General features: G+C 50.7%; 5 protein-coding genes and 2 pseudogenes across 19 annotated transcripts in view; 3 read left to right on the forward strand and 4 right to left on the reverse strand.

Moving 5' to 3' along the window:
* Positions 1 to 11126: 11126 nt before the first annotated feature.
* Positions 11127 to 13304, reverse strand: LOC129529658 (putative POM121-like protein 1; annotated as a pseudogene).
* Positions 13305 to 18254: 4950 nt separating this feature from the next.
* LOC101133898 (protein FAM246A) lies at positions 18255 to 26480 on the forward strand. 2 transcript variants are annotated; one of them, XR_008675111.1, is made up of 2 exons: positions 18255 to 25532; positions 25888 to 26480. XR_008675111.1 is itself a non-coding variant. In XM_055374918.1 (2 exons), exon 1 carries the CDS (start codon positions 24254 to 24256, stop codon positions 25451 to 25453), a length of 1200 nt encoding a protein of 399 aa, XP_055230893.1. In that variant the 5' UTR covers positions 18255 to 24253; the 3' UTR covers positions 25454 to 25483; positions 25888 to 26480. The 2 variants fall into 2 exon arrangements, 1 of the variants encoding a protein (XP_055230893.1); XM_055374918.1 differs by having other exon boundaries at positions 18255 to 25483.
* Positions 26481 to 31517: 5037 nt separating this feature from the next.
* Positions 31518 to 116506, reverse strand: DGCR2 (DiGeorge syndrome critical region gene 2). 12 transcript variants are annotated; one of them, XM_063704651.1, is made up of 11 exons: positions 116141 to 116481; positions 83110 to 83232; positions 68157 to 68303; positions 63308 to 63433; positions 60083 to 60293; positions 58432 to 58508; positions 52201 to 52377; positions 43634 to 43837; positions 37009 to 37161; positions 36276 to 36512; positions 31518 to 34343 (listed from the first exon to the last, which is right to left on the reverse strand). In XM_063704651.1, exons 1-11 carry the CDS (start codon positions 116217 to 116219, stop codon positions 34087 to 34089), a joined length of 1791 nt encoding a protein of 596 aa, XP_063560721.1. In that variant the 5' UTR covers positions 116220 to 116481; the 3' UTR covers positions 31518 to 34086. The 12 variants fall into 12 exon arrangements, with proteins under 12 accessions (XP_063560721.1, XP_063560720.1, XP_055230896.1 ...); XM_063704650.1 differs by having other exon boundaries at positions 60083 to 60300; positions 63306 to 63433; XM_055374921.2 differs by lacking the exon at positions 68157 to 68303 and having other exon boundaries at positions 116141 to 116486.
* LOC129529659 (testis-specific serine/threonine-protein kinase 1-like) lies at positions 116437 to 119892 on the forward strand (annotated as a pseudogene).
* Positions 119893 to 124312: 4420 nt separating this feature from the next.
* On the forward strand, positions 124313 to 126734 carry TSSK2 (testis specific serine kinase 2). The gene has a single exon (XM_055374933.2). The coding sequence runs from the start codon at positions 125432 to 125434 to the stop codon at positions 126506 to 126508; it is 1077 nt and encodes a 358-aa protein (XP_055230908.1). The 5' UTR covers positions 124313 to 125431; the 3' UTR covers positions 126509 to 126734.
* A 1715-nt stretch (positions 126735 to 128449) lies between these two features.
* On the reverse strand, positions 128450 to 139093 carry ESS2 (ess-2 splicing factor homolog). 3 transcript variants are annotated; one of them, XM_055374931.2, is made up of 10 exons: positions 138892 to 139093; positions 137105 to 137273; positions 136917 to 137012; positions 134238 to 134407; positions 133995 to 134112; positions 133542 to 133675; positions 132613 to 132715; positions 131720 to 131829; positions 129548 to 129663; positions 128450 to 128990 (listed from the first exon to the last, which is right to left on the reverse strand). In XM_055374931.2, exons 1-10 carry the CDS (start codon positions 139024 to 139026, stop codon positions 128711 to 128713), a joined length of 1431 nt encoding a protein of 476 aa, XP_055230906.1. In that variant the 5' UTR covers positions 139027 to 139093; the 3' UTR covers positions 128450 to 128710. The 3 variants fall into 3 exon arrangements, with proteins under 3 accessions (XP_055230906.1, XP_055230905.1, XP_055230907.1); XM_055374930.1 differs by having other exon boundaries at positions 134238 to 134410; positions 138892 to 139078; XM_055374932.2 differs by lacking the exon at positions 138892 to 139093 and adding an exon at positions 138509 to 138851 and having other exon boundaries at positions 134238 to 134410.
* Positions 139094 to 141317: 2224 nt separating this feature from the next.
* The window catches only part of GSC2 (goosecoid homeobox 2), a 3350-nt gene continuing 2975 nt past the window's right edge, over positions 141318 to 141692 (reverse strand). Inside the window, exon 3 of the mRNA XM_055374934.2 lies at positions 141318 to 141692. This exon is cut by the window's right edge and continues 1787 nt beyond it. The gene's annotated coding sequence lies outside the window, so the exon portion shown is untranslated.

The following is a 141692-nucleotide window of genomic DNA, read 5'->3' on the forward strand; positions in this document are numbered from 1 at the left end:
ATAGAACTAAAAGGCGAAATAGGCATATTTGGAAATTTTAACACATTCCTCTCATTAACGAATAGAAAAAGCAAATGAAATTTAGTAGAGCTACAGAACGTGTAAGTAATGCTATTAACTACTTTGTCCTGACTGATCCATAAAACACTGCACCAGACAACAGCAAATTGCACATTCCCTTTGTGTGTGTGTGTGTGTGTGTGTGTGTGTGATGGAGTCCCGCTCTGTCACCCAGACTGGAGGGTAGTGGTGTGATCTCGACTCACCACAACCTCTGCCTTCCGGATTCAAGTGATTCTCCTGCCTCAGCCTCCCGAGTAGCTGGGATTACAGGCATGTGCCACCATGCTTGGCTAATTTTGTATTTTCAGTAGAGACGGGGTTTCTCCATGCTGGTCAGGCTGGTCTCGAACTCCCGACCTCAGGTGATCCACCCACCTCGGCCTCCCAAAGTGCTGGGATTACAGGTGTGGGCCACCGCGCCTGGCCTGCACATTCCTTTTAATTGGCCACAGTATATTCATCAGAATTGGCCACATGCACTCTCAAAAAATTTCAATGAATTAAAGTCCTTCAGAGTGAGTTCTCAAAGTGGAGGGAAAAATGTGATCTAATCAAAGTGATGAACAAAAGCATTTGATAAAATTCAACACCTGTTTATTAGTTTCCAAAAAAAAACCCCACAGAACAAATTTCTAACAAACTGGGAATAAAGCAACTTTTAAAAAGATGATAAAGGGCATCTACACAAAATAATATTTATAGTGGACATTAAGCTTAATGGTGACTTATTGAAAGCTCTCTTCCAGAGATGAGGAAAGAGACAAGACCCTGCTCTCATCACTTCTATTCAGTGTTGTATGTAAAGCTCTACTGGGAGACTGAGGCAGGAGGATCTCTTGAGGCCAAGAGTTCGAGACTCACCTGGGCAACATAGTTAGATGCCCATCTCTACAAAAAATTAAAAAATAAAGTTCTAGTCAGGGCAGAAAGGCAGAAAGAGAGATAAGAGGTATAATACTTGGAAAGAAAGAAATAAAATTCTATTTGCAGACATGATTATGATGTAGGAAATACTAACAAAGATGCATGTAAAATATGAGAATTAATAGCAAGTGAAAAAAATTTCAGGATCTAATTTTTATTAGCATTTAAAAAATAAAGTACAGTGGCCAGGCACAGTGGCTCACGCCTGTAATCCCAGCACTTTGGGAGGCCAAGGCGGGCGGATCACAAGATCAGGAGTTTGAGACCAGCCTGGCCAACACAGTGAAACCCTGCCTCTACTAAAAATACAAAAATTAGCCAGGTGTGGTGGCATGTGCCTGTAGTCCCAGCTACTTGGGAGGCTGAGGCAGGAGAATTGCTTGAACCCAGGAGGCGGAGGTTGCAGTGAGCTGAGACTGCACTGTTGTACTCCAAAATGGGCGACAGAGCAAGACTCTGTGTCAAAAATAAATAAATAAATAAAAATTATAGCCAGGCTTTGCTGTGCCTGCAGCAGATTAGACACAGAATGCCTCATTTTAAAAGCTCATAATACCAAGTGTTGGCAAGGAAGCAGAGAAACAAGAACACTTGCACCCTGCGGATAGGGCTCTAAACTGTTCTCACCAGTTTGGAAAACATTGGCACTATCTGCTGAAGTTGAATAGTCTCCTTAAGAGTCAAAAGCTGGAAACAACCCAAATAATCATCAAGACATGAATGGACAAATGAATTGTGATGTATAAGGTATACAAAACAAGCAAAAAAAAAGAACAAACTGTTGCAACATGCAGCAGCGTGGATGAATCGCGCACGCATAATATTAAGCAGAAGCAGCCAGATGCACGGGAGTCTGAACTATGATTCTATTTAAATGAAGCCAAAGCAGTGGTGGGAATTAATCTATTATAATATGTCAGAATAGTGGTTATCTTTAGGGGAACTGAGGGAGGCTTTCTGGGATTCTGATTACATTCTGTATCTTGATTTGGGGGAGGCGGCTACATGGTGTATTCACTTTGTGAAAATGCTTTTAGCTGTACTTATCATTTGGGTACTTCGTGTATATAATACTTCAGCAAAAATTAATAAAAAATATTTTTGGTGTTGTCAGGAATGTTGTTGCCCCAATTATCTGTGGTTCTGAGGTTTTTGTGTCACATGTTTCTGATATTTTACTCTTCTTCATTTATTCCAGATGATTTATTAAGATCCATTAGATTCATTTTCTTTTCTATATAAAACAAATTATTTATAGTATAGTGTATTCGTTTTCTGTTACTATTGAAATTACTACAAATGTAGTGGCTAAAACAACACATATTTTTCATCTTAGAGTTGTGCTGGTTAGAATTCCAACATGGCTCTTACTGGACTAAAATCAAGGTGTCAGCAGAGCTGTGTTCTTTTCTCAAGGCTTTAGGGGAGAATCTGTTTCCTTGCCTTTTCCAGCTTATAGAGGCAGCCATGTTTTTTGGCTTGTGGCCCCTTCCTCCATCTTCAAAGCCAACAGCTGGTCAAGTCGTCACATTGCATCACTCTGACCATAGGTTATCTGCTTTTAAGGCCTTGTGTGATTTGATTGGGTCCACCTGGACAATTCAGGATCATCTTCCTGTCCTTAAAATTCTTAATCACATCTGCAAACTCTCTTGCCATGTAAGTGAACATGTTCAGAGGTTCCAGAGATTAAGACATCAATAGCTTATGGGGCTACCACAGATACCTTATAACATTATCTCCTGAAAGTTGAGTTTCTAGGATTTAGTTGTTATTTTTTTTATAACTTGCATACCATACAATTCACCAAGTTGGACAGTTTAGTGGTTTTTAATATATGCACAGAGTTGTGTAACCATCATCACAATAAATTTTAGGATATTCTCACCACCTCACAGCCCTAGGCAGCCACCATAGGTTTGCTTGTCCCAGACATTTCATGTAACAGGAATCATTTGTGGTCTTTTGTCACTGGCATCTTTCAGGTATCATATTTTTTAGGTTCTTCCATGAGGCATGTGTTAGTACTTCACACCTTTCTATGGCTGAATGATTTTTTTCTTTTTTTGAGACAGAGTTTCGCTCTTGTCACCCAGGCTGGAGTGCAAAATGGCACGATCTCAGCTCACTGTAACCTCCGCCTCCCGGGTTCAAGCGATTCTCAGGCCTCAGCCTCCCAAGTAGCTGGGATTACAGACATGCACCACCACACCCAGCTAATTTTTGTATTTTTTTTAGTAGAGACAGGGTTTCACCATATTGGCCAGGCTGGTCTCGATCTCCTGTCCTTGTGATCCGCCCGCCTCCACCTCCCAAAGTGCTGGGATTACAGGTGTGCACCCTGATAAGTGACAAGTGCTGATTAATTTGCATTTCTCTCATTATGAGTTAGGTTGATCATCATTTTCTGTATTTGTGTGTGTGTGTGTAAATTGATTGTGTGATTCATTCATTTTGCTCATTTTTCTGTCTTTTTTTGGTCTTTTTCCCTTCAATTTTAAACCATTTTGTATGTATTAGGCACCTTAAGCATTTATTTGTGAGATATTGCAAATATACTTTCCCAGTTTTTTATGTTTTTAAATTCTATTTATGATGGTTTTTTCATCATGCAATAACATTTTCACTTTTTTTAATTAAAAGGATTTTTTATTTTTAAGATTTTAACTTTTATGTAGTCACATCGATCAAGTCTTTGTTTTACAATTTCAGATTTAAAATCGTAGTTAGAAAACCCTGGACTTTATATTTGGTATGGTGTGAAATAGGTCTCAGCATTTATCTTTGCCCCCTTTGTGTATACACTTGACCTAGCACTATTTGCTGGAAGACTCTTGTTTTCTGCATTGCTGCTTTGGTTATAAATCATGTGTCTATAAATATGCAGCTTTTTTAGAGACTGTTTTACTAGTTTATTCTTGTGCCAGTGCTGTATTGTCTTAATTATTATAAGTGCAAAGTTTGTGATTTGGTGCCCTTGTGTATGTTTAACTTTGTCATTACCCAAAGGCAAATTGTAACCAGAGAAGTGTGATGAGTAATCCACGTTGACATGACAATGGAGGGTGGTTTTCAATGTAACTATTATCAAATGAAAGAATATTTAACTTACGGAGGAAGAAAGATTAGTTCAAAGACAATTTTACTTTTATTAGCAGGATATAAAAGAAGATTGAAAATATAAGAATATGTTGAGTTTATTTACTGGCTAATAGGGGAGGGACAAATTGGCAGGCAAGTGGTATGACTTTCATTGTGTGACTTTTTGGCATCATAGTTGATGGCCAGTTTTTGTGAACAGAAACAAGTCTTAAAGAATATGAACAGGCCAAGCGTGGTAGCTCACACCTGTAATCCCAGCAGTTTGGGAGGCCGAAGCAGGCGGATCACTTGAGGCCAGGAGTTTGAGACCAGCCTGGCCAACATGGCGATACCCTATCTCTACTAAAAATACAAAAGTTAGCTGGGCGTGGTGGCACACGCCTGTAGTCCAGCTACTCAGGAGGTTGAGACGGAAGAATCGCTTGAACCCAGGAGGGGGAGATTGTGGTGAGCCAAGATCATGCCACTGCACTCCAGCCTCAGTGATAGAGCAAGACTTTGTCTCAAAAAAAAAAAAAAAAGAAAGAAAGAAAAAGAAAAAAGGCTAAGCGCAGTGGCTCATGCCTGTAATCCCAAGCACTTTGGGAGGCCGAGGTGGGTGGGTCACCTGAGGTCAGGAGTTTGAGACCAGACTGACCAACATGGTGAAACCCCATCTCTACTAAAAATACAAAATTTAGCTGGGCGTGGTGGTGCACGCCTGTAATCCCAGCTACTCAGGAGGCTGAGGCAGGAAAATAGCTTGAACCTGGGAGGTGGAGGTTGCAGTGAGCCGAGATTGCGCCATTGCACTCCAGCCTGGGCGACAAGAGCGAAACTCCGTCTCAAAAAAAAAAAAAGAATATGAACAGTCCTTGAAATTAATGAAATTAGTGCAGTGTCTCTCTCTCTTTTTATGTATTCTAGATTTCATAATGTGACAGCCCTAAATCATAAATCGCCAGAGTTGAATTCTGTTTAATTCATTGAAAATATTGATCCCTTTTTCTGCCTCTTTTTTTTGGAGGGGGCAGGTGGGGACAGGGTCTCACTCTGTTGCCTAGGCTGGAGTACAGTGGCGTGATCACGGCTCAATGCAGCTTTGACCTCCTGGGCTCATGCGATCCTCTCATTTCAACCTTCCCAATAGCTGGGACAACAGACATGTGCCACTTTGCCCAGCTAAATTTTTAAATTTTTTGTACAGACAGATTCTCCTTATTTGCCCATGATGGTGTTGAACTGGGCTCAAGTGATGCACCTCGGCCTCCCAAAATGCTAAGATTACAGGCATGAGCCACTGTGCCCAGCCTTTTCTGCCTGTTCTTAACCTAATGGTACTGTATTAGAACTTTCATAATTGAATAACAGAAATACACTCCATATGGAGTCACTGACATTTAGAACTGGAAGAGACTTTAGAGATTAGTTACTTATAAACTACTTTGATTTGTACAAATAAATTCAGTACGATTATCTGAGAGAGGGCATGGTTCCAGATAGGAGATAGTATAAATCGGTTGGCTAACTCATGCCAAAGAGACAAAACTTTTGGGTTCTTTTGTTAAAAAGTAGTTTTTCTTTTTTTTCCCCACAGATCTTTAACTCCTGTGTGTTCCCTTCATTTCTAGAGGAAGTGAAAACATTTCTTCACTACTTTTTAGAATAATAAATTTACAGCCAATTTATTATCCATAGTGTTTTTTTAAAGCTCATATTTTAAACATTGTCTTTATAAAATATAAATGTTGCAAATGGTCTTTATCAAGTAATATGATCATTTAGACAGCATAACCCTTGCTTAAACTGTAAAGTCTCTAGTTTTTAATTAATATATTATGCATGTTTTAGAAAATACCTCCTTTCAATGGTGACTAAAATTTGACAACTACAGAATTATAAGGTAAAAAACATAAATTTCAGAATAAATTCTTTTTTTCTTTTTTTTTTTTTTGTGACAGAGTCTCACTCTGTCACCCAGGCTGGAGTGCAGTGGCGTGATCTTGGCTCACTGCAATCTCCGCCTCCCAGGTTCATGCCATTCTCCTGCCTCAGCCTCCCTAAGAGCTGGGACTACAGGCGCCCGCCACCACGCCCAACTAATTTTTTGTATTTTTAGTAGAGATGGGGTTTCACCATGTTAGCCAGGATGGTCTCGATCTCCTGACCTCATGATCCACCCACCTCGGCCTCCCAAACTGCTGGGATTACAAGTGTGAGCCACCGCGCCCGGCCCAGAATAAATTCTTTTAGATACTGGCCTCATCATGGAATCACTTTAGAGCAATGAAGATTATTTGACTCTCAATGATATTTCTTTCTAGAAATTGCAAGATGACACTTCCTGTGGCATTATAGGATTTTCCCAAGATATCATGTGCTATCACCCATCATCTGAATCTGGCATATGTGGACACATCTCAGGCTTCCATAAAGTCTTTGATTACATATATGATTTTATTGTTTTAAAAAGAAGTACATGATTTGGCCAGGCGCAGTGGCTCACGCCTGTAATCCCAGCACTTTGGGAGGCCGAGGTGGCCAGATCACAAGGTCAGGAGTTCGAGACCAGCCTGGTCAATATGGTGAAACCCCGTCTCCACTAAAAAAAATACAAAAATTAGCTGGGTGTGGTGATGCATGTCTGTAGTCCCAGCTACTTGGGAGGCTGAGGCAGAAGAATCGCATGAACTGGGGAGGCGGAGGTTGCAGTGAGCCGAGATTGTGCCACTGCACTCCAGCCTGGGCAACAGAGCCAGACTCTATCTCAAAAAAAAAAAAAAAAAAAAAAAAAGAAGTACGTGATTGTTTATAAACCTGTAAAGTTCTATTTCTGTAGTGCAGTATGGTGTGCTGCTTACTACCCGTCAGAAAGTTTTGGTAATAGGGCTCTTGAACTCAGTATAAAAGTCATGAGCTTTGTTGAGTCTCAAAATATCTAATCTTGCTTGATCTACTAAATTTGTTTTTATTTTCTGTTGCTTCTAGACCAACAGCAGTGATGACCTTTTAGCTGGAATGGCCGGAGGGGTAACGGTGACTAATGGTGTTAAAGGGAAGAAAAGCACTTGCCCATCTGCAGCACCTTCGGCATCTGCCCCTGCCATGACCACCGTGGAGAACAAATCCAAGATTAGCACAGGTATGGGTGACATTCAGTCTGAGACTTCAACTGCTTTTTTGTTTGAATAGGCAGGATGCATTGGTGTTTACAGTGTTCCATCTCATTATAGGAAATTGCAGACATACAAAAGTAGATGGGGCCGGGCGCGGTGGCTCACGCCTGTAATCCCAGCACTTTGGGAGGCTGAGGCGGGTGGATCACGAGGTCAGGAGATCGAGACCATCCTGGCTAACACGGTGAAACCCCATCTCTACTAAAAATACTAAAAATTAGCCGGGCGTGGTGGCGGGCGCCTGTAGTCCCAGCTACTCGGGAGGCTGAGGCAGGAGAATGGCGTGAACCCAGGAGGCGGAGCTTGCAGTGAGCCAAGATCGCGCCACTGCACTCCAGCCTGGGCGACAGAGCGAGACTCCGTCTCAAAAAAAAAAAAAAAAAAGTAGATGGATTGATATTTCAGCCCAATACGCTCATCACGCTCATCACCATTATCAACTCACAGCCAGTTGTAACTCCGTGATACCCACCCTCCCCTCCTATTATTTTGAAGCAGATTCTGGACATCATATCATTTCATCCATAAATATTTTATTATCTTGGAAAGAGAAGGATTCTTTTAAAAATATAATCATAATACCATTATCAGTCCTTAAAATAATTGATAATCATTCCTTAAATCATACCTTATTCAATGAGTATTTAAATTTCTAACAGTCTTATAAATATTTTTGTTTTATTTACTGTCTATTTTTATGTTTGGATCAGGACTCCCATAGGTCCATATATAATTGGCTGATGTGTCTCTTAAATCTTCTTTTTTAAATCTATGGGTTTAACCCGATTCTTGCAGTTTAATTTTTGTGGAAGCTGGTCACCTGACCTATAGAGTTTCTGAGCGTGTGGATTTTTATATCACAATATCCCCATGACGTTTTTGCCCATCACCCTTTGTTGTCTGTATTTATTGTAAATGGCATTGGAGCCTTATGGGACAGATTCAGGTCCCCTGTCCCCCCAGTTTGGAAAAAAAAAAAAAAACAATCAAAACACCATGTTGGCCAGGCTGATGTCGAACTTCTGACCTCAGGTGATCTGCCTGCCTTGGCCTCCCAAAGTGCTGGGATTACAGGCATGAGCCACCGCATCATTTAAATGTACTGAAAGTCCAGGCATGGTGGTTCAGAGCTATAATCCTAGTACTTTGAGAAGATGAGGCAGGCAGATCACCTGAGGTCAGGAGTTCGAGACCAGCCTGGCCAACATGGCAAAATCTTGTCTCTACAAAAAAAAAAAAAAAAAAAAAAAAATTAGCCCTGCGTGGTGGCGCACGGCTCTAGTCCCAGTTACTTGGGAGGTTGAGGCATGAGAATCCTTTGAACCCCGGAGGCAGAGGCTGCAGTGAGTTGAGATGGCACCACTGCACTCCAGCCTGGGCGACAGAGCAAGACCCTGTCTTTAAATAAGTAAATGTTGCCGGTAATCCTAGCATTTTGGGAGGCTGAGGCGGGTGGATCACCTGAAGTCAGGAGTTCGAGACCAGCCTGACTAATATGATGAAACCCCGTCTCTACTAAAAATACAAAAATTAGCTGGGCATTATGCTGGGAGTAGCTGGGAGGCACCCGCCACCATAATGTAGCTGTAGTCCCAGCTACTCAGGAGGCTGAGACAGGAGAATTGCTTGAACCCAGGACGTGGAGGGTGCAGTGAGCCGAGATTGAGCCACTGCACTTCAGCCTGGGTGACAGAGTGAGACTCCGTCTCAAAAAAATTAAATAAAATAAAAAATATAAATAAATAAATGTAGTAAGATCGCAGAGTTGTGCAGTGGAAGCATGTGCTGGTCCTATCCATGTAGTGAAGGCAGATTTCATACACAAATCTCACAAGAACTTTTAGCCCTGATTGCCTTCCAAAGAAGCAGTACATGGACTAATGCATGGGCTGTCCCTAACAGCTCCGGAAAGATAAACAGAAAACAGAAAATGACATGCTCAGCCCTTGAGGCCAAAATGCCCTTCCCCAGAGCAGCTGCCAGAAGACAGGGAGCAGGATCGGGTTGGAGGTCACTTCTGGGTGAGGGGGAGAATGGTCAGACCCGTGGCAGGGGTGTTGGAGCCTGGTCGGCCTCACTGGAACAGAAGAGAGCTCAACTGACAGGCAGAGCCTCGCATAACCCAAGTTCTTACGGTTCAGAGAGGCCAGCCAGTGCGGGAACAAAGACAGGCATGCACTGAAATGGTTTCCTGGAAGACGGCCCAGTTGCATCTCTCAAATGGGACCAGATTGGAAGGGAGACCAGCTGCTTTGGGCAACCAAGGCTGCTTCTGGGTGAACTCCCAAACTAGATGGTGCCGAGGGCCCTGGACCTGGCAGCTGGGCTAAACATCACATGGCCCTGTATTCCAGGAAACGGCATCTCAGTGCTTGTCTGGCCAGTTCTCCAAAAGAACCATCCACAGGCCATTTTTCCATTCCCTTCCTATGCACAGACTGGGCCCGGCCTGACCAGAAACTCTCCCTTAGGGTTTTCAGTCACTGGCGAAACTTGAGCCCGGCACTGAGGATATGATGTTAAAATGTGACTCTGGGCCAGGCGGCGGCTCATGCTTGTCAACCCAGTGCTTTTGGGAGGCTGAGCTGGGAGGGTCACTTGAGGTCAGCAGTTCAAGACCAACCTGAGGAAAATAGATCTCTACAAAAAAATAAAAATAAAAATTAGCCAGCTCTGGTGACATGCACCTGTAGTCCCAGCTACTTGAAAGGCTGAGGTGGCTTGAGCCCATGAGTTCAAAGCTACAGCTATGATGGTGTCACTGCACTCCAGCATGAAAAACAGAGTGAGACCATGTCTTGAAAAAAGGAACAAACAAACTAGGCATAGAAGAAACATACCTGAAAATGGCCGGGCCCAGTGGCTCATGCGTGTAATCCCAGCACTTTGGGAGGCTGAGGCGGGTGGATCACCTGAGGTCAGGAGTTCGAGACTGGCCTGGCCAACATGGTGAAACCCCATCTCTACCAAAAGTACAAAAATTAGCCAGGCGTGGTGGCGGGTGCCTCCCAGCTACTCCGGAGGCTGAGGCAGGAGAATCACTTGAACCTGGGAGGCAGAATTTGCTATGAGCTGAGATTGCACCATTGCACTACAGCCTAGGTGACAAGAGCCAGAATCCATCTCAAAAAAAAAAAACCTAGAAATAATAAAAGCTGTATACGACAAAGCCATAGCTAACCTACTACAGAATGGGCAAAAGTGAAAAGTGTTTCCTCTGTAAACAGGAACAAGACGAGGATGCCCGTTCTCACCACTTTTATTAGACATCACACAAATATGCAAGAGAAAAAAATAAAAGCCACGCACACTGGAAAAGAGGACATCAAATTATCCTTGTCTGATGAAGATGTGATCTTGGATTTACGAACATGTAAAGCCTCCACCAGAAAACTCTAGACTTGATAAATAAATTAATACAGTCATTTGCAGGATACAAAATCAACATACAAAAATCAGCAGCATTTTATACACCAATAATGGTCTAGGAAAGAAATTAAGAAGGCAATCCCATTTACAATAGCAACAAAATGAAAAATGATATGCCACAAAGGAAATTTTACCAAGGAGGTGAACGATTTCTACAAGGAAAACTACAAAACACTGATGACAAAGTTTAAGAGGACGGAAAGAAATGGACAGTCATTTCATGCTCATGGAAGGAATTCATAGCATTAAAATGACCACACTGCCCAGAGCAGTCTAGAGATTCAATACAACCCCTACCAAAATACCAGTGTCATCTCTCACAGAACTGGAAAATCGTAAAACTCATATGAAACCAAAAAAGAGCTCAAAGAGCCAAAGTCATCCTCGCAAAAACAACAAAACTAGAAGCATCCCATTTCACTGCAAATTAGAATGACAAAATTTTTGACAAGTGCATGGTAACCAAAGCAGCATGGTCCTAGCATAAAACTAGACACATAGATCAATGGGATGGATGACAGAGCCCAGAAAGACAGCCACATAGTCTTCGGACTTGTGTCTCTCCTGCTGTGCATCCATGCTGGGTGCTTTACATACAACAGGCAGACAAGAAGTCCCTGTTGCAAGTGAGGACAAAGTGTGGGAAGGCCGTGAGGGTCTGCAGTCCCAGATGGCCTTGGCCTCACCCCACAGTGCGCTTTTGCACCGGAGTGCCATCTTCTTCTCCAGGTCCAGGTCTTCAGCAGTGACCCCGGACCCCAGCTGTAAGGGAGGTGGCAGCATCAGAGGCTCCCCTTGCCTGAGTGGCAGCAGAGGAAACTTGCGTCTATGGGGCCTAGAGGCCTGGGATGTGGGGGAGCCATTCCCGGGGGCAAGTGTCTGCCCTGGTGCTGCATCTGCTGCCTTTTCACACTGGGTGAGACCCCAAGAGACAGCCTGAGGCCGGTCCTCACTCACTGTCTTTGAGATCCTGAGGGGCAGCTGACAGTGGGATGAGGCTGGCCCCCTCCTCTTTGGTGACAGGAAGCCTCCTATGGAACTGTAGGAGCTCACGATGGCATTTTGTTTGGTGCATGAGCTCATCAAGGGGTCTGGGATCTCTGGTTATATCCGACTTCTGACCTCTGGGCATGGAGGTCTCTCTGCAGAGGCCCAGGCCTGGGCACGAAGGGAGAGAGGCCTCCATTGTCCCACGGGGGCCTAAATGCAGACTGTGCATCCCCGGTGCCCTCAGGAACCCTTCTCTGATCATCAGGATTCTCTTGGACTCTGGGGTCCTTGTCCTGCTCAGGCATCCCTGCCCCCCTCTCCAGGAGGGCCCTCAACACGATCTTCTCTGGACAGGAGTCTGGGGCACAACTGGATGTTGTGGGCCCCAAAGGGGTGACTCCCTGCTCTTGGGCCCCACAGAGAGTCCTTGTGCTCAGTGCACTGGCTGAGCTGCAAGACATCCTGGAATTGGCAGCACACAGCACCGGCTTGCTGTGGTAGCTGTGCATTCAAATTGAAGGCAGGATTGCCAGCAGGGAACACAGGGCTTGTAGGATCACGGAAAACCCTTGGAGTTGTTTTGACACACCACTGATGCCAAGTGTCTGGGTACTTGTAGGATGGCCCTGCCATTCCATCCAGGGGCAGTGGCAACAGGGAGATTCCACAAACAAAGTGAACTGGGGGATGGGATGAGCAGGCTCCAGGCAACTGAGCCCTACTGGCAGGCCCTTGGCCCCTGGGGCCGGGACAGGGGGTGACAGACACAGAGTGCCCAGGTAACCACTCCTGGGAGCAGTGGGAAACCGTCAGATGCTTCAACTCTTGAGAGCTGGGCTCTAAGCATCCGCCTTAGCTGCCAACTTGGCCAAAGGCTATACGAGCAGTTTCCCCTGTTGACGGGCAATGCATCTTTCCAACCTGAGCGAGTGGGTGTGCGTGCAAAGATGGTGCGAGTCACGGATCTGCGCGGGAAGGGTGACCTTAAGGGATTAGCACGGCCAGGTATGCACACAAGGCACCTGCTGGCAATGCCTTGGTGGGGAGTGGGCAGTGCACACAAGAGGTACTGGAGGGAGAGGCGCGCGGGAAGAACAGGCGTGCACAATGGCTGCAGATCCACCTGTGGATCGCTGAAGATTCCTGCTGAGGGTTGAGGCTGCTGGGCTGGAGGACTGTATGGTCCATGCATTGTAATGTCCCCTTCTCTCCCTGGCCCAGAGCCCCAAGAGCTATCCGGACTCTCTCCAAGACCTGGTTCTGGCCCAGCAAAGAGGTCTCGGCAGGGGAGCAGGATTCCCGGCCCAGCAGCTGGCTCAGGAGGTGACAGCTTTGGGATTCGCATCTGAGCGTTCTCCTGCTCTTCTCCTGGGAACTCTGTTGGGGAGGGTTGCTCAGAACAGAAGTGCCTGGGACGCCCAGATCCTGCTGGAGTGGCAGCTGGGGTGATGGCCAGGGCAGGCTGGGAGGGACATACTTTCCATAGGACCCAGTGCTTTCATCTCCATGCAATTGACCAAGAGAAACCAAACCCAAACTCCTTCCTTTACACAGACCTATTTGAGGGAGGCTGGGTATTGTTTGTGTATTTCAACCTAACAAGATTTTGAGATAGTTGGAATGCAGAAGGAGACAGGAGGACTCAAGTGTCCTGTCTTTTGCAAAACTGTCAAACGTAGCTACTCGGTCTCTTTTTTGTTTTTTTTGTTTGTTTTGAAGACTATGGTTATTTTGCAAAATATATATTATTTGAGTTTCTCTATGTGCTATGTTTAGATAAATTAATATACTTTTTTCATCAGCACATGAAACGTTCTTCAAAACAGATCCTTTGTTAGTCCACAAAAGCTGTCCCTACACATTTTAGGAAATCATAATCATAATCATTCCAATGATCAGACAGCAGAGGAATAAAACTAGAAATGGATATCAAGGCAAACTACAGAACCTATATGCATACATGAAAATTAAACCCCACCCTCCTGAATGAGCACTGATTCAATGAAGAAATTAAAATGAAAATCCGAAAATGTTTTCAAACAAATGAAAATGGAAACACCATATACCAAAAGCCTTTGGATTCAGCAAAATCAGTGCTGTGAGGGAAGTTTGTAGCAATAAATACCTACATCCAAAAAGTAGAAAGATGAAAAATTAATAAACTGATGATGCACCTTAAAGAACTAGAAAAGCAAGAACAAAGCAAAACCAAAATTAGCCCATGAAAAAAGTAATAAAGATCAGAGGAGAACTAGATAAAATAGGGTCTCAAAAACAACACAGAAATCAAGAAAAGGAATTACTGGTTCTTAGCCAGAAAAACACACTTTGGGTATTTCCTTTTTTTTTTTTTTTTTTTTTTTTTTGAGAAAGTGTTTTGCTCTTGTTGCCCAGGCTGGAGTGCAGTGGCAAGATCTCCACTCAATGCAAGCTCCACCTTCCAGGTTCAAGTGATTCTCCTTCCTCAGTCTCCTGAGTAGCTGGGATTACAGGTGCCCACCACCATGCCCAGCTAATTTTTGTATTTTTAGTAGAGACGGGGTTTCACCATGTTGGTCAGGCTAGTCTCGAACTCCTGACCTCGTGATCTGCCCGCGTCGGCCTCCCAAAGTGCTGGGATTATAGGTGTGAGCCACCGTGCCTGGCCTCAAAATATTCTTTTGAGGGACTCTTGCATACAAGCCCCAAGAGGCAGGTGCAAAAATGTCCATAGAAACACAGTAATAGAAAAAAAGAAAATCCAGACTGATTCAAATGTCCATTAACAGGAGAATGAATAAATTAGTTGGAATCTTCTTTTCTTTTCTTTCTTTTTTTTTTTTTTTTTTTAAGATGGAGTTTCGCTCTTGTTGCCCAGGCTGGAGTGCAATGGCACAATCTCAGTTTATAGCAACCTCTGCCTCCGGGGTTCAAGCCATTCTCCTGCCTCAGCTTCCTGAGCAGCAGGGATTACAGGCATGCGCCACCACACCCGGCTAATTTTGTATTTTTAGTAGAGATGGGGTTTCTCCGTGTTTGTCAGGCTGGTCTCGAACTCCGGACCTCAGGTGATCCGCTGGCCTCGGCCTCCCAAAGTGCTGGGATTACAGGCGTGAGCCACCGCTCCCGGCCATTAGTTGGGAGTCTTCTTATACAGTGGTGAGACTGAATCAACTACAGTTGCACAACAGAATGGATGAAGCTTAGAAGTAATGTTGGGTTTAAATGGCCAGTCCCAGGCCGTTACATTTACCATTTGCAATAACAACAGGAACTAAGGTAACTGAAGAATCTAACAAAAACTGTGCAAGACCTGTATTGAAAAATTATAAAACTTGATTGAAAGACATTTAAAAAATCTAAATAAGAGAGATAATATATAATCTACTCTTTGTGGATTGGAAGATTCAGTATTATAAAGTTGTCGATTCTCCCCAAATTGTTCTACAGATTTAATGCAAATCCAGTAAAAAATTCAGCAAGAGGCCGGGCGCGGTGGCTCAAGCCTGTAATCCCAGCACTTTGGGAGGCTGAGGCAGGCAGGTCACAAGGTCAGGAGATCGAGACCATCCTGGCTAACATGGTGAAATCCCATCTCTACTAAAAAAAAAAAAACAAAAAAATGAGCCAGGCGTGGTGGCGGGTGCCTGTAGTCCCAGCTACTCAGGAGGCTGAGGCAGGAGAATGGTGTCAACCCAGGAGACAGAGCTTGCAGTGAGCCGAGATCGAGCCACTGCACTCCAGCCTGGGCGACAGAGCGAGACTCTGTCTCAAAAAAAAAAAAAAATTCAGCAAGGGGTGTGTGTGTCTGTCTGTGTGTGTGTGTGCAAGCCATACACAGAACACTTTTTTTTTTTTTTTTTGAGACAGAGTCTCACTCTGTCGCCCAGGCTGGAGTGCAGTGGCTCGATCTTGGCTCACTGCAACCTCCGCCTCCCAGGTTCAAGTGATTCTCCTGTCCCTGCCTCCTGTGTAGCTGGGATTACAGGTGTGCACCACCACATCTGGCTAATTTTTGTATTTTTAGTAGACACAGGGTTTCACCATGTTGGCCAGGCTAGTCTCCAACTCCTGGCCGCAAGTAATCTGCCCACTTCAGCCTCCCAAAGTGTTGGGATTATAGGCGTGAGCCACCGAGCCCAGCCAGTACACAGAATACCATTTTTTACTTAAGTATATTAATCTAGAAGAGTTTTTTAAAAATACAGTATACCATTTTTATCTATAACACTTAAAGACAATCAAAGCCAAATTATGCTGTTTCAAGATACCACATACTTAGAAAAACATCTATAAAAAGCAAGAGAAACATACAAATCAGGCCCATCTGGAGAGAAGGGAGTGAAGCATTGCGCTGATACGGGGATAAATATGCTGGTTGGGTAGACAGGCAGTCCTTATGCTTTTGGCTGACGTAGATGTTACGTGCTATTTCATGTGTTATCACACTGTCCAGTAAACACGTAACATAAGAGAATAATTAACCACCATCAAGCGTTCTCATCTTGAGACAGGAAGATGTAGAGGAAAGACCTTGATGTGTGTGTCAGTTACAAGGATGTACACCAGTGACTGACATGACTTGGTGCAAATCTTGGGTAGAGACCTATACTTAAGCTCCTCACCCCCACCTGCTGAGGCGTAAGGGCTCAGAGGGGGTTCCATGGGGTGGGCGGGAGTGGTAAGGGTCGAGGTGCAGCCACAGCCTGGCTCTGTGCACACCCTCTCCCTCCCCCCCGCCTCTTGTGCACACCCCTTCCCACCTCATGTGCAGACCCTCTCCTTCCTCCTCACCACTTCTGCACACCCTCTCCCTCCCCCACCTCATGTGCACACCCTCTCCCTCCCCCACCTCATGTGCACACCCTCTCCCTCCCCCACCTCATGTGCACACCCTCTCCCTCCCCCACCTCATGTGCACACCCTCTCCCTTCCCACCTCATGTGCACACCCTCTCCCTCCCCCACCTCATGTGCACACCCTCTCCCTGCCTCACCTCATGTGCACACCCTCCCTCCCCCACCTCATGTGCACACCCTCTCCCTCCCCCACCTCATGTGCACACCCTCCCTCCCCCACCTCATGTGCACACCCTCTCCCTGCCTCACCTCATGTGCACACCCTCCCTCCCCCACCTCATGTGCACACCCTCTCCCTCCCCCACCTCATGTGCACACCCTCCCTCCCCCACCTCATGTGCACACCCTCTCCCTCCCCCACCTCATGTGCACACCCTCTCCCTCCCCCCACCTTATGTGCACACCCTCTCTCTCCCCCGTCCCATGTGCACACCCTCTCCCTCCCCCGGTCCCATGTGCACACCCTCTCCCTGCCCCCTGCCCCTTGTGCACACCCTCTCCCTCCCCCTGCCCCTTGTGCACACCCTCTCCCTGCCCCCTGCCCCTTGTGCACACCCTCTCCCTGCCCCCTGCCCCTTGTGCACACCCTCTCCCTCCCCCTGCCCCTTGTGCACACCCTCTCCCTGCCCCCTGCCCCTTGTGCACACCCTCTCCCTGCCCCCTGCCCCTTGTGCACACCCTCTCCCTCCCCCGGTCCCTTGTGCACACCCTCTCCCTCCCCCGGTCCCTTGTGCACACCCTCTCCCTCCCCCTGCCCCTTGTGCACACCCTCTCCCTCCCCTGGTCCCATGTGCACACCCTCTCCCTCCCCCTGCCCCTTGTGCACACCCTCTCCCTGCCCCCTGCCCCTTGTGCACACCCTCTCCCTGCCCCCTGCCCCTTGTGCACACCCTCTCCCTCCCCCGGTCCCTTGTGCACACCCTCTCCCTCCCCCCGGTCCCATGTGCACACCCTCTCCCTCCCCCTGCCCCCTGCCCCTTGTGCACACCCTCTCCCTCCCCCTGCCCCTTGTGCACACCCTCTCCCTGCCCCCTGTGCACACCCTCTCCCTCCCCCTGCCCCTTGTGCACACCCTCTCCCTGCCCCCTGCCCCTTGTGCACACCCTCTCCCTCCCCCTGCCCCTTGTGCACACCCTCTCCCTGCCCCCTGCCCCTTGTGCACACCCTCTCCCTGCCCCTTGCCCCTTGTGCACACCCTCTCCCTCCCCCGGTCCCTTGTGCACACCCTCTCCCTCCCCCGGTCCCATGTGCACACCCTCTCCCTCCCCCTGCCCCTTGTGCACACCCTCTCCCTCCCCCGGTCCCTTGTGCACACCCTCTCCCTCCCCCTGCCCCTTGTGCACACCCTCTCCCTCCCCCGGTCCCTTGTGCACACCCTCTCCCTCCCCCGGTCCCTTGTGCACACCCTCTCCCTCCCCTGGTCCCATGTGCACACCCTCTCCCTCCCCCTGCCCCTTGTGCACACCCTCTCCCTCCCCCTGCCCCTTGTGCACACCCTCTCCCTGCCCCCTGCCCCTTGTGCACACCCTCTCCCTCCCCCGGTCCCATGTGCACACCCTCTCCCTCCCCCTGCCCCTTGTGCACACCCTCTCCCTGCCCCCTGTGCACACCCTCTCCCTCCCCCTGCCCCTTGTGCACACCCTCTCCCTGCCCCCTGCCCCTTGTGCACACCCTCTCCCTCCCCCGGTCCCATGTGCACACCCTCTCCCTCCCCCTGCCCCTTGTGCACACCCTCTCCCTGCCCCCTGTGCACACCCTCTCCCTCCCCCGGTCCCTTGTGCACACCCTCTCCCTCCCCCTGCCCCTTGTGCACACCCTCTCCCTGCCCCCTGCCCCTTGTGCACACCCTCTCCCTCCCCCGGTCCCTTGTGCACACCCTCTCCCTCCCCCGGTCCCATGTGCACACCCTCTCCCTCCCCCTGCCCCTTGTGCACACCCTCTCCCTCCCCCTGCCCCTTGTGCACACCCTCTCCCTGCCCCCTGCCCCTTGTGCGCACCCTCTCCCTCCCCCTGCCCCTTGTGCGCACCCTCTCCCTGCCCCCTGCCCCTTGTGCACACCCTCTCCCTCCCCCTGCCCCTTGTGCACACCCTCTCCCTCCTCCTGCCCCTTGTGCACACCCTCTCCCTCCCCCTGCCCCTTGTGCACACCCTCTGTACCCCCGTTCCCGCCCCAGCCTGTGTTTGCAGTGCTACAGGGTGGCTGCAGCCTTCGCCTCCCACAGCTCCTCAAGGTCAGAGGGCTGGGAACCCCTGGGATGTGGCTGGGATGAGGACCCTGCCCCTCGTCAGGCATTTCCGGGCAAGGGGCACAGAGACACAGCCAGCCCAGCAGCTGAGTCCCTCCTATCAGGCCAGGTGGGAAACTGAGGCATGAACACAACCCCAGACTGGAAATAACAAAGCCGTCATGTACTGTGCGCCTACTGAATGCCAAGCCCTATGCCCTATTCTTTAATGTCATCTTTAATGAGATGTCTTCACTCAGTTCACCACATGATAGTAGACAGGTATTTATGATGCACCTACTGCATGCTGGGCACTTTTCTGGGCCATGAGGACTCAGGGAGGTCCCTGCTCTGGTAGAAGTCAAACCCGACAGGAGACAGAGATTAGGGCCCCACACACCAGGAGGAAGAACCCAGTGCAGAGAGTGCCAGCAGGAAGCCACAGGGGCAGGGAAGGCGCTCCTGGGAGGGTGGGTGGCTGCATCCTGAGGCTGAGCAGGGGGAGCTGGCCTCGGGACAGGATGTGCGCAGGCGTGGAGCAGGAAGTTCCTGGAATGATGGGCAAGAGGGAGCAGGTCACTGGGGGCAGGTCTAAATACTGGGGGCTGCATTGGGATAGCAGAGGCCTCGGGCAGCTCAGCATGTAGACTCCCCTCCCTGGCCCCTTCCCTAGGATGACAGTGGAGGTCCATCCCCAGGTGGTGGTGAGGACACTCCTGACACAGAGACCCCAGCCCAGCTGGCAGGGGAAGGGGAGCCCCCAAGGACCCCTGTATGTTGGGGCGTGTCCCGCCAGGCGGCCCTCCGTGGTGCCCAGCAGCAGCCCTGCTTGCGGACCCTCTTTAGTCCCCACTGTTAAAAAAATAATTCAGTGAAAAGTGACACTAGCTGGGCATGGTCGTGGGTGCCTATAATCCCAGCTACTCGGGAGGCTGAGACGGGAGAATCGCTTGAACCAGGGAGTCGGAGGTTGCAGTGAGCCGAGATGGCGCCACTGCACTCCAGCCTGGGTGACAGAGTGAGACTCCGTCTCAAAAAGAAAAGAAAAGAAAAGAAAGAAAAATGACACTTGCTAAAGCTCTGTAGGGAAGACTATCCAGGACCGTGTCACTAGGTATAAGGGACCATGGCGATGAGATTCTGCAGTGGGTAAGAGACTGGGCTCAGCCTCGAAGACAGCAAGGGCAAGTGGGATCGGACAGTCAAGGAGCAGGGTAGGGGGCAGCGCATGGAAAGTGACTAAGAGGAAGCATCAGCAGCCAGGGATTCTGGCTTAACTCCCCTAACAGGATTCTTGCTGAAGGCCAGCCAGGATGGCCAGACCGCACCTGGGGGACAGAGGGGGAACCCGATCAGATGTCAAGGATGGGGGGCTTCTTGCTAAACTGACTTTGCAGAATTCTTGCTAAAACCAGAGTTTATAAGGAAGTGCTCAGATGTGCCTAGGGGAAGGCTCAGGAGCCTAAATAAAGTTTGACCAAGCAGAGAATCTTTGTCACCAGCTTGGTGAGAGTGAGGCCCAGAGTGGGTCAGGGCTTACCTGCTCAGGTTGTGCAACTGGGAGGGGTCCATCAGGAGCCTGGAGTCTTCCCACTGGGGGCTGAGTCTGGGCCCTCAGGGCACATATAGGTAGATGCTGGCAGGCCCAACACCCCATGCAGTGCAGACTGGGATGCTGGTGCCTGTGGCACAGACTGGTCAGACCCACCCCAGGCTAGACATTCCTTGCAGGGAGAGCTGAGGCTGTTGATGCCAGGAACAGACAAACAAGGTGATCACCAGGTAATGAGCTCGTTACCCACATCAGGCAAGGCCATTGCTGGGTAATCATTTGGCCTCCTGCAGAGCCACCTGCCCTGGGATGGTTCCCAGAGATCTGGCTAGCCAGTGCCACAGGAGGCCGGGGCACAGTTCCAGGGCCTAGTGGGCAAGGCAGGGGTATTCAGGGACAAGGTGTACCTGAGTCCCCACAGGAAGCCCCAGACCCTGCAGTAAGACCTGGAACAAGTCATTCTCCTCTCTGAGCTCTCAAAGAAGAGGTCAGCTCAGGGGTCTGGGAGGCAAGGTCTCCTAGAGTAGACTAAGCTGGCCGCTGCCATGGTAACACACACCCTCCCAGCCAGCCGCTGGTCCTGACAGATGAGGAAACTGAGGCTAGGTGTTTTCATGAAGCCTCTGAACCCAGAACCCAGTACCCAGTGTCCTGAGCAAAGCCCAAGCCAGACCTGCCAGCTTATGTGTACAGAGGCCCCACTATGCAGCCTGCACTCCTGGGGCCTAAAAGGACCATCACCTCCCCTTCTAAGAGGCTGGGCACAGGGGCTGGGCCCCAGCCAGGTCAACCTTCCTCCTCCTCCAAAGGCCCAGCAGCAGCTGCTCCCAGAGCAAGCAGCACAGTCGCAGCAAAGGTTGGACAAGTGTCCTGTGCTCTGTGGTCTGAGCAGAGGGCCAGGGGCCGTGACCCACATGGCCCCTCCAGGACCAGCTCCAAGATGAGCCTTCCTGTCCCGACCAGCGTGTCCGGGACCTCAGGGTGGATCAGCCGCACCTGCCGGCTGCTCCTGTTCCTTGCTCTTCCTGGGGCTCCCCACCACCTTTGGGAGGCAGCTCCAAGACCCTGCTGCCTCCCTTGCTTACCCTCAGGCCCCTGCTGGGTGTGCCCCCTCCCCACACAGACCCCTGAGCCAGCTTCGAGGACTCTGCCTGCATCTCTACATCCACTCTGATGACCGTAAAGCTACAGTCACACTCTCTGCCTCCACCCCCGCCCTGCCGGGTCCCTGCAGCAGCTCTCAGAGGCCCCCATAGCCCCCTCCCACACACAGAGCTCGCCTGGCCCTGCCGTCTGAGCGCTCCCCTGGCTCCCAACTGCCCTTGGGCTCTGGGACATAAAACCTCCAGCCAAGGTGGCTGCCAAGTTTTATTTAATAGCCATAGAGCACAAAAGGGATGACAATTAAGTCACACGGAGAGACTGCCCCATCGGGACCCCTGGCCAAGCTAAGCAGAGGAGCCCTGGGGTTTCCTCTGACCCCCCACTGTGAATGCATTGCTGAGGGGCAAGGTGGCCAGTTGCCCACCCAGCCTGCACATCTGCATGCACAGAGCTACAGCCTGGGCCCAGGGACAGCCGCGGGAGCCGGTGGCTTCCCACAGGCACAGCCAGCCTCCCCACCCCCACCGTGCCTGGCCCCCGGCCCAGGGCACACTGAGGGGAACAGGAGGGGAAGGAGCAGGCCCTGCACTGGAGCCTCAGTCAGCTCCTCTGTGCCAGGGGCAGCTGGGGCTGGCTGAATTTGAGGAACTTCCCGGAGGAACTGGAGAGCAGACCTGTGTGCGTGCCCCGCTCTGCCACGCTCCCTGAGGGACATACTGCTTTGGCCGGCCCCCCACCCCATCTCCTCTCCGCCAGTCCCCGGTGTCCACCCCAGCCCCGCTACCGATGAAGCTCAAGCCAGGGTCCCCACCACCTGCTTCACGGCCATCCCTGCACTTGAGCTCAGGGGCTCAAGGTTGTGCTGACACGCCTGCCTGTCCACCCCTCACCGACACCTCTGCAGTCCTCCTCAGGGCCCAATAGGGTCCCCAGGACCCCGCTCCCATTCTGCCCTTGCTCCTGCCAACCTGTCTTCTCTATGCCCATGACTTTGGGACCCTCTGCCACAAGTGCCAGCCCCCACATCTGTAGCCCCTGCAGGAACAAGCCCTAATCTGGACTCATTGCAATGGCTCAGGTTCTCTTCCAGCCTGTCCATAAACCTCCAGGCAGAGATCACAAAACTAACAGCTCTTTCTGCAAATCTGGAGTCTCTCTTGCACCTTCTTCACCATCCAGGCCTCCCTGTCACTCCTCCTGGGGACCTCAGAGATCTCTTCATTTCACAGGTGAAGACTTGCCTCAGAGAGGGCACAGCCCCTGGGTCACACAGCCCGTCTCCAGCAGGGCTGGGGAAAAGAACCCAGGGCGCTCTTGTTGGCAGTGTTTTAATGACTGGGGGGAGGGAGAGAATGGCTAATGAGGCTCTAGGGATCAGCAGAGCCAGCTGCTGGAGGTCCCAGAGGACGGGTGACTCAGCAGGAATGGGGGAGTCTGAGGGGTTGACAGAGTGCCCAATTCTCACCTCCTCCTGCACCTTCCAGAGAGACGAGCTGCAGGGAGTGATGGAGTGGATGAACATGACTAGAGGGACCCAGTCTTCTCCTCAGCAGCTGCTTGAGGACAGTATTAGCGGTCCCCTCAATCCCCCCCCCACACATGCACACATGCACTGACCTGCAGGGGCCAGACCCCAGTGGACCCGGGGACACAGCTTCCAGGGGCTGTCTTGCCATGTCCCTTCCCAGACCTGCCTGGATTCATGCCAGGCCACCCTCCACAATTTGCTGAGGGAGGCCCCAGGGTCCAGGGCACCCAGAGTGCTAACTAGCCCCTGGGGGTACAGGGAGAACAGCATGCTGTGTGGGGGATACTACTCTGCCCATACCTAGGGCCCTGTGGCGGCCACAGGCAGCACTGCTTATGCAGAGGCACTGGGGTGAGAAGGAGTAGGGTGCAGTAGTGAGGGCTCCACAGAGGGTGGAAGGGCTGCAGGGGAAGGCAGACCAGCAGGGATGCCATGAGGGCCTCAGATGCCAGGCTGCAGAGGTGGACGGGCGGGCCAGCTCCTCTCCCCAGCCTCCTACTGTAAAATGGGAGAGGATCCCAGCCCTGCTGATTCATCCACTCACTCCATGGCAAGACAGCCACTGACAGCTGTGTCCTGGGGCCCACCCGGGCCTGGCCTCTGTGCAGGCTAGCACTCAGCATGCTTAGTGCCACACTCGGCCCAGGAGAAATGACCCAGCCCTGGGCTCAGAGACCCCACAGTGGGTGGATGGAAAACAGAGTCGTTTAAATATAACTGTGAAGGGTGCTGTGGAGGAGGGGCTCGAGGTCCCCAGTGTGGGATGGGGTGGTCATGGAACGTTTCCCTACCTAAGTGGGAAAAGTGAGAGCCACCAGGAAAACGGCGGGGGTGGGGGGGAGAGGAACTGTGCAAAGACCCAGAAGGATGAAGAAGACTGTTTGGATTAGAGGAGGTTAAAGACACAGACAGGCTTGGACATGGCGGCTCATCCCTGTAATCCCAGCACTTTGGGAGGCCAAGACAGGAGGATCACTTGAGGCCAGGAGTTCAAGACCAACCTGAGAAACACAGTGAGACCCTATCTCTACAAAAATAAAAATAAAAATAAATAAAAAAAAATTAGCGGGGCATGGTGGTGCACACTTGTAGTCCCATCTACTCAGCAGACTGAGGTGGGAGGATCGCTTGAGCCCAGGAGGTGGAGGCTGCAGTGAGCTATGATTGCACCACTGCACTCCAGCCTGGGCAACACAGCAAGATCCTGTTTATAAAAACAAAACAAAACAAAAAACCCAGCTTGAGATGGCCAGGGATTTCCAGAGGCCCTAGGCGGGCCGCCTTGGAGAGTAAGGGAGACCCTGAAGAGCTCGCATGGAAGGACCAGCAGCTTGGGGCTGGAGATGCCACCTGGATGGATTCCTCCAGCTGTGTGGACTAGGGGACAGGGTGAGGAGATAATGGCCTGGACTACATGGAAGAATGTCGCCCTGAGCCATTCATTGAAAAGGGCTGTGGGGTCCATGACCACTCCTGGCCTTCCCTTGACTATGATGGAGACAGTAGCTTCCAGTGTAAAATGTGAGCTCAGTTCCTGTCTCGTGTCTAGCGGGTGGTGCCTGGTCTTTGGCTGGCGATGCTCCATGTCACCTATGCCCAGAAACTGGGCCATGCCCTTTGTGAGGACCTGCCCACAACGTCGTTGTTCCCACAGGGTCCCCGGGGAACCGGGCTGCCCGGGACCCGGCCCTGCCGGGGTTCCCTGCGCCCCAGACCGGAACCGCCAGGGCTTTGGTCGTTCCCACAGGCGTCCCGCGGGCCCCCTCCACGGTGCGTCGCCTGGGCCCCAGCGGTCGCTAGGCTGCAGCCTGGGGCTCCCAGCCATCCCGGGCGCTGGCGGCGGTGGAGGCAGCAGGGCGATGGCGGAGCCCGGCCGCCCGTGGGCCCAGGCGCGTAGTGCGTACAGAGCCAGCGAGGTGCTGCGGCGCGGCACGGGCCGCCGGCGGTACCCGGGGCCGCAATCCAATGGGCCGGGCCAGGAAGACGCCCGAGCCCCGGGCCGGCTGGCTCGCCTGTGCGGCCAGCTCCGGGCCGAAGCGGCTTCGCGGTCCGAGGTGCCGCGGCTGCTGAAGCTGGTGGAGCGTGCAGGGGCCGGGGCGGCGGGCGCGGGCGAGAGGACCGGCGCGCACAGCCGCGGCTCCGTGTGCTCGGTATGCGGGGAGCCCCGCGGCGGGGCCACCTACCCGGCGGGGGTCCTGGAGGTGAGCGAGCGGAGGCTGCAGGAGGGCCTGGCGGCAGTGCGCGAGGAGCTGGGCGCCGGGATTGAGGCGCTGCGCGCGGAGCTTCGAGCGGAGCTGGACGCCCTGCGCGCGCTGCTGCCGCCGCCGCCGTCCCCGCCTGCCCGCCGCGAGCCTCGCGCCGCGCCCCGCGGCCCGACCCTGCTGCGGACGCTCGGCACCGTGAGCGCCCTGGTCGCCGCCTCCAGGCCCGCAGACGACGCCCCGGACGGCCCAGCAGAATGCGGAGCGCACCGAGCCCCGGCCAGGAAGAACCACAAGAAGATGCCAGTGCCGCCTGGGGCCCCACAAGGTGGCGGGGACTGAGGGCGGCCGCACAAGGGCAGCCTAGGCGAGGTGCGGAAGGCGTCGCGCTGGCTACTCTGGTACCCCCAGGCCGGGGCAAGTGAGCAGATCGGTCCCCCTCGTGGAGCGTGGCTCTGAGTCAGAAGGGTGACCGGGTGCCGCCAGTTAGGGCTCCGGTACTGGAAGGAGGGGGTGGGCGCGGGACGGGCGGAGGGTGGGCCACGTGCGTCTGGGGAGTGCGGCTGGCAGCCGGGATCCTTGCCAGAGACTGAGTCCGGCTAGAGAACAGGGTGGAGCCCCTTTGGACCTTAGAGCTGGGCCTTTGGGCCTTGGGTCTGGGTGGGCCTTTGGGCCTTGGGTCTGGGTCAGCCTTTGGGCCAGGGCTGGGTCAGCCTCCAGGGGAACAGCCGAGACTCCTCTTCCTTGGGGTGACTGCAGGTTCTTTTTCTTTCAAGGTCTCAGGAGGCAGGGTCTCCACGCACTGGAATAGTGTCAAACCACACACAAGGGCACAGAACCCAGGGACACAGGGCGGTTGAGACACGCAGCTGGTGATGGCCCTCAGGACGGTGTCAACCAGTATGTAATCACATTCCACACGGCACCAACTGGACAGCGGCCTCCGGTCAGCCTCACTCTGACAGCAACCCCTTCTCACTGGACAGCATCACCTGGACACAGAGCCTCACCTAGTCTGTGTCCCGTGGACCCAACTTTGCTTTGGACGGTGACACCAAGAATACTCACCCCTTTACTTAGCCAGACCACAGGCAGCCACCTGGACACAAACATCTCTCCAGAGTCACCCTCCACGCCGACTCCACAGCAGAACTCCCAGGGAGGCACTGGGGCATGGCTTCAGAGCACCAGGCAGCCCTCCGCGGTGCCCAGCACCCGCTCAGCCAGGGCAGCCTGCAGCGGAGCCTGGAGCCAGCAGCTTCTCATCTCTTGGCCTCGGGAAATGTAGCTGGAGTCATCATTTAGCAGAGCACGGTGTCCCTGGGTTGGCCACCCAGCTTAGTTTTAAAATAAAATAATGTAATCTTGGCCTAATGGTGGAATTTCTGACTGCTAGATGTTCTCCTTCCATCTGACCAGGGGATTCAGACACAATGTGTATAGGATGAGGGTGGGGGCCCTTCTCCCTCTGAGAGGAACCTGGAGAGGCCCGGGTTCTGCTGAGGTAGGAGAGGGTCACTCAGAGGGCTCCCACGGAACAGACAGGCACACTGAGGCCTCAGTGGGATTAGGGCAGGAAATGCCCCTCTTGCAGTGGGGGACCACGCCGGGTCACGCACCCACCCCCTCCAGGCTACATTAGGCTAAGGTCACTCTGTGCATTATTTCATTATTTCACATGGAGGGTCGCCCACGGTTGACAGAACCACAAGCTGAGCCCCAGGCCCATCAGAGCGCAGTGCACACCTGCTAGGGTGGGGGAAGAGCGGGGGGCTGCTGTGGGGACTGAGGCTCTTGGGGAGGCCAAGACTGCGTGCCCCTTAAGAGGCTGCTGTGGGCCAGGCACGGTGGCTCACGCCTGTAATCCCAGCACTTTGGGAGGCCGAGGCAGGCGGATCAGGAGGTCAGGAGATCGAGACCATCCTGGCCAACACGGTGAAACCCCGTCTCTACTAAAAATACAAAAAATTAGCCGGGCGTGGTGGCGGGCACCTGTAGTCCCAGCTACTCAGGAGGCTGAGGCAGGAGAATGGCATGAACCTGGGAGGCGGAGCTTGCAGTGAGCTGAGATTCCACCACTGCACTCCAGCCTGGGTGACACAGCAAGACCCCGTCTCAAAAAAAAAAAAAAAAAAAGAGGCTGCTGTGGGCGGAAGTTACCCGTGAGCAGTATGGGGTGAAAGTGGGAGGGTCCAGCCTGGGGCACGGTGTGGAACAGGGTCATCCGAGGGTGCAGGGCAAAGAGATCAAAACGGGGTGGGAGAGGGGCAGCACCTGCGGGAGGAGCCAGGCAAGGCCCGGGGAGGGGTGTGGGGGGCGACGGGGGACAGTGGCTCCACCTGCACCCACCGGATGGGTATGGGGTCCTCGAAGACGGTCCAGAGCACCTTGGGCTCACAGTCAGGCGGGGTCAGCGACCCAGCAAAGCGACAGTAGCTCGAGGTGTTCGGCCGCATCGACGCCAGAAGGAAGGTGGACATCAGATTCACTGAAAGCCCCGGGCGGCAGAGGGAGGGGGATTGGAACCAGCCTCCCTGTGCCCTGCTGGTGCCATCCCCAGCAAACCCCCCGCCCCCGAGCCGGAAAACGACCCGGTGGCTCCTCACCCGGCTCAGGCACCTTCCTCAAGCCCGACACTATGGCGCAGGAGTTGGTGTTGCTACAGTCCTGCTCCTGGGAGGGGCTCCAAGTGCGAGGGGTTCTGAGTGGGGGAGTCTCTGAAGAGGGAACTCGGCTGGGGTACTCTAAGCAGGAGGCTCCTAGTGGCAGGAGGCATCTGGCATCTGGGAAATGGGGTGGAGGGTTCTCGCCGCCACCGGCCCTGCCGATTCAGGCTTTCCCACCGCCCCATCCTCCCACAGATCCTATAGACCCTAGAGATCCCCCCGACAGACTCCACAGGCCTGGCCTGTCCACTTCCAGGATCCCCATGGACCCCTTTTTTGGAAACATACATAGAATCACAGCCCTGCCTTCACCGCCAGCAGCACCTCCAGCAGCAGGGCCAGCACTCCAGCCCATCACCGTGGTGTGGTGCCTCCTCCATGCTCTGGTACTTTGTGTTACTGTGGACCACGTGCATCTGGGGGGAGGCACAGATGTAGGAGATACCCAGCTGCCCCCACCTTGCTCTCTCTCATCTCCGTGGGAGCACTCCGGCCACCCCACCTTGTGCCCAAGTCTACATCCATAGCCTGGTGCTGCCTGTCCAGGCTGTGCTCTGAGTCTGCTCGCCTCGGGCCCCCCCACCCCCAGTTGAAGTGCAGCCGCAGTGCGCGGTAGACAGGCAACAGCAGCCCAGCCTCCCAAATCTCCAGGTGGTTCTGAGGATCAGTGTCCATTCAGAGTAGCAATGAAGGGGAGGAGGCACACGACACCCTCTCTACCTCACCACCTGCCCACCTTGTGCCATTAGGGCACAGGGTATGAGCAGAGGTCCTTCCTCAGGCCAGGCTGCTCCCCAGTGCGGCCCCATTGCCTCCATGGAATGGAACCCATGGTGTCCATGGCTCCTGCTGGTCAGCAGAGCAGAGCTCCACAGACTGCAGGGGAAACCCTCTCCCCCCCACACCCAGCATGGCATGGAAGAGGGCAGAGGGCAGCCCTCCTGGGGTGGGGCTCTGAGCCCAGCTGTGTGTGGTCAGGGATCCTGGCCCTGCCAGAGACCCTGACTCCTGGTCCTCAGGGGCCATGGCTGGTTGTGATTTGTAGGGTGGGACCTGGCACCTACACAGAGGGCGCATCTGGACTGCTGTGTGAGGATGCTCCTTTCCTGTGAAGCTAGCCCCTGTGGAGGGTTTTTGGCCCTGTGGGGTGTCTCAGCTCCCGTGTGTAGGGGGTCCTGGTCCCTGTGTACACGCAGGAGCTCTCATGCCCTGTGTGGGGCTCCTGCTCCTGCCTAGGAGGGGTCCTGACCACAGGGTGCTGACCTGTGTGGCTGTCATTCTCCAGGGTCCAAGGGCCTGGAGGTGCTGAGTCATAGCCTCGGAAGATGAAGGGCCCTAGGGTAGAGTTCCGCCGGACCCTGTGAAAGTCAATGTCGATGAGGGACTGGCCTGGGCCCCCACAGGCAGGGGCCAGCTTCTTCCAGTGGGTGGGGACTGCTGGAACAAGGACTGGGGCCTTTGGGGTGGGGGTGGGGTCAGGGAGGCAGCCTGGGGGTGCAGCAGAGAGTGGCCCCCATACACCCAGAGGATAGCCCAGCCTCAGGAAACCCAGCTCCCTGCTTCCCCCACACCTGAACAGGTCACAGCACCCCCCTTCTCTTGTACCCTGCATCTGATCTATTCATCTAGTTTCCCGGTTGGCTGCCCCATGGTGAGATGAAGGCAGAAGAGTCTCCGGCACACAGTTGCACACCCACACTGGGACCTCTATCACCTGCACACACTTGGGCTGGCCACAGTAACAGGCACACCAGCCTTGACTGACTCGGGACCGGCGATCACAGCAGGCCCAGACTCACACACAGGGGGACAGTCACGCACTTGCACCTGATGCCCAGTCTACTGGGGCAGACGACTACAGACAGAAACCTGCAAAGGCCACAGAGTGCAGGGTGCAGACTGTCTCTTGGCCACTCTTGCACCACTGGCACATGCTCTGGTGGTCCCAGGACACAGACTGATCTCACTCAGCCTCACATGACACCCTGTCCTCACCACACTTGGGGTCCTGGGAGTCGTAGCACCAGGCACCTATAGAGACAGTGGGCAGGAGGCTGAGCTGAGAGGCCAGTCATCTGGGTCTTCTCCAAGCCCCATCCCATCAGCTGGGGTCCAAGAATGAAGTAGGCCAGGGGCTTAGGCCAGGGGAGGCCAGTGAAGAACCTTCTCTCCTGTCACCCCTACCCCAGTATTTTCTCTCCCCAGTCCCTCCCCACTCCCAGTGGCAAGACCTAAGGGGTGGTGGAGCATGGCAAGAGGGTAGATTGGAGACCAGACGGGAAGAGTCCTGGTGCTCACTCTCAGAGTCTGCGCCACACCAGCTGCACCGCAAGGCAAGCATGATGCCAGGGGCGTGTGTGGCTCAGTAGCAGCCACAGCTAGGAAGGACTAGAAAGTGGTTAGACCGCGGAGCCAGGATGCTGGCCTGGCTACTACGTATTTATTCATTAGCTAGCTGGGCTAGAGGCGTGGCTATTGAGGAGAGGATGGGAGGGGTCAGTGCCCAGGCAGGGCCACCAGGAAGAGTGCGAGCGCTCCAAACTCACCCAGGTGTGCTCTGGTCCCAGGGCTGCAACAATCGCTGAGGTTAATCCTGCAGGGGAGGGGTGACCTATTATTATCCCCACTTACAGTCCAGGAAACAGAGGCTGGGGACCAGAATGACACACCAAAGCCACCAGCAAGAAAGGTCAAATAGTGAGGGCACCTTGGACCCCAGCGCCCATGACTTTCGGGGCAAGGATGGGAGGAAGGTGTAGGATGTCTCTTGCCCCGCTGTGGGCCCGGAACTGCCACCCCATCCCGAGACCACAGCCTCCCTCCTACCCAGGCCCCCCTGCGGATCCAGGCCAAGACGGAGCCCTGCAGGTGGTCAGAGGAGGGGACTTCTTTGCACCCCACGCCTCTTTCCAATCGCCAGAGGGCAGGGCCCTACCCACATTGGGGATGGGAAGACAGCCCCTACCCAGAAGCAGGGCTCGGGGCTCTGTCCGGAGTGCTGACAGTGACCTGTGTGCTCGGGACTCAACACCACCACTCCACTCCTGCCCCAGCAGATGGGATAAAAAATGAGGGGCCACATCCTCGAGGCTCCCATCCCTGCCAAGGGACTTACCAGTTCCTTTCCTAACCCTGACTCCTCTCGTGTCCGGCCGCAGGACCTCCCCCCAGTATATACACCTGGAGTGCCCCCAGAGCAGGGCATGCAATCACACTTCCTGGGCCCCCTACCCTCTGAGACCTAGAGATGGCACTGCTGGACATGAGTGAAGAGGCCCCAGAAGACCTAGGCTACTTTGTAACATTAGGTGGCTTGGACTGGAGGAAGGGGCTGTTTCCAGCCACCTGGATGATGAGGGGAGCTTAGAGGAAATGGCGCTGACGGCCAGGTTCCAAGCCCTGCCCTACCACCCCGTCCCATGCTAGCTCCCAGATGGTGTCAAGCAGCCTTGCCTTTATGTGGATCCTGTGCACGTCAGCAACACCTGCCAAGGCAGCAGCCGATGCCCCGAGCAGGGTTGGGTGCTGCAGGATAGCTGTAGGCAGCTCAGGGCTGCTGCTCTCCCTGCACACTCCACCTGGAGGCTCCAGGCTCAGCTCTGCCTGGTCCTCAGGGGGTTTGATGGATGCCTGCAAGGGCTGCAAACCCTAGGTGCATTCTGCTGAAAGGTGGGTACCCAGCCTCTTCCACCTTAGCCTGTGGCAGCCGTGGGGGCCACACCAAGGACTAACCATGCCTCTTTCAGAACACAAGTTTATTTGGCATTTGGATGAAATGATTCTCACAGCATCTTAAGAAAAGTTAGTGTCAACCCAACCAAAAACTAAAAACCCTTAATGAAAACATAAAAAAACAGGCATCAAGACAATGTACAGTATCAAATCCCACCTCCGCATGGCAGGTCAGAGGGCACCTGGGCTCTGAGAAACCGTGGCAAGCTGGTCCTAGAGGAGGACCACCCCTGGAGCACAAGGTTCAGCAAGGGCGACCCCGGGACTTGCTGGTCAGACTGGGGACTGCAGCAGGCCTTGCAAAGGGGGCATTCTGGATGGTGGTGCAAGGACAGATGAGCGAGTCCAGCTCTCCTCATGCTCCCAAGGGCCTCCTGGAGCCACAGTGGCAGCGGTGTTCCAGGCAGCCCTGCCATGTGGACCTTCTGCCTGGCCCTACGTGCCAGTGGCCTGAGTGCTTGTGGAGGCCCATGGGGAAGGGGCCACCCAGCAACCCCGGCCAGCCCAAGGCCCACCCTCTGCAGCCTGCATGGTCCACTTTACCCCGTTTCCTCACTGCCCCTTACGTGTCTGACCGGCCCCTAATGTTCCTCTGGTCCCCAAAGGAAGCGTCCCAGTCCCACACATCTTGTGCCAGCCACCCTGTCCCGCACACACAGTTCTGAGGCCTGGCAGGAACCCTCTGAGCTCTCAGGCTCAGGCCCATGGGGGACTCTGCTGCGTGGTCCTCGAGCCCTCACTGGCCACCTGGCACCCATAATGCACATACCTGCTGCTCTGGAATCTGGCTGCCCTGCCCCAGTGCATGTGGGATCCACGACGTGCTTCCTGCTTCGTCCTCTGCAGCCAGTAGGGGACTCTTGTGGCCAGGACTTCCTTGTTAAGTAGCAGCCCTTCTCCAAGGGGAGCACAAGCCTGCCCGCACACAGCCTCCAGCATCATGCTCCAGCAGGCCAAGCTCAGGGACAGGCAATTCAGCGACAAAACTCACAGCTCTGGCACAAAGGTCAAGTCTGTCTGTGGGCAATTCAAGATTCTCATTCCACATGGGATGGAAAAAATGGGTCTCCAGCCACAGTGTGAGAATGTGTCAAGAAGTGGACTGTGCATGGAGTCCGTCCCCAAGCAGCGCCACAGAACTGCATGCTTCAGACAGGCCTCCCAGGTGCTGCCCCTGCTGGTCTGGAAAGACTGAGCGAGACAGCACTGCCTCAGCACAGCCCAGGTTGCATCGATGACCCTGGAAGAGTGGGCCCCCAGTGACCCGTGAAGTTCCATGTGCCACCCTCACCTGCAGACGCTTGGCCACATACACACACAGAGACACAAACATACAAAGGAAAGATCCAGACATTCAACGTAGAAAAGATATGGATGTGCTAAAAATCGCATAGAACCCGCTTAATCTCCAAACCTCAGAAATGTTAAAGGCCCTGTGTCAGGCAACAAGACCACTGCCCAGGAGCAGGCAACAGGGTCCATCAGGCAAAAGGGTGCCAGGAAGGGCCCCCAGCCCCTGCGCTGCTGAGGAGGGGCCGGGAGGTGTGCATGCGGCCGCTGGGCACTGAGCTGCAGCAGTGGCGGTGATGTAAGGAGTGGACTTTAAGGAGATAGATGCAGCCCAGGATGGTGGGTTTCAGCCACCCCTCCTGCAATGAAGCAACCCTTTATGGCACAAACGGGGCCGGGGGCAGGCCCAGGGGCAATTCAATAGGAGGCAAGAGCCCAGGGCTCCAGAGTGGAGAGACAGGAGGCAGCTCAGTCCCCAGACCCCAGCAGAGCATCTGGGGCCTCGGACCCACTCCAGAGCTTCTTCCTGAGGGAGCCATGCACAGCAACGCTGGGAGAGGGACTGACGGGGTGGGGTCAGGCCTCCTGCCACAGAGCTGGGCTGCAGAGCCCAGATGGAAAGACACAGTGAAGAGCTCAACCTCTTTCCAAGCTCTCCTTCTCAGGGCTTCAGGTTCCAGAGCCCCAGGGGAGCTCCCAGCCAGGGGCAGGGTCACCTTGGTATTCACAACTGGGCTTGTGGGGGCCATCTTCAGTGCAGCCGTTGTGACAAAGTCAAGAGGCTGCCTCCCTGAAGCAGACCCACTGCCTACGCCACACTGACGGTCCAGAGGCCCCCTCCTGAGGGCGGCCAGCAAGGGGCACTCTGGCAGCTCCCGCTGTGCCTGTCCCAGACTGGGTCAGCAGGTCTCTCTGGACAGCACACTGCACCAAGCAGGCCCACCAAAAACCCATCAGGTGTGGCCGTGGCCCACAGTACCTTCTTCATTCCCTGCCTCTAACATGTGGTCTGAATGAATTTTGTCACTCTTCTGCCATTTATAAAGGAAAAGACAGTGATCCAAAGTTACGCATGTTTCTGAAGCCCTCAAGGAAGCTCGGTGCAGGCCATCACTTCTTTTGGCAGAAGGCGGGCTGTGGTCTCTATGTACACACGCGTGCCCGCCAGTGATGCGCGGCAGTGCGCGGCGTCCAGGCTGGGACAGGGGCCTTTCAAGTCTCCCCAGGGACCGGTATTTTCTACAACAGACAGGTGCTCCCAGACCGTTGCGGTACAGGCCAGGCCGTCTACACCACAGTATTGAGGGAGCTGCGGCTGTGGCGGCCACCCCCTGGCAGTGCCTCTGTAGCTGGGGTGCTCCCGCTCTGGGCAGGGTCAGGGGGCACGAGCAGGGCGCTGCTGCTGTCGGCAGAGTCTTCCAGGTCTGCCAGAGAGGCCCCCGCAGTGGGCAGAGGCTGCTCCAGGCGCCGGGGTAATGCACCTTCACTCCCACCATCCCCAGGGGCTGGCAGGCTGACCTCCGCAGGCTCAAAAGCATCATCGTCTGCAGGAAGAGACAGAGGGGTGTCAGAGGCAGGTACGGGCCTGGCACAGGGGATGCAGGGGAGCTAGGCAGAACCAGGAGACACTCCTCCTGCCTGAAAGGCCCCCCTGAAGCTGGGTGGTGAGCAGGACCTGGGTGGCTCCCCCGGGCCTCAGATTTTGAAGGAGGAGCCTGCCCCACATGACACCTGTTGTACCTACTGCCCCCTGTGGCTGGGAACCTGGTATATGCAAGGTGCAGGGCACATCTCACAATGGCAGACATGGGCCTGTCCCACCATCGGTGTGAGGTAGAGGAGACACACTGACCAGCAGTCACTAGAACAGAGGAGCCCAAAGGGAAACCGTCTCAGACTCAGTAAGGTGAAGACCCGGCTCAGCAGGAAGGCAGGGGCATTCGTCATCAGGGAGGCACTGGGCCCAGGTGGGTGGAAGAACATTCAGGGCTGCAGCTGGAATGTGGCAACCGGAGTGTGGGCAACAGGGCTGCAGTGAGCGGCCTGGAAAACCACACAGGTGTTTGCAGGAAGCTCTGATCCAAGGCAGGCTGTGTGGTAGGGAGTCGACTCGCTTTGTTTTGCCCGATCTTTATTACTTGCTTTTTTTCTCTTTTAAGAGACAGGATCTTAAAAGATTGCACACTGGTGTGCAGTGACGTGACCATGGCTCATGACAGCCTTGAATTCTGGGCTCAGGTGATCCTCCATTCTCAGCCTGCCCAGTAACTGGGACTACAGCTGTGCCCACTATGCACGGCTAGTTCTGAATTTTTTGTGGAGAAGGAGGTCTCACAGGCTGGTCTCGAACCAACCTGGGCAACACAGTGAGACCCCTCCTCCCGCCTCAGCCTCCCAGAGTGCTGGATTACAGGTGTGAGCCACTGTGCCTGGGCTGCCTGCTTGTCATTACCATAGGCTGTCTCTGAAAGCTAACAGCACAAGGCCCCGGTGATGCACCTCCCTCCTGGCCAGCCCCTCACAGCCCCCACCCTGCTGTGCAGCCTGGCCCACACAGGTGTTTGGGATCTGCTGCCACCCACCGGCATCCCTTGCAGGAAGCTGGTCCTACCCTGGAAGACTGTGACAATCTGTGTCATGAGGGCAGGGGTCAAATGCAAGTCTTTTCTGCACCCCCAGATCATGCAAGAGCTGTGGCAGCTGACTAAACAAACGAACAGGACTGAGACCTTTCGGCACAGCAGCCCCAGCCTTACAATGCCCATTCTGCCGAGATGGGCAAGCATGCAAGGAGCCAGCCACTTTGGGGTGGCACTGCCTACCAAATATACTACAGGTTTGTGTTGGGGGCCTAATGCACAGGGAGATGGGATGGGACACCTGCACTGCTCAACAGAGACAGGGACAGGCCAGGGGTCAGGTGCCTGCCACTCCTTAGCTACACAGCCTTGAGGAATGGTGCCCACTCTCAGATGGGTGGCAGGCTCCAACTATGGGCCAGTAGCACAGAAGCCACGCTTTCCTCCCACCTCACAGAGCTGCCTCCTGACACGACACGAGGGGCTGTCACCATGGTGTCTCTAGCTCATGTGTCTACAGACAAGTGACTGGCTCCTGGGTCTGGGCCAGCCCTGTCTTCACAACCACCACTGTCCGGCTCCCCAGGTCTCTAGAGCTGGGCTGAGGGCCCTGAGGGCTGCCCAGATGACAGGTGCTCACAGAAGGGAGGGAGGTAGGAGGGAGGGGTCCCAGGCCTCCTCAGAGCTCTCTGCACAGATTGCCAAGGGCGGCCAGGCAGGGAGATCAGGACCCCTTCTGCACAGGCAGCCCCAGGAGAAGCCTTAAAGGAAAAACCAAAGACAAAGCCGGAAAGAAGTGAGGCCCCCAGGCCTCTGCAGCTGGGCAAGAGTGCTGGGCTCAGCCCCACATGCCAGGTTACTTGACAAGGTGTTCCCTCTCCCTGGGGAGTCAGGCACCTGCAGGGTCATAGAACACACTGTCCGGGTGGATGGAGGCCTCGTAGGGTGGCGGAGGGTCGTCGGGCTGGCCGATGTCCGGGTACTTGTATGCCGTGTAGGGAGGTGGAGGGTCGTGGAAATGGAAAGTCCCACCCTCTCCGTCATCAGAAAGATGCAGCGGCGTGAGGCCCGTGCCAAACCCGTCTGGGCCGTAATCAAAGCCAGGGATCCTGCGGCCGAGGTTGAAGTGGTGCACTGGGCCATCAGAAGTGTGCAACGGGAACAGAGACAAGTCACTGGGGGCAGGCTGCCTGGCTCCTGAGCCCCCCACCCCCAGGCTGGGCCTGCCATCCCTGAGTGCACACACCTGTGCCCCACTGCCTACCCCTCGGCCACATTCGGCATCCCCATGAAACCCCTGGTGTGCTCCGTGGCATGTCTCACCCTCACCACACCAACCTGTCCCTCTGGGCTGACACTTCTGTCAGACCCAGCCTCTGGCTGACCACACCCCTCCAGCTGGAAGGGTGATCCGGGCCTCTGACCCTCAGAGGCCCCTGTGGCTCAATGGGAATAAGGAGGGTCTTGGCAAGAACTTTCCTGGCCCACAGGTGAGGACACAGACCCCACAACATGTGGCCTTCAAACCTGCCTCTGCCCCTCTCTGTCCAGGGCTGGGGAGCTCATGGAGACATGGGGTGACCTGGGGTGGGGATGGGGACCAGGGTTGTGGCCCTCAGAGGGCACTTACAGTTTGCTCCAATCAGGGACTCGATGCGCTCCCGGCGCCGCTGGCGCAGCCGGTGGACCATGAAGAGCAGCAGTGACAGGATGAGGAAGGAGGAGATGCAGCTGACGACCAGGCGCATCCCACTGGCCATGGAGTCGAACAGGCTGTTGCCATCTGAGGGGGAGGGGAGGAAATGGCCGCTCTGAGAAGGGGGCCACCCTCGTGCTACGCTGGGGATGCTGTCGTCCTCCTGCCCAGGCGGGCTGTGTGGACAAGGCACACAGTGTCTCCCTGCACCCAACCATCTTTAGGATACACGTGAAATAAGGCCGCTCAAAATCAAGAACATGGTGACAGCACAGAAGCAGAAGAGCGAATCCCAGGTCAGAAGGAGCATCTCACCATGGCCCCGGGCTGCTGTGTGCCAACGCCCCTCTGACCATCACCGGAGCAAAGTGGGGTTTCCTGTCCTAGGACTAGCACTCCTAGGAGGCTGCGCTCATGTGCTGTGTACCCCAGGTGTGGCTGGGGAGCGGCCCTCCTGCAGAGGTGCACATCCTTTTCCAGGGGCCAGGGCTGCACACAGGCCTCCCACGTCCATCCAACAGCAGCCTTCCTTTTGTCTGAGGCCTGGGCTCTTGGGAGGAAGGTGCTCAGTTGCCCAGCAAGAATGAGCCAGGGGGCGGTGAGGGACAGCCCTTTCCTGGTGGGAGGCCAGGGTTGGCCAGGTAGGCAGGGGTCTCATGGATGACAGTTGCTGGCAGTTTGGAGTGGGGGTGACGCCCCTGCGGAGCATGGCTCGGGCAGCTGCCGTGGGGAGGACAGGCTGCAAGGGAGTAGCATAGGGCATCAGGAAGCCAGGAGGAGGACCTGCCGCAGCAGAGAAGGGAATGACAGAGGCCTGGACCGGGTAGTGACAGACTGGGAGAAGTGACAGTACAAGGTACACTTGGGACTCGGATTGCCACAACTCCCTGATGGACTGTGTAGGGCAACAGTGAGCCCCTGTGGGCAGCCGCACGGTCAACTCAGGTATCGTTTCACAAATGTGCCTCTGCTGTGGTTGGGCGTGAAGCCTGTCACTCCAATCCTTAACAAGCCATGGCAGAGAAAATGCGCATCCCCTGACGCACCCAGCCCTGGCATACACGTGCAGATGACACCTGGACACAGCACTGGGTCTCACAGGCTCCCCACTGAGATGCTCTCCCGGCTCAGCCACACCCACACACTGGGTACACACGCACCAAGCACAGGTGCAGGAGGGCTGTGTGGACCCGACTCCACCTCTTTGCTGGGTGAGTAGGCAGGAGGGGCCATGAAGCTTGAAGCTGAGTCCCAGCCAGGCTAGACGCCAAGGAGCACTGAGTCTAAGCTGCTGCGCCTTCCTCTGCTCTTCTTGAAACCTTTCACGCGTTTCGTGGCCACCACTTGGCTGGGGTGCTACTAGTATTCAGCAGGTGGAGGCCGGGGTGCTGTTCAACATCCTCCAGGACAGCCCCCAACACACAGTATCTGGTCCAAATGTCAACAGCGCCAAGAGGGACACATCCTGCCCTGGTGCAGTGCACACTGGGGACAGGGGCTCGATATGAGCTGCCCATGGGGAGGCAGAGATGACGTGAGTGGTAGCAGGCATGAAAGGAGAATCTACCAGCCACACATCTATAACATGGCTGGCAGTTCCATGCACTCCTGACTTGGGTAAACTGGCAACTCACAGAAGTCACAGAATAATGGAACCAGGAAGTGGTCCCAGAAGTAGCTTCCTCCACAGACCAAGAGTGAAGGCCAGGGAGGCTTCAGAACGAGGAGTGACCATCAGCTCCTGGAAGCAGGAGGACCCCACACCAGCAGGGACCCTGCTAAGCTAGGAATGGCCACTCCCACCTCTGCAACAATCTCGGCAGGCAGGACCCCTACTGCCTGCCCCAAGGAGACACTTCACAACCCCCGTGGGAGTGGCTGGGTTCCCAGAGCCCTCAAGCCATTCCTGCTAGCCCAGTACACTCCATGCCCACACAGATGGCAGCGCCAGCTCCTGCCCTCCTCCCACGGGGCCAGGAAGCATCTCCAAAAGCTGCATTTTTTGCTGACGACACATGAAGTGAATATGTGAGAAGGATACATCCTCTCACCAATTAACTGCTTTTCCTGATGCCTCTGACCCTCCTCCAGTCTCAAGGGCACTCTCATCAGTGGGAGAAAGCCTAGTGGCCCAGGGACTGGTGACGTGCCTGTTCATTGGAGGCCAGTTCAGAGATCCCAGGGGAGCTCCTAAGAAAGCCCCTTTGCAATGACTAACTCTTAATCAGTTCTAAAATAAACCCAAGGACACGGTCAAGGTCCCAACTGTCCCTTCAAGGTGGGGACCGGAAATAATCATCTCTCAGAACCAAGCCACTTGTAGTCAAGCACAAAGAAGACAGCCTGCCCCAGAAGCCAGAGGCCAGCCCAGGGGCCCCAGAGGCCCCTTGATAGGGCTGATCCCTCCATGGAGTTCTGGGCTGTGCAGTTGGGGTTGTCTTTTGTCTCTCAGCTATCCTGCAGCTCCCAGAGAGAGGATCCAGCCTGTGCAAGAAGAGCTCCAGTGACAAGGAGCTCACCATTTCATCGAGCTTGGTTAAGTGTAACAGTTTCAAAATCTCCATCAGAGACACCAAGGGGAGCAGAAGGTCAGCAGGGATCAGAAGCTGAGACCAGGAACCCAATGTGGGCTCTGTGCCTGGCAGCTACACCAGCCAAACACCTCACCATGCCTCTGGGAACCTCATCGTATCAGGGCTGCCCGACAGCAGCAGAGCAAGCAGGGGCAGAGGGCGGCATGAGTTTCAGCTGCTCTGCACCTTGGCCAGCACTTGATGCTATCAGTTTCATTACTTTAGCCTTTCGAGCAGGGGTGGTACCCCACGTGGATTTAGTTTGTTTCCCTAATGGCCAATACTGAGCATCGTTTCAGCTGCCTGACTGTCATCCTATATCTTCTTTGATAAAGTTTAATAATTTACATCTTCTTCTAAAGCCATTTTTCAATAGCATTGTTTTGTTTTCTTATTATTGAGTTTTTATGTATTCTGAATACAGACCTTTGATCTGTGTTTTGCAAATACTTGTTTTGATTCAGTCAGGGGCTTATTTTTTCATTTCCTTAACAGTGTGTTCCAAAGAACAGAAGTTTTCAATTTTGATGAAGCCAAATTTGTCTGCTTTTTAAGGATCATGCTAAAAATGTTGCCTAACCCATGGTCACAAAGATTTCTCTCCTATGTTTTCTCCTAGAAGCTTTATAATTCAAGGTTTTACAGTTGTGTCTATGACCATTTTGAGTAAATTTTACATACAGTAGGAGGGACAGTGTAAGGTTCGTATTTTTTGGCATATGGATGTCCTGCTGTCCCAGCACCAGTTGTTGAAAGACTATCCTTTCTCCACTGAACTGCTCTTGCACCTTTGTCAAAGATTAGGCTGGTCTGAAGGTAGTGAGTCATCTCGATTGTTCACAGTCAGTAACAGATCAAACTCCTTGTTGTACTCTTTCCCGTTCTCACGACTGCACTTGACTCGTCTTAAACAAACAAACAAAAACAGAGAGATCACCTGGTTATACGTAGTGTGGGACTATTTCTGGACTGTTGTGCTCCACTGATCTATGTGTCTGTCCCTTCATCGATACCACACTGTTGTGATTACTATGGCTGTACAGTAACTCATAAATTAGGTGGCATGGATCCTCCAACTTCGTTCTTCGTAAAAACTACTTTGGCTATTTTAATTATTTTGCCTTTCCACCAACTTTTATCTACCTTTTTATTTAAGAGACGGGGTCTTGCTATGTTAGCCAGGTTGGTCTTGAACTCCTGGCCTCAAGCAATCCTCTTGCCTCAGACTCCCAAAGTGCTACAATTACAGGCATGAGCCGCTGAACCCAGCCCTATTTTATTTTTATTTTTTGAGATGGAGTCTCGCTCTGTCACCCAGGCTGGAGTACAGTGGCGTGATCTCGGCTCACTGTAACCCTTACCTCCCAGGTTGAAGTGATTCTCCTGCCTCAGCCTCCTGAGTAGCTGGTATTATAGGCATAAGCCACCATACCCAACTAATTTTTTGTATTTTTTGTAGAGATGGGGCTTCACCACGTTGGCCAGACTGGTCACAAACTCCTGATCTCAAGTGATCCACCCTCCCCAGCCTCCCAAAGTGCTGGGATTACAGGTGCGAGAAACCACGCCTCGCTCCACCTGATTTTTAGAATTAGCTTGTCAATACCTACAAAAATGTCTGCTAGAATTTTGGTTGGGATTATACTGAATCTATAATTTGGGAAGCGTTAACCTCCTAATGATATTGAGACACCTGATTCATGAACATGGTATTTTTCCTTTTATTTAAGCCTTTTTGTCATCATGGTTTTACAGTTTGCAGCAAACAGAATGTGCACATATTTTATATTATTTATAATTGGGTATTTCATTTTTTTGGTGCTATTATTAATGGCACTTTTCTCAAAATTTTCAATTTTCAACTGTTACAGATAGATTATATAAATATGATGAATTTTTGCTATGTTGACCTTATATCTGGAGACCTTGCTTAAACACACTTATTAGTTCTAATAACTTTCCTGTAGATTCCCTAGGATTTTCTATGCAATCATGTGATCTGCAAAGGGAGATGGTTTCATTTCTTCCCCTCTGGCCTGGATGGTTTTTCATTTCTTCTTGCCTTCTGGCACTGGCTTTGACCTCAAGCACAATGATGACAGGTTGGCAAAAGCAGACACTCTTAGCTTGTTGGAGAGGACATTGTGATGCTTAACACATGACATCCTATTCCCAGAGTCTCCAGTTTTGGTGATAGTGTCTCGGTTCTTGAGCACTTTCCAGAAGAAGGCCCTAGGAGAGTCAGGAGCCCATGGAAGCATGGCCACAGGGTGGGCAGAGCAGGGCCCAGCTAAGTCGCTCTGGCCGTGCAGGAGAGAGGGCTGCAGCTGCTCTGGGCCCACCCAGATGCACTAAGGGCCCTGCTCTGCTAAGAAGTCCTTGCAGCTGGGCAGGCTCTTTAGGCCATACATGCCCACAAATGGGTCATCCTTGTACACATCTGGGCATTCTTACAAAGCTTGGACAGAGTGGCAAGGCAGCACTGGTAGACTCCTGAGAAATGGAACCAGGAGTCCAGGTAGCATGGCTTGTGAACAGAGTTTGACTCTTGTAGCCAGTCACTAAGCTGGGGGTTTAAAAGTTATGTGGCTGGGCACAGGGAACTTGATAAGCACTCAACCAGTGCTTCTCATGGCCCTAAACAGACATGCACCCTATACGAGGAGAAACTGCCCTGCAGAATGGGGTACAAGCATCACCCTCTAGCTCTGGGTCCTCTGGTGGGCTTGGCTGCAAATGTAGCCTTGTGCTCACCACAGTCAACTGCACATGTCTGATGGTACATGCCACAGTGCCCACTTTCACCCAGCCTCAGGCACGGCCTCTGGAGGACAGCTTTGTCCTCCCACCCAGCAGCCCCCCGGTGTGGAGGGACACTGACAACATTCCACTCAGGGGCAGCTTTCACTGTTGTGGCCCAGCCTCTAGCTGCAGCCTCTCCTCCACAGGGCCCCTAGAGACAGAGATGGCCATCACACCCTGCCCAAGCTACTCTTCTACAGGGGCCACAAGTCCAGGGGCTTCCACAAGTCCCCATCATTTCATTCCTACTGTGGCACCCAAGAAAGAAAGAAACTCATACTTTTGATTTACATTTCTCTTGAGATCTGAATTCACACAGAGCTGCAGCGACACCGGTGTGCAGAATGACAAAGCATGCCCGTGGAGTGTGAGGGGTGTTAACATCTCAGAGAGCAGTGGCCCACCTGCTCCTCTCTTTTTGCAAGTGGAAGGGAGAGGATCACCCTGAGATCAGATTCCCTGTAGTGTCTACCTTAAAGCCCCCGCCTGGTGGTGAGGAGTCTGATCTTGAAACTGAGAATAATACTTCATCTTTTTCTCGAAGATTCTAAGGTAAAAATGGATGACTGTAAGCAATGACAACTGTCACTACCCTCCATATCATCATACTAGAGAACAGGAAGAGCTCCAATGTGGACATAAATTAGAAGTCTAGGCTGGGCGCGGTGGCTCATGCCTGTAATCCCAGCACTTTGGGAAGCTGACGTGGGTAGATCACTCAAGGCCAGGAGTTGAAGACCTGGTCTGGACAACATGGCGAAACCCCATCTCTACTAAAAATACAAAAACTAGCCAGGCATGGTGGCATGCGCCTGTAGTTCCAGCTACTGGTGAGGCTGAGGCAGGAGAACGGCTTAAACCCTGGAGGCGGAAGTTTGAAGACAGGTTTGAAGCTGTCAGTGGTGATTTGTGAACAAACAGCCACACTCGAGTTCAAGTTCATTTGTGAATGCTGCCTGTCACCCCAGAATGGGAAGGAGGCAGCTGGAGGGGTCGTGTCAGAAATGCCCACTAGAGTACTGGCATCAAAGTCTCTGAGACATCTCTGTGACAAACGCTGCCATTGCTGCTGTGCGATGCTCCATAAACTCTCCTGAGTCCTCACCACTGAAGAAGCAAAGAGACGCCCAGCCTCCAGCCCCAAATAGGGAGGCTGACTTGGGACGTCCTATCAAGAGTCTCACCTGGGTCCAGACACATGAACTTGCAGCACTCTTTGGGGTCCTTGCGGTACTGTTGGCAGCCCTGGGGCCTCTCACAGAGAGCAGCCACACACATCTCAGGCTCCCCTCCATGGCAGGTGCAGCTCAGGCATGGGTCGTCCCCCTTAGGGGTGAAGTAGAACCCTTCATCCACCACGTTGTCCTTGATGTCAACACATGTTTGACCTGCAATGAGCATACATTGTGTACAGATGTATACAATGCCAAAAAAGGTAGCCTCCCCGTGTGGGCCACACTGCCAAAACAGGTAGCCTCCCCGTGTGGGCCTGTGAATGCTACCTGTTACCTTAGAATGGGAAGGAGGCAGCTGGAGGGGGCATGTGAGACATGCCCACTAGAGTAATGGCATCAAAGCCTCTAAGACAGCTCTGTGAGCAAACGCTGCCATCACTGCCGCACCACTTGACATGAGCTGACCTTCCCCACCTGGGCCTGGGGAACAAACAAGGCAACTGAAGACTTGGCCAGATTGTGCTGAGAGTCTTCCTAGGGCTGGAATGCCATGGATGTCTGGCCCATGGCACAGGGAGTGGCTGTCCAAGAGCAGTCACTACAACACACTGTTAGGACAAAGTACATCTAGCCAGGGCAAATGGAGGCCGGAGAGCCAGGATGGAGCACAATGCCAGACTCCAGGGTCACTGCAGAAGTGTTTGCCTGGAAGTTGCTGAAGTAGATTACTTATGAGATTTTCTCAATTCTAAGATGCAGCTGCTATGAGTATTAACCACTTCAAAATCAGAATGTGTCTAAGGAAGCTGCCAGTTCTGCTTGGGAAGGCAGTCCACTGGACCTGAGGCACACTCTGCACAGAGCTGACCTAGGATGAGAGTAAGAGGAATGGCCATGGCTAAAAACCCAGAGTCTTCAACTGGTAGGCAGACGTTGCAAATGCCTGGAGGAGAGACAAGGAACGAAGGAGCCTCCAAGAGAGCCACCCTCAGTGAAAGGCAAAGAGACATGAGAAGGTAGCTTCTTACAGTCTCCAAATGGGGTAAGGATGTCTAGAAAAAGACTCTTCCGAAATTTCACAATCACAGGTCTATGCCTCACTTAAGATTGTAGTCAGCCGGGCGCGGTGGCTCACACCTGTAATCCCAGCACTTTGGGAGGCCAAGGCAGGCAGATTGCCTGAGGTCAGGAGTTCGAGACCAGCCTGGCCAACATGGCAAAACCCTGTCTCCACTAAAAATACAAAAATTAGCCAAGCATGGTGGCATGTGCCTGTAATCCCAGCTACTCAGGAGGCTGAGGCATGAGAATCTCTTGAACCCCAGAGGTGTAGGTTGAAGTGAGCAGAGATTGTGCCACTGCACTCCAGCCTGGGCGACAGCATGAGACTCTGTCTCAAAAAAAAAAAAAAAAGGGATTGGGGTCAAATCTAGGTCACCCATGTGGTCAGGAACTCCCAGGGCAAGATACTCACATACAATTATTCCCTGGCTAAAATAGAGAAAAAAGAATGAAGAGAAATGAACAGAGCTCCCAGAGAAATGTGAAACACCATTAAGTACACCAACATATGTGAAACAGGAGTAACAAATGGAGAGGAGAGAGAGAAAGAGGCAAAAAAAAAAAAAAAAAAAATAGTCGAAGAACTAACAGCTGCAAACCACTCAAGTTCATTGAAAAACAATAACCTACACATCCAGGAAGCTCAACAAATTCCACGTTCCTAGGATAAATGCAAAGGAGCCACAAACTGACACATCAGAGTGAAAATGCTGAAAGTGAAAGACAAGGCGAAAATACGAAAAGCAGCAAATGGGACGTGACTTGTTACTTCTAAGGGAACCCCAATAAGACAAACAACTGACTTCTCAGCAGAAACAACAGAAGGATGGGGCAGTGGGATAACTGCTCACAGAAAACCATCAACCAAGATCCATATCCAGCAAAGATATCTTCTGAAAAATGAAAGTAAAATAAACTTTCCCACACAAACAACAAGTGAGAGAAGTTGTTTGCAGATCCACCTTATAAGAAACACTAAAGGAAGTTTTTCAGGCCAAAAGTATGCAATCTCCAGATAGTAATTTGAATACAAATAAGAAACTGAAGAGCAACAGTAAAGGCAATCATGTGATTATAAACTATACCCTACATGCATAGTTTTCCTCCTTTATTCTCTTAGCTGATTTAAAAAGCAATTGTATAAAATAATATGTATGGAATGTAGTATTGGGTCTATGACATACAAAAATATAACACACTTAGATTTGCCAAGAATGGCACAAAGGTGGTGTGTGGGAGCAAAGCTATACTGGACTAAAGAACCTTGACCTAAGTCTCACACCTTATTAAAACACTCATTCAAAACATGTCCTAGACTTAAATGTAAAATGGAAAATGATTAAAATTTTAGGAAAAAAACACAGAAGAAATGTAAGGCTAGGCAAAGAGTACTTGGACTTGACACCAAAAGAATAATCCATAAAAGGAAGCTGGGTTCAGTGGCTCGCACCTGTAATCCCAGCACTTTGTGAGGCCGAGGTAGGTGGATCACCTGAGGTCAGGAGTTTGAGACCAGCCTGGCCAACACTGTGAAACCCTGTCTCTATACTAAAAATACAAAAATTAGCCAGGCGTGGTGGCTCATGTTGGTAATCCCAGCTACTTGGGAAGGTGAGGCACAAGAATCACTTGAACCCAGGAGGTGGAGGTTGCAGTGAGCCAAGATTGCACCACTTCACTCCAGCCTGGGCAACAGAGTGAAATTCTGTCACAAAAAAAAAAAAAAAAAAATCCACAAAAGGAGAGAGAAATAAGTAGGACTTCATTAAAATTAAGAACTTTTGTTCTTTGGCTAAACTTATACTGCCAGGAAAAAACAGCAACAACGAAACTTTTGTTCCTGAAAGCTCATCTGAAGAGGATGAAGGCAAGCTACAGACTAGAAAAAATATTTGCAAACCACATATCCGACAAAGGACTGGTATCTAGAATACATAAAGAACTCTCAAAACTCCACAGTTTAAAAAAGAACAAAACAGATCATTAGTTCACACCTGTAATCTCAATACAGGAGGATCTCTTGAGCCTAGGAGTTGCGTTTGAAGCCAGCCTAGGCAACATAGTGAGATCCTATCTCTATAGAAAATAGAAAACTTAGTCAGGCATGACGGTGCACACCTACAGTTCCAGCTACTCAGGAGACTGAAGTGGGAGGACTGCCTGAGCCCGGGAGCTGGAGGTTACAGTGAACTCTGATTGCACCACTGCGTTTGAGCCTGGGTGACAGAGCAAGACCCTTTCTCAAAACAAAACGAACAAACGATGCAAAGAGAAAACAGAAGAATAATGTGAACAACAGAAAATATACAGATGGCAAATAAGCACATGAAACATGAAGAGGTTTTAACATCACTAGCCTCAGGGAAATGCAAATTGAAACCATAAGGAGCTACATGTCTACATACATATCTGCATACCTAACAGAAGGGCTAAGATGAAAAATAGTGAAAACAGTAAGCGCTGGGGAGGATATGGAGAAATTAAATCACTCCTACGTTGAATCACTCCTATGTTGATAGTGGGACTATAAAATAGTACAGCCACTCTTGAAAACAATTTGCTTGTTTCTTTAAAAACTAAACCTGCAACTACGATACAATCAAGCAACTGTAATCCTGGGCATCTATCACACAGAAGTGAAAACACACTTGCAGCCAGGCGCGGTGGCTCATGCCTGTAATCCCAGCACTTTGGGAGGCCGATGCGGGTGGATCATCTGAGGCTGGGAGGGAGTTCAAGACCAGCCTGGTCAACATGGTGAAACCCGTCTCTACTAAAAAGACAAAAATTAGCTGGGCGTAGTGGCACATGCCTGTAGTCCCAGCTACTCGGGAGGCTGAGACATGAGAATCGCTTGAACCCAAGAGGCGGAAGCTGCAGTGAGCCAAGACTGTGCCACTGCACTCCAGCCTGGGCAACAGAGAAAGACTCTGTCTCTCTCTCACACACACACACACACACACACACACACACACACACACACACACACAAAAGAAAAAAAAAAAGAAAAAAAAAGAAAACACGTTTGCACAAAAACCTGTATGCGGATGTTCACGGCAGTTTTCATTGTAATAGCCAAAGACTGGAAACAGCCCAGATGTCCTTCAACACTTGAGGCCTATAGTTTGAGACCAGCTTGGGCAACATAGCGAAATCCCGCCTCTACAAAAAAAAAAAAAATACAAAAATAAGTTGGGCACAGTGGCATGCACCTGTGGTCCCAGTTACTCGGGAGGCTGAGGTGGGAGGTTCACCTGAGCCTGGGAGGTTGAGGCTGCAGTGAGCAGTGATCACACCACTGTACTCTAGGGTGACAGAGACCTTGTCGCCATAAAGAAAAAAAAAGGAACAAATCATTAATAAAAGTAACAATTTGGATGACTCTCCAGGGAATTATGAGTGAAAAAAGCCAACCCCAAAAGGTTGCAACTATATGATTCCATTTATAGAACATTTCTGCCTCATGATGATACCTGACAAAGGCCAGACCACATATGACCAAAGGCCTCTGACCTACCACTTCTGTAGCAACCAGTCTAGGGCAGTCAGGATCTGGACAGTGGTCACCAGCTTCTCTATTTTGAGTCCATACTTCCAACTCGAAACCCACCAGGGAAAGTCAAATATGTTCCCCAAACCAATCACCTCCACTGCCCTGCTTCTAGTCAGGCTGCCTCTAATCAGAGCATACCTGGAGCCTTTAGGGCCCTGGTGAAAAGCCACTGTGCTGGACCCAACTCCAGCTGCAGGAGGGTCAGAAGCACTTGTGAAGGCTCCACCCTGGATCCTCAGGGCACTGGGCCTGCTTAAGGCTCAGATGCAGTTAGAACATCAGACCCTACTATCAGCATGCTAACAAGCCTTGAGTCACACAGTGGACTACTGCTAGGCGGGCTGCAAAAGACAGACTCTAGAGATGTGGCCCAAAGGGATGACCTCAAGTACAGGGTGGAGCAGACATTAAGAAAAACCCTCTGGCAAACCAGCCTCCACCCAGAACAACAATGCTGCTAAATACGAAAGCCTGAGGTGCACTGAGGGCAACTACAGTGCCAACAAACCCCAAGCCCAGCCCAACTCTCGCCCAGATCAACGCCCTGCACTGTACTAAAGACCTCTCCACAAGAAAGGCCTAGTGGAAGTAAAGGCATAGCCACTGCAAGCACAAAACTACTGAACTCAGTCTCTATTGTCCCACATAAGATGTCAGAGTTCCAATGAAAAGCCTAGAAAAAAGTACCATGCTCCAGAGACAAAACAATCAAAAAACCAGACTCAAATATGACACAGATAAAGGAACTTTCCCACAGGGAATTTAAAATAACTACGATTAATTTGTTAAAGGCTCCAGTGGAAAAGCTGGACAATATACAAGGTTAGATGGGAAATTCAGACGAGAGATGGAATCTATAAGAATCAAATGGAAATCCTAGAAATAAAAAAACAGACAAAATCAATGAAACAGATGAAGAATACCTTCAATGGGCTCATAAGCAGACTTGACATAGCCAAGGAAAGAATTAGTAAACCTGAGGACAGGTCAACAGAAATTACTCAAACTGAAGGACTAAAAGAATCCAAGAGACATGATGACTAGATGCAATGCATGATTCTGGACAATGAAAAAAATAGCTATAAAGGATATTATTGGAACGACTGATAAAACTGGAATAATGGATTGTGGATTACTGTATGGTACTGTATCCATGTTAAGTGTTCTGATTTTGATCCATATAGTGTGGGTACATAAGAAAGTGTCCTTGTTCTTAGGAAATACACACTGAAGTATAAAACGCTTAATTAAGGTCCACAGTATCTTCAGTTTACTCCCAAATGATTCAGAAAAAATATGTAGAGAAAGTGAATGATAAAGCAAATGTAGTAAAACTGAAATACTGTAACTGGTGAGTCTGTGTAAATGGTGTATGAAAGGAAGTTCCTTGTATTATTCTGCCTTTTCCATAAGCTTGAAATTATACCTAAATTAACAAGTTACAGAAGTCTCCCTCGCCTGGCCCAGATGGTCCTATAAGGTGGTTCTATCAAACACTCAAAGACAAGTTTATCTCCAACTTGGACAAACGGATTTAGAGAACAGTAAAATAAAATGTTTGCCAACTCATTTTAGAAAACTAATATAGTATAATACAGAAATGAGTCAATGTAGTCCCAGCTACTTGGGAGGCTGAGGCAGGAGGCTCACTTGAGCCTAGGAATTCAAGACTGTACTGTGCTATGATCATGCCTGTGATTAGCCACTGCATTCTTGCCTGGGCAACACAGTGATGCCCCACCTTAAAAAAAAAAAAAAAGAGAGTCAAGGAGAGTATAGAAAAAAATGTAACAGGCCAACCTCACTTCTTAAAAGAGTTTCGGGTCAGGCGCGGTGGCTCACACCTATAATCCCAGCACTTTGGGAGGCTGAGGCAGGTGGATCACTTGAGGTCAGGAGTTCAAGACCAGCGTTCAAGACCAGCCTGACCAACATGGTGAAACGCCATCTCTACTAAAAATATAAAAATTAGCCAGGCGTGGTGGCACATGTCTGTAATCCCAGCTACTCAGGAGGCTGAGACAAGAGAATTGCCTGAACCCGGGAGGCAGAGGTTACAGTGAGTTGAGATCACGTCACTGCACTCCAGCCTGGGTGACGGGGCAAGACTCTGTCTCAGAAAACAACAAAGAGTTTCAAAAATTCTAAATATCAGCAAACCAAATCCACCAATATAATATAATATATTATACATATATATAAACCATGAGGATGGTTTAACATAAGAAAATCCATTTATATGAAATAATGACTGAACAGACTGAAGAAAAACTACATAACCCCAATAAAATCCACTAACAGCATTTAATAAAAATCAATACACTTTTGTAACACAAATATTCCCAGCAACCTAGGAATAGGTACTTCTTTGACTTCATGCAGGTACATTCTAAAATCCTATAGAAGGCATTCTGTAGAATATTGATACTTTACAATAGCATTCTAAGTTGAGAAGACAAGAATGCTCACTATTCACCATTTCTAATCATCACTGTCCTGGAGACTGTAGCAAGAAGAGTTGACTGGGCAACATAGTGAAACCACATCTCTAATAAATGTAAATAAATAAATAAATGTCAAAGATTTGAAAGAGGAAACAAACCCATCTAAATAGAAAATCTACAAAAATCCACAAACTAAGAGAACCAATAAAGGAGTTTAGAAAACATATCCTAAAATTCACATAGAAAAGGGTCAAAAATAGGCAACATAACAGGCAAGAACAAGGCAGAGGAAGTCGTAACACCAGCAGTCAAGATTTATCATGAAGCTCTCTCTGTTGCCAGCCACCTGGGAGGAGCTGCCGCCCCGGCCGCACATCTGCAATGGATGGTCGCGAGGAATCATCCGGCCTGATCAAGGGGAATAAGCAGACCCACGGCACTGAGCCTGAGAACTCAAAGGCTGCAGCTCCTTCCACTACAACGAGCTGATTCACCGCAGGACTGTGGGTGTGGACCCGGCAGCTGATGGCAAAGGTGTGGTGGTGGTCATGGAGTGGAGATCCGCCAGCAGAAGCCAGCCACCTCCTATGAGGGGACCACCGTTGGGTGGACACGGTGGCTCACACCTGTAATCCCACCACTTTGGGATGGCGAGGTGGGCGGATCACGAGGTCAGGAGATTGACACCATCCTAACACGGTGAAACCCGCCTCTACTAAAAACACAAAAAATTAGCCGGGCGTGGTGGCAGGCGCCTGTAGTCCCAGCTACTCAGGAAGCTGAGGCAGGAGAATCGCTTCAACCTGCGAGGTGGAGCTTGCAGTGAGCCGAGATCACGCCACTGCACTCCAGCCTGGGCAACAGAGCGAGACTCTGTCTCCAAAAAAAAAAAAAAAAGAGGACCACCGTCAACAAGAACGCCTGCACCATGCTCGGCAACATCACACACGTGATCCGCAAGAACAAAGCCTCTCCCCAACCTGCACACATCTGCCATCCCAGAGCCAGCGCCATCCTGCGAAGCCAGAAGCCTGTGATGGTGAAGAGGAAGGGGACCTGCCCCACCAAGAGCTCCTGAGACCCCTGCCCCCCAAAAGCAATAGAGTTAGCTGGCTTTAATAAAAAAAAAAATACACACACACCATAGACTGGCAAGGTAAACAGAGAAGCAGAGAGAAGGATGGCAGAAATGGGGGTGGGGAGGTGACCAACAGCCTTAGATGCTCCAGAGATGCCAAGTCCTTGGGTCCTCATTCCCATTTACTCTCTTAACAACACTGCAACAGGGAGGACAGGGATGATTGTCTCTTCCGTGGGAAAAGAACAGTGGGCTCTAAGATGCTGACCAGCTGCCCTGGTCACAGAGCTGCAAATGGGCCCCAAGAACAAGGTGTGAGCTGGTAAGGGGCGTCCACCGCAACACGGCAAATCAGGTTCTGCCTCCGAAACCTTGAACTCAGGGTCCAACAAAGTGACACAAGGACATTCCCCAAGAACGCCAGCTCAAGGGGGCTTACTTCTTTTACACAGAAATGAAGACTTCTCATAGCAGCTCTCGGCGTGCCAGCTGTGGAGGTCGTGGTGCCGCAGGGTGGGGAAATGGAAGCACTGAAGCTGGGCACAGAACACGTTGTCGTTCTCAGACATGGCCGAGGCAAAGATGGGGTCTGGGGGCAGGAACACCTCTGAAGAGCCTGTTGGGGAGACAAAAGGTGTGGCTGGACAACATCACATCAGAGGACAAGCTGTGCAGTCCTCAAGGGGACCATGGTGTCAGACAGGATCATCAACCACAGGGCCTGGACCGCCAAGTACTGGTGGTCACTGTGGCCAGGTGTTCACTCGGGACTCCCCAACCTCCTGGGAGTCACCCCAGGTGCTGGGCCTAGCGGGAGCCACTCCTTGGAGCCTGCAAGCACACAGGCCACAAACCCTGGGTAGCAGTAAGTGCCAGCCTGAGCACCGGAAGACGGTGCTGGATCACGGTTAGTGGGTGGCATTTAAAGTTAGAGCAACAGCATAATAACAAAGTAATGGATTGTGGCACACTGGATTAAAATGCAAACAGGGGAATGGGCAAGGGAAACAGGCAGGGAAGCTCTCCCTTAGGACAGAACACTCAGATAAACAGAAGACTTACAAAGTCCACCCAACACCCATGAGAAAGGCGCCGTCAGGCAGCATTGGCACTGGCCGGCACTGCCACCAGCTGGCTGCAGGGAACACTTAGGAAGCACTGGCTCCCGGGGACCTCTCTCAGCTCAAGGGAAACTGTCACCCACTCAGCTCCTGCCTGTCTAAGCCAGGCACAAGGCAGTCAGAAACCATGTACCCTTGCCGCAGAGAGCGTGAGGGTTGGGGACTGCTAACCTCCAAGCCTCTCTTTTGCAAGGTTCCAGGTGGGCTCTGGCCACGCCCAGGGCATGGCACAGCCAGCCCTAGGCCCCACTCTCTCCCCTGCACGGCCCTTCCAGTCTGGGCTGCCAAGATTCCTTGAGGCTTACCCGACCAGGATCACTGGAAACACAAAGCAACCTTTCCAAGAAGCAGAATAATGAAGGCACACCTGGCGCTCTCCCCCTCCTAAGATAGCAGCAGTGCAGCTCACCCCAATTATAAGCCTCCAGTATTCTCACCTGCGTCTTTTGGAGCTCTGTTTACACCCAGCACAAAACATGGGGCTCTGCCTCAAAAGAGCCAGTGAGTCTGGAGGCAGGCCTATGCTGTGGGCCTGTGGACACATGGTGCCCTGCCATGGGCAGGAGGACAGCTCTCAGGAAGCTCTGAGACCTGCAAGACCTGTGCCGGGCCAGCAGGCAGCCACAGCAACAGCTGTGCCCCCTTCCCAGGGACATACAGGCCCAGCATCTCACCTGCCTCATCTGCATCTATCAGACCCACAGCAGAGCAGGAAAGGGGCCCACTGTCTGGAGTCACCTCCCCATACCACTTGGAGGGCTGATCTCCACTGCTGACAGTGGGTGCCACCACCATCACGCTGTGCACCACCCCACCTTTCCTCCAGGCCCCCGAGCCCCTGCACACCCTCCTCATCTCCCACAGATGCCCTCTCACCTAAGTAGAGCCCCTCCCCTTTTAAACACTGTTTTCTTCACTATTTGCCTTCTTGTCCCATAGCAAGAAAACCAAACAGGTTCCTTCCAATCTTTAACAAACAAAAAATCTTCAGCGCTGAAGCTAGTTGCCAGCCAAGAGCTCCTGCCCACAACTACAGTACATGACAGCAGACTGAGACCAAGGACACAAATGACCTCTCCGGGCAGAGTCCTGGGACCCAGCATTTGCCCACGAAAGCTGCCTGGACTGGGGCACAGCAAGTCAGAGTGAGTCAGGCAACCAGCAAAACAGGGTTCGTGTGGGACTCTAGGCCAGGGCCCAGAGAGCCACACAGTGCTCCCTCCTGGCAGCAAGCTGCATGGACACCTGTGTAGCGCCCCTGCCCAGGGGAGCTGCTGGTGGCTCTGCATCCAGGTGCTGACTGGGGGCTGGTCATGCGGGGACTGCATGCCTACCCGAGGTGCAGCCTTGCAGAGCGGGCAGGTGTTCGTCTTTGGAGCATCCCTGGAAGAGGTCACAGTGGCAGCCACGAACGAGGCAGCCTGTGGGGCTGGAGAAGAGGCTGGGGAGTGGTAGGTGATGAGGGTAGTGAAGGAAGGGGCTGCTGGCCTTGATGGAACTGTGATTTCTATGAGAAACGAGAGCTGTGAACAAGGGAGCAGAGGTGAAAAGGACCCCCGGCAGCTGTGTGAGGAACGGTGGGGCTGGGGCCAGGAGACCAGACAGAGGCCACGAGCACAATCGGGTGAGGGATGATTGGGTGTTAGATCCCGGTGGGGGCTGCAAGACTGGTGCCAGGTGATGAGATCCTGGACGTATTCCAAAGGTGTGAGAGGAGCCTGGAGGCTTCCCGATACTGCACTGGGGATGACTCCTGCAGATTTTTCTCCAGGGCCTCCCACTTCCTCCTGGACACCCCCTTACCTCAAACATCCCGCTCTTCCTGAAGGACCCTCATCCTAGAGAAAGGCCCTGTGAGCAGAGCCGCCCTGGCTACCAGAGTGACTGGGAGCAGTTCCTCGTGCAGAGCCCTCCTCTCAAGCCTCCCTCCAAGACACTACTCCTCACCCCCTGCCACCCCAGCAGATCCAGTCCTCACCTCGACAGGGTGGCGGCAAGTTTCCAGGTGCCCCTCCCATATGTCCACACATGAGGTGTGCGCAGGACTCTGACGGGAGCCTTGGGCTGGGCCGTCACCAGCCACCGGAGGACACCCTGCTCCCCAGACTGATACATGAGGGCATCTGAACCTGATTACCTCTGCCACCACATCCTCTCCCACATGTGCGAGCAGCCACTGCCACCTCCATGTCCGCCGCTGCTCGCCGAGCCTGGAGAACCCTCCCCGGCCCCCGAGTCCCCCACTGTTCCTGTGGTGGGGAGACCTTCACTCACTTTTCTGAGCCCTCAAAGAACCTCCCCTTCCTGTCTCGCCACCTCCACAGCCACAGAATGAGCCTCCACTCGGGCCCACCAGGGGCTGTCCAGACACTCCCGAATGCCCCACCACGGTGGCAGCTGCCCCACTCAGGGGCTGTCTCCCCTCCAAGAACTGTGGCCTGACCCCAGCTGACCCCATCCTAGACCAATGGTCAGCTCACCCAGAGGGCAGGGTCTCTACAATGCACCTTCCAGTGGCTGCTAGGCCAGCCTGGCCCCTCCCTCACTGCTGACTGAGGCTTCTAAACGCTAGGTCCCACAGGCTGGCCCAGGACCACAGCCCTGACTGCTGGCCTCAGCGGGCAGCACCATACAATCCCTCAGGTACAACACCAGAGAAAGAAGAAGACGGAGACCATAAAGGACTGGGCACAAGATTTTGGGGGAGAAAAGAAGGCTTCTACTAAGTCACACACCTCCTGACCTCAGCCAACCTGCAATGTGCGTGCTGAGACACCACGGGGGACAAATGAGGGCCAGGCACTGAGTAATCTTAAATGAGCAAGTGACACAACATGTGGACACATGGAATACACGCTGTTTTCACTTTTATATTTTAAGGTAAATATCAAGTATGACTCACCAGACAGAAGCTACACTGCTGGTGCTGACAGGAAGGCCCTGGGAGCAGCACGTGGGGCGGTGTGGATGATTCTCCCTAGACAGGATCTGTACTTTTTTCAACCTTTCTGCACAAATGTTACAGAAATCCTGGCCTCATGTCTTCTGGCAGCAGCAGCGGCAGTTCTGTCTCCAGGGCACACCATGACCTGGTGCTGTCAAACCTGCAGGGTCTTGGCCCCTGGGCGGGGCTCACAGGCTGGTGTGGGCCTTGGGGAGCGCCTGGAGAGCGCTCCACCAAGGCGCACAGGAACCCTGCGGAAACGAGCTCCCAACTTCAAATGTGTGTGCAGGGTGCCGACACATGGGCATAGTAAGCGTCTATGTACCATGGTATCACTCACACCCCAATCCAGAACATATCATACAACACAGAAAAGATGGATAACATGTAGATGAAAGAAACATTTTTCAACATCTTAATGTGAGGCCCTTCCACCATCATTAGCTGATATTCTCAGGTACAATATTTTCTTAGGGAAGGGTTCAGAATGAGTAACAACCGACTTACATCCATTTCCCATGGTTTTTTGGGTATTTTTTGGGGGGCCAACACCTCAGACCCCAATGAGCCCTCTGCTTTGCACCATGTCCCCAGGCAGGAGAAAGGCTGGGCTGGGCTGGGCTAGACGTGCTCTTGCTAGCTTGTTTTATACTCAGTACTGTCTTCACTCTGCAGCTTGCTTTTGGTACAGGAATTTTTAAAACAATTCCACTATGGAGAGAGGAGTGCGTGCACCCGAGCCACCTCGGTGCTGACCGCACCCTGCTGCTTGGCTCCTCTCTGCCCTACCACCCTGGGAGCCCCTCCCCTGCAGACTCCAGGATACTGGCTCCTAAAACCACACAACCACAGTCCTACTGCTGCACCTAAGAAAATGAATCTTCCACAAGTCCCCACTCATTTCTTGAATTGTCCTGTGGAAGTTTTTTATAAGCCTCCCAACCTAGGACGCCATAAGGGTTCTTGTGCCACATTTGGTTTTATGTTTCTTTAATCTCTTTAAGCCCAGAACCACTCATGATGCTGAGCTGCATCAAGGGCCAGTTATCCTGCAGCAGAAGAATTATTGTTATTGTTACTATTTGTTTTGTGACCACTATTTAAATCTGCTAACAGAGTTCCCGAATCCATTTAACTGGGCACAAGCAGGCAGTGGCACATGGTCACCTCCGTGGAGCTCCGGGATGCTGTGGGGCCCCTTGCACGTTGAGCCACACAAATAGGGAGCTCTATGCCAGCCGCAGCTGCCAGCACCAACATACGTGTTCAATCTTTTTCTAAATTTTAGGTTCGCTCTCCTGCCTGATGCTCCAATGGAGTCACTGAGCTGCACTTGGCCATTAAAGACCACCCAGGACCCTTGCCATTCTCACACCAAGCATGGGGCCCCCAGTCCCCAACTCTGAATGTGCTGTCATGCCACTCAGAATCATGTCTTCTCTTCAACCACCAGTGTCAAGAGGACAAGCTACCAGGAGAATTATGCTCTATGAGGCAAACGTTGACTCTGGGGCCTGGAAACCCAGAAGCCATTGATTAGTCAATAGCAATCTAAACAATGCACTCATAAAGCCAGGGAATGCAAATGTGGCTGGGGCTCTCAGGAGGGCACTGGTGGTCATGAGAACAGGGTGGCATCTGTCCTGAGCAGGATCGGGACAGCAGGTGTGGCCCGTCTGCTGGGCTCTGCAGCCCCCACCTCTGCTCCTGCCCTGTCCCAGCAGCCAGGCATGGCCCCGCCTCTGTGGGGCCCTCTTTTCTCCAGGGAAGCCGGCCACCCAGGCCTTAACCCTTTTCAACCCTGTCCCCAGGCCCATCACTCCTCATTTATCCTTCTTAGAGATACTTAAGACATCAACAGCAGGACTGGGATGAAAAGAACCCAAATCCTAGCTCAAGCCACAGGCACAAAGTACAGCCCAACAGACAGGGAAGGGGCAGGGCAAGGGAGTGTGGCCCTGGCGGCAGCTGGAGAGGGCACTGCTGGAGTATGTCCAGGAGGAGCTCGCCAGTGCCAGGGCAATGGGACAGGAAGGGCAAACCAAGTCCGAGCCCAGGGAATGTAAAGGAAACAGCAGCCATGTCTTGGTATGTCTACGTCGTCTTGGTATTTCCAAGCAGCTCCGCATAAAATCTTTGCGCACACACACACATGCACACTCACTCACTCACTCTCTCTCTCTCTCTCTCTCTCTAAGTCTATCTGCCTGATAGTTTCCTTCAGGTCTGGATTCTATGTCTGACCTTCTTTGTCCTGGCAAGCTTGTCCTCCTCTCCAGCCTGCCAGGGGCACACTCTGCATGCTCATTTTTATACTCCAAGGTCTCTAACTTCAAAAGGAGGCAGGGGACAATCTAGAAAGCTGGCCAAAGTGAGATGCAACAGAGGCTTCCAGAGACAGCCACCGCCCAATGCAGGGCCTGATCTGCAGGCTGCACTGGCCCCATGACCGCAGCCCTCCCTGCAACTGGGGCTCACCCACTCCATGTCCCCTGCACAGCACCCCTACGGGCCAGGCAGCACTGGGTAAGAGGGAGGAGGGGAGGCCCCGAATCAGGGTGACTCTGCCCAGTTTCAAACACTCCCACACACCAGAAAGGCTCACCTTTGAATGCCACCTCCCAGCGACCTTCCAAGGAGTGGTTCCGGCCGGTGATAACATACTGATAGCCAACCCACAACCTGCAGGGCACAGAGACAGAGACAGAGATCTCAGCGGCAGGAGGGATGCAACCATCAATGACTGTGTGTTTTTTGTTTTTTGAGACGGAGTCTCGCTCTGTTACCAGGCTGGAGTGCAGTGGTGCGATCTCGGCTCACTGCAACTTGACTTCCTGGTTCAAGCAATTCTCCTGCCTCAGCCTCCCGAGTAGGTGGGATTACAGGCACAGGCCACCACGCCCAGCTAATTTTTGTATTTTTTCTTTTTTTTTTAGTAGAGACGGGGTTTCACCATATTGGCCAGGATGGTCTCGATCTCCTGACCTCATGACCCACCCGCCTCGGCTTCCCAAAGTGATGGGATTGTTTTTTAATAGCTATACTGACCTCCACAACACTGAGCTTCTAACATGAGACATTCATGTTAGAATGCATTAAAATTCAAAACAAGAAAGTTCACAGGGCAGGAAAAGTTTTATCTCAGGGAACTCTTGCCAAGACTGTTTCTATGAGCTAAACCGGTAAAGCTTTCACAATTTAAGCAAGAACAATCTTATTCTTGGTAGACATGAAACCCCATGAATACAACTCGGTGACTATGCTAAAACCACAGAACAGGGCACTCCACAGGGGTGATTTTCATAGCATGTGAACTGCATCTCAATAAAGACACAAGCCCCTGCAAATATCCACTACCATGGGGGCTGAAAACACTTGCACGGCTTCCCGCTCAGAGCCAGCCCACCTCAGGCCTGCAGCCTGCTCCTGAGCATGCAGGCCTAGCACTGAAAGGACCTTGCACTGTGATCTGGCTGACCGCCATAAGCTCCTGCCTAGTCCTTGCCCCCTGGCCCAGCTTTCCAGCCCCAAGCCTGGAGATGCCCATCAGCAGGTCTCCCCGCATGGCAGGAGCCCAGGGATGGCACACTCTGCCCTTGGCCTATGCTGTGCAACCACAAGGCTGTCCTCAGAGATGGGGCTGCCCTGCCCTCTGGGCTATGCCCTCTTGCTTCTCCACTGGACTCACAGGCCTGTCCTCATGGGGTCAGTACAACAACCTGTGAGCTAAGAGTTAGTTTCCCCCTTCGTAGCTGCAGAAGGAAAAACAACTCCATCTTGTGATTTGCCAAACTCTCACAGGGCATAACTGTGGAGTCAAAACCCAGCTTGGGTCTTGAAGCGAAGGCCCCCTTGCTTTCTCGGGGGGAACCCCCACCTACACTGCACACCCCTCGCACCAGGCCCACAAAGCCCCACACCAAGCAGTTCTCCCCACACAAGCCAGCACCCCCAGCCCCGTGCCTGCGCTCAGCAACTGCAGTTGTACAAGGAGAGGGGTACCAATGAAAGGGGCTGCCCCACAGTCCCACAAAGTAGCAGCAGAGTCCAGCCTGCCCCTGCTCCCAGGACCCTCCACCTATCTCGATGCACACTCCTACCCATGGATCTCCTGGGCTTCCAGTGGGCGAGGCTGGTCTTCCCAACCTGCTGTCTGCCAGCTGTGCTCCAGGAGTTTACTGAGTGGTCAGAGGCCATGTGCTCAGTAGTCATCAGACTCTGACTCCAGCCCCTCAGGTCCCCAATCCAGGACTCACTTGCGCTGGTCCTTCCAACCAAAGCTCCGCTCGGGCTGGTCCCATTCCTGGGCCAGGACAAAGCGCAGCTCCTGGTCAGTGGAGAAGGTGGCGAGAGAGCCATTCAGGCGCTGGCAGGTCTGCGCGGCATCCCAGTAGTTCTCCCCGCTCAGGTAGACCCGGTAGCAGCTGGCCGTGCCTTCGTAGTGGTGCCACCCTGTCGGGCACTTCCCTAGGAAACATAAAGGACGGAAGGGGAGTTGTCCCCCAAGTTAGGATCCAGCTCCAAAATGGAAATTATATGTACTCCATCAGGGACAGGCACACCTTGTAAATCACCCTAGAGAAGTGGGGAAACTGAGGCTCAAGAGGACAAGGTCTGCTTCTGAAACCACATTGCAGAAATGCTCAAGTTTCTCTAAAACACAGATTCAATGATACAAGTACATTTGGTGACTCCTCCCATTTCTATAAGATCTTTTAATTTATTCACTAGTCAAGAATGGCTGCTGAATTAAGTCTTGTAAAGTGGATTTCATTCTCTGGGTTAACAACACAGCACAACTCCCATGCAGTTCACTTTGGGCCCTGCTTCCAATGCCCAGCTCTCCTGGCCTCTGCTGCCAGCTAGCCCACTCCCCTCTCTCCCTTTTCTACTTACATGAGCATTTGCAGTGGGGGCTGGCCAACCCTCCACTAAAACAGCAGCTCAAAGGATAACAGCTGGGAGAGCCATGACACTGTGTGACCCGTCCCTGCCTCCCACAGGCAAAAAAAATTAGGTGTGGGCGATGCCACAGGTGGCAAAGCTGAGGAGCCAGCCAGCACTTGAGTATCAATGAGTCTGGCCAGCGTCCTCTCACTTCCTCCACCCATCACTTCTGACTCCTACACCCACACACGGGAATGCCTGGTAATTTACAGCTCACCTTAGGTAACACCAGTGACCTGTTTTATAGAATCTTTAACCTTCAAATGTTGGGTACCTCATATTAGTACACTGGAGAAGAGTGACAATTTTTAGCAAAGCCAGTTGTAAAATTAAAAATGCCATTTTTAAAGTGCATCTATGTCTTGTGGCACTAGTAAAACTTCTAGAGACGTATCCCCATGTATTTATTATGTAAGCATGTGTGTGTGTGTGACTTCTTCATAAAGGCATATAGATTACAGAAAAAGAAGGGCACCCCTAGCCCCTAAGCATGGCCACAGCTGGACAGCACGATCTGCTCACTGTGAAGGGTACACCTGAGTGTGCAAGGAAGCTCTTTAGGTGCAGACAAGGAATCAGAGGGCTGGCAACAGTGGCTCACGCCTGTAATTTCAGCACTTCGGGAGGCCGAGATGGGCAGATTGCTTGAGCTCAGGAGCTTGAGACCAGCCTGGGCAACATGGCGAAACCCCCTATCTACCGAAAATACAAAAAATTAGCCAGGTGTGGTGGGGCACACCTGTAGTCCCAGCTACCCGGGAGGCTGAGGTTGGAGGATCACTTGAGCTCAAAAGGCAGAGACTGCCTGCAGTGAGCCGAAAGTGCGCCACTGCACTCCAGCCTGGGTGACAGAGTGAGACTCTGTCTGAAAAAAAACAAACAAAAAACAAACAAACAAAAAAAAACAAAACAACAATAAAAAATGTCAAGGCATCAGCTCTCGAGAAGGTGTGTTGCACATTCATTGCGTGTTTCCTGGGTGCCACACCAATGCATGCAGCCTGACCACATGCCCCGCAGGTGGCTCTGCACCGTCTCCATGAAGAGGTGAGGACACTGAGGCAGGCAGAGGCCAGGCCCCCATCTCAGGCAAGGTGAGAGGAAGCCCTGTAGGGAGGGAAGCTGGCTGAGGCATGGAGGGAAGGAGACATCCCAGGATGGGAGCCAGCTGGCTGGGGCATGGAGGGACGAAGCGCTCCTGTGCACTGACTCATCTTCTTTATGTTCTGAACTTGGTGGAGTTGCTTACTACCCAGGCAGAAGTGCTGCCTGTTCAAAACTGAACAGACAGGCAAGGGGAAGGAAGAACATGGAGCTGAGCATCAGGACCCCCTGGGGCTGCACCGTGAACTGCCCCTTCCCTACAGGTGGCCTCTCAGCCTCAGTGTCTTCACACACCAAGCCTGTGCACCACACTTGCACTGTGGGGACCCCTTCGGGCTGTGGGCACAGGCCAGAGACAAAGTGCATCACCAGGACACGTCCAGCCCTGCTTCAGCCGCACTGACACGCGTGACCACCTGGAAACACCTGGCCCCACTCTGGCCACCCAGGGTTGGTGGGGGTTCTGCCAGAAGCAGACCTGGTCACCTCTGAGGTGCTCCCCAGTGCTGAAAGTCTGGGGGCTGAGGAGTAACACAAGCAGACAGGCCCAAGGCAGGGCAGCAGGCCCATCCAGTATCAGTCCTGCCTGGTCCACAGCCGCTGCTCAGCGTACTTGGGTACCTCGCGCCTGAGAGGGTCTGCTCAGAGCCATTTCAGTGGTGGCTTTTCCTCCCCTCAACCTTCCTTGATGATCTTATGCCCCTTTAAAATTTCAATGTCATAGGTAATTTATTAAATAACTAATCACCTTAAAATTTTTTCTTAAAATGGCTGGACACAGTGGCTCATGCCTGTAATCCTAGCACTTTGGGAGGCTGAGGTGGGTGGATCACCTCAGGTCAGGAGTTCGAGATCAGCCTGGCCAACGTGGTGAAACCCGGTCTCTACTAAAAATACAAAAATCAGCCGGGCGTGATGGCACGTGCCTGTAATCCCAGCTACTCGGGAGGCTGAGACAGGAGAATCACTTAACCTGGAAGGCAGAGGTTTCAGTAAGCTGAGATTATGCCACTGCACTCCAGCCTGGGTGACAAGCGTGAGACTCTGTCTCTAAATAAATAAGGAGTCGAGCCTTCCCATTCTATCACTGTATCTAAACTCAGAGCTGGTTTCCTCATTTATAAAAGGGAATAATACAACTTTAGAATTTCCAAGGGCCAGTGCCTTCTGGCCCTGAAAAGCAGTCACTTTGTGAGAACAAGCACCCTGGCCTCAGAGCCGGTTGACTTCCTAGGGCCTTGAGTCACATACCACCACTCCAGCGCTGGGTGACTGCGGGTGGGTCATCATGCAGCCTCATTCATTCCCCTCACTGGCCTCCAAGGGCTGCTTTGAGAAACCCCTCACGCAGCACAGTAGTGCTGGAAAGGCAGGGGTCATGTCAGGCTTGCACTCCCCAGTGTCCCAGTCAGGGCAGGTCTGCAACTTACTGCTGAAGCGAACGGGCTGCGCCACGTTCACCGCGTGGAAGTGCGTAGGGTCACCTCCTCTGGCCCGCCCCTGCCGCGGATCCACAGCCTCCTTCCCATGGTGAGGACGTGCCTCCCCGGTCACTTCTGAAAGCAAAAGGAGATGTGTGCTGTGAGTCCTGCCTGTGCAGTCGCAGCCTCCCTGGCCAGCATGGTTCAGACCACTCAGGGCTGCAAGGCCGGAGGGGGGGCCTGTAGCACAGAGTCCGGCAATGCAGGCTTTCTTTAGAGCCCTGTGAAACACTGCTGCTCGCATCAAATGGGTCCTGTGTGCTTCTTATTAAAATTATGCCTTGGCAGTTTTTGTTTTTTAAGTTACTATTGTGAAATGGAGGCCCTCTTCATTGCATTTTCTAACAGGTCATTGCTAGCACAGCAAAGGGTCCTGCATAAATTAAAATCCCTCAGCAGCTCCAGCCCCATGGGGATGGCCCATGAAAGAGTTCTCTCCAGAGCCCAGGCTGCCCCTACCCCTTCCTTGAGGGCCTTCTCTCCCAGTATGAAGGAGACCCACGTGTGCAACCTTCCTCTGCAGCCCTTGTCCTGGGGCCTGAGCTGCCTGTCTGTCCCCCTGCCTGCTGGTCCCCCATGGCTGTGAAGGCCTCCAGGCCAGGACCTCAGTATGTTCCTGTCTGGCTCTTTGGTGCTTGGCACAGGCCCTGGTGTGCAGCAGGTCTCAGTGCATGGCTAGAAGGTGTCAACAGGCAGCTGAAGATGAGGAAATAACTATAGTTTTATACAGCATGATCTAATAGTAATTTGCACACCAGTGCTTCCACCCACACACACTCTCTTTTGTCCTCCAACCCCCTTGTGAAAAAGGAGAACCATGCTCCTCCCATCTCACAAGGTGAGGGGCAGACTCAGAGAAGGGGAGTGACTTACCCAAGGCCATGGTGCAGGGGAGAGGGCCCTCATGGGCCCGCCCACCTCCCACTCTGTACAGGTGTACCCTGATGTGTCATGAAGGGCATCGGATAGAAGGTCAGGTCAGATGGGAAACAAACTTGGTCTGCAAGGCTGCACACAGACAGACGCCTGCCAGCAAGTGCACTCTGGCTGCAGATGGCTGAGTGGGGCCTCGGCTCCCCAAGGGAGGTCACAGGGAGGGTTAGGAGGCCTCCTGCAAAGCCTCCTTCCCTGAACCTGAACCGGCAGTCAGCGCCACCTGACGAGCCCCTCTCCAGCAGGTTGGTTCTGCTAGTGTCATAGACTTTGCAATGGTTTTTATTTAATAAAAAATCCACATGCTTTTTTGCTCATGATAAAGTAACAAACATTCAATGTGAAATGCTTGAAAAATACAAAAGTTTGAAAAGACAATAAACAACAAAGGCCATATTTAACTATGTGAGCATCTGCCCCCTCACCAAGTCTCTTTTCTACACAAATCTTTAAGAATACTGGGATCACATCAGACACTCCATTTCACGACTTGCTTTGTAAGCTTAAGACTATAAACAGCTTTCTATATTTTTAAATGGGCTTAGGAACATGACTTTTGATGGCTGCATAGTATTCCACGAATGGATTTCTTTCGTCCCCATAATCTCTATGGTTTGAGGTTAGGCTGTTTGCACTTTTTTTCATTATTCTACAAAAGGCTGCCTTAAACACCTTGTACACAAGTCCGTATGTAGTCTCATTTCTGAGACTCTGGATACTCACTCAGTACTCAATAAGCATAGTTCCATAGCTCCTGTCAGGCATGTGATGGGGATGGGTTGCTATTCGACTGGGAATCACTAAAATATAAAATATGCTACCTGTGTCCGAGACACTTTCAACACAAAGTGAAGACCTCAAAGGGAGAAGCATCTTCAAGTCTTGTGTTTTTTGGTAGAGGTGTCTTTGGGGTACTTTACCACCCCAAAATACAACCTAAGGACCTCAGTGTGGGACAGTAACTGGCACCACGACAGGCCTGATGCTGTAAACACGCAGTACTTGGGGACCATCAGCTCTTTAGGACTGGTCCCATGTCCTAAGCCATGCTACCTGCAGCACCCGACACTCTGGGTAGGAGACTCGACCCACAGACTCGCTGGTAGCTCTGATGCAGGGATGCAGCCACTGGGATGGGGCATCAGCACTTGGTGGAGAAGGGAAGAGCCACCTGAGCTTCTGGGCCTGAGACTGGAAGCTGAGAAAGAACAGAGGGGCTTTCTGGCAGATGGAGCAGCTTTGGCAAAGGGCAAAGGCAGACATATCTGGGACAAACCTGAGGCCAGGCCTGAGTGTGGCTGGAGAATGTCACTGAACTTAAATTCAACATCTCCCTCTGCTCAAACGGGCAAGACCTGTGGCTCCACTTTGTATCCTGGCCTCTTCCCCAAGCCAAGCACAGTACCTGGTAAAATTGCTCACAGAAAGACAAGATGAATTGAGGGCAGAGGAAAGGGAAGAGAAAGAAGAGATAACAGAGGGACAGTGCTGCCAGGTCACATGGGCACCAAAGACCAGGTTGTTGCATGTTGACTGAGTGAAGTCATCTGCCCCCTGGGGTGGGAGACCAGGTGAAATATTTCAGAAACATAACCAGAAAGCCAAATGGTGATAAAGGACACCACTCTGTTGAGCAGGCTTCTCTGGGTTTAGGTGGCAATTGTGAGCCCTTTCTTTTTTCCATCATGCATCTCCATATCCAAATGCTCACATTCATCCCCTCACCCCCACGTTTATTCAATGCCCATTCTGGGCCCACCATGGAAACCTGCCAGCACAGACACAGGCCTTTGCCAGCAAGAAGGGGAAGGGCTTGGCTGTCAAGATGATGCTGATGTCAGACAGTGTCCTGGGGGAGAGTCTGGGGGCCAGGCTGGGGAATGCACATAGCACAGGACAGAACCCTTACAGACCTCTCAGGCCTGCCTCTGACAGTAGAGAATGTCCCTCTTCCCGCGGAGGGCCAGCCTTCGGTAAGCTGGGGGGCCTCTTCCACCTCCACCAGGGCCATGGGGCCCGAGCAGCCCTGCCTCACAGCCCAGCTGGGGACCTGGTGCAGGGGTCATTGTAGCACCCAGAGCGACATCTGCTCCGACTCTGGGCTCCATGACCTGTGCAGCTCGGAGCACATGTGCCCCTCCTGCCTCCAGCACCACTGGAGTGCCACGCTGCTGCTTCCCCAGCACAGGAACACACTGGAGAGCAAGTTCAACAAGGAAACAGAATCAGGGAGAATACCTAGAATACCACTCCACAGACTATTTATTCACAAATTACTTTTCGTCACAAGAAGGGAAAGAAATATTCACAATAGTGATCAAACTTAACATCACCAATAATGAGACAAAATGACCTTGGGCCTCGTGATTTGATAATTTATGACTTACATAGTATTGCTACCTAAAACAAAAAAAGTCTCACCTGAAGCTAATCCTGAAGAAAGAGACAAGTCCAAATTGAACGCCATTCTACAGAACAACTGACCTGGACTCTTCAAATATGGCAATGTCATGAAAGACGCCCAAAGCCCCCTGCAAAAGAGGGCTGGGAATACTTCTAGATTAAAGAACAAAGCAATACGGCAATAACATACTTACGTTAATCCTTGAATAAATCTTGAATTAAAAGGGGAAAGAAACCTGTAAAGGATGTTCTGGGGATAATGAAAAGAATCTGAATATGGATTACACAGAATAGTACTACAGTAAATTTCTTGCATGTGAAAAGGCTTCTGTAGAGGATTGTTCTTATTTTTTGATCATAGTATTTAGGGGTAGAATATCATAATATCTGTAACCTCTCAAAGGGTTCAGAAGAAAAACACAAAGAGCAACTGCGGCAGGTGAACCCGGGTAAAGGTGCGGCAGGACACTGTCAGCTGGTGAACCCGGGTAAAGGCTGCAGGAGTGTTTATTGCACTATTATTATGACTTTTCTATAGATCTGAAATTACTCATATTAAAAGGTGGGGGCAGGGACAAGGCAGGTGGACACACCCAGATTCCTCCCACAACTCAAGCAGTAAACAAATCAAGAGTTAACTGGTAAGAAGATAAAACAGGTGGTGTCTGGGTTAGGGGACACCAGTTCAGCTGAAAATCAGGGTTCTTTACTCAGGGAAGAGAGGACAGATTCCCCATTGCCATTTTTCTTCCACTAAGCTCTCAGAACTCCAGGCTCCAGGCAGATAGGAAATGGTTCTTTACAGAAAAAATCTGACCAGGTCAAGAAGAAAGTCCCCAACAGGAGGAGATTCCCAACGAAACATATCCAGCTGGTTCACCCTCCAGGGAGGCCCACGTGCACAGACTTCAAGTCCCTCAGCCACATACAGCAGATAGGGAAGGACCACCAAACCTCTGAGACAGAGACCCAAACCACAGAGGAAAATAGCACAGAAGAAACAAGTACAGAGACAAAAAGTTAAAACCAGAAACAGGCCATTAACATCCTCAAAGTGAGAGGTTCTACTGTACTCATGAAACAAGAAAAGGGTGCTATTAAGAAGGAGCATGGACCGGGCATGGTGCCTCACGCCTGTAATCCCAGCACTTTGGGAGGCCCGAGGTGGGCAAATCACAAGGTAAAGAGATCAAGACCATTCTGGCCAACATGGTGAAACCCCGTCTCTACTAAAAATGCAAAAAATTAGCTGGGCGTGGTGGCACACACCTGTAGTCCCAACTACTCGGGAGGCTGAAGCAGGAGAATCGCTTGAATCCGGGAGGCAGAGGTTGCAGTGAGCGGAGATCGCACCACTGCATTCCAGCCTGGCAACAGAGCAAGACTCTGTCTAAAAAATAAATAAATAAAATTAAAAAAAAAAAAAAGGAAAATGCAGACAACACTATCCATCATTACTTGCCTCTGAAAATGATCTTGTACAAATGAACAGGAGGCCAGGTGCAGTGGCTCACACCTGTAATCCCAACACTTTGGGAGGCTGAGGCAGGAGGATTGCTTGAGGCCAGGAGTTGGCGACCAGCCTGGGCAACACAGCGAGACCCTGTCTCTATGAAAAATAAAAATAAAAATAATTAGCTGGGCATAGTGGCACATGCCTATAGTCCCAGCTACTCAGGAGGATGACACAAGAGGACTGTTTGAGCCTAGCTGTTTGAGGCTACAATGAGCTATGACCACACTAGTGCACTCCAGCCTGACAGTGAGACCTGTCACACACACACAAAAAAACTGAATACATGACAGCAAACATGAAAACTCATAAAAGATTTGGCAGAAGTTATAGAAACCTACTAAAAGTAAAATAATCAAAGAGATGGAAAACTGCAGAGGAGAAAACAAAAACTGGGAATCAATCCAAGAGCTCCAATTCCCAATAATAAAGAGTTCCAGAAAAAGGGAACAGGGAAGAAAACAGAATAGAACAGAGAACAGGAAAGTGACCCCTTTCCCTAAGCTGTAAGGCATGAGTCTAAGATGAAAAGACCCACTGAGGAGGCAGTGCGATGGTTCAAAAGATACGCAAAATTTCCAGGAAGGAAACAAGTTATGTTCAAAGAATCAAAAATTATGTCATCAGCAACACTGGTGTTGGAGTAAAAATGGAGTAAGCTTAACCTTCAAAATTATGGGAAAAAATTATTTCTAGCTTATGATTCTAAAACCAGCCAAACTTATGTGCAAAGGTAAAATAAGGACACTTCAGACATGCAAACAAGGAAACACAAACCTTTGTCTCCCATGTTCCTTTTCCACATAAGTGGGGCGGTACTCCACTAAAATGAAGGAATAAAACAAAACAGGAAAGATATAAAAACCAAACACCAGAGGTTCCAACACAAGGAGACACAGGTGAGAGTGACTGATTCTCCCACACTGATGGTGAACAGGGAAGCTGGCCCAGCAGCACTGACAGGTGAGGACCACCAGGGGCATCTGGGAAAGGAGGGGCCAAAGAACTCTGACTGATAAGAGATCTGTAACTGAGGGGACATCAGCAAAGACAGACTTCTAGGTACTTAAAAACAAAAGATATATATGAATCTACAGGACTCACACCAAATTGGAAAACGGCTTGGCAATTTCTTAAAAAGTTAAACATGGCTCGGCACGGTGGCTCACGCCTGTAATCCCAGCACTTTGGGAGGCCGAGGCAGGCGATCGCTTAAGGTCAAGTTCGAGGCTAGCCTGGCCAACATGATGAAACCCTGTCTCTACTAAAAAAATACAAAAATTAGCTGGGTGTGGTGGCATGTGCCTGTAATCCCGGCTACTCAGGAGGCTGAGGCAGAAGAATCGACTGAGCCTGGGAGGTTGCAGTGAGCCGAGATCGCACCACTCCACTCCAGCCTGGGCCACAGAGCAAGAAGGAAAAAAAAAAAAAAAGTGAAAACAAAATGTTGTGCCAACAAAAAGGAAACGGAGTGCTCCTGCATAGCCCAGCTAGGAGCAGCACTGAAAGCAGGCAAGACCTCACAGAGCACAGGGCCCAGACTCACCCACCAGGCTTAGGGAAGAATCAGCAGAGAATGCCTAAAACCACGGAATTTAAAGACACACAGATAAATACCAAATGAAACAGCTAAAACAATGTCTGCCTTGAAAATTAGAGGGGTTCATAGGATTTGCTATTAAAAAAAAGAATCATTTGAATATTCAAATTGTATGCATAAGTAACTTGAATAAAGATAAAACTAAAAATTTGAAGTAGACAATCAAAATCAGTTCCTCTGCAGATCTGGGATGCCCCGCCCCACCTTTTTTTTTTTTTACATCGGAGCTGCCGCTGAGGCGTCTACTGCTCTGATTCCTGATCCTTTTATTGTGACCCAGGTTTCCCGCTACAGGGGTTGATGTCCTCTGCATTACCAACGTGCTGCAGCTGCACAAGGAGGTAATTTGTACAGGCCTTTTTAAAATTATTGGGCCAGTCCCTTCCAATCCAAGGATACAATCTTTCATTTCTGGGAAATTTTCTTATATAACTTCTTTGCTAATTCCATCCTCCCCCATCTCCTCTATTTTCTTTTAAGGAATTTGTATTAACCAGATATTGGATTTTCTGAACTCATTTTTAACCACTTAAGAGTGTACAGTTGGGCTGGGTGCAGTGGCTCATGCCTGTAATCCCAGCACTTTGGGAGGCTGAGGCAGGCAGATCACAAGGTCAGGAGATCGAGACCATCCTGGCTAACACAGTGAAACCCCATCTCTACTAAAAATACAAAAAATTAGTCGGGCATGGTGAAAATTAGCCAGGCGTGGTGGTGGACGCCTGTAGTCCCAGCTACTTGGGAGGCTGAGGCAGGACAACGGCGTGAACCCGGGAGGCAGAGCTTGCAGTGAGCCGAGATCGTGCCACTGCACTCCAGCCTGGGCCACAGAGCAAGACTCTGTCTCAAAAAAAAAAAAAAGAGTGTACAGTCAGGTGGCATTATTAAGTACCTTCACATTAGTTCCATAACAACCATCACCACCATCCATCTCCAGAACTTTTCATCTTACCAAACAAACTCCGTATCCATTAAACATTACCTCCCAATTTTTCTCTCCTCCCAGCCCCTGGCAACCACAATTCTACTTCCTGTATCTATGCATTTGACTATCTTGATAGCACATCTAAATGCAAACATACAGTATTTGTTATTTTGTGACAGGCTTATTTCACTGAGCATAATATCCTCAAAGTCCATCCACACTGTAGCATGTGTCAGAATTCCTTCCTTTTTAAGGTAAACCATATTCCACTGGATGGATAGACTACCTTGCTGTTGATCCATTCATCTGTGATGGACACTTGGGTTGCTTCCACCTTTTGGCTACTATGAGTAATGCTGCTATGAACTTGGGTGTACAAATCTCTCTTCAAGTCTCTGCTTCCAATTCTTTTGAGTCGAACTGCTAAGTCGTATGATAATTCTACTTTTATTTTATTTTTTGAGACAGAGTCTTGCTCTGTCGCCCAAGCTGGAGTGCAGTGGCATGATCTCAGCTCACTGCAACCTCCGTCTCCCAGGCTCAAGCAACTCTCGTGCCTCAGTCTCCCCAGTAGCTGAAATTAACAGGCGTGCGCCATGACGCCCGGCTAATTTTTGTATTTTTATTTTTATTTATTTTTTAAAGTTCACTTTATTTTTTGGGGGGGGAAGGAGTCTCGACTCGTCCTGTCACCCAGACTGGAGTGCAGTGGCATGATCTCAGCTCACTGCAACTTTCGCCTCCTGGGTTCAAGTGATTCTCCTGCCTCAGCCTCACGAGTAGCTGGGATTACAGGCATGCATCACCATACTCGGCTAATTTTTTTTATATTTTTGGTAGGGATGGGGTTTCACCATGTTGGCCAGGCTGCTCTAGAACTCCTGACCTCAAGTGATCCGTCCGCCTCGGCCTCCCAAAGTGCTGGGATTACAGGCGTGAGCCACCGCGCCCGGCAGGTAATTCTACTTTTAATTTGGGTGGCACTGTCATACTGTTTTAGTAGCTGCACCAGTTCCCATTCCTAACACCGCAAACGGATTCCACTTTTTCTAAATCCTTGTCAACACTTGTCATTTCCTGTTCAACAGCAAACATCTAATGGCTGTGAGCTATTTCACTGCTGTTTTGATTTGCATTTCTCTAATCATTAATGTGCTTATCAGTCATTTGTTTATCTTCTTTGGAGAAATGTCTACTCAAGTCCTTTGCACTTTTTTTTTTTTTTTTTTTTTTTTGAGATGGAGTCTCGCTCTCTCTCCCAGTCTGGAGTGCAGTGGTGTGATCTCGGCTCACTGCAAGCTCCACCTCCAGGGTTCATGCCATTCTCCTGCCTCAGCCTCCCAAGTAGCTGGGACTAATGCGCCCGCCACCACACCTGGCTAATTTTTTGTGTTTTTTAGTAGAGACGGGGTTTCACCATGTTAGCCAGGATGGTCTCGATCTCCTGACCTTGTGATCCACCGGCCTCCCAAAGTGCGGTGATTACAGGCGTGAGCCGCCACACCCAGTCCTTTGCACATTTTTTAACCAGGATATTTATTATTATTGAGCTGTGGGAGTTCTTTTTATATTTTAAATATTAACCCTTACCAGACATGAGTTTCAAATGTTTTCCATTCTGTAGGCTGCCTTTTCACTCTGTTGAGTGCTTCTTTTAATTAATAGAAGTTTTAAATTTTGACGTAGCTTAATTTATCTATTGTTTTTGTTGCCTGTGATTTAAGTGTCTTATGTAAGAAATCAATGCCAAATCCAGTGTCATGAAGACTTTATTATGTTTTTCTAAGAATTTTATAGTTTAAGGTCTTAAGTTTAAGCCTGATCCATTTTGAGTTAAGTTTTGTATATCATTAGCTAAGGGTCTAACTTTATTCTTCTGATTTGTATGTCCAGTTTTCCTAGCACCATTCATTCTGAAAAGACACTTTTTCCCTCACTGAATGGTAATGGCATCCTTGTGGAAAATAATTTGACCACTGTATGCAATGACTTATTGCTAAGGCTCTGTATTCTATTCCATTGGTCTATATGTCTGTCTTTATACCAATACTACAATGTTTGGATTACTGCAGCTTTGTAGTAAGGTTTAAAGTCAGGAATTATGAGGCTTTCATATTTCTTCTTTTTCAAGACTGTTCTGGCTCTTTGGAGTCTGCTGAGATTCTATGAACATTAGGATAAATTTTTCTACTTCAGGAAAAACAACTTGTTGGCATTTTAATAGGGATTGAATCTGTAGATTGCTTTAGGTAATAGTCACATCTTACATTTTGCAGTCCATGAGCATGGAACATCTCTCAATTTATTTTTGTCTTTTTTTTTCTTTGAGACAGTGTCTCACTCTGTCACCCAGGCTGGAGTGCAGTGGTGTGATCTCAGCTTACTGCAATCTTCACCTTCTGGGTTCAAGCAATTCTCCTGCCTCAGCCTCCTGAGTAGCTGGGACTACAGGTGCGCCTCACCACACCCAGCTAAGTTTTGTATTTTTAGCCAAGACAAGGTTTCGCCATGTTGGCCAGGCTGGTCCTGAACTCCTGACCTCAAGTGATCCACCCGCCTTGGCCTCCCAAAATGCTGGGATTACAGGTGTGAGCTACCACGCCCAGTGTCTTCTTTAATTTCTTTTAACATTTTGTAGTTGTCAGTGTTTTCAGTCTTTCATGTGTACTTAAGAATATTCTTTAGTACAGACAGACCCCCAACTTATGATAGTTTGACTAAAAAAGTTTTCGACTTTACAATAGGTTTAAGACATAAATCTGTTATAAGTTGAGGAATATCTGTATTTTATTCTTTGTACTATTACTGTAAATGGAATTATTTTCTTAATTTCCTCTTCAGATAGCTGAGTTAGTGTACATAAATATAAATACAACTGATTTTGTGTTTTGACTTTGTGTCCTGCAATTTTGCTGAATTCATTTATTAGTTCTAACCATGTTTCTGTGAAATCTTTAAGGTTTTTATATATAAAATCATGTCGTCACACATACAAACAGGGATAACTTTACTTCTCCCTTTCCAATTTTGATGGCTTTCTCTTCTTGATTAATTACTGTGGGCAATTAACTTCAATGCTATGGTGAATAAGTGGTGAAAGCAGACATCCTTGTCTTGTCTCTGATCTTAGAGGAAAAGCTTTCAGTCTTTGACCACTGACTGATTTTAGTTTGCTGAGACATCCTTGCATTACATTTGGTCCCAGCCTTTTGATAGACTGCTAAACTTGGTTAACTTGGTTTTGCTAGTATTTTGTTGAGGATTTTGTATCAATATTCACAAAGGATATTGGTCTGTAATTTTCTAGTAGTATTATTGTCTGGCTTTGGTATCAGGGCATGTTAGAGTCACAGAATGAATTCACTTGAGAAGGACTGATGTTAATTCTTCTTTAAATGTTTGGAGAATTCATCAGTGAAGCCATGTGGTTCAGGACTTTTCTTTGTTGAGAGGTTTTTGATTACTGATTCAATCTCCTTATTAATTATAGTCCTATTCAGATTTTCTATTTCCTCATGATTCAGTCTTGGCAGGTTGTATGTTTCTAGGAATGTGTCCGCTTCATTTAGGTTAAGCAATTTGTTAATGTACAATTCTTAACAGTATTCTCTTATAATCCTGGCATCAAGTAATCCTCCCACCTTGAACTCCCAAAGCACTGAGATGACAGATATGAGCCCAGCCCAAAATCCAAAACTCTTGAGTGCCAACGTTGTACTCAAAGGAAATGCTCACTGGAGCATTTCGTATTGGGGGTGTTCAACTGGTAAGTATAATGCAAATATTCCAAAATCAGAAAAAAATCCAAAATCCAAAACACTTCTGGTCCCAAACATTTCAGTTAAGGGATACTCAATCTGTATTTTGAATGTGGCTTTTTCTTGATTAGGCATTTTCTTAGCTGGGCTAAGAAACCTCTGACTGTTTTCCAGAGCTTCTATAAAGTTATTCCATCTAGTCCCTAGTTGCTTATTAATGTTTTCTATGGTGGAACGAGAACCTGGAGCTTCCTGGACTGCCATTTTACCAATGTCAGAATACATTTTTTTAAGTTTTATTACATGAATAAAGTAACTGCTAATTGAGGGATTACTGTGTGCTACATTCTTGTCTAATCCCTTTATATGTAGCATGTAATTTAATCCTCACAACCCCAAGTGACAGGCACTATTATTTTCTCCATTTTATGGATGCAATTTGCCCAAAGGATCACAGCCAGTAAGTGGTGAAAGCAGGGGAGCAGCCCCAGTCCCTGGCTCAAGCCCCCACATTTAACCACGATATGACATACAGCAGAGCTGGCTGCCTCAGGCCACTTTGCTGTGGCCCTTCTGGTCTGGTGTGCTTTGTTCAGACTCTGGCGAATATCCACAGTGGATGTTTTCTTCTAGATCTGGTCAGCACTGGTTGTCTTTCATCATAAGAGGAAGGTGACCCAGTTAGCCAGAGGCTCTGTGAGCACTAGTGGGCTAGACGCTTGTCAGGGACCACGGTGGGAGAGCTAGTCTTTCAGTTGGAAACCTTCCATTATGTTGACACTTTTCTACCTCTTGTATGAAGTGCCAGTGTCTCTAGAAAAGACTCCTCCAATCTCCTGTCTTGGAAAACACCTGGCTGCTGACATCTGGAGAGCAGGACAGAAGACAGGCCTGAGCATCCTACTTATTACCTACTTGTCACTACAGAGAATTTCTCTTAATTCCTCTATTTTCAACCTCCACGACTCCCCTCTGTTGTACCTGGTGTCACTTATTTTGCAGACTTTAAGTGCTGTCTAATAGAAACACAATGCAAACCACATTTCAACAAGTAGAAACAAACATGAAATTAATTTTAATACTTTATCTAACCCAATATATTAAAAATACTATTACTGCAACATGGAAACAATATAAAGAAGTATTCATGGGATGTTTTACATTCTTTTTTTGTACTAGGTCTTTCCTATTTGGTGTGTATTTTACACCTGCTGCACATCTTCCTTCAAAACAGCCACATGTGACTCATGGCTACCACACTGGACAGTGTAGGTCTAGAAAATCAACTCCTGCGGGGCACAGCGGCTCATGCCTGTAATCCCAGCACTTTGGGAGGCTGGGGGGCAGGACTGCTAGAGCCCCGGAGTTCAAGACCAGCCTCAGCAACAGGGCGAGACCTCGTCTCTACAAAAAATTTAAAAATTAGCTGGGCATGGTGGTACACGCCTGTAGTCTCAGCTACTCAGGAGGCTGAGGTGGGAGGATCACTTGAGTCCAGGGGTTTGAGGTTGCATTCAGCTGTGGTTTCACCACTGCACTCCAATGGGCAACAGAGCAAGACTCTGTCTCAAAAAAAAGAAATGAAACCCCACATCTTATGGTAGCAGAGTCACCCAGTGATGGAAAGTGAAGAAGGGAATGCAGGTGCCAAGAGAATTCCACCAATCCCTATCCCACTCCCATGCCTATGCCTGATGCCTGCCACCCTTGGCACTCAGAGCCTTCAAGCGCTGAGCCTTTCTGGGAGGCTGCTGGGCAAACTGCTTATTTCTTGTTGTTCTCACTCAAGCAGGCCCATGGTTGCAGCTGCTCTGCTACACCAGGTCAGTTTAACTCTCCCGTTGGCTTTTCTTTGGAAAGAAAAAAAGCTGTATAATATGTGAAACATTTCAAAGAATGTATGTAGCACACATGTAAGATTCATAAGCCTAATAATATAGTTGTGAGTGACCTCCCCACACCCCACTTAGGAACTCAAGCATCATTTTGCTTCTCCCAGTCTTATATCCCTCTGTCTCTCCACCAGGAACTAGAATTTTGTGTATCACTGCGCTTATTTTTTTCTTTTAGTTTACCACATGTGTATGTATCTATAAGTAATATAACGATCTGTTTTGCTTCTCTACATTGTGCCATATGTCGTTTTTAGCAACTTGCTTTTAGCTGACGTTCTGTTTTCAAGATTCATCCATGTTGCTGCATAAACCTAACATTCACTTACTGTTGCTGGTGTATAACATTCCATCATGTGAGCACAGACATTTGGGTTGTTTCCAAGACATATATCAATGGCAAAAATTAAGATGTCTGACAAAACCAAGAGTTGGAGAGGATGTGGATGGCTTGGAATTTTATCTGCTCCTTTACACCCACTCTGGAAAAACTGTACAAACAATTCTGCAAGGATTTTTCCAGAGTTTCCCTAAATAGAAATCCCGGATCATAGAAAATAATAATGTTCAGCTTTGCAAGATAATGTCTCTATTCCAGAGTGGGTGTAAAGAAGCACATAAAATTTCCACACTATCCATATCTTCTCCAACATTTTAATTTTTGCCAGTCTAAGCATCTGTAAAGTGGTATCTCACTGTACGTAGTCTTAGAATACTAACGAGGTTAAATGTCTTTTTCTATGTTTAATCACCATCTACGAAATGCTTTATAGGAGTTCTTTATATACACTGAATTAGAATCCTTATCCTTTATAGGCTGTAAGTGTTGCAAATATCTTCTCTACTCTAGCTTGTCTTTTCACAGTCTTTACTGGTGTTTTTTGGGTTTTTCTTTTTTTTTTTTTTTTTGAAACAGGGTCTCACTCTGATGTCCAGTGGTGTAATCTCGGCTCACTGCAGCCTTGACCTCAGGGACTCAGGTGATTCTTCCCACCTCAGCCTACTGAGGAGCTGGGACTACAAGTGTGTACCACCACATCTGGCTAATTATTTCTTTTTTTTTTTTTTTCATAGAGACAGGATTTCACCACGTTGCCCTGGCTGGTCTGGAACTCTTGGGCTCTGGCAATCTGCCCACCTTGGTCTCCCAAAGTGCTGGGATTCCTGGCATAAGCACCTGGCCTATTGGTGTCTTTCAATAAACGAGAGATCTTAATTTTAATCTAGCAAATTCAGTCATTTTTATTTTAGAGTGAATATTTTATGTGATTAAGAAAAAGGTGGCCAGAGGCTAGGCGTGGTGGCTCATGCACCTGTAATCCCAGCACTTTGGGAAGCCGAGGCAGGCAGATCGCCTGAGATCAGGAGTTCGAGCCCAGCCCAGCCAACATGGCAAAACCCCGTCTCTACTAAAAATACAAAAATTAAGACGAGCGTGGTGGCAGATGCCTGTAATCCCAGCTACTCGGGAGGCTGAGGCAGGAGAATCACTTGAACCCAGGAGGTGGAGGTTGCAGTGAGCTGAGATCGCACCACTGCACTCCAGCCTGGGTGACAGAGCGAAACTCCATCTCCAAAAAAAAAAAAAGAAAGAAAGAAAGAAAGAAAAGAAAAAGGTGGCTGGGCGCAGTGGCTCATGCCCCTGTAATCCAGGCACTTTGGGAAGCCGAAGCAGGCAGACTGCTTAAACTTGTGAGTTGGAGACCAGCCTGGGCAACGTGGTGAAACACCGATTCTACGAAAAAATGCAAAAATTAGCCGGGCATGGTGGTGCACGCTTGTAGTCCTAGCTACTCCGGAGACTGAGGTAGGAGGATGGCTTGAGCCCAGGAGGCGGAGGTTGCAGTGATCCAAGAACGTGTCACTGCACTCCAGCCTGGGTGACAGAGCCAGACCTTGTCTCAAAAAAAAAAGAAAAAGAAAAAGGCACACTTCCCTATCAAGGTCTTAAAGATAGTCTCCTATAATTTATCCAAAACTGAATTTCCTGTATGTTGTGAGTTAGGGATCCAACTGCATCCTTCTCCGACTGTCACAGCACTGTGTTTGAAGAGTCTGCCCTTTGCACAGCGATATGTAATTCCACCTCTGGAATTCAAGCTTCTTAGGTCTGTTTCTGACAGCTTCTGTCTCACTGGCCAATTTGGATTTCCCTGAGCCAATTTTGAAGTAAATCTTGATACGGGCAAGGCAAGTGCTCCCTCCTCATTCCTCTTCTTCACAACGACCTCTCAATACTACGACTTAATTCTTCTCAACATTTTAGAATCGACTTATCACATTTCACATAAAACTCACGGAGCTTTAAAGAGGCACTGAATCCACAGAACAATATGAGTTTTTAAAAGATTCGGTCTTCCTAGGCAAGAACATTCTGCCACTATTTACTTGTCTTCTTTAATGTCTCTTAATAAAACTGCAAATTTTTCTCCCTCAAAAATTTTACACATCTTTTGTTAATTCTCGTTTATATCAAAGATGGTTCCACTGGGAAAACAGAAACCATGCTAAGGCATTTCTAACACGAAGGGTTTGATACAGAAAATAGGTGCTTTCAAAACAACTGGCAAGGCTATATAGTGTGAGCAAAAGTAAAGTGGGCTAACTCCCCATCTAATTCCCACAGTCATTGTCAAGAGTCAGGAAGCTACTACTGCCATCTATAGGTTAGGAAACTGCAAAAATCTGCTGCCAATACTGCAGCTGCTCTGCAGCCCTGAGACAGCTGGCCAGTGGGGGAAGGCAGAAGCCACTGCAAAAAGTCACCTCAAAAATCTAAGCCCATGCACACCCCCCAACATACACTATGGCCTGAGGAAGAAAGGTTCCACCTCCCTTCCACTTGCCACATTTCCCAAGACACATGTCATAGGGCAAATGACACACAGAAGCCTGCTGCCAGGGGGTTCTGAGTGCTACTGCTCCAGCATTCCAGCCTCTGAAACCCACGGACAAGCCCAGAAGGGAGTGAATGGGAAGGTACTGAATGCCCAGGCTGTACCTAGCATGTCATTTCCCTCTTTTCAAAAACATGCAGAAATTACTGATCTACTGTTACATCTTTCCCCTTTTTTTGTCCCTTTGGTTTTACATTTTTTATACTCCTTTTTAGCAGGCTTTTAGCAGGGCAATGAAGTAACCCCATAACGTAACTCCAGAAGTCCTGAAGTCTAGTTCAAAAGCAACTTGACTGAGAATGGCCCAGGGCTTCCCGAGGGGTTACTGAAACTCTCCTCATACAAAGGAAGGTCACAGCTTTTGAGCAAGGGTGGTTATCAGCTAACTCTCTACTTCCCCCACAAACACAGAGTTTCCTTTTTTGAGAGGGGAGGAGGTTGGGGGAAGGGAGAGTGTCAATGAGGACTTGACTCTATATCTATGATTTTTTTAAAATTTCTTTTAAAATAAACTAGAAAAAAAATCACAAGATTTAGCAGTCATTAATTCAGGGAAGTAAGAAAATATGTATTACACATTCTTTGTACATTTTTACGACTTAATTTGCTCAGAATCTCAACTTTAAGAACAATTAGAAATCAACCTGCTTGGCCGGGCACAGTGACTCACGCCTGTAATCCCAGCACTTTGGGAGGCCGAGGCGGGCGGATCACAAGATCAGGAGATCGAGACCATCCTGGCTCGCACGGTGAAACCCTGTCTCTACCAAAAATACAAAAAAAAATTAGCCAGGTGTGGTAGCAGGCGCCTGTAATCCCAGCTACTCAGGAGGCTGAGGCAGGAGAATGGCATGAACCCAGGAGGCGGAGCTTGCAGTGAGCCGAGATGGCGCCATTGCACTCCAGCCTGGGCGACAAAGCGAGACTCCATCTCAAATAAAAAAAAAAAGAAATCAATCTGCTCACCCTCCAGACTGTGACACAGCACTATACAAGGACAATCATAGGACCATGAGTCAAGGAGAAGCAGGGTGAGCCTTGTCAGGGCAGTGGCCTCCTCAGCCAACCCAGAACACTCCTAGGCCCTACTAAGCCTCAGTGGGCTTGCATACACGGGTCCTCACTGTCATGCCTTCACTGCTCGGTCCTGGTGCAGGCCACCACTCGTAACTTTCGGCTTCTATGAGAGATTTTATTTTTCTGTCTAGGGAAAACATATAGCAACCAATGTAACTTCAAGCCAATACTCAAGTGCAAAGTTGATGCCTGCTCCGTGCCAGGCCATGTGGTCAAGGGAAATAAAACCTACTCCTTGCCTTCAACAAGTCTTCAGAGCGTGGAAAGATGAACAAGGCGGCAACCATGAGTGTGGATACCACTATGTTCAGCGTGTGTAACAGGACAGTTATTACAAACAACCACAAAAGCAAAGCCAAATGGCACTTTGAGAACAATAAATAAACTCTGCTTCCATTTGAAAGCAAACCAAGAATCATCCGGTTCTCTCTTCAGGAATTCTCCAAGAGGCTGGATATAAGGTCTCACTCTATGAGTCAGACAAGGGGAGGCTCCCACTCATAACCACATGCTCGTCCCCAGGCTGACCAACCAGGGAACTTCAGCAGCCCAAGCACTGGGAAGCCCACTGAGAATCCACTTTCTCTGGGCTTTGACCCCAAAGACCCACCAGAGAGGCTCCCAGACAAAGGGCTGTCCCAGAGGCTCCTGACCGGGCCAACACCATCCAAACCCTCATTTGGAAAGGCAAACACCTCTACCAGAGACACGCATAATCTGATGAAGAACGGGCTCCAGGGATGATCAGGAGGGGCCCCCTCTAAACAGCATTCTTTTCTTTTTTTTTGAAACAGAATCTTACTCTGTCGCCCAGGCTGGAGCGCACTGGCATGATCTCAGCTCGCTGCAACCTCTACCTCCTGGATTCAAGTGATTCTCCTGCCTCAGCTGGGATTACAGATGCTCGCCACCACGCCCAGCTAATTTTTGTATTTTTAGTAGAGATGAGATTTCACGATGTCGGCCAGACTGGTCTGTAACTCCTGACCTCAAGTGATCCTGCCTGCCTCGGCCTCCAAAAGTGTTGGGATTATAAGGCATGAGCTACTGCACCTGGCTTTTTTTTTTTTTTTTTTTTTGCCTTTGAGACAGAGTCTTGTTCTGTAGCCCAGGATAAAGTGCAGTGGCACAATCTTGACTCACTGCAATCTCCTCCTCCCAGGTTCAAGCAATTCTTGTGCCTCAGCCTCCTGAGTAGCTGGGATTATAGGTGTGCAGCACCACACCTGGCCAATTTTTGTATTTTTATTAGAAACGGGGTTTCACTATGTTGGCCAAGCCGATCTCAAACTCCTGGCCTAAAGTGATCCACCCACCTCAGCCTCCCAAAGTGTTGGGTTACAGGTGTGAGCCTTCACACCCTGCCTAAACAGCATTCTTTACAGGCAAATACAATCTGACCAGACCATCTCTGCTTCTTATTTTGGAACCCCCCATCAAAGAACTACCGCAAGTTCAAATGTCACCTAATCCCCTACCTAATACCCTGGTTGGAATGAATTGGTTTTCCTTCAGTACTAAGCCTATAGGAATTACAGCACACCTTTCATGTCCTAGGCCAAGTCCCACTAAGGAAGGAGAAAGGTCTCTGCCCTCTGGGAACTCATGGTCTGGATGGAAAAATCAAGCCTGGGCACCAGGAATGGTAAGAATTACCAATGGTTCTGATGCTATAAGAGAGGGACGAATGGGGGACTGGAAGAAGCCAATCTATAAAATGAGGGACCACAGACAGAATTCTCCCACTGGGGTAACATCTGAGCTACACCTTGAAGGATGGTAAGGCTTGTCTATGCAGAAACAGAACAAGAGAATTCCAGGAAAACATAAGGAAGCACACATCTAGGAGATTATTAATGGGGGTGGGCACAAGAAACAGCCCAGCTGAGCCACTGAAGGGGAAGTAGTGATAAATCAGGTTGGCAAAGCAGACCTAAACCAGCTTGTTAAGGAGTCTGCATGCCTGGCCAAAGCATTTAAGCCTGTGATTCTCAAGCTGGGGTAAGACACACTTTCCCCTCAGTGGCTTTATCAGCACCACCTAGTCTTAAAAACGAATTCGTGGATACATGTATATGTATGTCTCACACACTCACACACACATGCACAAGTACTCACTATACCTCCCACCCAACCAAAGTTGAGAACAACGGATCCAGTGAACATTGTTATTCATGGGGTGCCCTGTATTCCTTGAGGGTGCTGGGGCAGAAACCAGGTGAAGAACCTGGTTCTCCGATTTAGCCTTTTTGTGGCCTTTCCATACATCTTTAGAAGACTACATAATGGCCAGGAGAGAACCTGTGAGTGCAAAGTTCCAGGTGAATGAGTGAGCAGGAGGGGAGGGCGTGCCAAGGCCAGTCTAAAAGAGCACATTCAGGATCAAGAGGCACCCACATCCAGAGCCAGGATGGGGATAAGGTCAGAGAGGCGGCCAAGGTGCCACCCCTCAGGAGGGGTTCACACTCAAGATCATGCAAGTCCAGGGAGTGCAGCGCCTCCTTAAGTGGGGCCTCCTGGGCATCTCACGGGCCTCCCCACAGCCCTGCCATCTTGCAAGTTCTGGGATCTGCCTAGGTTGGGCACTTATTTTTTAAAAAGACAGAAAGACAGAGAGAGAGGAAGGGGTCGGCTCAAACTAACTTTCCAATGTGTTAAGACAGCACACACCTCCACACCTCACAAGAGGCACAGTCACCCAGCTACAACAAAGAGACAAGGTGGTGTGTACCCCGCCTACTCAACACACTCACCTGGACAGTTGGCTTCGTCGCTCTCATCCTCGCAAGTCGCCCAGCCGTCACACTGCCAGGGGAGGGGGATGCACTGGATGGTGCCGCTGCGACACGCAAACTGCCCAGGGTTGCACCGCAGCTCTGTGGGACCAAAGGGTGAGAGGCCATTGAGGAAGTGGCAGTAGGTCAGCAAACCATAGCCCATGGGCTGGATCAATCTCTTCCCATTTGTTTGTTTGTTTGTTTATTTATTTATTTTTTTTTTGAGACAGAGTCTCACTCTGTCACCCAGGCTGGAGTGCCAGTGGTGCAGTCTCAGCTCACTGCAACCTTCACCTTCCGTGTTCAAGCAATTCTTGTCCCTCAGCCTCCTGAGTAGCTGGAATTACAAGCATGTGTCACCATGCCTAGCTAATTTTTATATTTTTAGTAGAGACGGGGTTTTGCCATGTTGGCCAGGCTGGTCTTGAACTCCTGGCTTCAAGTGATCTGCCTGCCTCGGCCTCCCGAAGTGCTAGGATTACAGGCATGTACCACTGTGCCTGGCCCCCATCTGTTTTTAAAATCAGGTTTTATCAGAACACAGCCACAAATATGTATTGTCTATGGCTGCTTTCAAGCTACGGCAGCCGAGCTGAGTAGCTGCAGTAAAGACTATATGGCCTGCAAAGCTGAAAACATTTAATGCCTGGCCCTTTACAAACCTATTACCTAGAGATAAAAACTGTAACACTTAAGATGAAAAGTACGCTGCAGAACATTAACAGGTTAGATTTTGTAGTAGAAAAGATCAGTGACTTGAAGACATAATAATAGAAACACTCTGAACTAAAACACAGAATGAAAAAATACCAGGAAAAAATGTGCAAATCATCAGTAAGCTGTGGAACAACCTCACACACCCTAATACATGGGGGAACAGACACAACATCTGAAGAAACAATGGGGAAAATTTCCCAATTTGATGAAAACTATAAACCCACAAATCTAGGTAGCTCAATGAACCACAAGCACCAGAAATACAAAGACTACAACTCCAAGTCACATTGGAATTGAATTGCTTAAAATCAGCGATAAAATCTTAAAAGCAGGCAGAAAAAGAAGACATGCACAGAAAAACAAAGATCCAGATGACAGATTTCTCATTAGAAACAATACAGCCTAGAAGACAGTGATGTGACATGTTAAAGTTCTGAAAGAAAAAGCTGTTGACCTACAATTATTTAAAGCAAACACACAGATACTGTATTGTGCAGTTTATAACATACACAGAAGTAAAATTTTGACAATAGTAGCACCAAAGGTGGGAAGAGAGAAACAGAAGCACACTGTTTTAAGGCTCTCAAACTACAGGTAAAGTGGTCCATCACTTGAAGGTAGTCTATGATAAGTTAATGATGAACCCGACTAAAATAACACAAGAGTTGTGGCAAGTAAGCCAACATAGAAGAGAATAAAAAATAATCCAAAAGAAGGAAAAAAAAAGACAAACAGATGGTACAAATGAAAACAAAGGATAATATGGTAGATTTTAACTAAACTTGCCTAATCAATAAACATACAGAACGATCTAAACACTCCAACTGAAAGGCAGAATTTGTCATGTAGGGAAAAAATCAAGATACAACTACATATTACCTAAAACAAACTCACTTTATATAGGCATAAATAAGAGAAAATAAAAGAATAAAAAAAGATATACCATGTTAACACTAATCAAAGGATAGCTGGAAGGGCAGGTACAGTGGCTCATTCCTATAATCTCCATAATCCCAGCATTTTGGGAGGCTGACGCAGAAGGATCACTTGAGCCCAGGAGTTCAGGACCAGCCTGAGCAACATGGCAAAACGCCATCTCTCTAAAAATACAAAAAATTAGCCGGGTATTGGGACAAACGCCTATAGTCCCAGCTACTCGAGAGGCTGAGGTGGGAGGATCACCTGAGCCTGGAAAGTTAAGGCTGCAGTGAGCTATAATCGTGCTACTGCACTACAGCCTGGGCAACAGGAGTGAGACTCCGTCTCAAAAAAAGGCTAGCTGGAGTGTATTAATATCACGCAAAGTAGACTTCAGTGCAAATATTACCAGGAATAAAGAAGGTCATTTAATAATGATAAAGGGATTGATTCAAGAGGACATAATCCTAAATGTTTATGTATCTGTTAAAATTTACGAAAGAAACTTCAAAATTCATGAAACAGAAACTACTACAACTGCTAATAGACGAATCCACAATTAAAGTCAGAGATTTTAATAACCCTCTTGATAGAACAAGCAGACAGGAAACCAGCACGGGCTGGGCGTGGTGGCTCATGCCTGTAATCCCAGCATTCTGGGAGGCTGAGGCAGGCAGATCACTTGAGGTCAGGAGTTCGAGACCAGCCTGGCCAACATGGTGAATACTAAAATACAAAAATTAGTTGGGTGTGGTGATGCACGCCTGTAATCCCAGCAATTTGGGAGGCTGAGGCAAGAGAATCGCTTGAACCTGAAAAAAAAAAGGAAATTACAAAAGAAGAGCAAATGAAACCCAGCAGTAAGAAATAATAAAGATGAGAGTGGACATTACTGAAATTGAAAACAGAAAAAGAGAGAAAATAAGAAAAACAAAAGTTGTTTTTTTGAGATCAGTAATATTAATAAACCTCTAGACAGTCTGATCAGCAAAAAAAAATAAAGAATACAAAATACCAGGCCAGGCATGGTGGCTCACACCTGTAATCCCAACACTTTGGGAGATGATCCAGCAGATCATCTGAGGTCAGGAGTTCGAGACCAGCCTGGCCAACATGGCGAAACCCTGTCTACTAAAAATACAAAAATTAGCCAGGTGTGGTGGCACATGCCTCTGGTCCCAGCTACTCAGGAGGCTAAGGCAGGAGAATCGCTTGAACCTGGGAGGCAGAGGTTACAGCAAGCCAAGATTACGCAACTGCACTGCAGCCTGGGCGACAGAACGAGACTCCACCTTAAAAAAAAAAAAAAAACCTCTATCAGAAGAGAGATGTCATCACTGTGGATTCCAGAGAAAGTATAAAGGCTAACAGAGGAGCGGTGAAGAATAAGGTAATGGTATGAAAAACTTTATGTCAATAAATCTGACAATTTGGATGAAATACACAAATTCTTCGAAAGATGAAATGCAAAGTTCACTCCAAAATAAATAAACAATCTGAACAGCCCTAAAAGGAATTGAATTTTTAGTTAAAAATCTTCAAAGGAAACTCCAGGCACAAATAGCTTCAATGGAAAATTCCTCCAAATATTTAAGGAAGAATTGATGTCAATTCTATACAAACTCTACTGTAAGTTCAGATATTTAAAAATTACCATTAACAATAGTATCAAAAAATAAGAAATACTTAGGTATAAATCTAACAAAAGATGTGAAGTCCTGTACACCGAAAAATTTTCAACATTGCTGAGAAAAAACATTTTTTAAAGACCTAAACCTTTACGGAGACATATAGTGTTCATGGGACTAGTAGATTCAAAACTATTAATATCAATTTTACTCAAATTGACCTACAGATTCAATTTAACCCCAATCAATACTTCAGCAGGACTTCTTGTAGAAACTGAGTGACTGTAAAATTCATATAGAAAGACAAAAGACTTAGAATACTCCAAACAACTTTGAACTGAAAGAACAAACTTGGAGGACTCTACAAAGGAACAATAATCAAGACAATGTGATACAAGCATCAAAACAGACACCAAGATCAAGAGAACAGAACAGAGTGCAGAAACAAACCCACACATATGTGACCAACTAATTTATGACAAAGGTGCAAAGGCAGCTCCCTGGAGAAAGAACAGTCCTTTCAACAGAATGCTACTGCGAACACGGAAGAAAGAAAAATGAAGAGGAGGAGGAGGAGGAAAGAAAGGAAGAAGGAAGGAAGGAGTTCATCTACAAAATGAAGTTAAAAAAAGGAGGAGGAAGAGGAGGAAGAAAGAAGAAGAGAAGGAGGAGGAGGAAGAAAGAGGAACAAAGAACAACTACTTTGATCCATTCCTTGAACCGCATAAAAAATTCAGAATAGCCAGGCCCAGTGGCTCATGTCTGTAATCCCAGCACTTTCGGAGCCTGAGGCGGGTAGATCACCTGAGGTCGGGAGCTCGGGACCAGCCTGACCAACAAGGTGAAACCCCGTCTCTACTAAAAATACAAAATTAGCCAGGCATGGTGGTGCATGCCTGTAATCCCAGCTACTCGGGAGGCTGAGGCAGGAGAATCGCTTGAATCTGGGAGGCGGAGGTTGTGGTGAGCCGAGATAGTGCCACTGCACTCCAGCCTGGGCAACAAGAGTGAAACTCCATCTCGAAAAAAAAAAATAATAATCAAAATAGATCATAGGCCTACAGGTGAAGCCTAAAACTACAAAACTCAAGAGAAGAAAACACAAGAAGAAAATCTTCGCACCCTTGGTTTAAGCAAATACCTTTAATATATCTACCAAAAACACAATCTATAAAAAAAATTGATAAATTGGACTTCATCAAAATTGAGAACTTTTGTTTTTCAAAAGACATGTTAAGATAATGCATAGACAAACCACACACAGAGAGAAAACATTTGCAAATCATGTATCTGATAAAGGGCTTGCTTGTATCCAGAATATATAAAGCATTCTCAAATTTCAATAAGAAAACAACCCAATTTTTTAAATGGGCATGGGCCAAGTGCAGTGGCTTATACCTGTAATCCCAGCACTTTAGGAGGCCAAGGTGGGAGCAACACTTGAGCCCAGGAGTTCAAAACCAGCCTGTGCAACATAACAAGACCTCATCTCTACATTACAAAAAAAAAACAAAAAAATTAGCTGGGCTTGGTGACACATGCCTGTAGTCCCAGCTACTCAGGAGGCTGAGGCAAGAGGACTGCCTGAGCCTAGGAGTTGGAGGCTGTGGTGAACTAGGATTGCAATGCTGCACTCCAGCTTAGGCAACAGCAAGACCTCCCCAACTCTAAAAAAAAAATAATAAATAGGCAAAAGATCTTAATGGTCACTTAACCAAGGAAGATATATACAGATGGCTAGCAAGCACATGAAAAGATGCTCAACATCTAGTCATTAAGGAAATGCAAATTAAAGCATGAAAAGGTGGGGCACGGCGGCCCATGCCTGTGATCCCAACACTTTGGGAGGCTGAGGTGGGTGGATCACCTGAGGTCAAGAGTTTGAGACCAGCCTGGCCAACATGATGAAACCCTATCTCTAACAAAAATGCAAAAATTAGATGGGTGCGGTGGCGGGCGCCTGTAATCCCAGCTATTCAGGGGGCTGAGGCAGAATTGCTTGAATCCAGGAGACAGACGTTGCAGTGAGCCAAGATTGCACCACTGCACTCCAGTCTGGGCGACAGAATGAGACTCCGTCTCAACAAACAAAAACAAAAACAAAAAAGCATGAAGAGAAACCACTTACTAGAATGGCTAAAATGAAAAAGAATGACCATACCAAGTGGTGGCAAGTGTGTGAAGCAACTGGAACTCTCCCAGTGAAAATGTAAATGGTACAACTTATTTGGAAAACAATTTGACAGTTTCTTTAAAAACTGAATGTATACCTACCATATAATCTGACCATTCCATTCCTAGGTATTTAACCAAGAGAAATGAAAGCATATGTCCACACAAAGACTTGTTCATAGTACTTTTATTTGTAATACCCAAAAGCTGGAAACAAACAGTGTCTATCAAGAAGCAAATCGGTAAGTTGTGTACAGCCATACAATGGAATACTACTCAGCAAAAAAAAGGAATAAGCTATTAACACATTCCGCAGCACGGATGAATCTCAAAATAATTATATTGAGTGAAGAAGCCAGTATGTACTCAAAAGAATACCTACTGTATGACAACATGTATATAAAAATCTAAAAAATGCACTTGCAGCTATCAAGACAGAAAGGGATGGGGGTGGGAGGGATTACAAAGGAGCACGAGAAAATGCTTGGGGTGACGATACGCTGTGTTCGTTATCTTGACTGTGGTGACGGTTTCACAGATTTATACATATATGAAAACTCAAATTTGGCCGTGTGCAGAGGCTCACGCCTATAATCCCAGCACTTTGGGAGGCTGAGGTGAATGGATCACCTGAGGTCGGGAGTTCGAGACCAGCCTGACCAACATGGAAAAACCCCATCTCTACTAAAAATACAAAATTAGCCAGGCGTGGTGGTGCATGCCTATAATCCCAGCTATTCAGGAGGCTGAGGCAGGAGAATCGCTTGAACTTGGAAGGCGGAGGTTGCGGTGAGTCGAAATCACGCCACTGCTCTTCAGCCTAGGCAACAAGAGCAAAATTCTGTCTCAAAAAAACAAAAAACTTGGCCAGGCACAGTGGCTCACACCTGTAATCCCAGCACTTTGGGAGACCGAGGCAAGCAAATCACGAAGTCAGGAGATGGAGACCATCCTGGCTAACACGGTGAAACCCCGTCTCTACTAAAAATACAAAAAATTAGCCGGGCGTGATGGCGGGCGCCTGTAGTCCCAGCTACTTGGGAAGCTGAGGCAGAAGAATGGCGTGAACCCGGGAAGCGGAGCTGGCAGTGAGCCCAGATCGCGCCACTGCCCTCCAGCCTGGGCGACAGCGCAAGACTCCGTCTCAAAAAAAAAAAAAAAAAAAAAACTCAAATTTTACACTTTATGTATCATTTATTATAAGTCAATTATACCTCAATAAGGCTTTTTTTTTAAACTATCATGAAATAGATTTCTGTTTAAATAAACAGGAAACAATTTTGAGGTCAAAAGATACTGATCACAAGGCTAAAAATCCAGGCACCCTGTGTTCTAGGACTAGATATGCCTGGAACTGAAGAACTAAATTGAATCATGACCCACCTAACATGCTTGCTCCTCTGGAAAAGACAGCCTTGGCCTACCAGATCTCACCCCCGCCATCCATACAGGAGCTAGGTCCTTTTCATAATTATAAACCCAGAGCTTGCCCCATGACTGGTACTGAAGAACTATTTGATGAGTAAATCAGCAATTGGGACATGCTCTTCTGGCCTAATGTCTGTCTTCCTCAGCCACAATTAACCATTAGACCAAGAACCTGGAACCCTCCATTCTTCCTCAGTGTATTCTAGGTCTTCAGTTTTATTAAAAATTTCTAATTTATTATTTTGCCATAAAAATGGAACATGAATGGAACTGGAGGACATTATGTTAAGTGAAATAAGCCAGGCACAGAAAGACAAACTTCACATGTTCTCATTCACATGTGGGAGCTTAAAAAAAGTTAAACTCATGGAGCTAGAGAGTGGAGTAGTGGTTACCAGAGGCTGGGAAAGGCGGAGGTGAGAAAAAGAGGTTGGTTAATAGGTACAAAAACACAGTTAACTATAGTTAATAATGGTTTATTCTATACTTCAAAATAACTAAATGAGTAGAATCAGAATGTTCCTAACACAAGAAAAGTTACAAATGCTTGAAGTGACAGATACCCCAATTACCATGATTTGATCATTACATATTCTATGCCTGTATCAAAATATCATATATACCCCACACATGTAACTACTGTGTCCATAAAGTTAAAAAAAATTTTTTTTAAAGACTAATGCAGAAAAAAGAAAAAAAAAGCCTTCTAATTTCCCAAACTATACTGAGAAAGAGTTCATTCACTGAATACAGATTTAGCAACAGAACATTCTTTTTTATTTTTTAGAGATGGGGTCTTACTATATTGCCCAGGCCAGAGCGCAGTGGTGGCTATTCACAGGTACCATCATGGTGCCTCAAAGTCAAATGACTCTCCCACCTCAGACTACAGGCCTGAGCTACCCCGCCCAGCAGAATATTTTAACAGTGTCCATTCTATTAAAAAAAAACAAAAACAAAAAAAAAAAACACCCTATGGTGTTGTTCAAAGTAAATTCATAGCTCATGTCACAGCCCTCCAAATCTACGCCCTAACATATCATACCCTAGGCCCAGAAAAACTTCAATGCACTACCTTAAATTATTTTTGGAAATAGTTGAGTAAGAAGTAATAAGTAACAACACTGGGGGTTTTCTTTCTCCATACCCCTATATCCTCCAAAAGCAAATGTCCTGGGGTCAGCCAAGTCTTCTCTGGCAAACAAGGCCCCTTCCCCCATGCACCACATCCACCTTGCCTTGCCTTGGCTGCTTCTAAGTAGTACTTGTCACTCCTGGCTTCCTATATATCAGTATATAGTAAACCTATATATATATAGATATATAAGTGAAACAGCCAGGTGCAGTGGCTCACGCCTGTAATCCCAGCACTTTGGGAAGCCGAGGCGGGTGGATCACGAGGTCAGGAGTTCAAGACCAGCCTGGCCAAGATGTTGAAACCTCGTCTCTACTAAAAACACAAAAATTAGCCAGGTGTGGTGCGGGTGCCTGTAATCCCAGCTACTCTGGAGGCTGAGGCAGAGAATTGCTCGAATCCGGGAGGCGGAGGCTGCAGTAAGCTGAGATCGCACCACTGCACTCCAGCCTGGGCGACAGAGCAAGGCTCTGTCTCGAAAAAAAAAAAGTAAAGCTTCCTGAGGGCACAGGTCATGTCTGCACTGCTCACTCCTGTGTTCCCAGGGCATAGCCGACCACACTTAGTGTCCATAACTCAAACACACTTGAAGAATACTTCTTCTCTCCATACTCTATGCATGCCTGGGAAAGGCTCCAAAGGCCCAAACAGCCTTCCTCTTTGAGAAGTGCCCATCTGGCCACTCCATGAGTACCACCTGCCCTGCCCCAGGCTGGGCCAATGAGAAGAGTCTGTAAGGTGATGGGAGTGGGAAGATCCAGGCTAGCCAGACTGAGACAGTCACTTGAAGTTCTGTGCACCCTGAGGCAGAAAGAGGTAAGGGGTAAGACCAGAAGGGCTGAGAAAGGGGAGCAACACCCTTCACAGTCCCATGACCCCAAGGATGGCTGTGCTTCCTCCCTGGGCTCAGGGAAAAGTTCTCCTACAGCTACTCCTTACAACCAGACAGCTCTGGCTAAAATAGCCCCCACACGGATTTTCTGTCCTTTTCTTTCTTTCTCCAGACTTAAAAAAAAAAAAATAGTTATCAAAAGAGGAAAAATAAGCTATCAGCAGAATGACTGTCTTGCTACATCCTGAACACAGCTGGGCTCCCCACTGCTGGGCCTTAGTCCATGGCATCCCCTCTCCCCAGGTCTCAAGACACACCACTCTCCAGGAACCCCTCCCCAAACTCCCCTAACTGAGTCGGCCTTCTTGGCCTAGCCCTGTTTTCCTAAGCAGCTCTTCTCTGTCCTTTTCTTCACACCTTGAGTAGGGTCAGCACACTTTTCCTTCAAGGGCCAGATGATAAGTATTTCCAGGTGGCCAGCTTCACAGGCCACCCTCTCTCTGCCACAGCTGCTCAACCCTGCTGCCGTGGAGCTAAAGCAGCTGCAGATAATATGAGAATGCGTGGGCATAGGCATGTCCAATAAAGCTTTAGCGAAAAACAAAAAAAAACAGTGGCCAGTTGCAGGTATAGTTCGCCAAACCCTGTTCTCGAGTATACATATAGGGACATTTTACATACATGTAAATGTTTTGTTTTTTGAGACAGGGTCTCGCTCTGTCACCCAGGCTGGAATGCAGCGGCATGACCACAGATTACTGCAGCATAGACACCCTGGGCTCCAGTGATCCTCTTGCCCCAGACTCCCAAGTAGCTGGGACTACAGGCGCATACCACCATACTCAGCTAATTTTTTTTTTTTTATTTTTAGTAAAGACAAGGTCTTGCTATGTTGCCCAGGCTGGTCTCGAACTCCCAAGCTCAAGCGATCTTCTCACCTTATGCTCTCAAAGTTTTGGGATTACAGGCATGAGCCACTGTGTCTGGCCGAGGGACACATCTTTATTGCTGCCCCATACTCCATGTCACCAACACCCCACACATGGAGGCATGCACTAAATGCCTAATGAACTGCACAGCTCAAAATCTTCCCATATTCTGCTAGCAGACAATGAAGTGTCAGAAGTTCTCCAATAGGGAAGGTTTTTCTCCCTTCTTGATCCATCTGTCAAGTCGGGTCTATTCTGGAAGCAACTGAAGATGTGGATCACTCATTAACACTGGCACCTACTCTGTGCCAGGCAGTTCTCCAGGTGACAGAGCTGTGGTAATGAACAAAGAAAGTCAATTCCAGGACATGACAGAGCTTGCATCCAGCACAGCACACCAGGTGGTGACTCCAACAGGTCAAACTGGCATTGCTTTAGCTGGACATCAACACTGCGTTTCCACTGACTACGCGTGGTGACTCACGCCTGTTACCCCAACACTTTGGGAGGCCAAGGCAGGTAGATCACTTAAGCCCAGGAGTTCGAGACCAGCCTGGGCAACATGGTGAAATCCCAGCTCTACTAAAAATACAAAACATAAGCCAGATGTGGTGGTGTGCATGCCTGTAGTCCCAGCTACTCAGGAGGCTGAGGTGGGAGAATCACCTCAGCCTGAGAAGTCAAGACTGCAGTGAGTCACGATCACACCACTGTACTCCAGCCTGTCTCAAAAAAACAAAACACCACCACCAACAAAAAATTGCCTGTCCTTTCTCAATATCCTCCACAGTCTCTCTGTAAAGCAGTAAGTGCAACTTCTGCCACATACAAAGTTGCTTAAAAACAGTCACCCTTGGCCAGGCGTGGTGGCTCACGCCTGTAATCCCAGCACTTTGGGAGGCCGAGGCAGGTGGATCACAAGGTCAGGAGTTCAAGACCAGCCTGGCCAAGATGGTGAAACCTCGACTCTACTAAAAATACAAAAAAATTAGCTGGGCATGGTGGCACATGTCTGTAATCCCAGTTACTCTGAAGGCTGAGGCAGAGAATTTCTTAAACCCAGGAGGCAGAGGTTGCAGTGAGCCGAGATTGTACCACTGCACTCCAGCCTGGACAACAGAGCAAGATTCTGTCTTTAAAAAAAAAAAAAAAAAAAAAAAAAAAGTCACCCTTGACCAGGTATGGTGGCTCATGCCTATAATCCCAGCACTTTGGGGGGCCAAGGTAGGAGGATCACTTGAGGCTAGGAGTTTGAGACCAGCCTGGACAAGGCGAAACCCTGTCCCTACTAAAATACAAACATTAGCTGGACGTGGTGGCACACACCTGTAATCCCAGCTACTCGGAAGGCTGAGACACAAGAATCGCTTGAACCGGGGAGGCGAGGTTGCAGTGAGCCAAGATCACGCTACTGCACTCCAGCCTGTACAACAGAACAAGACTCTGTCTCAAAAAAAAGAAAAAGAAAGTCACCCCTTTTCACTGATGGCTTTACAAGGTCCTGTCCCAGGCCTTCTGGTGATGACTGTCACCTTGCTGTAGCATGGCAGAGGCAGGCCAGCTCCTCTTAGCCAATGGATTGTTGACACTTTATGAAACAATCCATGCCCACAACATGCCAGCCACAGTACCAACATAAGGACAGCCCCATCCTGGCTAACATGGTGAAACCCCATCTCTACTAAAAACACAAAAAAATTAGCCGGGCGTGGTGGTGGGTGCCTGTGGTCCCAGCTACTCGGGAGGCTGAGGCAGGAGAATCGCTTGAACCCGGGAGACGGAGGTTGCAGTGAGCCAAGATCGTGCCACTGCACTCCAGCCTGGGCGACAGAGCGAGACTCCTTTAAAAAAAAAAAAAAAAACCTGCCACATCAGCAGTTCCTAGACTTCTTCATTCTAAGACACCTTAATACACTTAAAATTATTGAAGACCCCAAAGAGCTTTTATTTATGTGGGTTATATCTGTCAATATTTACTGTATCAGAAATTAAAACTAAGAAATTTGGCCAGACATAGTGGTTCACGTCTGTAATCCCAGCACTTTGGGAGGCCAAGGTGGTTGGAACACTTGAGGTCAGGAGTTCAAGACCAGCCTGGCCAACATGATGAAACCCTGTATCTACCAAAAAATACAAAAATCAGCCGGGCGTGGTGGCACGCTCCTGTAGTCCCAGCTACTCTGGAGGCTGAAGTGGGAGAACCACTTGAACCTTGGAGGTGGATGGTCCTTTGCAGTGAGCCGAGACTGCACCATTGTACTCCAGCCTGGGCATCAGAGCGAAACCCTGTCTCAAAAAAAACACTTGAGAATTTTTTGAACACAAGAATCCGAAGCACCTGCTCAAAGGTTTTAACCTTTTAATAGAATTATCAAATACTCACGATTCCACTCATAGGCATGTACTCAAGAGAATTAAAAGCAGAGACTCAAACAGATGCTGGCACACCACTGTTCCCAACAGCTTTATTCATACTAGCCAAGAGGCAGAGACAACCCAAGTGGCCATGACAGATGGGAGGATAAATGTGGTATAGCTCTACAGAAGAATATTATTCCACCATAAAAACAGCAGGCATGTAGTACCCCATGGGCAACCAAGTAATGGTGTATTGTGTCACTTCAAAAGTAAATGTGGGGCCTGGCATGGTGGCTCATGCCTGTAATCCCAGCACTTTGGGAGGCCGAGGTGGGCGGATCACCTGAGGTCAAGAGTTCAAGACCACCCTGGCCAATACAGTGAAACCCCGTCTCTACCAAAAATACAAAAATTAGCTGGGCGTGGTGGCGCACACCTGTAGTTCCAACTACTTGGGAGGCTGAGGCACAAGAATCACTTGAACCAGGGAGATGGAGGTTGCAGTGAGCCAAGGTCACGCCACTGCACTCCAGCCTGGGCAACAGGAGCAAAACTCTGTCAAAAAAAAAAAAAAAAAAGTGAATGTGGGCCAGGCATGGTGGCTCACCACACTTGTTGGTAATCCTAGAACTTTGGGAGGCCGAAGCAGGTGGATTACTTGAGGCCAGGAGCTCAAGGTCAGCCTAGCCAACATAGTGAAACTCCGTGTCTACTAAAAATACAAAAATTAGCTGGGTATGGTGGCACACACCTGTAATCCCAGCTACTTGGGAGGCTGAGGCACAAGAATTGTTTGAACCTGGGAAGCAGAGGTTGCAGTGAGCCGAGATCGCATCACTATACTCCAGCCTGGGTGAAAGAGTGAAACAAAAAATAAAAAACAAAAGTGAATGTGATCAGCCATCAGCCATAAAAAGGAAGAAAATTCTGACACATGCTACAACATGAATAAACCTGGACAACATTATGCTAAGTGAAAGAAGACAGACACAAAAGAGGCAAATAGTATATGATTTCACTCATAAGAAGTACCTACAGTAGTCAATTTAATAAGGATGGAAAGTAGAATGGTGGTTGCCAAGGACTAGGGGTGAGGAGAATAGGGAGTATTGTCTAATGGGTATAGTTTCTGTTTGGATTGACAAAAAAGTTCTGGAAGTGGGTAATGGTGCTCGTTGCATAACATTCTGCATGTTCTTAGCACTGCTGAATTAACCGTACACTTAAAAATGGTTAAAATGGGGCCGGGCGCAGTGGCTCACGCCTGTAATCCCAGCACTTTGGGAGGCTGAGGTGGGTGGATCATGAAGTCAGGGGATCAAGACCATCCTGGCTAACACGGTGAAATCCCGTCTCTACTAAAAATACAAAAAATTAGCCGGGCATGGTGGCGGGCACCTGTAGTCCCAGCTACTCAGGAGGCTGAGGCAGGAGAATGGCGTGAACCCGGGAGGTGGAGCTTGCAGTGAGCCAAGACTGCACCACTGTACTCCAGCCTGGGTGACAGAGCGAGACTCCATCTCAAAAAAAAAAGGTTAAAATGGGGCTGGGCATGGTGGCTAATGCCTGTAATCCCAGAACTTTGGGAGGCTGAGACAGGAAGATCGCTTGAAGCCAGGAGTTTGAGACCACCCCAGACAACATAGTGAGACCTCATCTCCACAAAAACTAGAAAAATTTGCCAGACATGGTGGCATGCACCTATGGTCCTAGCTACTCCGGAGGCTGAGAAAGGAGGATCACTTGAGCCCAGGAGGTCAGGGCTGCAGTGAGTTATGATTTGATTGCACCACTGCACTCTAGCCTTGACAACAGAGTGAGACCCTGTCTCTAAAAAAGATAAAATGGTAAATTTTATGTTACATATATCTTACCACAATTTAAAAAAGAAATGAAATACTAACACATGCTATAACATGGATGAACTGTGAAAACATAATGCTAAGTGAAAGAAGCCAGACACAAAGGACAACATATTGTATGATTCCATTAGTATGAAATATCTAGAATGGGCAAATCTATACAGATAGAAATTGCCAAAGGCTGTGGGCAGGGGAATTGGGGAGTTAGTTTAAAAAGTATAGAGTTACTGTTTGGGATGATAAAAAAAAAAAAAGTTCTGGAAATGGGTAGTGGTGCTGGCTGCACAACATTCTGAATGTTCTTAATGCCACTGAACTGTGTACTTAAAAGTGGTAAATTGTATGTGTATTTTACCACAATAAAAAAAGTTCTTTTTTTTTTTTTTTTTTGAGGAGTCTCGCTCTGTCACCCAGGCTGGAGTGCAGTGGCAAGATCTCGGCTTACTGCAAGCTCCGCCTCCTGGGTTCATGCCCTTCTCCTGCCTCAGCCTCCCGAGTAGCTGAGATTAGGCGCGCACCATCACGCCCGGCTAATTTTTTGTATTTTTAGTGGAGACAGGGTTTCACTGTGTTAGCCAGGATGGTCTTGATCTCCTGACCTCGTGATCCACCTGCCTCGGCCTCCTAAAGTGTTGGGATTACAGGCGTGAGCCACCGTGCCCGGCCAAAAAAATTCTTAAAAAAAAAAAAAAAAAAAAGAGGCCAGGTGCGGTGGCTCATGCCTATAATCCCAGCACTTTGAGAAGCCAAGGCGGGAGGGTCACTTGAATCCAAGAATTCAAGACCAGCCTGGGCAACATAGCCAGACCCTGACTCTACAAATAAAATAAAATAAAAATTTTATTTTTTATTTTATTATGAGGTGAGAGTACCTCTTGAACCCAGGAGTTCAAGGTTACAGTGAGCTATGACCCAGCCACTGCAATCCATCCTGGGCAACACAGTGAGGCACTGTTCTTTCAAAAGACAGAGAGAGAAAAAAAGAGAATCCCAAGCATACATCCCATTAGCTGTCAGAGCAATGATGTCATCACATATCAAATAGTGTCTGGAAATGCTACCTTATGCTTGTGAGGATGAGAGAAAGGCAAATGACACCTCAGTATTATCATGAAAACAGTTTTGACCTCACGGAGCCCCTAGAAGGATCAGGGAACCCCCAGAGACCCCTGGGCACACTTGGAGAGCTACTGCTTTGGGCTATGCAACACCCAGGAATTAGTGGATTCATGCCCTGTAGAAACCCACAAGTCTCTGCAACACAAATTCTTTCTCTAGATTCAATTTCTCCTTTGTCAGCAAGCCTTAGCCTTGTTTTAAATTATGTAAACTGAGCTGTCTCAAATTACTGTGTGAAATTTAGTATGCTGCATAAATTGTTTAGAATTGATTTCTCTTCAACATTTGCCCACAAAGAACAAGAGGCAGACAAGAGTACTAGCAGAAGCACACATGTCCACAGTTACATCACTAAGAAAATCAAAACATTTCCAGCAAAGAAATGCAGGAGAAATTCCAGCCCATCTGCTCGCACTACTCACAGCCCACTAAGATAGGTCTCCACCAGAGCAGTCTGAGACCCATCAGACAGACTCCCACACCTGGGGCAGGGGACACCCATGCCCTGCTGGAGTGCCCAGAACAGAAGGTTCCAGCATCCCTGGCAGGCCTGCTCACACCTGGCAGTAAAGCCTTACTGCACATTCTGTCTTGGAAAGAGCTGGCAGCTGCTTCCCAGTGGGGCTTTCCCACAGGTCATTTCACCTTCCATACAAGTTGCTACTAGGAAAGGGAGATTTGTCCAGCACCACACTTCAAAGCAGCAGCAGCAGCAGCAGAGGGGAGAAGGTTTGGAAGCCAAGGGCTGGCTGGGCTATTGTAACAGGCGACCACGCATCTCTAGGAGACCAGAGGTGTGGATGCTGGGTTCTACCCTGGGCCAGCCATCTCTTCTCCAGATGCCCTCAAGAAGGGACAGAGGGCCGGGCGCGGTGGCTCACGCCTGTAATCCCAGCACTTTGGGAGGCTAAGGCGGGTGGATCACCGGAGGCCAGGAATTCAAGACCAGCCTGGACAGCATGGCAAAGCCCCATCCCTACTAAAACTACAAAAATTAGCTGGACGTGGTGGCGCACACCTGTAGTCTCAGCTACTTGGGAGGCTGAGGTGGGGAGAATTGCTTGAACCTGGAAGGCAGAGGTTGCAGTGAGCCAAGATCATACAACTGCACTCCAGCCTGGGTGACAGCGCGAGACTCCATCTCAAAAAATAAAAAAATAGAGAGGACAGAGACCACTGTTGATAGCACAACTAAAAGACAAAACAGAGGGCATATTGCTCAGTGACCTTCTAAATGGAGGGGTCACCTCTGTCCTGAGGCAAGAGTGAATAATAAGGGCCTTGAATGGGGCCTCAGAGATGGCCAACATCTGAGCCACCAGGGGCCATGGGCAGGCCTCCGGCAAGCACCCATCCTGAACAGGTGCTGCCCAGTGGGGAAGGGAGCGACGCGCGCTCTGGAAGGCACACTGTACTCTGGGGCCCCAGAGGGACTTCGGGACCAGATAGCTTCATGGGATGTGCTATAACTCCAGAAAGGGACGCAGCTGGCGATGGAGGAGTGCATCATCAGAACACCAACCTGCGTCAGCACAGAGAGCAGACCTGGGAGGGCAGAGCTAGGAAGTGAGGAAAGGCAGGACCTGGCATTCCAAACAGTGCACAGACCATCCCAGAACCAACTGTGATCACATCACAAACTCCCTGCCTTCTCTACAGTGCTCAAATGCCATCTGCCCTTTTATGGAGTCCAAGGGCCACCTCTAACCTTCCCACAAAGCCCCACACCCAGGTTCTTGGGGGTCCTGGCTCACCAGTCCCTGCAGCTCTCCCCTGCAGCCCGTCTAGCCCCTTCCCCATCGCTGCCACTGCCCCGTAGCACCAGCAGGCCTGCACACAACCTCCCCACCCCTGTAGCTTCCTGGAACCACGCAGGGAGACTGGCTTGGAAAGACGCCCCAGAGATCCGTCGCGAGACAAACAGCAGGCTTCAGCTCCTGGCCCGTGCAACCCTACTCAGCCTCGCCAGGCTGCTTCCTCCATCTGTAAAGCATGGAGGTGACCATCCTGCCCTGCCTATCCCTCCTGACTTCCACGGAGGTCATGAGGCCCAAAAGAGAAAATTACTCCAACAATGCTCAGCTGCTGAAGTTTGACATATGCCACCCTTAGGAACAATCCTGGGAGGTCCTCTGCAGAGGTAAATGCTCTGAGAGGGACCCACAAGGGCAAAGACAGGATGGGAGGCAGGAACCATGGCCAGGGGTTCTGTGCAGTTTGACCTGCCACTGCGTCTCAGCAGCGGGAGGCAGTGAAGACTGCTGATACCTGGAGGCCTGAGCATCCTCTGTACTGGCAGCCTCCAGGCTACAGCACCAAGGATGCCAGCATCTGAACCTCAAGCCACAAGGAGCCCAGAGGCCAGCTGGCTCCTCACCCACGAGGGCCCAGAGTTCAAACGGGAACAAGACAGGTGTGGCTCATGGAAAATGATGAGATTGGAAGTTTCATTAGCAAAATGTGAAGGAAGGCCTGAAGCTGTTCTATGTATTGAAACCCCCAACTAGTCCAGCCAGCTAGCTTCTCAGAGGGGCTGACCCGCCTACTCAGTGTCCCACATCAAGTTGGCAGCAGCAGAACGGGCATCAGAGGCCAGGCTGTGGGCTCTTTGACCCAAATCCCCATCCCTGAAGCCAGCAGAGCCCCTGGCTGGGGCTCTGCATTCTGACTCCCTAGAGGACCAGGTCCAAACTTTCCAGTTCTGAGCCATTTCCTTCACTGAGACAGCAGTCAGCAGAGCCTCTGGGGGCTCACTGCACAAAGCCCAGGGATACCAGAGCCCCACCACCAGTCTGGCGCAGAACCAAGGATGTACCAACATATTGTACTAAAAAAGTACCTACCAGTGGCCAGTTACTAGAACAAAATATTTTACACCTGCAAACACTCCTGCTGTGGTTTTGAAATATGCCTGCAACTTCTTTGATATGGCTCCCTAAATGGCAGTAGCTCCCCAAACACATAACCACCAAACCCATTTCCAAACAGCCCCCGGGGCAAGTGGAATCTCTGAGTGAAGGCTCCACCCTCAGTCACTCCTCCCCTGGACCCTGGAGCTCCTGACTCCCCATCACCACCACTGGAGACAGGTGGCCAGCTCTCCTGCAACAGTGGAGAGGGAGTAGGGTTGCCAAGCGCTAGGGGAGTGCCAGCCACTTTCTCCCACAGCCCAAGGGGTCACAACACTGACACTGGGGAACACCACACAAGAACAAAGGGACAAGGCCTATGCTTCAGCATTTATTTCTCATAAATAACAAGCATTTTCTACCTCCAGGAGAAGAAGTGATCACCACCTGCTACCATCTATCTGTAGATGCTGTCCAACCAAAACACTGGCTCAGCTGCTCTGCCCTGTGGCTTCTCCTTAGGCAGATGTTTGGGAAAGAAGGCCCTGTTTAAAATAAGTTATCCTAGAAAAGAAGGGAAGGTCCTAAGAAAAAGGAAGGGATCATATAAGATGAAAGAAGAGAAAGGCAGGTCCACCAAGCATACCTATTCCATGAGTGACACTTTCAAGAAAAGAACAGCAACTTGCAATCAGTCCTCATTTCATGGGGGTTCGGGCAGGAGGGGCTACATACTTGGGAATAAGACCAGGGCAGGAGGGTGGGACAGAACTGGAGCGAGAGCTATCTCGCATCTGATGTAAACATCAGCCAGCAGTTTCATCCAACACTCGCACCACATTTCGATCATAGCCACAGGATAGTGCAGCCAATTTCTCTAAGAGAAAGAACAGCTGTAGTCAAATCAGATTCCTGAATGCTCATTTTGCATGTGCCAGGCAGTGTATCAAGTGCTTAGAATACATTATTATGAATCCTTAAGACAACTCATTTGCTCCTTCCATGAACACCGCTGTGTACCTCCTAGGGGCCAGGTGTTGTACAGGACACAAGTGAGAAGAGCAGGAGGAGAAACATAAGGTGTCTGCCCCAACGAAGCTCAGATTTTACTAGGGAAGGAGAAGATCTTCGTAACCTTGGGGTAGGCAAAGATTTATTAGACAAAAACAGAAAGCACGACCATAACAAGAAAAAATGATAAATCAGACTTCTTTAAAATTAAAAAAGTCTTTGATCAAAAGCTTAGTAAAGATACACAGACCACACTGAGCATAGTAGCTCACACTTGTAATCCCAACACTTTGGAAAGCTGAGACAGGAGGATCACTTGAGCCCAGGAGCTGGAGACCAGCTTGGGCAACACAGGGATCCAGTCTCTACAAAAATTAAAATAAAAATATTAGCCACATATGATGGTGAACACCTGTGGTCCCAGCTACTCGGTGAGGGTGAGGTGGCAGGATCACTTGAGCCAGGGGGGTCAAGGCTGCAGTGAGCTGTGATCCCACCACTGTACTCCAGCCTGGGCAACAGAGAATTTATCTAAAAAAAAAAAAAAAAAAAATGCACAGACCAACAGAACAGAACAGAATACAGATCTCAGAAATAGACCTACACAAATGTAGTCAATGGATTCTGACAAAGGTACAAAGACAATTCAATGGAGAAAGTATAACCTTTCAACAAATGGTACTAGACAGTTGGACTCCACATATCAGAAAATGAACCTCACACTTTGGGAGGCGGAGGTGGGAGGACTGCTTGAGCCCAGGAGCTCAAGACCAGCCTGAGCAACAAAGTGAGATCTCATCTCTACAAAAAAAAAAAAAAAAAAAAAAAAATCAAAAAATTAGCTGGGTGTGGTGGCATGCATTTGTAGTGCCAACTACATGGGAGGCTGAGGCAGGAGGATCACTTGAACCCAGGAGGTCAAGGTTTCAGGGAGTTACGATTACACCACTGCACCTCAGCCTGGATGACAGAGCGAAACTGTCTCAAAAGGAAAAGAAAAAAAAAAACCTCCTTAATCATCAGGGAAATGTAAGCCAAAACCACAATAGGCTATCACCTCACCCATTAGGATAGCCACTGTCAAAAACAAACAAACAAGTGTTGGCAAGGATGTGAAGAAATCAGAACTCGTGTACATCGTTGGTAGGAATGTAAAATGGTACAGTCACTATGGAAGACAGCATGGAGTTTCCTTAAAAAATTAAAAATAGAATTACCATATGATCCAGCAATTCCAATTCCACTTCTGGGTACATACCCAAAATTAATTGAAGGCAAGGTCTCAAAGAGATATTCATATACCTATGCTCATAGAAGTACTACTCACAATAACTAAGAGGTGGAAGCGACCCAGGTGTACACTGAATAAACAAAATGCAGTATATGCATACAGTGGAATACAACTCAGCCTTAAAAAGAAGTTCTGACACACGCTACAACATGGATGAACCTTGAGGTAAAATAAGTCAAACATAAAAAGACAAATACTGCATGATTCTACTTATATGGAGTATCTAAAGCAGTCAAACTCTTAGAAACAGGAAGTAGGACGGTGGTTGCCAGGCTGGAGAGAGAGATAAAAGGGAGGGGTAGTTACTCAATAGGTACTGAGTTTCAGTTTTGCAAGATGAAAACATTCTAGAGATCTGTTGCATAACAAGGTACATACTCTGGCACTACTGAACACTGAATGAACGGAACACTGAATTGAGTGGTTATCATGGCATATTTTACGTTATTAAAAAAAAACTGCGGTAGCAGTGGAGCTACCTAACCCTGAAAAGCACATACAAAATATGGAGGGATTTTAAAGTCCTAAGGATAATATTACAACTGAATGAAGTAACTCCTGCAAGAAAGCAAGACTAGAAATCTGACGCATCTAAAAGGAGACCGAGCCTACAGCCCAGCCATGGGCAGGCAGTTCTGCCCAGTTCCTCCCTTGTCTAACAGAGTGGGTCCAAACTTTAGTGTGATCACCACAGGGAGTTACACTCACAAAAAGCACATGTCCTATCATATGGGGTTTTTAAAGAACATTCAAAGGAAACATTTGCAGTCTGAAAGCTTCATTTCCTGCTCTTATTTCAAAACCTAAGTTGAGCACAAGATTTAACACACCAAAAACTCTATCCAAAAAGTGGGGTTACAGTTAAGGCTAATGGAGCTATTACATGCCAAGTGCTGATCAGGGTGCCTGATGCTCAGAAATGGGGATGGGGTGGGGGTGATAATGATGACAGCATCAGCTAAGAACCAAGGCAGGGACTGCAGGAACAGGCTGCGGGGAAGTGTCAGCTTCTTGGGGGCATTTGTGTGGACACAGCAGGGGTGGGCCCTGAGGAGTCAGGGTTGCGGCACCTGGAGCCTGCTGAAGCTATGGGAAGAAGACAAGAAAAGCAGGGTGAGTGGGAAGGTTCACATTGAAAAGGCGGGAGGAGAGCATTAGGACAAATACCTAATGCATGCGGGGCTTAAAACCTAGATGACAGGTTGTTAGGTGCAGCAAACCACCATGGCACATGTATGCCTATGTAACAAACCTGCATGTTCTGCACATGCATCCTGGAACTTAAAGTAAAATAAAATTAAATTAAAAAAAAAAAGAAAAGGCAGAAGGAGAAAGACAAGGAGTAGATGGAAAAAGAGCCAGAGACTTCTCTTGAAGCTGTGCAATATCACAGCATGAACTCTATGCTGCCCAGGTTTCAAATACCCACTCCATGACTTTAAAAGCTGTGTGACTTTGGCTAAGTCACTTAGTCTCCCAAGCTCTGTTTCTCTATCTGTAAAATGAGGTTAATATGAGTAAACCTACTTCCTATAAAAAGACATCACATCTCATGCTGCAATTATAAAGCAGAAATATGCAACAGCATTAAGCTAAAATTTCATTTAACTTTTTTGTGGGTTCTAAGCATTTTAGATCTATTTTTTCTGTTAAGTAGTATGTTTTATATTCAGTTATACAAATTTTTTTCCTTTTAAAATACCTTTTCCTCATCTTTTACTTTCATGAATGTTTGTTAAGAAGTAATACATCCACACGGTTGAAAACCCACAAAGTCCGTCCATACAAAAGAAGGTAACACTCTAATAAGCCTCCCAAGCTTCTGGAAACACACAGGTAGATTTGATTGCAATCACTGTGTGGTGAGATCACAGAGGGTGGTCACCAGCTGGCCTGAATTGATCACCCAAGCCCAAAGAGACATCACAGCATCAGTGTCCACACAAGATGCTGGTGCAGTCAGAACTGTGAACACTAGCGATGCCCAACCCAGTGAAAAGGTTCCCGGTTCTTAGGCAGGAGGCCCCAGGTGGTGGCGCTCCACTTAGCTCCCTCTGCCATACAGCTCTTTCATCAGCTTTTGGAATCATGGTGCAGGAGGCAAAGCATGTGGCTCAGGACAGCAGTCCTGAGTTTCCTGTTCTCGCTTCTACTTAAAAGCTAAGTGATGCCACCAGGCAAGCTAATTAACCTCTCTGGGTCTTAGCATCCTCATCTCCAAAACGGACCTACCACCTGCCTCACTGATCACCCCTCCACAATGAGTCTTGTCAGGTAAAGGGTGTGTACAACTATACCCAAACTCCCAGGCCAACCTCAGCCCCTGCTTCAGACAGCTCCCCCATACCACTGCATACCCAAAGACTATCAGAGCACGAACCCAAGCTATCGGATGGAGAGGAAACACAAAGGGTGATGGCTGGTGGAATTGAGACCCTGTTAAACCAACAAGCTCACAATGTCAGCACTTGGGCCCAAATAGCCCTTGAACATCTAAACTGGTTTTTTTTTTTTTTTTTGTCTCCAGGAAGAGACTGAAACTGAAAAAGTGATTTGCCAAGAGTTTTGACAAAAGTACGTCAACGAAGGCTCAGGACTGTCAGAAGTGAAAAATAATTATTTTTAAAATATCCAATTATTGGCTGAGCATGATGGCTCATGCCTATAATCCCAGCACTTTCAGAGACGGAGGCGGGTGGATCACCTGAGGTCAGGAGTTCAAGACCAGCCTGGCCATCATGGCGAAACCCCATCTCCACTAAAAATACGAAAATTATCTGGGCTTGGTGGCACGCACCTGTAGTCCCAGCTACTGGGGAGGCTGAGGCAGGAGAATCGCTTGAACCGGGAGGCAGAGGTTACAGTGAGCCGAGGTCGCACCACTGCACTCCAGCCTAGGTGACACGGCGAGAGTCCATCTTTAAAAAAAAAACTAGGAAAATAATAAAACCGTTCAAAATTGAGATGCTTCCTTACCAATTAGTGTAATGAAAGAGGGGCTTGTTATAATACTGAGGTTACAGTAAATACCACTCTCAATATTATTTAATAAACATGGTTTCAAATCAAAACAGGTTTTTTGTTTTGGTTTTTGAGGCAGGTCTTGCTCTGTTGCCTAGGCTGGAGTGCAGAGGCATGATCTCAGCTCACCATAACCTCTGCTCACTGGACTCAAACGATCCTCCCACCTCAGTCCCCTCCAAGTAGCTGGGACTACAGGCGTGTGCCATCATGCCCAGCTAATTTTTGTAGTTTTTGCAGAGATGCCATATTGCCCAGGCTGGTTTAGAACTTCTGGGCTCAAGCAATCCACCCACCTCAGCCTCCCAAAGTGCTGGAATTTCAGGTGTGAACCACCCTGCCCTGCCTCAACACAGTTTTGAACCTAATTGTGTAACAATCACATGGAAGAGAGAAGAGAATTAATCCAAGTAGCTTTTGAACCCAAGAACCTTGAGTATACACCATCAATCTGAAAACACAAAGAGCTAAAAAAAAATAAAATTAAATTAAATTCTACTTAATAGGTCTGCTGTTACTAGTGGTGCGAATGCAGTACTTCTGAAACTATTCTGGGTGCAGTGTAAGACTAAGCAAATGAGTAAACCTACTGATGCTGTTGGGAGCCAGGGTTCTCACTGTAGAAAAAGAGAGAAACAAACATGAAACAGAGAAAGCAAGCAAGACCCCGGAACGCTGGATTAGAACTAAAGAAACAGTATGGGCCAGGCGCAGTGGCTCACGCCTGTAATACCAGCACTTTGGGAGGTGAAGGTAGGCAGATCATGAGGTCAAGAGATCGAGACCATCCTGGCCAACATGGTGAAACCCCATCTTTACTAAAAATACAAAAACTAGCCAGGCGTGGTGGCGCATGACTGTAGTTCCAGCTACTTGGGAGGCTGAGGCAGAAGAATCGCTTGAACCCGGGAGGCGGAGGTTGCAGTGAGCCGAGATCACTCCACTGCACTCCAGCCTGGCAACAGAGTGAGATTCCGTCTCAAAAAAATAAAAATAAAAAAAAAAATAACAGTATGAACTTACACAGGCACAGACACATGCACGTATGCACACACCTCTTGGGCCAGACTGAAAAGATGGAGTCGCAGCATACTCTAGTAGCTAGCAATAAACACATCTACCACCAAAATCCTGCTTTCTAAATACCATCTCCCACCAAAAGGAACCAGCGCTCTGTGGAAAAATGCCCCATTCCAGTGTGGGGCAGGTAAGGTACAAGATGAGCCTGGTAAAAAGGAATTTCAAGTTGATGGAAACATGTCAGAAGGTGACATGCTTCCATCCTGAAGAGGCCAGGTGAAGGGGTTTCCACTCGCCAAGTCAACCTACTGTTATGTAGGTTTGAAATATTTCCAAAGTAAAAAGATTTCCAAAAAAGAATGAGTTAGGCCAGGCACAGTGGCTCATGCCTGTAATCTCAGCACTTTGGGAGGCCAAGGCAGACGGATCACCTGAGGTTGGGAGTTTGAGACCAGCCCAGCCAACATGGCAAAATTCCATCTCTACTAAAAATACAAAAATTAGCCAGGCATGGTGGCAGATGCCTGTCATCCCAGCTACTTGGGAGGTTGAGGCAGCACAATCACTTGAACCCAGGAAGTGGAGGTTGCAGTGAGCTGAGATTGCACCACCGCACTCCAGCCTGGGCAACAAAAGCAAGACTCCATTTGAGGAAAAAAAAAAAAAAAGAACGAGTTAAGACAATCTCGCCCCGACCCATTCCCACCTTTCCTCTCCATCTTTTGTTAACAAAAAAAAAAAAAAGAATGAAGTTATATATGCACTGATCTACAAAGATCTCAAAATAAGTTAAATACAAAAATTAAATAAAAAATATAATTCCACTTATGTAAAATATTCTATGTATGAATGTTAGCAAATGTGAAGAAATATCAACTTTACTTTTTCTAGATTGTCCAGACAAGATCTTCTATACCCTTGGGCTCTCTCCATGCCCCATGGCTTACCACGCTGGTCTAGCAGGCATCCTTCGCAAATAGGGTAGATGGGGAAATCCGAAGAGCTGCTCCCACTGTCAGGAGTGGCCAAGAAACCTCCAAGAGCTGCAGCAAAGGCCTGCCATGGCCCCCAACAAGCCGGTAACTCTTCCAGGTCCTCTTATTCTAAGACCATAGACAGAGTTCTGTAGGTAAACTAATCTACCTGGAGACCCTAAGCAGCAGCCAGTGGCACCGGAGAGACCTCTGCATCAGCAGACCTAGTTTCAGTGGAGCATCTGGCCAGGTCCTGTGGTCAGTCTCCTGCTGATCATCCCTGTGTTGACCTTCTGGGTCCCTCTGCTGTGACTCCTACCCCCATCCAGTGCCCTGGCCAGCCACAAACAATCCTCTCCACAACTATGAACTCCTAAGGAAGGTTTCCCAGAAAATGAGACTTCCCAGGCAAGGAAGACGGCAGGGTCTACCTGGGGGACCCTTAGTCCAGTATACCCACCAGAATACTGTCCTCAGTACTGTCCTGTCCAGCAGGTAGCAGCCAACAGCTGAAGGATGACAGACTAACCAAGGAAGACAAGCTAACCAAACTGATAGCTGTCTGCCATTTTGCCAGAGGTCAGCCAGAAGTCAGCCTACAGGGAGGGACCTGTAGGGGACAAGGGCACTAAGAACAATGACCAGCTCAGAGTGACTGAAGCAACAGCTACCCCAGGCAGAGGAGGAGGAGAAGGCCAAGAGGCAAGCATGTGCAGCCCGTGCAGCCCATGCACCCAGCCAGCTCTTGACCAGAAACAAGCCCTGCACTGTGCAAACGACCCAGGGAAGGTCCAGCCACATCCTCACACAGGGCAGTCCAGTTCTCAAAGCCAGGTGCCAGCAAGTCCATCAGAGAGGCAGCTCCCTCAGCACCGGCTTGCTGGGGTCCCTCCCTCTGGGAGCCCCTCAACCCTCCACCCCAGGCTGGGCAGCTGGTGAGCTTCAGTGAGGATCCACATTAATGAGAAGCCACACTTGCTCTCACCTCTCAGCTCAGCTCCCATCACAGAAGCAAGCTCCTACCAGGGTGGGGCCCAGGCCAGCTGGCTCCACAGCCATGTCCCCTACCCCCGGATCCCATCCTCCCAAGGCATTTTTGCAGGACTGCCACAAGGCTCTCATCCTTCTCGCCACCCCCACCAGAGGCAGCTGCAAGGCCTGCTGGCTAAAGTAGCTGTTGCTCTTTATGTCAAAATATAAATAGGCATTTGTGCATTTGTTCAATAACTGATTTCTGAGTGCCCAGTCTGTGCCTGACCAGGCCCAGGTGACAGAGCATGAATGTGACAAAGAGCAAAACGTGTATGAACAATCCCAGCCCTGTCCAAAGCACCATGGCTGTTTCGGGGGCTCTCAGCAAGTCATACGCAGTCCCTCTGATCCCATCAGAACAGCAAAGAGCACTCTCTGTGTGGCAGACACTCCTCAGAGCCACTGCACTCTGCCACCTCCTGAGGGAGCTCTCTCCCGACCCATAAGCCATGTGCACAAACCACCTCACATTTCACATTTCAGTTCAGGGTTCCTGAACTCTATCTGTGATTAACACTAACATTTTGCCTGATGAAGAGTTTGCTTTATGTCAGACCCTTTTTAGAATTTTATACTTACCCATTTTAATCCTCACAACATCTCTATAAAGCTCTGTTATGATGTCCATGTTCCAAATGAGGAAACTGAAGCAGAAGTCACAGAGTGAGCAGTAGAACAGACTGAGCCTAGGCAGTGTGGCTCTAGAGCCCATGCTCTTAAGCCACCATACCCAACTGCCTGCCATGGACCAGGATGAGAAGGCTTGATCTAATCCCAGCTGCTACTTTTACAGACAGCTCATTTGAGGCAAAACCAGACCTGAGCTTCCCCATCTCCTAGGAGGATGCCCAGAAGGTCCAGGGCATCTGGGTCCACAGGCTATTCACCCTCCAACCTAGACTTGCCCTGCCAAGCCCGCCATGCCCACACTGACAGGACACACAGCTTGGAATGGCAGGATGAGATGGACTGGCTTTGACTAAACTTCCCAGGACAACTGGTAAATCATGTCAGAAACACAAATACAGGTGTTACACAGCTATCACATAATAACCATACCCAAGCCCATGCATCACTCTGCTCAATGAACTGTTGGCCCAAAACTGGTCTCTCAGGATTACCGAGCCCACTCTGCAGACTGGCAGGGAAAGAAAGGAAAGAGGACGGTCATCAAAACCTCAGCACCCAAACATAACAGCACATAAGAGAAAATCTAATAGCACACCAAGGAAAAGACATCTAATCAGTCAAGAGCTTTCTACGGGGTCCTTAAATGTTGTCACTGATGCATTCCACTTAGAGTCAAGAAACTACTAAATGCCAATCGGGTCCTCCCTTATGCCAACAACCAAGAGAGGCAGAGGAACTCCCTGCCTGTCAAAGGCTCAGGTCCAGCAGGGGAGAGTCAATAACTAGATCACCTGCCATCAGTGTTGAGAGGATGCATGCACTACTAGATCACCTGTCATCACTGCTGAGAGGACATGCACACAACCGGATCACCTGCCACTACTGCTAAGAGGAAACATGCATAATGAGATCACCTCCCATCACCTCCCATCACTGAGATCACCTCCCATCACTGCTAAGAGGACACCTGCACAACCAGATCACCTCCCACCATGGCTAAGAGGACATGTGCACAGCTAGATCACCTGCCCTTACTGCTAAGAGGACACACACAGATCAATCACCTCCCATTACTGCTAAGAGGATCTGTGCATAACAAGATTACCTGCCGTCACTGCTAGAAGGACACTTGCACAAACAAATCACCGGCCACCGCTGCTAAGAGGATATAATCACTCAGTACTCTGGGAAGTGGGAAGGAAGGGGTGGGGAAAGTGCCCACAAGCTAGCTTGGGAAGTGGAGCAGGGAAGGCGCAGCCTAACACAGCACAAATCTTCCACAACAGCAGTCTTCATTCCTAAACCCAGAACCGCCAACTAAAACAACAACCCTGACATGCAGTGATGCCAGCTTGCCTCCACCTGGGCCAACCTGGGCTTTAACCACAGGGCTTCCTGCACCCATGAGACCTTCCCACGTGACACAGGGCTTGGCACATAGCAGGTGTTAGTGAGAACGATGGGGTGGGGTTAAGTGGGAGCAGCCTCTACTCTCTGCAATGGTTAACATGTACAAGGATAAAGGGCCATGGCGCATACAACTTATTCTCAAATGGTTCAGAAAAAAGCAATGTGTGTGAGTACACAGATATGCACACACACACGGAAGATGAGGGATAAGGCAAATAAGGTAAAATGCCAACAGTAGGGAAGCCTCAGCAAAGGATATGCAGGTGTTCTCTGCACTCATTTTACTCTTGCAACTTTTCTGTGAGTTTGAAATTATTTCCAAATAAAAGTTTTCTTTTTGTCAAGAAAAAAAAGGAAAATTCATTGGCTAGTGAAGGTAGAAAGTATATTACATCACTTTCCAACTAAAAAAAATGAACCTGTTAACCCAAAAGCCAAATCTACCAGTGGACAAACTCTACAAAGTGTCACAGTACTGGCTATAGAGGAAAGCACTCCAAACTCAGGAGGATTTGGCAAGGCTAGGTGCAAGCTCACCTCTCCAGCTACTTCTGAACCTCGGTCACTTTTCCTTGTGATGAAAATATGCACTCTCTCCCTATGCACCAAACCCCTGTGCTACTTCACATGAAAGAAAACTCTGGACTCCAGCCCGGGAGAGGTGGCTCACACCTGCAATCCTGTAACTCTGGGAGGCCAAAGCAGGTGGATCGCTTGAGCCCAGGAGTTTGAGACCAGCCTACATGGCCAACATGGTGAAACCCCGTCTCTACTAAAAATACAAAATTATCCCAGCATGGTGGCGTGCGCCGTAATCAAAGTTACTCTGGAGGCTGACACAGGAGAATTACTTGAACCCAGGAGGCGGAGGTTACAGTGAGCTGAGATCCCGCAACTGCACTCTAGCCTGGGTGACAGACAGAAACTCCATCTCAAACAAACAAACAAACAAAAAAAAAAAACAACCCTGGACTCCAGAACCAAGGTGCTGTGTTCACTTCTCAGCTCCCTGAGATTTGATCAGCTCAGCACAGCTGCCTACTGAAAGCAAAAGAGAAAGAACCCCGAGCTAGCAGCCAGCTCCACCTGGGTCTGAACCCACGCTCTGCTGCTCACCAGCTGTGTGACCTTAGACAAGTCACTTGCCTCTCCCAGCTAGCTGTACCAACAATAGAAGGAAGACGACCTTCTAGTCCTGTACCTTACCAAGGGGCCTAGCTGAGCACAGGCCCTGTACAGGACCAACAACCAGCAGGAAGGGACCAGAGTGCACCAGCACTCAGAAGGCAATTTTTTCTCAGCTATGTATGGTGGGTTCAACCTGGATAGAGCTGTGGCTCATGATATAATTTTGTTTCACAATTAAAGCTAGAAAGAAAAACAGTTTTAGAATCAGCAATCGATGCTGCCTTCTCTACACAGATGGAGAAAGGGCCAATGAGACAGTATCACAATCAGTGGTCCCCAAATCCCCCCACCATCTCGCTGTCAGTTACCTCAGCAGTAGTCTCCAACCGTTCTTCCTCATCACACCCCCAGTGATCATAACACACATCATCAGTGGTCACATGGCCAAACACAGAAGGGATTTGGCAGAGGGTGAGTGGTTCTGTCCCTCAGACTGGAGTATCCACATGGATACCTAGAGGACCCTGGGACCTAACAGGGGACAGAGGCAGTCTGTGGCTCCACCTCGGGTTAAGGAAGCTGTTCAGAGCATAATGTGAGGTACTCCTGTGGCTGGGCTGGAGACACACAGTTGGAGTGCACAGACCCCAGTCACGGGTGCATGATGGGGGAAAGGCCAGACTCCTACGATGAAATCTCATCTCAGCCTTAGCTTCATGAGTGCTCTGGATTTCAGCTTCCCCATCTTTAAATGAGGCTAAAAACAGCATCTAGCAGGGACCTCTTGAGAGTTAACATATGTTAGTGCTTAGAACAGTGTCCGGCACAGGACACATCTTAAATCAAGTTCAAATGTGCACTTAAAAAAAAATTGCTGGGCATGGTACCTCAGGCCTGTAATTCCAGCACTTTGTGAGGCCAAGGCAGGTGGCTTACCAGAGGTCAGGAGTTCCAGACCAGCCCGGCCAACATGGCAAAACCCCATCTCTACTAAAAATACAAAAATTAGCCGAGCGTGGAGGCGTATGCCTGTAATCCCAGCTACTCGGGAGGCTGAGGCAGGAGAATCGCTTGAACCAAGGAGGTGGAGGTTGCAGTGGGCCAAGATCACGCTACTGCACTCCAGCCTGAGCAACAGAGCAGGACTCTGTCTCAAAAAAAAAAAAAAAAAAAAATTGGTGAAAGGTCAAGTACAGCAAGCACTTGCTGCCCCATAACTCCATGAAAGGCCTTCCACCCTGCCCTGTACCAGAGAGGAAGCCCAGGTGGCTTGGCCTCATCTTCAGGGACCCCACCAGGCAGGAGTCAGAAAACACCCTCCTGAGAAGTGGGCTCTGACTGGTACCTTCCTCATACTCAAGTATGCTTTTAAGGCCGGAATCCCCACAGAAAGAACGCAGACTAAGACCAGAGAAGCCCCAGCCTCTTGCAAGCACCAGCCAGGCAGATCCCTGCAGCACTCTCAGGAAGGACACAGGGTGAATGTGTGAAGAGGCACACACGGGCATACAACGAACACATCAGGCCCAGAGGCCTGCCCTCCCTGCCCAGCCAAAGCCAGGGAGCCAGCTGTAGCTCCCGGGTTCTGCAGGGCAACTCAAGACGCCTCCAGGGGTAGCTGCAATGTTCTCATCTGGAGAGTCATGGAATCAAAAGAATAAGTTTGCTCCCTCTACCAGATCCACCCCACCCATGCCCTACTCCGACCTCAGTGTGAGGTCTCCTGTGACGCCCTCACTGCTTCACGGGTACAAAAAGATGGCCACCTCCACCCACCTCTGGGACCCCACACTCCAGGGTATTCAACACACAGGAGTGTGACAAGTGACTTACACCTGGCCTCTGTTTCACATCAGGCACTCCTAAAAGGAGGGGCTTGTTCTCGTCACTTGGATTCCCTAGAGATGGGCAGGGGGCAAGCACTCACAGGCACTTTCTCAGTTGCTGCTGGCCAGTTGGCAGGCTATGTGAAAAGGCCGGCAAGGAAAAAGGAGTCGGGGACGTCAGTCACCTCTATCACCCAGGCAGGAGATGCTGGGCCTGGAACCAGAGGCACCCCAAAGAAGCCAGGCATAATATGGCCTCACCTGAGCCCGGTGACCTCATCTGCAAAACTGGGACTCAAGAATCAGAAAACGGTGACCTTCTACCTCTCTACAGGTACATACATGTTTTCTAAAGAAGTTAATCACAAGAATCCACAAACCCATTGGTTCTGACCTCCAAGAGCCTATATGATACCCTCCTCCACAGGTAGCCCTTCTCCTGGCTTCTGTTCTTACCAAGGCCACCCCACAACTAGTCATCCCGCTGCCCAGAGAGCAGCCAAAAGCAGTGAGCAACTAGCTCTACATGGGGAGACCAGAGATGCATCACTGAATCTGTCCAGGTTGAGCACCGGTCAGGGCCTTGGCCACCAGGCAGGCACTAGGGAGGAGGCAGACATTCCATACAGATGACACAAGCGCAGAGCCAAGAGGTGCGGTGTATCTGGGCTGGGAGCCTGGCTAGGGCACAGGAGAGGGCCACACACCCCGTACTCCCACACCCAGGTCATCAGAGAAGATGGCCCTGGCACTTCTGCCTTCATGGGACCTTTCCTCCATTAAGAAATATTAAGAGTCATGCTTTTTCACTGTATTAGTATAAAGATGACTGTATTAATATACATACGAAAACATTTTATTTGACCTAAAAGTTCATTTTTTTTCTGCTGACTTTAAAAAAAAATAAAATAACATTCGAAGGCTACTAAAAGTACCGTGGGCAAGTGATACCAGGATTCCTGTGCCTGATGGATACATCGGCCCTGCATTTAGGGAGTTTGATTTTTTGGTGCAGTTCAAGGGGAGGTACACTGAAATAGGTAGAAAAGGGTCTCCTGGTTGCCACGGTTCTGATTCCCCATCACAGACTTAAGAACACTAGCTCCGAGGGGAGTTCCAAAGCACGGACTCATTCATCACATACACGCAGCACGGCTAAGGGCCCCGCGCAGTGGCGAGGTCTCTGCTCCCGGGACGCTCGCGCCGGCCACACAACGCTAGGCTGACTCCTGGTGCCTCCTCTAGGCCCGGTGGGACCTGAGGACTTCCTTAGTGCAACGTCTCACTGAATGACAGCCACAACCACCGCTGTCCAGGCGAGGAGTTTCCAGGACTGAGAGGCTGGCACTAGGCCACTGCTGGGAGGACGTCTGTGAAACCAGGTGCCTCTGAGAGCCACTGTCCCCAGCCCGACTCCGACGCTGGGCTGGCCGGAGGGTGCGCCCGTGGCGTAGCTCCTGGCCGCCGCCGCTCCCGGGAAGGGCCCAGAGGCAACATCCTGGACAGCAGAGCTGCACGAAGTCCGAGGCGCCGCGAGCCCAGGTAAGCTCCAGCAGGCGTCCGCAGAGAATGCCAGGCGGCCCGCGAGCCAGGCCCCGCCCGCCCCTGCCCCAGGCGCGGCCCCTGCAGGAGGGCGCCGCGGGTGAAAGGAGGTCCCGGGGCGACCCCGGCCCCGCTCGCCGCCCCGCCCCCACACCGCCCCCATCGCGCGGCGCACCTGGCCGCAGCGGCTCGGTGACAGTGAGCACGAGCAGGAAGAGCAGCAGGAAGGCGCCGCTGTCTGCCTTGGGCACCATTTATCCTCCGTTCATCGTCCCCGGGGCGGCTGCGTGACCCCGCTGGGAGGCCGGACCGGGCCGGACTGAGGGTCAGGAGACCGTGCCAAGCGGAGGGTCAGGCGGGGCTGAACCTGGGCGAGGCGCGGAGAGGCGGCGGGAAAGAGCTTCGGCTGGGCCGCGGGCTGGCGCACACTCTCGGCTGCAACCTCAGGTTCCGACTCCAGCTGCGCGCAAGATGGCGGCCGTCCTGCTCGGCTTCGCGCCGCGCCGCCCCGCCTCCCGCCCGCGACGCAGGCGCGGGCCAATGACCGTCAAGATGCGGGGCGGGGCCAGAGCCAAAGACCTCCGAAGAGGGTGAGGCCTAAGGTCGCGACGGCGGAGGGCGGGGACCTAAGGGCGGGGACTGAGGGGCGGGCTCTAAGGGAAGGGCGGGACCATACGGAGTGAGGCGTGCCATTGGTTAAGCAGAGAGGCAGGGCCGGGGCCGGGGCCTGAGCGGTGGGGCCACCGAAGGGAGTAGGGTCTCTGGACGCCGGTTAGGGACGGCGGGCGCGGGACCACAAGGACGGACATCAAAAGGCGCGGGGCATGGGGCGGGGCGCCGAGGGGTCCCGCGGGTGGGGAGCGGAGAGAACGAAGTGGGAACCTGGCTGGGACTCCAAGGGTCTTCACACCTGCAAGCTCAGGTCCCGTGAGCAGCCCAAAAGTGCGCCCCAAAGGGGTCTTTTTAAGGCCGAACCGCTGTGGAGGAGGGAGGGCCTGCCGGTTCTGAGGGTGGGGAAAGAGGAACAGGAATGGCCTAAGGGAGTGTCAGGCAAAGAGAGACCGGGAAGGCCAGGTCCTGGAGACTGCAGCGAAGCCGGCTCCCTGGAGGACCTGCCTACACAATGGCTAGGGGAAGGCCACATGTGCAGGAAAGAAAGCTAGGCAGAGAGCAGTCTCAGCGCCCCTGCGAACAGTGCTCCAAGTGCCACTTCTCACCTGTCATCACCAACAGGGTGAACCTTGGAGGGCAGTGTCGGCGAAAACAGTCCAACTCTGTAAAATATTTGAAGACATTTCTTCTGAGCCAATATGTGACCAATAGCCTGGGACACAGCCCCAGGAGATCCTGACAAGTGCCCAAGGGGGTAGGGCTACAGCTTGGTTTTATACATTTTAGGGAGACGAGACATCAATCAGCACATGTAAGATATACATTGGTTCAGTCGGAAAAGGCGGGACAACTTGAAAGTGGGGGGTGGAGCGGGGCTTCTAGGTCATGCGGATTGGCAGTTGGTTCAAAGAGTTTATCTAAAGACCTGGAATCAATAAAAGGGACTGTCTAGATTAAGGGGTTGTGGAGACCAAGCTTCTTAGGCAAATGAAGCCTCCAGGTATCAGGCTTCACAGAGAAAAGACTGTTAATGTTTCTTATTAAAAAGTGCCAGACTCTGCCGGGTGCGGTGGCTCACGCCTGTCATCCCAGCACTTTAGGAGGCCAAGGCGGGCGGATCACCTGAGGTCAGGAGTTCAAGATCGGCCTGGCCAACATGGTGAAACCACATCTCTACTAAAAATACAAAAGTTACCCAGGCGTGGTGGCGCACGCCTGTAATCCCAGCTACTCAGGAGGCTGATGGCAGGAGAATCGCTTGAACCGGGGAGGCAGAGGTTGCAGTGAGCCAAGATCATGCCACTGCACTCCAGCCTGGGCAACAGAGCAAGACTCTGTCTCAAAAAAAAAAGGAAAAAAAAAAGGAAAAATAAATAAAAGGTGCCAGACTCCAGTTAATTCTCTCAGGAGAAAAGACCTTGAAAGGGATAGGGATTCTCTACAGAATGTAGATTTTCCCCACAAGAAACAGCTTTGCAGAGCGACTTCAAAATATGTGAAAGAAACCTGTTTTGCAGTAAAATACTTGTTTCTTTCCGGGCCTGCTGTCATGCTGGTATCTTACTGCCACAGAGTCTGTTGTCAGTCTTCAAGTCTCTGTGTCGATGTTACACTGCTTAGCTGTGCCTGAAACCTGAAGGGAGGAGGGATAATGAGGCCTGACTCCCACTTCCTATCACGGCCTGAAATAGTTTTTCAGGTTAAGTTTGGAATGCCCTTGGTGGAGAGGAGGGGTCCATTCAGATGGCTGGGGGGTTAGAGTTTTATTTTTGGTTTCCAGGAGACAGTAGTTGGGGTGTCCCCAGCGGGAAGGAGAAGGAGGCTGTCTGGAAGGAGGAGAACCAAGAATGCACAAAGGCCTGGCAGTGGGCAGTCAGGATTAGGGAAGAAGGTGAAGGAGCAGAGAAAAGGGGGAAGGGCCACGGCAGGTGGGGACCCAACCCAACATGAGTGACAACCAGCCCGCCCTACCAAGTCATCCTGAGGGGCCCAGGGTTCCACTTGGCTCCTGTGAGAAAGGGGTGCTCACTCCCTGTAGGTGGATGAGGCCAAAGTCAAATCCAAGGCTAGGATAGTCATGTGACTCCTACTCCCCTAGGGCGTAGCCCGGAACAGGTGCTGGACACAGAGCCTGGCACAGCAGAGGGGCTCCACTGCCAGAAAAAACAATGGCCACACTCTCCAGTGCTGCCCCTGCTGCTTGTACTGTCCTCAGAGCAGCCACCAGTGCTCAGAGTGGCATCCAGGCCCTGCCTTTAGCCCCCAGCCCCAGATCTGCCCTGGGAGCCCAGCCAGGGCCGAGAAAAAAAACTAGTTCATTGAGTGCCAGGGAGCCCTGCCCAAGGACATGGCATGCAAGATGTTCCACCAACTCTCCTCAGCCATTAAATACTGCCATGACCTGGACATCGTGCACCAGAACCTCAAGTGTTAGAACCTTCTCCTCGACAAGGACTTCAACATCAAGCTGTTCTACTTCAGGTTCTCCAAGCTCTGCCTGCGGGATGACAGTGGCCAACAGAGATTAAGCAAGAACTTCTGCGGGTCGGTGGCAGATGCAGCCCCCGAGCTGCTGCAGGGCATCCCCTACCAGCCCATGGTGTATGACATCTGGAGCCTGGGCATGATCCTCTACATCATGGTCTGCAGCTCCATGCCTTACGACGACTCCAACATCAGGAAGATGCTGCGTATCCAGAAGGAGCACTGCGTGGACTTCCCACACTCCAAGAACCTGACAGACGAGTGCAAGGACCTCATCTACTGCATGCTGCAGCCCGACGTCAGCCGGCGGCTGCACACCCATGACACCCTCAGCCAATGCTGGGTGCAGCCCAAGGCACAAGGACTGCCCTCTATGGTCATCAACAAGGAGGGGGAAAGCTCCCAGGGAACTGAACTCTTGTGGACCCCTGAACCTGGCTCTGCCAAGAGGTCTGCCACCAAGCTGGAGCCTGAGGAACAGACACAGCCCGAGGGACAGCCTGAGACAAAACCTGACGGGTTGGCAATGCAAATGTCCAGGCAGTCGGACATCCTAGGCTTCCCCAGCAAGCCGTCGACCAGGGAGAAAGAGGAAGGGCCCCCCAGCAGCCTCCAGAGATGCACACCTAGTGAGCCGTTTGTGGCCCAGTGTGCCAGCGGCAAATGAGATGGAGCTCACGCCTTCAGGCCCAAGCTCTGAAGAAGTCAAGGCACAAACCAGAGAAGGAAGACAGTCCTGGATGAGCCGCTGTTTTCATCAATTTCTTCTCTCTCCCTTTGAACTTCATAACCGACATTGCTAAAGGAGCAATAAATCACTATATTAATGCAGATGCCAAAGTGAATGTCTTTGCCTCAACTGACTAGTCCTGGGCTCCCCTCCACTGGTTTCCCACTCAGATTGTGCTGTGATTCCTCGTTCGCTTGGGAAAACACATCCCAACATGCCCAGTCCAGACCATGACCTCAGGCCCAGGCTGGGGCTGGGGCTTGGGCTGGGGCTGGGAGAGACCTGGAGGAGCAGGGGCCAGAGCTGAGAGGTGAGTGAGGAAGCCGCTGCCTCAGAAGGGACACCCCCAAGTGTGGTGCTGGGGTCGGGAAAGGGCAGGGAGAGGACAGGACCAAGAAGCGTGCCGAGGTACCCCTGTAGAGGAGCGCAGGCTTTATCTGCAGTTGGGACTGAGGGTCTGGGCAGACCTCTCCAGCCCCACAAGGCTGCCAGTGGGGGTTGCGGGAGGCTGCAGAGGGCAGGTGGCCAGCCTCTCAGCCACTCCTGAGCTCCCTACCCTGCTGGGCAACTCGTTCATTGTGCTCTATCCATCACAGGCCCCCTGTGTCCAGCCAGCACCCAGCTTTCAACGGTGCCGGGGTCGCCGCACTCTGTGGTCATTCTCTAGCCCAGGAGAAATAGGAGGCTCTGCTGGATGGCGCAGCCACACTCCAGCCTGAGCATGTCCCACAGTCTTGTGTGGTCTTGACCACATCTTGTTGTCCCCGTCCCAGCCTGTCCCGAGGGACGACACCCCTGCATTAGAAGTTGACACTGGCAAGTAGGATACGACAGGCAACCACAAAGGACAAGCGCTTTCAGAATTACCTCTCCCATGGCCTCTAAGTGGATGGGGCCAAAGTCAAACCCAAGGCTAGGACAGTCGTGCGACTCCCACTCCCCCAGGGCGGGGCCTGAAGCAGGTGCTGGACACAGAGAATGTCAGAGCAGAGGAGCTCCACTGCCAGCAGCATCGATGATCACTGTCCACAGTCTACCTATGGTCACTTCTCTACCTCGGGAAGACCCCAACCTCAGTCCCCTTGGAGAAGTAGGGTCTAGTGAGAGCCTGGACTGGCCCTCCTTGCACTCTTCCCCAAGTCCACCTGCCTCCTCATATTCTCACAGCCCCCTTCCACGTGGTTTAATTTCAGGCCTCCACCCCAACCCTCCCACCACCTCCGACAGTGTCCAGAGCCATCCCCCACCAACCTGGCTCCCACTGCCCAGCGGGGAGGAACCTACCCTGGCCTCTGGGGTCCTCCTGTGGCCCAGTGCATCCTCCCCTGGCCTCTGGGCACCAGGCCTCACCACTGCGCCCCCATCACACACACGGCCCATAATCATACAGGGAACTCGCCCCTGCAGACTCTGTCCAGCTCTCCAGGCTCAGCTGAGAGGCTGAGGCCTCCATAAAGCCTTCTAGGGGTTCTCAGCAGCCTGCCACTGTGTACTCTGCCAACAGGCCTCAAGGGGCCACCCTATTTTTCCCACCAAGAAACTCATGGTGGAGAGGGAGCCCAGAGTGCTGGGATGGGGGCCCGGGTGGGACATCCTGAGGAATGGCTCTTGGGTCCTCCTCCTCAATTATCCCCGCGGGCCTGCGCTGGTCCTCAGGGCAGTGGCTGGCAAGCAGGTCTGGGAGCCTCACTGTAGCTCAGCCAGGTAAGCCCGGGTGGGAGGGGCTGCAGGAGGAGTTCCTGCTCTGAGCTTTACAGCTGGAAACAGCTCAGAGGGAGTGGGCCACCTGTCTGAGATCACACTGCCCAGGGCAGGAGGCCCAGGTGACGCCTCCACAGGTGGCCTCGCCATGCCGGGCGACTCCTGTAGGTGGCTCAGCCCTGGCTCAGACCCCTTCAAGGATTCTCAGAGGTGCTAGGACCAGGACCTTAACAGGGCCTTCCTCCATGGCCTGTCCGTGCTCCTGCCAAGCCACATCCCTTCAAACCGTCACATGTAATAGCTATCCTCATCCCTCTCCACCTGGCTAGTTCCTCAGACCTCAGCCTTCCCCAGCTTCCCAAAGTCCAATCCCCAGTTCCCTGTCCTCACAGCACCATGGTTCTGATGCGTGGCACAGCCACCATCGCGCACACACACTTGGTGTGATTGAGCCTCCCTCGCCTCTGGGCTCCAGGACGGCATGGGTGGTCTAGCTCATCAGTGTACCTCGGCATCCAGGGCAGACCCTCAGTGCTTGGGGGACAAATAGGTAAAAAGGTGTCTACTTTATAAAGGATAGGAAGGTTCAGAGGGAAGTGGATTTCTCAGAGTGTGCAGGTACCTTGCTAACAGGACTGCAACCCTAGGAGCAACGCTGGAGGTCCCCAAGTCGAATCCAACGCTCTCTGTCAAACATACCAGGAGTGCTGGCCCTGTGTGTGCTTCCTGGATGAAGCGGCCCACTCCATGCCCGGGCAGTTCTGCCTCTGCAATGTTGACACCTGCCTCTTCTGGCATGTCCCCCAAGAACCAGAGAGACCCTCAGGAGGTGAAGAAGTAGAATGCACAAAAAGAGGGAGAAGGCATTGGTAGAGTCTGGCAAGAAGGCAGATATGCAGCCAGGGCACGGTAGCTCATGCCTGTAATCCCAGCACTTTGAGAGGCCAAAGCAGGCAGATCACTTGAGGCCAGGAGTTCAAGACCAACCTGGGCAACATGGTGAAATCCCATCTCTCCTAAAAATACAAAAATTAGCCGGGCATTGTGGTGCTTGCCTGTAATTCCAGCTGCTCGAGAGGCTGAGGCATGAGAACTGCTTGAACCTGGGAGGTGGAGGTTGCAGTGAGCCGACATGGTGCCAGAGCAAGACTCCATCGAAAAGGAAGGGGAAGGGAGGGGAGGTGAGGGAGGGGGAGGGGAGGAAGCAGATATGCAGAGAAGTGTCTCAGATAGGGCATTTGGGGGAGCAAAGGAAAGGGTCAGGGGGTGGTAAGTGGGAGGTCTCATGCTCCTGGGTCCTGGCCTGCAAATTTTCATAGCCAGCCCCTTCTAGGACAAAAAGGAGTGAAGTGTTGGTCATTTCAGCCATAGAGGCTCCCAGGAGAAAAGAAAGCATCAAACTAAAGCTATTAACCACCGATGCTATAAAGAGCTTCGGGTGGGACTCTGGGAGGCTGTCACTGCTGGAAGGCAGTCACTGTGGGCACGTCGGCCCACCTTGCCCATCTGAGCCTCTCAGCTTGGCATCCTGACTTTGGCTGCCCTGTTTCTGCAATCCTCCCTAGTGACCTCCAAACACAGGGTGCTCCCTGTGTACTCCAGATGGAGTGGGTCCACACACCCATGCCAGGGCCAAGATGTCACATCTGTCTGACATGTCCTGCCCGTCTTGTCAACCCTGTGGAGTCTGTTGATCCCCAGCACCCCAGCTCCAACATCACTTCCTCTTTGAAACCTTCCAGGACTAAACCCCACCTGGGAACAGGCCTTCCTCCCTCTCCCCTAAACACTGAACACACAGCTCATCTGTCCCAGCTGCTCCCTGTGAATCCAGGATGCCTGTGATGGATGACAAATGAACATCAGTCCAACGCACCTGAGGAGACATGTACAGGATGCCACATTTCCCAAAGCACAAATCCACACACCAGCCCTGAAACAGGATGTTCACACTGTTTGCAGGTGCAAAAGGCAGCCCGAGACGTAAATGCTACTCAATGTCAGGGTTCCAACAGGCGACTGCTGCTCACTCCACACAAAGGCCCAAACTGACGTGATTCAGAACCCCCTCCTCACCCAAGTGCCTGGTCTTTGCAGTGCATGGCCTGGGCGCTCTCAGCCCCAGGATTCCCCAGCACCAAGGCCCATCCACTCACAGACTAGCAAACAAGACTAAGACCTGACCCTCTCTGTCTCCTGCTGATCCTGAGGCCCACCCTGGCCCAGCCTCTTCTCATTTGGTCAAAGGCACTGGCCCCCACCCTCACCTCAGAGCCAATTCTACTCTCTCTGTCTCTCTCTCTCTGCCACTGACCATCTTGAAACACAACTGGGACGGCCCTCCTCCTGTCTTGCACCTGCAGGGGCAGCCTGCCGCTTAGAGAAAAAGCCCTGACTCCTTCACTTCCCTCCTACTTCCAGTCACTTTCAGAAAAAGCCCTCTCTTCTCCCAGGCTCTCTGCTGCCTGGGTGCCTTCCGGCCACCTCTACCCAAGGGAGGCCCTGCCCCACCCCTCAGACATGCAGCCACCTGCCCTGGACCCTGGGCACCCAGCTGGCATGCACTGCAGCCCCGACCCACCCCATACACAGGCCCTTGCTCGCTGGAGCAGCATCGACTCACCTGCCCGGCTCTCTACCCTGAGGGGCCTGCCGCCTCTGCTCCCAAACACAGAGCTGCTTTCGTCTACCAGGCTTGGCACCACTGCCAGCCTGACTGGTCCAGGGCAGTCCCTCCCAGGTACCACTGTTCCCAGAACCAAGCCAGGTCCAGCTGCATTTTCTTGAGGCCTAATAACGAGAAGCAGACAAACTAGGAAAGAAGGGAATTTATTACTGTAACTGGATACAGGGAGAAGGCTGGAGATAATTCCAGCAGACCAACTCAAAGTGCTACAATTTTCTTAGTGTTTATATAGGTTGGGGTTATGTGCCTACATGCAGTACAGTAATCATCTAAGTCTACTGGTAACTAATTTTGTTTCAAGGAGAAGGTCAGAGGCAAAAAAAATGCTTGCTGAGTCCGATTAAAAGGGGCCCAGTGCCTTCAACGCCTGTCTACTGTGGTACCAGAGTGATTATTTCGATTTTATCTCCTTTACAGCTTGGTCCAGAGAGCTGCCTTAGACTATCCAATCAATCTATTCAAACAGCTGCCTGTTCCCTTAACTTGTCTTCAGATTTTGTCGACCCGAGATGGGTCCTGGCACTAGGAATGTAAAACCATTCCTATTATTTTGGCTTGCTCCAGCAAAAGAGAAGCCCATGCAAGGCTCCTGCTGACCATGTATCATTTCTAGCTTTGATGTCTGGGCACTGATTTCCCTAGATTTAACTATGTGCTCAATGGTAAGGCAGTGCTGTGGAAATCTGTCTGTGTAACTGGGGTGCTATGCAGGCCTGTCTGGGTGACTGTCAGGGACAACTGTCCTACCACACCAAGGACACAGCCCTGGGGGTGCTTTACTTCATAGCCCAAAGAAGCTGCAGGAAACCCACCCTAGTGGGACAAAGACCAATGCAGGGTCAGTCCCCACAGCCAGGTGATGCAAACAGGCTGGATGTGGGCCGCCTCCCCTCCGGCTTGGCTTGTGACAGGGAAACCAACGCAAGCAGCAGCAGCAGGGCCACCAGAGTCCTGTCCTGGGGACAGGCTTCCTTCCAGCGGGCAGGGAGTGGGTGCTCCTGCCAGACCAGCCTGGCTTCCACGGTTCCAGAGACCCTGTTCCCCCTCAGCCCAGTCCCCGCCCCTACTCCTTGGCTTTATGAGTTCATTCGCTGAAGTCACCCGGAGACAATGCTGAGTGTTCCACCCCTGAGTCGAAGCCCAGCCCAGCGCAGCCCAGCCAGACGCCTCCGGTAGTGTAAATGAGGACAATGCCTGCTGGCCCACGTGACGGGGGGATGTAGACGGCAGCAGCGCCAGTCGCTCCTGGCACCATGGACGATGCCACAGTCCTAAGGAAGAAGGGTTACATCGTAGGCATCAATCTTGGCAAGGGTTCCTACGCAAAAGTCAAATCTGCCTACTCTGAGCGCCTCAAGTTCAATGTGGCTGTCAAGATCATCGACCGCAAGAAAACACCTACTGACTTTGTGGAGAGATTCCTTCCTCGGGAGATGGACATCCTGGCAACTGTCAACCACGGCTCCATCATCAAGACTTACGAGATCTTTGAGACCTCTGACGGACGGATCTACATCATCATGGAGCTTGGCGTCCAGGGCGACCTCCTCGAGTTCATCAAGTGCCGGGGAGCCCTGCATGAGGACGTGGCACGCAAGATGTTCCGACAGCTCTCCTCCGCCGTCAAGTACTGCCACGACCTGGACATCGTCCACCGGGACCTCAAGTGCGAGAACCTTCTCCTCGACAAGGACTTCAACATCAAGCTGTCTGACTTTGGCTTCTCCAAGCGCTGCCTGCGGGACAGCAATGGGCACATCATCCTCAGCAAGACCTTCTGCGGGTCGGCAGCATATGCAGCCCCCGAGGTGCTGCAGAGCATCCCCTACCAGCCCAAGGTGTATGACATCTGGAGCCTGGGCGTGATCCTGTACATCATGGTCTGTGGCTCCATGCCCTATGACGACTCCGACATCAGGAAGATGCTGCGTATCCAGAAGGAGCACCGTGTGGACTTCCCGCGCTCCAAGAACCTGACCTGCGAGTGCAAGGACCTCATCTACCGCATGCTGCAGCCCGACGTCAGCCAGCGGCTCCACATCGATGAGATCCTCAGCCACTCGTGGCTGCAGCCCCCCAAGCCCAAAGCCATGTCTTCTGCCTCCTTCAAGAGGGAGGGGGAGGGCAAGTACCGCGCTGAGTGCAAACTGGACACCAAGACAGGCTTGAGGCCCGACCACCGGCCCGACCACAAGCTTGGAGCCAAAACCCAGCACCGGCTGCTGGTGGTGCCCGAGAACGAGAACAGGATGGAGGACAGGCTGGCCGAGACCTCCAGGGCCAAAGACCATCACACCTCCGGAGCTGAGGTGGGGAAAGCAAGCACCTAGCATGACAATGGCCCCGTTGTGTGTGGTGGGGGTCGGGGTTGGGGGGCATGGTGCAGTCGGCCTTCACGTAAACTAAGTAGGCAGGTAGGATCTGAAGAAGGCACAGGTGCAAGTAAAATTCATCAATTAAACCACTATTTTGATTACGTTCCATTAGCTTTCTTCCACTTAGTAGCAAAGACGTTCCTTACTGACCACCAAATAAACCACAGGGTGTGTGCAAGCATCGAGAGTGCCCAGTGAGGAGTGTTTTTCTCTGGGACTCAGCCAACCGCCCCACCTGACACACAATGGTCTCCGGCCTAGGAGCACAGGACAGATGCTCAGGTACAGGCAGACTCACAGTGTGGCCTGGCCTTGTGGGGGACAAGAGGGCCTCTGCCAGGGTGCACCCACCAGGCCCACACTGTCTCCCTCTGACCTGGCCTTGTCCCCAACGCCCTGGGGCTGGCCAGCTCCAGTGGTCCACGACTCCCCCTGGCCTCCTGCAGTTCAGCCCCCTCTGACCTACCCCCACTCCCTCACAGTCCCTCGCTCAGCATCTTCCTCTTCCTCTATTTCCCGGAGTCATGTGAGATTTCTGTCCTCAGCCCTCAAGTTCCCTGCCCTGTCCTCCAGGGGCAGCCCCAGCTGAGACCTCCCCGTGTGCCCTCCCCACCCAGTGGCTCTTCAAGCTGCTCAGCAGCCCTTGGTGATGGCACACTGGCCGGTCTTTTGTGCTTCCTGCTGGGTCACCCATTGCTCCCAAAGCATGCGGCCCACTTGCTGGCCAAGTGCTCCAGGTGGACAGCACCTAGACATGCTCCTCCCCCCTCCCTCCCCACTTCCTGGGGGCTCCCTTGGGATAACGTGCACCCTTTCCTAGGGGATAAAGCACCGAAGGCCCCACGTCCCCCACCCCTTAAGAGTCCCAGCCTGATCTGTCCAGCAACCCTACATCCACCTGCAGGTCCCAGGGCACATCCGGAGCTCAGCCACCCCAGGAACGTGCAGGAACTCACTGTTGAGGAACACAGGTTAGCAGTGGCCCCAGGCAGGTGGCAGAGATCAGGCCCTGCACCGGCCTCCAGAGAACTTCAGCACTTAGAGAAGGGGGGAGACGACCAGAGAAGATCACCTAGCACAGGCTGGGCACACTCAAACAAGAAGGATCCCGGTGTGAGCAGAGGCCAGGTATGTCCCTGAGCAGCAAGACCCCCACCCTGAGTGCACAATCTGTGACCTCCACTTGAGGCCTAGGAACCAGACCTTGGTCTTGGGCCCAGCTGGGCCCCTCCACTTCCGCAGGAAGCAGGCATAGGACCGTGAGGCCACCAGGCTCCTAAGGGTCAGGCACCCACATCCTTGGCCAATGAGCAAGTGTGCCCACAGTGCACAGAGCACCTGCCAGGTCTGCCTGGAGCCTGGGGCCCACGTTACTGTTATCTGGGAGCTCCTGTTGGTGGAAGTGACAAGGTGAGGCCAGGGCCAGCAGCATAAGATGGGCAGTGCCTATAGCAGAGGGGTGAGTGGGATAGTCCCACCCCATGAGCTGGAAGCCAGGTGCTGGGAGAAGGTGATGGCTGAGATCACCTGATATGCAGCCCCCACACAGTCCTATAACCAGTGCACCTCACAGCGGGCAAGCCCAGAGTGGAGGCTGCAGACCTGGGCCCAGAACTGCAGGTGAACCTAAGGGTACAACTTCCAAGGGCTCCATTTCTCCTTCATATCCCCCCAGAGAAGCAGAAAGCACTGCAGGATGTGAGCTCAACTCAGAACACAGGTTCCGAGTGCCGCAGAAAGCGACGCCAGTCACCCGGTGCTCCCACAGCCGCCCTACCTGCAGCTTCCCCACCTGGGGGGCCCCTCGCTTCAAGCCCCGCAGTCCTGAGACGTGATGCAGGCCCCAGGGCAAGGCTAGGGCTCGTGTGGGGAGCAGGATGGAGAGGCAACCCCCCAGACTGTACCTAGGTGTTCTTTAATGACAGTTCAAGGGGCCAATTAAACAGCAAACAGCTTGGCAAGGCCCTGGGGTGTGGTGTGGGCATGTGTGCCTTGTGCCAGCCTGGCCCCAGCACAGCCCCTTTCTCCAGTGACTCCTGGTATAGTCAACAGCTTCTGGCCCAGGCCTGGGCCCCGAGAAGGCTGGAGTCCTCTGCTGGGTGTACAGCTGCCCTGCAGGCTCCGTGAAGCGTCTATGAGCCCAGCCCAGGCCTGGCTCTAAAAGAAGTCCGAAGCTTTGCGCCGGGCAGGGAGCTGCAGCAGGTTGTCCGTGATGGAGGCCGGGTCCTGTGTGAGAGGGGTGCGTGTGGCAGAGCCAGGTGCCGGTGTGCTTGTGGGGGTCTGCAGCCCACTGGCCGGGGTCTTGAGGTGGGTGGAGCGTGCTGGGGATGGTGTGTAGCTGGCCCGCAGGGCCCGGTCTGTGTACTTGCTGGCCGTCCTGCTCACAAGGCGCTGTAGGGCTGGCGACATGGCTGGGCTCAGGCCTTTGGGGGTGAGGCTGGGGTGGAGGAATGGGTGAGAGAGGCAGGGTTAGGTGGGCTGAGAGCTGCTGGCAGCAGGGCCTCCCTTGGCTCCCAGGAAGAGCCTGGGCAGAGACACAGTCACTCTGAGCTGAGGAGGACGGCACTGCCAGCATGGCAGCAAATGCGGGGGATCCCTGAGGTCAAACAGCAGCGCTCAGGTCAAACCTGAGGTCAAACAGCAGCACCACCCTTGGCTGTGGGGGCTGGGGTGGACCCCCAGGCCTCTGAGACTTGGAGTCCCCACCCCTCTCCAAGGGGAACGACGACTCTCTCCACAGGGCTGATGAAAGCTCCCAGCAGGACCACACGCCTAAAGATGCCTCTTAGGGATGGGTCAAAGAGGACGTGGAGGAAAGAGAAGATGCGGCCATGCTCTGGATAGAGGAGCTGCCACAGTACCCACTGCAGAACCCCGTGGACCTGCCCTGGACTCTGCCGCGTGGGCCATGCCTCCACACGGTCAGGGCAGGGGCCGAACAGGAGCAGGCCAGAGCCACCCTCGCACTTCCCCACCAGCCAGGTGGCCCCTCACCTGGCCAGATTCTCCGTCACTCTCCGCAAGGCTTCCTGCTTCTTGGCCCGGTTCTTGGCAGCGGCCTCGTTGGCCATCTTCAGCCCCAGCCGCTCCCTGCGGCCTGGCTCCAGGATCTACAAGGTAGCAGGTGTGTGGGTAGCTGCGCCAGGCCTGCCACACGCCAGGGAGCCCCTCACACAGAAAGCCACTGTGGTGGGTGCCAGCCTTTGTTGCCTACAAAACCCCCACAACCCACCACCTCCCACTAAAAGCCCCTGGAAAGCCCCAAACCCCACCTGACCTGCCCAGGGCCCAGCACTCCTCACCCGTCTTCGTGTTCCTCCCAAAACCATGACCTCTGACAATCTCTCAGGAAAAAGAGGTCTGTTTTAGTGTTTCCCTGATTATCAGACTGAACATCTCTGTCTTTATCGGCGCTCTGTATTTTGGGTGCTTCCCCATGTGCCTGTGGCCTATTTTGCTCTCAAGGGGCTCATTTTCCTTTTCTGCTGCTGTCACTCAGAAGACCCTTGCCAAGACCTTGTGTCAAGTCAACTGCGCTACGCTGTGCACATGTTTTTTCACTCATTTACATTTGTTTCATTTATAACATTTTCTGCTGTATTTGTTATTTTCATCTGTGATTTCTTCCTTTGCTTTTGTGTTTAGAAAGTCCCTCCTAATTTAAGATTAGACTACAGGCTGGGAGTGGTGGCTCACACCTGGAACCTCAGCACTTTGGGAGGCCAAGGTGGGAGGATCACTTGAGCTCAGGCGTTGGAGACCAGCCTGAGCAAAATGACGAGACCTCATTTCTACACACACACACACAAAATTAGCTGGGCGTGGTGGTGTATGCTGTTAGTCCCAGCTACACAGGAGGCTGAGGCTGGAAGGTCATTTGAGCCCAGGAGCTCAATGTTACAATCAGCTATGATTGCACCACTGTTCTCCAGCCTGGGCAACAGAGTGAAACCCTATCTGTTTAAAAAAAAAAAAAAAGAGGCGAGGCGCAGTGGCTCACGCCTGTAATCCCAGCACTTTGGGAGGCTGAGGTGGGTGGATCACGAGGTCAGGAGCTCGAAACCAGTCTGGCCAAGGAGTTCGAGACCAGTCTGGCCAACATGGTGAAACCCCATCTCTACTAAAAATACAAAAATAAGCCGGGCGTGGTGGCACGCGCCTGTAGTCCCAGTTACTTGGGAGGTTGAGGCAGGAGAATCACTTGAACCCAAAAATCAAACTAAATATTCGCCACTATTTTCTTCTGGTTGTTTTATGGTTATTGTTTTTACATGTAACCTTTTCACCTTTCCACAATGTATGCTGCTACACATCCTAAGGACCCAGCTCCCTTCATTTCTAAATACTCTGCTATTCAGTGCAATTTGAGTTGCCATCTTTATTGGGCCCTAAATTCTGACTTGGATCATGGTTTGTTTCAGAATGTCTCTTTTTACTGTTGGCCTGGAGACTTGCGAAGCAGCGGCAGGCATACCTCAGAAGCACCTCAGCCCTTGCCTTGCGCTCTCACATTGGACAGCACGGCATCCTCTTCATTATCCCTCTCGCACGTTTGCCTTGGTTATCCTTGTGTCCCAGACGATTTAGAACCAAGGTAACCAGAACCTCTCCCTATGTTTTGTCTGGACATGGGTTACCTCTACTAAGTATTCTGGGGAAAGGCCCGCAGTGGTATGGGGAGGCCTGTTGTATCTGACCCAGCCCACGAAGAGCCTCCCCTGGTCTGTGCCGGGCCTCACACACTCCACCCTGACCACTCCTACAACACCAGGCTTGAGCCGTGTAATCCAGCGTGTCCCAATCGTGTTCTGTAACCAGGGGACTTCTCTACAAGCACACAGCCTCGTCCTATGGCCCTCAGGCCTGCAGAGCTCCTGACGTGTCTGTGACCATCCTGCCTCATTCATGAACAGCACCCGGCCTCCAGGATCCAGAGGGCCCAAGCCACTCCCTGCCTTGGTGTCTCAGTCCTTACGCCCCCAAATCCCTCTGTGACAGGTCCACCCACCCACACCTGCCTTCAGCACCCTGGCATTCAGAAAAGCCAGCACTCTGCCCGTCAGCAGCTGGGGGCCGATCCCAGTGCTCAGTCCTGAGCCACAGGCACTCAGGGCTCCAGAGGTTTCCACCCCGGTCGCACACAGTTCCCCCATCACCACAACCCACCTTAAAAGCTGGGCCCGGCGTCCTGTCCACGTAGGGGGTTTCCGACCCTTCAACTCTCAAGGGTGTGTTCTCAACCTCCCCCCAGGTCATCATCGGGGACTCGTTCACACCTGCAGACAAAGAGCCCAAAACCACCTCAGGCCAGAGGACTCCCCACCACCCTCCCCTCCAGTCACAGCTCGTTCACCCAATGTGCATCCCAGCTAATACGAAGGCAGGCAGCTAGCCCTCTCTCCTTCCCCAGGACTCTGGAACCCTGGCACCTCCATCCTCCGAAAGGGAAATGCCAAGCTCCCAGCAGGCCCGAGGCAGGCTCAAGGCCCTACAGCCATGTGCTTAGCCTACAAGCCTCTGGAAGGTCTCCCCCAACCATGCAGGAGGAGACACTCAGGCCTTCCAGGGCTCCCAAACCTCCTAGAACCCCAGGCAAACCTGTGGTGCCTTCACATGCCCTGGCCTGTGACACAGCACCAGCACCCAAGAGCACAGAGGCCAGAGTGCAGGAGGGACACCCACGCATGCCACAGGACCACCTGAGTTTCACCTCCCCCGAGGTGCTGGGCCTCCCACCCTGCAGTGCTAGGTAGACTTAGACTCATAAGCACTGTGCACACACCCCCACCCACTGACATCAAAGTAAGGACCAGGACAGGATACGTCATCCCAGGACGTCTCAGGCCAGGTCTGCCTGAGAGTCCAGCCCACCCATGGCCCCAAGCAGCCTGGACACCTGGCCTCTAGGGCCTTGTACAGACAGGAGACCAGGTCCCTGAGTTACACAAGGTGTGGGGCAGGCCAGGTAGAGGCCAGGAGTGGCCAGGGCCGACTGAGAAGCCCACCTCCCCCAGGGAGTCCCAGCAGTAGACCCACTTGCCAGTGGGCACTTTTCTCACCAGGGGCAGGTGAAGGAGTGGCAACAAATCCAAATCCACCCACTCGAGGGGACTCCTGGGGGATCAGCTCCTTGCCATCAGGGCCCACCTTGCCCTGTTTGTGCTGGAACAAGCAGAGAGGCTGGCATCAGGGGGACTGCAGCCCACGCTCGACAGCTGGCTGGTGGGCAAACACGTGGGAACATGCTGGAAACACTTCCTCTCCTCAGGGCAAGGCTGGGGCTCTGGGGTTGGCAGCCTTCTTGGAGAAAGAGAGGGAGGGCCCCTGCCCCAACCCCCCAAAAGACCTTGAGGGCCTGTCAAAGTGGGTACCCAAGCAAGGGAAGCCCCCTCCTCCCATCCAGGGAGGTGCCAGGGCCTCAGCTCGAGCTGCGCCTATCCCAGCAACTCCAGAGGATGCTGACGCCAGGCCCCTGCAGGGGGCAATGCTGATGACAGGCAATGCTTATGCTCTAGTCTCTTCCTGCCTTCCCCACTTCAACCCCGTGACTGCCACAGTCACCATCAGAGAGTATCTACTCGTCTTGCTCCCAGACTCAGAAAGCCTCTGCTCTCTGCCAACCCAGGGCCTGTCCCACCCCAGCCACCCCCTGGGGCTGGGCTCCCTGTGCGGCTCTCTGGCTTCCCTGCCCGGTGTGTGGGCGTGCAGCTGCCAGCCTGGGGCTCACTCCCAGCAGTCCCTTTTCTCTCATGCCCCTGCCATGAAGGGAGCTGGCACAGATCTGGACCTACAGAACGTGTGTGACCAAGGCAGTGTTCAATGGAAGCCCACTGGGGCCAAGGAAAGACTCAGGATCCTGCCGCACAGGGCCCCAGATGGTTCCACTCACTGAGCTCTGCCAAGCTCAAAGAGATGGGAGAGATCATGCCTGCCCCCAGGCAGCCCTGCCCAACCTGGCCCATGCGGCCCTGCTGACCCGCCTGCTCACCTGGGCATTGAGGGCGGCTGCCTGCTGGAGCTGGCACCTGCTCAGGGCTTGGCTGAAGGGGTCCCTAAGGAAGCGTGTGTTCTTATGTACCACCTGCCGGGGCTTCTTAAACAGCTGCTCCTCGTCAGGGACACCTGGCAGATGAAGCAAAGGTAGCAGCAGGTGTCAGAAGGGCAGCAGCCTAACGAGCATGAGGAGCCCGCTTCTCGGCCAAGTCACTCCCAGATGAACAGAAGCATTGAGCAGAACGCAGGCCCCAGTGCCGCTGGAGAGGGTCTCACTCACTGCTGACCTCACACAGATCTGTCCACCCTTAGACAGACCAGTACACATCAGAAGCCCAAACTGCAAGGGGGCACGGCCATACACACCTGGAAGGCTGCTCCAAACACAGCCAGACACACGCAGCTCTACCCAACACCTCCCCATCTGGCTGCGAGGCCCACCACTTACCCTCTGGATAGTACATGAGGGAATTCTTGGCCTTGTACTTCCAGGTCTCCACACTGGCCTGGCTGCTCTCGATGGCCTGGTGCTCTGCTGACGGGAGTTCGAGATTATCTTTCTGCCTCTGCAATCACATGGGGAAAAGTGATGGTCAGAGATGCCCCTGGGCATTGTACCCATGGCCCTGGGGCTCCCCAAACACCACAGAGAGTGCCTACGCCTATGTGACACCCCAGACCCCAGAGACACCTTCTCAAACTCTTCCTCAGCCTGGTAGAGCCAAGCGTGGCGTGCCCGGCTTCTCTCCTTGGCCACCTCCATGATCTCCTGGAAGGAGGCATTGTCCTCACTCGTGTAGCGGCTCAGGAAGACATCTAGGCTGGGCAGCGGCTCCTTCTCCTCCTCCTCTCCAGCCTCTCCTGCTTAGGGGTTGTGGGAGGAGGAACACAGCACCCTTTGCAGTCAGGAAAGAGGAGGACACCCAGGCCCAGGAATCATAGCCCCCAACATGCAGGGCTGGAATCCTCTCCCCTGGTCCTGGCTTCTGCCCATGAAAGCCCACACTGCCAAGGACTCCCCACGGGGGCAGAATCCACCCACCCTGACTGCCCAGAGAGCCCTCAGGTGGTACCCTACAGATCCAGGGCCAGCTCCGCTCATGTGCTGGATGCCAAGGGAATTACGTGGTCTGATTCAGACTGGAGGAAGCTATACAGGTGTTAGAGCAAGAGCTCGTGATCACAGGCAGGCTCCTCCCCCACCAAAGTGGTGCCAGGCCTGTGGGTGCCAGGCCTCCAAATCCCTGGGGCTCTCCCTCACTCCCTAGGATTTCCTTACCTTACCCACTCTTCTCTTCCCGGTACCTGTACTACAGGTGGGTGGTCATCGCCTAATCATCCTGACCTGAGAGCGAGCCCCAATTCCAGGGATCTCATATGACTTAGTCCTCTGGATGGGGCCTCACAGGTGCTAAGCCACAACCCCAAACACCCCCCCCCCCCCACCAACCCTGCCACCATGGAAAGTGGTACTCCCACTGAGGTGGTGCCCTGGTGCTTGCGTGTGGTGGTGCAAACTTCGGTGGGGCCACCTGGAGAGCTCTGCCTTCAAGTCTAGTGACAGTCCTGACCACCTGCTACACGTGAGGCTATGCACAAGGCACAGTGGCTACAAGTTCAAGACCCACGGGATGAGGACAGGGGTCAGAAACTCCATTCATCTCAGAGAGATAAGAAGTGAAACCCTGACCATCTCTGAGACCTGCAGAAGTGACTGCCTTTCTGAGCCTCAGTTTCCTCACCTGTAAACGTGATGATGGTTCCTACCACTTAGGTTCTGAAAAGAATTCCTATATTTACTGGCATGTAGGTGTACAGGTATTGAAAATCTGCAAATTGGCTAGGCATGATGGCTCACACTTGTAATCTTAGCACTTCGGGAGGCCAAGGTGGGAGGATCACTTGAGCTCAGGAGTTTAAGACCAGCCTGGGCAACATAATGAAACCTCATCTCTATAGGGAAAAAAAAAAAAGGAGAAGAAAAAAATCTACAAATTGCCCTGTGATGCACAAGCTACATTTCAACAGATAATCAAGCTTCAAGGACAACAAGGACTGTGTTAATGGCCGAAAAAGCTGGATTGTAAAGCAAAAAATATCATGTTTGCATGTTTGTGCAAACACACATCTGTGCTACTCCAGCACAGTGGAGTCTAGAAACTGATAAGAAAGAGTGTCTCGTTTGTCTATACATGCACTGACACTCTACTACTGATGAAAAGAGGGCCTGACAACACAGAAGTCCCATGGCATGCAGAACACTTGCATTCAACAGGACTCGGAGTGCCCTTTCCTAAACCGACTCCCCCATCAAGTCATGATATTACCATATAGAGCTGTGTGTCCCAGCAAACATGCTGAAGATGACAACTCTTTCATCTGTTCCATGTGTATCTGTGCAAGGCCCACAACACCACGTGTGCTGTTCCCAACACAGAGCATACAGATGAAAGCAAAACAAAGCTTCTGTTCTTGTGCAAGGGATGCCAATTAGGGAAAGAGACCATAAACAGAAATGCCTTTAAAACGTTATGTCTTGGCCAGGCGCGGTGGCTCACACCTGTAATCCCAGCACTTTGGGGGGCCGAGGCAGACAGATCACCTGAGGTCAGGAGTTCAAGACTAGCCGGGCCAACATGGCAAAACCTCGTCTCTACTAAAAAATACAAAAATTAGCCAGGAGTGGTGGCAGGCGCCTGTAATCCCAGCTATTTGGGAGGCTAAGGCAGGGAGAATTGCTTGAACCTGGGAGGTGGAGGTTGCAGTGAGCTGGGATCACACCATTTTACTCCAGCCTGGGTGACAGAGCGAGATTCCGTGTCAAAAAATAAAAAATAAAATGAAATAAAATAAAATAAAATGTCTTGTGATGAAAAACCAAAGCCAGGTTGGAAGCCACAGAGCACCAGTGGTGTTGTGACTTTACACTGGCAGGTCAAGAAAAGTTTCTCTGAACAGTTAACACCTATGCAGAGATCTATAGGAAGAAACGCAGTGAGCCATGCAGTTATCTGGGAAGTGACCAACATGAAGGAAACAAATGGAGAGGCCCTGAGGCATCTTCAGGATAGTAACAAAAGGGGCCTTCCAACATCCATGAAGCCCACAGGGCAGGGCTGGAACACAGCAGAAAAGCCAGTGAGAGCTGGTGAGAGTCCCATTTCACAGAGGCGAGCCACGTGTGGGAGCTGGACCCAGATGTTCTACCACCTAGACCAATGTCCTTTGACTTCACAGGCTGCTATTTACGCAAGACCCCTCAGGAACAAGATGTGGCCTGCAGCCCTCTGGACCACCCCCTCAGGGCCTCACAGGCTAAGATTCCCAGGCAATCCTGACCATGTGACTTAAAGAGGGCACCCTCACTCACCATCCTCCAGGCCTCGGCCGCGGGGCCTGGGCTTGTTGCCCACCACTCCAGTGCCTGCATGCACCTCAGGGGTTTCAAACGTGGCTGGAGTCACATCTAGGGGAAGGGAGGGGGATAAGAATTAGAGCGAGCCTGAAGCGACAGTTCAGCAGGCTTTCCCCTCTCCGCCACCCACAGGGTCCTCATACAGGGTGGCGGGGGCTCCCGGGACATCTTGCCCAAGGCAGAGCCAAACTTGATGGCAATCTGGCGCATCCGTTCCAAGTCTCCATTCTCCTCAGCTTCCAGGTACTCCTTCTGTGCCTGGAGCTTCTCCACATCAGGAAAGAAATCCCTTTGGATGACCGTCTGGAGGCCCTGCAAGGAGAGATCAGAATGAAAGTCAGAGGCCAGGCGCGGTGGCTCACTCCTGCAATCCCAACACTTTGGGAGGCCAAGGGAGGTGGATCATGAGGTCAGGAGTTCAAGACCAGCCTGGCCAACATGGTGAAACCCAGTCTCTACTAGAAATACAAAAATTAGCCGGGTGTGGTGGCAGGCACCTGTAATTCCAGCTACTTGGGAGGCTGAGGCAGAAGAATCGCTTAAACCCGGGAGGCGGAGGTTGCAGTGAGCCAAGATCACACCCCTGCACTCCAGCCTGGGCGACAGAGCGAGACCATCTCAAAAAAAAAAAAAAAAAAAAAAAAAAGTCAGAGCTGCAGTCTGGGTGCTCCTGCCTCACAGGTCCACTGCTGTACATGCTAAGGCACTTGCTGAACCTCCTTCAAATTCTACTTCCCCAATGACTGGGGCTGGATTGAGGGAGCTTGAGGGCACTTTCTAGTGGGGTTGAGCATCCCATATGGTAGCCATGCTGCAACCTCTAACATTACTAAACACTCTTCTGATGTCCGTGAAACCCTTCTCTCTCGCCCTTGCTAACTGGTCATTCTGGTCATTCTCATTCTCCATTGCTGGCTCCCCACAAGCCAGACCAATGTGGGTGTTGTCACTTTCATTCCACACATGACTTTCTATTTCCAATCTAAACCTTTCTCCTGGCGGGGCATGGTAGCTCACGCCTGTAATCCCAGCACTTTGAGAGGCCAAGGCGGGCGGATCACCTGAGGTCAGGAGTTCGAGACCAGCCTGGCCAACATGGTGAAACCCCACCACTACTAAAAATACAAAAATTAGCCGGGCGTGGTGGCGGGCACCTGTAGTCACAGCTACTCGGCAGGCTGAGGCAGGAGAATGGCTTGAACCCAGGAGGCAGAGGTTGGTTACAGTAAGCCGAGATCGCGCCACTGCACTCCAGCCTGGACGACGAGCGAGACTCCGTCTCAAAAAATAAAATAAAAATAAACCTTTTTCCTGAGTAACTTCAGCCAGTCACTACCACAAGTTGAGATTCCCAAGTCTGCACCTCCAGCCAGACCTTGCTCCCGAGCTGCATATCTGGGCACCCAACCGTCCGCTAAAGCCATCCATCTACATATCCCAAAAGGTGTCCCGAATTAAACAGGTCTAAAACCAAACTGACTTCCGCCAATCCCCGTTTCAGCTCCTCCTTCTGTGTGCGTGTGGTGGGGCGACGGAGGTCCACTCACTCGAGATGCTGTCACAACTGCGGTCTCTTTCCAGGAACCCCAGCATTCACACTTGCTGCCACCGCTCTTTAGAAAGCCCTCTTTGCCACCATCCTTCCAGTTTGTCAAACTCCTACTCACACTTTAACAGAAAATCTTCTTTCCCTGACCCCCGTCCCATACAAAGAGAGCCGCTCCCTCTTTTTCCCTGACAACACTACTACAGCCTCTTCCACCACAGACGTCTTCCTCTGCCCTGTTTACTTGACTCGTGGGACCGTCCACACCCGGCTCCTCCACTTCCACGAGGAGACGGAGTGTCAAGACCCGAGAGAGGGAACCTGAGAGGAGCTTGAAGCAGAGGATGGGCCCAGAAGTCGCCGGCGTCCGCACCGAGGTCGTACCTCGATATACTCTTCCTCGTCCAGGACCCGCTGCTTGCTCGTCGCAGCCCCAGCCTCTCCCGCCTCGCGCTTCCTCGGGGGCCTGGACGCGGCGGGAAGCAACAAGGACGAAGCTGATGCGCCCGGCCTCTCCATCGCTATCCCAGGAAAAAGCTCGGGCCCAGCAGGCGCGTCACAGGGTGGAGGGGGCGGGACTGCACCATTTGCGCAGGCGCCTCCAATAGTTAGCCAATGGAAAAGCTGTGGCTCTAGAAAGCCAGCCCGCGCTCCGTTATGACGTCACTATAAATGCTAGACTTTATTGGAGATGTAGTCCTTGTCCCGCCCCGCGCTATTCATGCTTGTCAATGCTGTGAACACGAGGGGGTGCTGTGGAGGTGGCGGGGAGGATGCTATAGGGCGTGTTCTTCACGCGAGAAATTCTGGCTTTGCAGCGTCCAAAGGCCTTAGAATTCTAATTTCCCACAAGTAAGAACTATGTATGCTTCGAGATTATTCTACAAAAATACACACCAGGAAATTTACTTATATAGGAGTTTCAAGCTTTATGCAAGAAAAGGGCCTTAAAACAATTTTTTTTTTTTTTGAGACGGAGTTTCGGTCTTGTTGCCCAGGCTGGAGTGCAATGGCATGATCTCGGCTCACCGGAGTTCCCGGGTTCAAGGGATCCTCCTGCCTCAGCCTCCCGAGTAGCTGGGATTACAGGCATGGGCCGCCATGCCCAGCTAATTTTGCATTTTTAGTAGAGACAGGGTTTCTCCATGTTGGTCAGGCTGGTCTCTGGATTACAGGCGTGAGCCACCGCGCCCGGCCAAAACAATCTTTTTTTTTTTATAGTTATCTAACAAAAGATAAAAGAAAGAACAAGACAGTGGTTCGATTAAGAAATGTCTAAAGATTATTCTGTAATCCCAGCACTTTGAAAGGCCAAGACAGGCAGATCACCTGAGGTCAGGAGTTCTAGACCAGCCTGGCCAACAAGATGAAACCCCATCTCTACTAAAAACACAAAAAAAAATTAGCTGGGCATGGTGGTGGACGCCTGTAATCCCAGCTACTCGGGAGGCTGAGGCTGGAGAATTGCTTGAACTCAGGAGGCGGAGGTTGCAGTGAGGTGAGATTGCACCATTGCACTCCAGCCTGGGTAACAAGAGCAAAACTCTGTCAAAAAAAAAAAAAAAAAAGATTATTGGGCCCCCAAATGCCAGAGTGGGCTTCCCAGAAGAGGGATCATTCTCATTCAAGGCCAGGCACGGTGGCTCACGCCTGTAACCTCAGCACTTTGGGAGACCCAGGCAGGTGGATCACTTGAAGTCAGGAGTTTGAGACCAGCCTGGCCAACATGGTGAAACCCCCAACTCTACTAAAAAAAAAATAATAATAAATACAAAGTGGTGGTAGGTGCCTGTAGTCCCAGCTACTCGGGAGGCTGAGGCAGGAAAATCACTCAAACCCAGGAGGTGGAAACTGCAGTGAGCAGAGATTGTGCCACTGCACTACAGCCTGGGTGACAGAGTGAAACTCTGTCAAAAAAAAAAAAAATTAACATTCAAGTGGACCAGAAAATTGCCTCGGCATTTTTAAGGAATTTCTTCCCAAACGGAAGATGTGAATTGTGTTGGACAAATAAATTCCGCCCTGGAACAATTTAATACAATTTTGCTTTTGCAACATACAGGGATACCTTCATTCACTGAAGTGCAGCGTGCTGCTGCTGCCCTTGTAGAAGTGACAGTGCAATGGGGAAGACAGAGACACTTGTTAGATCATCACACAAACAGGTGTAAAATTGCAGCTGTGTCCGTGCAAGAAAAGAGTTTGTACTTGGGGAATCTTGACCTAGTTCGGGAGGTCAGAGAAGTTTCCCCAGGCAGAAAGTGATTGCAGATTCAAAAGACAATTCAAAAGACAACAAATCGGCAATGGTCAGGTGGAAAGAGCATGTGCACAGGCCTAGTGGTGGGAGGGAGCAAGGCAAGTTCTAAAGAAGTCCTTTGGAAATGCAGACTGCAGTGAGGTGTGAGATGATGCCAGAGAGGCAGGGCCAGGCTGCACACGGCCTTGTAGGGTATGGTGAGGTGGTTTGTCTTTATTCTGAATTGAAGGGGCAGGCCAGGCACAGTGGCTCATGCCTATAATCCCAGCACTTTGGAAGGCCTAGGCTGGTGGATTGTTTGAGGTCAGAAGTTTGAGACCAGCCTGGCCAACATGGCAAGACCTCTCTACAAAAAACTTTTCAAGTTAGTCAGGTGTGGTGGTGCCCACCTGTGGTTCTAGCTACTCAGAAGGCTGATGGGGGAGGATCGCTTGAGCCCAGGAGCTGGAGGCTATAGTGAGCCATGATTGCACCACTGCACTCCAGCTTGGGTGATGGAGCGAGACCTTGTCTCAAACCAACCAACCGACAAACAAAAAAGCAGAGCCAGTGTGGTGCAGGTGGACAAGATTGGAGACAGTTGCAGTGGTCAAGGTGAGAGGTGACGGTGGCTTACATCAGACTGGTGCAGTTAGAGCTGGAGAGATTCTGGGATTTATTGATAAACAGTAAAATTGACTTCCTGTCAGCCTGGGTATAGTGGATGATCAGGAGAGGGAGGGGTCCAGGGACCAGTTTCGGGTGGGCGGCTAGCTCTCTGGCTCATGTGCCTGGTTTGCACAGAAGAGCTCACTGTGGACAAGGTGACCTTAAGGAGTCTGTGGGCTTCAAGGGGACAGCTGGAGATAAATACCTGGCTCAGGGGAAGTGCCTGGCTTGAGATGTAAATGTGGCAGAAAGATGGGAATTGGAGTCTGAGGGTAAA

The sequence above is a fragment of the Gorilla gorilla genome, chromosome 23 (assembly GCF_029281585.2).
Source record: "Gorilla gorilla gorilla isolate KB3781 chromosome 23, NHGRI_mGorGor1-v2.1_pri, whole genome shotgun sequence".
NCBI classification, from domain to species: Eukaryota; Metazoa; Chordata; class Mammalia; order Primates; family Hominidae; genus Gorilla; species Gorilla gorilla.

Excerpts from the sequence above, each read along its gene's own strand:
- TSSK2 (XM_055374933.2), top strand. The coding sequence starts at position 125,432 with ATGGACGATGCCACAGTCCTAAGGAAGAAGGGTTACATCGTAGGCATC.
- ESS2 (XM_055374930.1), bottom strand. The coding sequence starts at position 139,026 with ATGGAGAGGCCGGGCGCATCAGCTTCGTCCTTGTTGCTTCCCGCCGCG. Across the intron at positions 137,274-138,891 it reads ACGAGGAAGAGTATATCGAG|GGCCTCCAGACGGTCATCCA; the intron begins GTACGACCTCGG and ends CTCTCCTTGCAG. Across the intron at positions 134,113-134,237 it reads CTGAGGAAGAGTTTGAGAAG|AGGCAGAAAGATAATCTCGA; the intron begins GTGTCTCTGGGG and ends ATGTGATTGCAG.
- LOC101133898 (XM_055374918.1), top strand. The coding sequence starts at position 24,254 with ATGCCACCTGGATGGATTCCTCCAGCTGTGTGGACTAGGGGACAGGGT.
- DGCR2 (XM_063704650.1), bottom strand. The coding sequence starts at position 116,219 with ATGGTGCCCAAGGCAGACAGCGGCGCCTTCCTGCTGCTCTTCCTGCTC. Across the intron at positions 43,838-52,200 it reads TTCATTTCTGTGTAAAAGAA|GTCAAACATGTGTTGACATC; the intron begins GTAAGCCCCCTT and ends TGCTCATTGCAG. Across the intron at positions 34,344-36,275 it reads TGTGTTCTATGACCCTGCAG|ACGATGATGCTTTTGAGCCT; the intron begins GTGCCTGACTCC and ends CTCTTCCTGCAG.